The following is a 140,951-nucleotide window of genomic DNA, read 5'->3' as shown; positions in this document are numbered from 1 at the left end:
GATCTTCTCCACGTTGGTGAGAAATATCGTGTACTGAGCAACAGCGTGCTGTATGAACTATATAGGGACATGGACACAGTTAAGCGTATACATTGGGTACGCTGACTTGGCCATGTCACCTGTATGGGTACGAAACGGTACCCTACAAACGAAAAGAAGCAAAAGGAAGACCACATCTTCGTTGGATGGGCCAAGTGCTGCGTCATCATCGGGGCTTATTTCTTTTGAAATGAGGAAAGAGTTACCGTTACGATGAATGGCGAGCGCTGTTGAGTCATGCTGACCTAATTTTTGTTTTCAGAAATTAATCTGCTAAACATCGACGACAATTGGTTCCAACGAGGCGACGCAACTTGTCATACAGCGCGCCTAACAATCGATTTATTTCAATATTTAGGCCTCCATTAACGCCATACGGCCAGATTTATGTAGTCTAAAATTGGACTGGTCAAATGGACATTACTTTGAATTTTCACTTTTCCAGCTTTCTGTGAAGTAAGGCTCTTCCAGTGCGTGGTTTGGCTCATAAGTATAAAACCACGATTACTAACCTGTCGCTCTTCTTTCCAAATATGTTTATAAATAGATGCACATGCAACTGGCGCTTAAACCCTTTGTTGGGTGTATGGCCGAGCTCCTAATCCAATTTGTGGTGTGCATCTCGATGTTGTTCTACAAATGGAACGGCCTACAATTGTATGCTCCCCGAGCGGCAAATGGTTTGCTACGATGGATTTTTGAGAGTGTATTTTTCATGAGGGGCGACCGCTACTAGAAAAAACTTTTTCTATAATTTGAGGTTTCAGGCCCACAGTATGCGGCCACAATTCTGCACTCTTGTGTCCAAAGGGAGAGGGACTTTATGAGTGGGTATAAGCGGGCATGTGAATAGGTGGTTAGTATCGTACAGGATACCTTCACATACCGGACATATATTGGGTATGTCGAGGTCGATTCTGGAAAGGCAGAAATTTATTTAACCAGCTGCAACACCCTAAACGTAAGTGTGCCAGATTAATGCGCAATCAAATTAAAGGAGGTTAGCCTCTAGCGGCAATCTCTCAAGGGACATGGTACCATTTTCGGGCAGTTAACACCGTATTTCTCCGTACTTCGAACAGATCTCTCTATCCGCAAATTGCAGTTTGAGGGTCGTGCTAGGGCAATATTTCCAAATAGGCAGGATTGGATCGAGGGGAAAATCTACACTGAAGCTTGCACCTCTGTCTTCACTGACGGTTCCAAGAAGAAATCGGGAGTCGGAGAAGGGGTTTTCTCTAAATCAGCCAATTTATCTATCTCCACTTTGGTCAACCTGTTTAATTCAGTTTTAAGAGATGGGGACCTGATTGTCTGCTCATCTTTTTCTGATATGAGTTAACGTACCTGCTTTCCTGCTCATACATAAACGTGAGCATAATTTTATAATATTTAAATAATTATTTTTACACTTGTTTAATGTTTTGTTTTTATTATTAAAGTACATTAAAATATTATATTTTGACTTCTACGTTCAAAGTCAATTCAAAGTAAAACAATCGTTTGTGCTGTGACATCTCAAATTGTCAGGTTTGCACAAACATCCGAATTTGCTTATTGATGCTCATTTTATAAATGCTTAAGGAATACAATACAACATAAAAAGCGCAATAACTTGTGACTTAACTTATATGCTACACGAATGACGCCAATAGGCAACAGTTAAATATTTTTTAAAAACAATTGGAAGTGTTTTTTTTTTTTTTTTTTTTTTTTTTTTTTTTTTTTGTAAAGCTTGTAATTGGAAGTAAAGTAATTCATTTATTAAAATTTAGATTGTTAAGTAATTTTTAAGTTATTTTAAGGGGGGGTAAGGGATAAAAATCGATTTTTTTTTGCATGTTATTGTAGTAAAACATTTCAAAAATACCGTGTTAAAATTTTAAGTCAATCCGAGCAAAACTTTTTAAGTTATAGAGCATAAAGCCGAGCCGCCTCAAACATCTGCCGAGACGTAGCAGTTGCGCGCGTAGTCCGTTACAAACGCGGTTTTCTCGAACCTTTTTTTTTTAAGTGCGTAGTCATTGGCATTTGAAAACTACTCAACCGATCCTTTTGAAATTTTGCACACATATTTTACATATAAAAAACCTCCTCCCAACGTTTTTGTTCGCCATTTTTTTTATATTAAGGTAGTTTTACACCTACAAAATGGCGGCATTTTTTCGTCAAAAATCACTTTTTACTTCAAACGACTACCAAATGGCTGAAAATGAAAATAAATCGTCAAAATAAACGTGGGGGGGGGGGGGGGAGTTTAACTCATACTTTAACTAAATTATTCGATTTTTTTGATTTCAGATGATTCTACGCTGAGATATGCTGACTACTGCAAAATGTATTTTTGAAAAGACGTCTACGTAAATGTGCTCTCATTCGCTCATTTTGCAATATTTTTACATGAAAATTTTATCAAATATTCTTGAAATGTTACTTTATAATATGCAACAACTTGACTTGAACCGTTTCGCTACAATAAATTCATGAAAAAAGTTTTTTTTTTAGCGTTTATCCCTTAACCCCCCCCTTAATAACGATTCGTGCACGAGAACAAAAACTGTACGTTTTAAAATATCTAAAACGATAACGAGTGCGCCATAACCTCAATATGACATTACAAATCAAGTTTCATTCTCATCAAGAGTACCGTATTTCGGCGCACATTAAGTTAAATATTATATTGTCCACTAGTTTTCATTATTTGCACAAAATAATCACTAAGCTTAACTTAAACAGCACAAAGTAGAGAATGCAGCAGGTCTCGCCTTCTGAAATATTTATTTACTTCATATATCCCTCCGTTGAAGGCCGAGTCTGGGCTTTTTTATCCTTTTGAGGATCTTTTTGAAAAGGTTATATCCGTAAATCGATAGGAAATTAAATTTTAGGAAGCTACCTGGCGGCTCAAGTCATTAGCTGTAATAGAAATATGTTAAATGCACGTCCAAAGTCGAAAAAGCCAGTCTAACCAGAAAAGTGCGACCCGAGTGCCCAACGGAGAGGTATACCCTATGATCAAAAAGTACCGGATTTACTGTTTTCTTCGATTGTCAAGGCGTAGTGCACCATGCGTAACTTCCATCGGGCCAGACAGTCAATAAAGAATATTATTTACCCGCTTTGAAGTGTTTTAGAGATGCTGTACGTCGCAAACGGCTGGAAATGTGGGCCAACAATTCTGAGATTTTGCATGGTGATAACGCGCCATCGCACCGAGCCCAAATTGTGCTGGATTATTTGACCAAACACGAAGTAAATACCATCGTGCAAGCACCGTATTCACCTAATATGGCCCCGTGCGACTTCTTTTTCCCCCTTTCAAGAGTAAGCTACTACTTCCACGAAGCAGATTTCAGAAGGAGCTGAAGGCCATCCTTTCGTCGGGCTACCAGAGATGAATGGAGGACTGGGTTAAACGTTGGCACATGAGTTTTGCTTCAGACGCGTCATATTTTGAAGGACATAAAATAAATTTGCCTGAAATTTAACTCGGTTTTGTTTCATTAAAACATGCCCGGTACTGTCTGATCATTCGGTATATGTATCTTAAGGCCCCAAGTTGAAGCAAAGCGCCACAAAAGGGTCTTCTGAAAACCACCACTTTATTTTTGGCTAATTTGGCAATTGGGTGACGTCAATAAAGGAAATGAACAAACCTTTGCGTGTAATCGTTCCCACCAAAGTCGGTGCTACGTTGCCGGAACGACCCGGATTTATATCCGGTCAAGGACTGTCACTTCAGCAGCATTCCCCGTATGTAAGTATGGGGAATGTTTATGCTGCTACAACAACAACAACAACCTTTGCGTGCAAATATAGGCAGGTGCAGATGTTCGTCTGCACGATTTATTCTACATTCTTGGATTTGCACTTTCTTTGGATGGATTTTCACTCTCGCTTATTCTCTCTCTTATTTTTGTTTATTTATTTTCTGCACCGACATCTTTTAATCTATTATTTTTGCTTAAACAGAAATAATTTTCGCTCCTTTTATGGAATGAAAATATTTTCGAAAGACTGGAAAAGCCTGTGCGAGCTTGGAGAACGGCGGCAGTATTACTTTTTAAGAACTTTCATCACATTCTGAGTGAAAATTCCGGCAGCATGGTGCGCGCGCTAGCAAAGCAAAAGTAGTTCAAAAATTTTCAGTGCGTGAAAATGGAAGGCTTTCGCCCAAGTCAAGTTTGTCAAAATGCTTTTTCAATGTTCAAGCTAGTTTATTTATGGTTTATATCGAAAAACTAAGCTGGACTAGAGCCAAGTTGATGGTTGGTCAGCTATTAACTGGACTTTGAACATGATTTTGAATTGAAAAATTCGATTCTTTGGTGCAAAGTATTTGATAATACGAAAATTAATTATCCAAATCTTGCACCTACAGGGACCAGCGTCAAAGGTGAACGTTTCGAAACATGGCTGCCAACTGTAAGCTAATTTTCACAGCCTTTCTCTATTATCTCTAGTTACGAAATACGTCAATATTTCGACATGAGGGTGTGTTCGAACTGTAATAATTGCGTCAACGTGACTTTCTTGGAGATAAAAGCTCATTCTGGTCCATAATTACAGCAACAATGCTAACGTCACATGTTCAGTCAGTAAAACGTCGGCAATCTGATGCTCATCACTGGCTAATCAAGCGAAATATAAAAGTTTTCTCTTCGGAGTTGAAGCACAAAAAAGTAAGTTTTTTATTTAATACCTGCCGATGGGCGCATACGCCGACTACATCGCTATTCTTGCGAGAAATAGGGAGGCTCTTCAGAACGTTTTCATACCTCTAATGTAAGCTACAAGACCAGCGTTCCCTCCGTGCTACCGCAGGTCCCACCTATGCAGACACCTGCTTGAACCTGAGCCACCTCCCAGGCACGTCGGAAGGCACGTCAGGAGACACCTCCTCAATTACACCGACGAGATCCTGGACAAAACAAATCGACAATTACTGGACCGGACTAAGAACTTACTGATTAGACAGACTATAAACGACATTCATCGGGGGACACATACCACCTTCTTAAGCTCCCCACCCCTCGAATGCCGTTATCAGAGTCCAACCACCATAAATAGCAGATGAAGAGCTCCATACTTTAGTAGCAGGTTAAACTCTTACTTATCCAGAATTGATCCGGACATACTAATATGTCGGCATATGTCCAGCATGTGAAGACACTTCACACGAGACTAATCACCTTTTCACATGCCCCATCAAATCCACTCATCTAACAACCCTTTCCCTCTGAACCCATCCTGTCGAAAAAGCAAGTTTCCTGGGCCTACCGTTAGATGAGCTAGACGGAGATGACCGATGATCTACATAACTTTGACAGGAATAAGTAAGTAGCGTTCCGTTGTTGTAGCAGCATGTTGTTGTAGCAGCATAAACATTCCCCATACTTACATACGGGGAATGCTGCTGGAATGACAGTCCTTGGCCGGATATAAATCCGGGTCGTTTCGGTACCGTAGAACCGACTGTCGTGGAAACGACCAGCGTTCCGTCTCAACAGTCGGCTCTACGTTACCGGAGCGACACGGATTTACTAGATATATATCCGGCCAAGGACTGTCACTTCAGCAGCACTCCCGTATATGTATGGGCAATTTTTTCTGCTACAACAACAATCGGCGGGCCTAAAGATAAATGAAGAAAAGACGAAATACGTGAAACGATCCTTTCATGATAGTCACATCAGAATCGGTAGGTTTTTTTTTTTTTTTGAGCTCATGCAAGAGTTTAAATACTTAGGCGTAGTACCCAACATAAATAAGGATCCGTCCTTGTCAAAAAAAAGACTGTATTCAGGCAGCTATCACAGCATACTTAGGCCATATCAAACTTATGAAGTCTTCATTGATATCAAAGGAACAAAAGCTCTGGTTCTCACCTACGGCTATGAAACATGAGTCCTTGAAGTAAATGACTTGCGATTTGAAAGAAAAATTCCCCGAAAAATATTCGACCCTGTACGATTAGAAGACGGTATATACCGTATACGGTATTAACCACGAGCTCAGTGTTTTAATTGCGGGACGAAATGTAAGGCGGTTTATAAAGTCGCAAAAATTACGGTGGTATGGACACGTCCTAAGAATGAGCAGCGAAAGATGGACCAAAAAAGTTTTTCAAGCAAATACTGAAGTGGCAAGGAGAGGCTGACCAAGGTGACGATGGTGTTGCAAGACGTTGAAGACGATATGCGAAAGATGAGCAACTCAAAACATAGAGCGAAAGCGGGCTGCCGAGAAGAATGGAGACGTATTGCAGAGGAGGCAAGATTGTGATGCTAATATGATAATGGGTGACCGCTATTAGAATCAACTTTTTCTTTTTCGTTTCTTTGGTGTTTCATGTACTGAAATTCGCACCAAAGCACTTCCAAATGGTAGTCACGCACCAAGCCATTCGGCTACGGCGGCCGCCGTATGGAAGTTATTGATCCATATTTTCACGCAATGCGCTCGGCGGCTGCTTATCAGCCGAGTATCAGCAAAAAAGTAACAGGATCACACACAGTATTGCTGTAATTATTGAGCGCGACGAACACGTCCTATATTTCTTTTCAAATTCTGTCAAATGTCTGTATTTCTATAAAAAATAATTTATGCAATGTTGTTGCATGTTACTATGCCTAGTATCAGTAACAGAGTTGCAAGCAACAGCATTCCAATACTACAGTAAGTTTGGCGTAGCGCGAACGCACACCAAATCGATTTTTTGTAGTGTCAAATATTTCACTGGGAAACATATGCATACATTTTTGGCACGATCTAACACATCAAGACATAACTTAAACATAACCTCAACGAAACTTAATAAGTACAAAATTAAAAATTTAACGCAGTTTTAGCTTATTTGTCTTATAACTAATCAAGGCAACCGAACGACGTTGAGAGACGTTAACTCCTTCAGTTACGTCTTCTGCAGATTATCTACAATGGAGAAGAGAGAATTTGTATAAAATAAATATCAATTTTTAATCGAATTTAAACTAAAAACCAGACCTCGATACCGCTTCAGTTTGCGACACATTTTGTTGTAGTGTTTAGCTTGTTGTGGTTCATCGTAGATTTTCAATGTCAACGCTTGGTTGACCAATTCAACCGTTTTTTGCATCAACTGCTTGTCCGCCAACTCAACCACAAAGCGGTAATTGCCATTTGGCGTGACCTGCAAAGCTACGTCTTGCGCTGTGCTAATGCCACTATCGCTGTTTTCCAAATCACTGCTAGTATCTTCGGATTTAACGAAAGAATGATTGCTATAAACATTTTTCTTTTTCAGCGCTTTTGTGGTACGACTTGGTATATCTGTGGCGCAAAAAAATGAAGAAATTGTTTAAGAACAAAAAAAAACAATAAACATTTTAGTTAAGTTTACTTGCCTTCATTCATTTTCCGTTTCGATGAAGCTGCGCTATTGCGCTCATCCGCTTCGTAGTCCCGCTTGGGGCAGCTGCAGACTTTCACGTCCATCACACGCTGTGAGAGTATTTCACCACTAAACGTAAATAAAAAATAGAAAACAAAAACAAGCAATTTTTCATAACCACATTGCAGTATTTTACATACACAGTATAAAAATGAGACACTTGATAAGTGCAAAAGTGGTTGGTCATTGTGAAAGATGCGTCACCAACAGGCAACGCACACCGCGCCAGCCACACTCACCTCATGCCCTCGAGCAGAAATATTAAACTCGTCTCCTTGCGTCCAATGCACGAATTCTGGCAAGTGAACTTGATCGCCATCGTTTGGGCAATGGAACTGTCATTCTTCGGCATGACGCTCACACCCAATGGAATTAAAATCGAATAGCGATCATTGATATTTTTACCCTCAGGTGTGCCACAATACTCAGCTGAAGAATTCTCACAGCGCAGCAAACTATGACGCCGCTTTTGATGTGGTTCTAAAAGATCAAAGAATCAAAGTAGGTATATACTTGCGGCTGCTGCCACCAACACATCAGCAGTAAACAATAGTAAAACAGGATAGAGAGCTAAATAAAACTTACCGGTATCCTTGCTTATGTGGTTTTGACAACGCAGCACCGGCTCACTCACCTCATTCTTGAAGCTCATGAGTACGCGTACGCGTAGTTGCTGCAATGGCAGCTTTGGCTTGTAAACCGCGTCTAAGGTAAATATTTCATTCATACGTATATAAAGTTTTTTGCGAGTGGACGAATACAACCAACTCATTCTGGTTTTACGGTTACTGCCGACATGTATGTTAAACTTGTAGCCACCAATGTCGTGTTCCTCGAATGTAGGCAAAATATCCAAATTCTAGGAAAGTAAAAAATGAACAAATTAATTGTAGTTAAAAAATAAACAAATTAATTGTAGTTAAAAAAGTAAATGGAAAATTTAAAATTGAAAGTTTTCACACCTACCGGTTTAACATCCAATTGCTCCTTCAACATTAATTCCTGTATGGCCGATTGCTGTAAAAAAGAATAATTATTTTTATTTATTTTTATATATTTATATATTTATTTATTTTTATTTTTTTATTTTTTTATATTTATTTTTTTGTATATATTTATCCACTTTTATTTATTTATTCACTTTTATATATTTATTTATTTTTACATATTTTTTTTTGTTATATTTATTTAATTATATTAACATATTTATTTGTTTTTTATATATTTATTCACTTTTATATATTTATTCACTTTTATATATTTATTTATTTTGAAGTTATTTATTTACATATTTTTAAATTATTTATTCATAAAATCATTGTTTATTTACATATTCCTCATATCGATGACAAAAATGTAAGAGCTTCATTTGATTAACTCTTGTTTGGTTTGCTGCCAATTAACAACTGACTGGCTTACGTCGCACTGAAGAGCAACAACTGCAAGCAAACAAGTCTGACTAAGCATTTTATACATTCATTCATAATTTCGCCGTTGTTTGTAAACAATGGCGTTCGCGATTGTTCTTGTATTGGTATTACTACGCGCTTTGTTGTTGTATTATTTGTGTTGATGTGATGTCGAATGTTCGTTTGTTGGCTATTGAATTGTTCATGTGTGAAAGCGTAACTTTAGCAACAGGACTAATTTGTATAACAAAAAGCACTCAGATAAGAGTAAACGAACCTATGAAAGCGATTATGTATTATGATGAAATACAAGAACGGTAGAATACAAGTGAAGTGAAAAAGAGCGTTAGTTTCTTGTGACAACAAAGCCAAACTACCTTCTATAGTAGATGAGGTGTGTGAGAGAATTGAGAGAGTGTTGGATCGCGTAGTTGTTTCCACAAAAATTAAAAGTTTGGTTAAATTAATGTAAACCAAGGAAATAAGAAAGAGAGAAAACAAACAAAAATCTGGAATTACGAATAGCGATATGAATCACTCTCTGCATTCTCTCAACCGTGAAAAAATACAACAAATAATAAGCTCTAGAGGACACTACTATTAATGATGGAAAGAATAATGAGATGGCGCCTATCGTGGTCCCGTTACTTTGCGCTCAGCGAATTTGACAACTAGTTACGTGATTTTAGCTCCAGTATGGCCAGATTACCATTTTCGTAACTTGATTTAGCTTTTTTTTTTGTTATTTAGTCTGAGAGTTTTAGTTCTTTCTTCATGACATTTTTCTAGCCCGTTCTAATTAAAAGAAATGTTTATAATTTTGTAAAATATACATTTTTTTTTAATTAGTTCAATAATTCACTTAGTTTTATTTAGCTTTACTTTTTTAACATCTGGTGGCATTGCCCGCGATTGCAGGTGTTGTTGCTGTTCTTCTGCTTTCGGCAGTCAAACCTCTCTCTCGCTACTGCAGTATTGCCTACCTTTGGATATAAAAACGCACTAAAATTCCCATTCAAAGAAAATAACACAACAAATTTTTATTGAATCATTTAAAGAACTTTGTTTGCGTGACAAATTGTCTTTAGAATGTGCGTTTTTTTTTTAATAAATGTGTTATGCTTATGTACAATTTAATTTATAAGTTATTTTTGTCAAGCGAGACTCTTTTGTTAAGGTAACCACGTATTTGCTATATTTGAGGTTATGTAACTAGATAAGGTACTCTTTTTGTAAAAATGTCAGTATGGTTTCTTTAGTATTTTCTGGTATTTTGTTGCTTATTTTTATAATGAATACACCTCTTGATGCCCTATGTCCCACTAAGGATTGATAGCCAGAAGAAACGATTACACCTCTATGGTTTTAATCCGCATTCAGTAAATTCAAACGCCTTTTAAAATGTGTAAAAATTGTTCAATCTTAAGAAGAGAAGAGTTGAGAGAGTCCCTCTCACATTTAATATTCTTCCATAACCTTAAAAGGAGCAAAAAATTAAATTCACACTTTCAAAATATCAAATTTTATAAAAACCAACTAATTTTCATTAGCACTAAAATCTTATCAGAGTGGCCTTTTTTAACCTTCTTTTGTATAATAATATAGTTTTTTTTTAACCTAAAGTTTCGGTAGCTTTAAATTAAAAAAAAAGAAACAAACACGAAACTTAAAAATTTTTGCATTTTGGGTATAAAAAAACACTAAATTTATTGCGAAGAGCAAATGGTTGGCAATACTGCACAACTCAGCAAACGTGACGTCACGTACTCTCTGATGGGCGCAATCTTCTTTCTATCATTCTTGAAATACAACAAACCATAAGCTCTAGAGTACACTACAATTAAAATGTCAATCAAAATACACCTGATTCTCTTTTTACACTATAGATACGTACGCAAAAAATACGTAATAAGAAAATGAAATATTAAAAAACTCTAAGCAAAAATTAAAACAATATTAACACGTTGGCTGCCAAAGCCTTTTTAGAATTTTGATCGTTCAGTAGCAGTGTCATTTAACAATTTTGGTCACCTGAGGCCAACAACTTATTTATGTTCTTTTTTGTTTCTTAGTGCCTAAAAATAAGTTTTGACTACTCGCGACTTTATTTTGGTCGCTAATTTTGCAGTTATAATGGTTTTTTTGTGTCGCACATTTTCGTGCGACATGGCCTGAGAGATCATAAAACATATTGTGAGACCACGTCGCACGAAAATGTGCGACAGTAATTTTTTGTTGTTTTTGAGTTGTATTTGATTTTTTTGGTTTATTTTGCTTAGTTTTCCACCAGGAAGTGAAGACAACGAGCTTTTGAAAAACCTCTTGCTGTTATTGATTAAGCCAAATTAGGTGTTGATATATTCGATCAAATGACCGCCTACACCACAACTCTCAGAAGAGGTGTTAAGTGGTACCGCAAAGTGGTTTTTGAACTGTTACTAGGAATGTCTGTCGTAAATGCCTTTATCTATATATATAAAAATGAAATGATGTTCGTTTGTACGCATTTTTTTGGGCCGATACGAGGCCAATTTTATTCGTTCTTTTTTCATATTATAGGGATCCACTAGGGGAAGGTTTTTAGCAAAAAAAATTTCTTTTAAATATTTTCTTCATATAAAAAAAAGAAAAAAAATCAAAATATTGTACAAAACAAAACTTGCTCGATTCTTAGATTAAAGTAAGTTTCGAATCGACATTCATTTTATGTGTACAACTTTTTTTGAATTTTTCGTTATTGTATACAGAAATTTCAAATGATCCATAAAACACCTGTCGTTAGACAATAAGTAATTTGATTTACAAAAAGATGGAATGAGAGTGATATTGAAGGGCCAATGCCCCCAAGCTCATTTAGAAAAAATATAAACATATTATTTAAAAACAAGTGGTTAACAAACAATGACATATACGATTAGTTGACTATTGATTACAAGGATTTTGCAAGATCTGTTGGTGTTTGACGGTTAAGCCGACTTTGGGTAGATTTTTCTTTATTTGGTAGTCTTCTCATCATAGGATTTGTATGCGTTAATAGTCTATTTATGTGTCTTCTGCTAGCGCTTTGTATTGTTTCATCAATAGTATCGATGTCAAGGTCGCGATGAATATCTGCGTTAGGTATGTACCAAGGTGCATTAGTTAAGGTCCTAAGTATTTATGAAAATAATGTTTCACTTCAATTGAGCAATGCTTTCTTTGACCAATTCTATATGGAAATGAATGCGTTTGCAAACGATGTTTTCGGCTATGAACAAATGTTGGAATCGAATGAAAAAGGAAAGAAACGCGAAATGATAAAAAAAATTCTTGGAAAATTTAAAATGAATGGTGCTTCATTGGAAAAATTCAAAGGTAATAAGAACATACACAAGATAAAGTTAGAATTCGAATTTTTAGATTTATTTTGTTTATTTGTAATTTTTGGCAGAAGTACACCACACAACAACTCATTCCAACTCTGATTTTGAAATCCTGTTGGAATTGGTGATCGATAATTTTGTCACTATAATGGTCAATGGAAATTTGCGTGTATCAGACCCTGCATATTATTTACCATATCAACTTTTTATGGAACATATGGACCAAATGAACACAAAAAAATAATTTAGTTTTGTTTTGATTTTTTGCAACATTTTGGTTTTCAGTTAATACAATAAAAACAATACTGTTTTTTCGTGAACACAAAATTCTAAATTTATTACGTTGTTTGTTTAGAATTTTTTTAGAAAAAAAGTAAATTTTTTGGTTTTGAGGAAATTTGTTTATTGTTGCTATTTGTGAAAGCGTAGATATTTGTAAGTATTTGACTATAATCCTAAAAGTTAATGGAATACCACTATGACACATAGAAAACATTTTTTCAAAGGGGTGTTTTTCGAAAATTATAAAAAAAATTGTTTTCAAAAATTTTGAAGAAATAAAGAAAAATAAAAAAATTTGAAATTTTTTCAAAACCAAATTTTCCTCAAAAAGATAAAAGAAATTTCTTCGATGAGGTGTTTTTCTAAAATTACAAAAAAAAAATTTCAAAAATTTTAAACAAATAAAATAAAATAAAACTTTTTCAACGGTATGAAATTTTTTCAAAACAAAATTTTCTGAAAACCAAACAAAATTTAGAAAAAAATGGTGTTTTCAAAGCATTTCATATTCCACTATTAATAGAGAATACATTTTTTCGAGGGGGTGTTTTTCAAAGCGGAAAAAAATCTTTTTTAACAAATCAATTTAAACTTTTACAAAAGTATGAAATTTTTTCAAGAACAAAATTTTCTCAAAAACGTTAAATTAAAAAAAAAGAGGTTGTCTGTAAAGTCGGTTTACTGACGATAGTTTAACGTGACAACGTCATAAGAAAATATTGATGGAATGGTTGCAATTTTCAAAACAAAATTTTAATTTTATTTGTTTGATAGATATTTTGTATGGATATAGAGGAGGAGGTAAATGGAATTGCAATGGAATAGGTCAAGTTACATTTACACAAACGTGAAAAATGACGAAACATTTATCAAATTCATGAAAGATATCTTCAATTTCGATTGTGCATCAGACGTTAATAAGTCAACAACACTAAGAGGCAACATCATCGATTTGCCTTTTTCAAGACACTTTACACTCGAAACACTCCCTTTCATTTCCTACTTTTTCTATCATCGTCCTATTCTCAACAGAGAAATGGTTCATTACCATGCACACAGGAAGAAGGCATATGCAAATACAAATACGTGAATTTATATATGTACATATGTACATATGCGCATATACATACATATATACGCTCACTTAAGTAGGAGAGAGCAAGATGTCGAACGTTGCCGTTCGTTTGCTTTGTTTGCTTTGTCGTTCGTTCCGCGCTTTCGCTTGCAGTTCATTCAAGGTAACGGCAATGAGCAAGGTAACGACAAATGAGCAAGGTAACACTAATGAGCAACGTAACGACACATTTTTTCGTGCGTGCAGCCGGCTAAATCGAATTATAAGACGTTATCACGTCAAAAATAGTTTTTTCAAAATATTTAATTTTCAGCAATTAACTGAGAAGAAATTTGTTAGAGCGAAGTGTTTTTCAAAACTTCAAAAAACACTTTTTAACCAAAAAAAATAAACCTTTTTTCAAAAACAACAGGAATGATAACATTGCCTAACAATTTCTGCACTTTTGCACAGTCTAAAGAGGCATTGATACAGAGTGTATTTCCAAACATAGTTCAACATTACAAAAACCATGATTGACTCAGCGAAAGAGCAATTTTAGCTGGGAAAAATAAGGACGTCAATGATATAAATTCAGCTATTTTAGATCAAATACCTGGTGACATAGTTGCGTATAAGTCAATGGACACTATTACTGATCAAGATGAGGTCGTAAATTATCCAACTGAATTCTTAAACTCACTCGATTTGCCAGGTCTACCACCTCATAATTTACGATTAAAAATTGGAGCACCGATTATTATGCTGCGCAATAGTAATGTGCCCCGACTTTGCAACGGTACCAGACTCGCTGTGAAGAAGCTAATGGGTTACGCTATCGAAGCAACAATTTTGAAAGGGAAGTACAAAGGAGAAGACATTTTGATACCCAGAATTCCACTGATTCAGACGGATTTACCATTCGATTTCAAACGTTTGCAGTTCCCTATTCGCCTTGCCTTCGCTATGACAATTAATAAGGCGCAAGGACAGTCTCTACAAATGTGCGGTATTAATTTAGAATACCCAATTTTTTCTCATGGACAATTGTATGTAGCTTGCTCACGAGTTGGCAAACCATCGTCATTATTTATTTACGCGAAAGATAGAAAAACCAAAAACGTTGTCTACCAAAAAGTGTTACAATAAAGTTCGAATAAAATTGTATCAAAGAATTTGCTTTGTTTCGTATTAATTTTATTCTCTTTCAGCAAATCATTGAATTTTTCGCCTAGCGAAGCGGGAGAGGGTACGCTAGTTACTTAAAAAACTTTGTATGCGTTACAAATTGTTGTGTGTGTGCTTTTTGAAATAAATGTGTTATAGTTATGTAGAATTTAATTTATTAGTTTTTTTTGTTAATCGAAACTCTTTTTTAAGGGAACAACTTATTTGCTATATTTGAGGTTATGTAACAAGATAAGGTACTCTTTTTGTAAAAATGTCTGTATGGTTTCTTTAGTATTTTCTGGTATTGTTTGGCTTATTTTTACAATGAATACACCTCTTGATGCCCTATGTCCCACTAAAGATTGAGGACCGGAAGAAACGATTACCCCTCTTTGGTTTGAATTCGCATTCAGTAAGTTCAAACGCTTTTTAAAATGTGTAAAAAGGTTTTCAATCTTAAGAAGAGTTGAGAGAACAAGATTTAATATTCTTGCATAAGCTTAAATGGAGCCAAAAATTAATTAAAGAACCAACAGAATTTCATGAACACTAAAATCTTCTCAGAGTGATCGTTTTTAACCTTCTTTTGTTTAATAATACAGTTCCTTTTTTATTTTTAACTTACAGTTTCGGTAGCTTTAAATTTAAACAAACAACACCAAACTTAAAAATGTTCGCATTTTGGGTATAAAAAAGTACTAAATTTATTGCGAAGAGGAAATGGTTGGCAACACTGCAAACTCGGCAAACGTGACGTCACGCACTCTTGATGAGCGCAATCTTGTTTCTATCATTCTTGGCGAATAACGATAAGAACTTACTGCATTCTCTCAACCGTGAAAAAATACAACAAGCCATAAGCTCTAGAGTACACTACAATTAAAATGTCAAACAAAATACACCTAATTCTCTTTTTACACGATAGATACGAACCCAAAAAATACGTAATAAGAAAATGAAATATAAAAAAACTCTAAGCAAAAATTAAAACAATATTAAAAAACTCTTTTTAGAGTTTACTTAAGAATTTATTTCGTGCTTACACATTTCACGTTCCCTAAAATACCTTCGAATCGCGGATTGTAGATGGAAAGATCAGGAGAAATGCAAAATTAGCAGAACGTTATGACCCGCCTACAACCTCAGGCAATCGTCGATATTGATAACCATGAAATGACGGGACGCCTGTAGACTAACAGCAGTCATAACTGGCTTTTGGTCTATCGGAGAACAAGCAGGCAAAATGGGCATCCCTCACAACACATACTGTCATAGTTGTAAACAACCGCAGAAAAAGGAAACAATCTTCCATTTCCTCTGTGAATGCCCTGCCCTATGGAAGGACAGAATGTTAACCTGGGCATACCGCTGTTCGAGAGTCTCGAACAACTGTCTGGCTTAGACGTCATAAGGTTCCTAAACCGCACAGACTGGATATAGTCTTGCTGTAAACAACTGTTAAACAATGTTAACCTGGGCATACCGCTATTCGATAGTCTCGAACAACTGTCTGGCTTAGACGTCAACAACCTAATAAGATTCTTAAACCGCACAGACTGGATATAGTCTTGCTGTAAACAACTGTTAAACAATTTGGCAACGAGGATGTGGCAACAAAACGGTGCGGAAGCGCTAGTTGGATTCTGGATGAATCACAACTCTAACCAACCAACTACTCGTACACATTTCAATTCATTAAATACATATATTATAAGAAATAAATTATTAAACGGCGAGAGGAAAATCTACCGAGTCTCTGAGATTTTTCCTGAGATTAATTTAAACGCTGAATTCTGTTGTTGTTGTTATTACTGATTGATTTTCAGATTTTGTTGTGGTTGCTTTTGCAGTAGTTCACTAGCAATTTTAGGTAATTTTTTATGCAGCCTGCTTTTTAGTGGAATTCTGCAAATATTTCAGGTATTTTCGGGATTTGAAACATTTTCGAATACATTTTTGTTCAGCCCTAACTTATATTTGCGCATATGAAACAGGTAAATCATATACACACAAAGGCAATAGTGAGGTAATTGAGTCTAATTAAATAATTACAGGTTGCAAGTAAAGAAGAAATTTCGGTACAACTAATTTTGATGAGTCGCATACCTTTGCCGAATATTTATCGCTCAATACGAAATGGAAAAGTGGGCTGCAAGCACCAACTGCATGTTTTTGTTTTTTATATGTATAATTTTTTTCATTATTCCTTGATAGTATACTTTTATATATACTGTTAGATAGCGTTTTTAAGAAGAACTAAAGAACTACTACAAATGGTTGAATGGTTGAAAAGCTCAAGCAGCTTACAACCTCCAGCTTCAGCTAGGTATTCCCTGGATCACTTCTTGAACTGAACCGAAGTGGGAAGGCGACAAACACAGGCCCGCCGGGTATGGTACCTGCTAGTATAGTGGGTGCAAGGTAAGTCTGGACACCTTAAATTCCATCACATATCCTAGATCGAAAAGTAGGTTGCGTCGGGCCAGTGACCCGTATGTAAAAATCAACACATTCAAGAAACGGATACCACAGCCCTCATAAAGCAAGGTACGGTGCACTAGACAAGGCTAGTTTACTGAGGCGGCAGCCCTTGGTTGGGAAAAACTCGAGCCATTCTAGTAACCTAGAACCGGCTGCCATGACTGGTATTCCGACGAGATCCAGGACAAAACGAACCGACAACTACTGAACCGAACAGTGTTGAGACATACGTTCAATGACATTCACCGGGAAACACTTACCACCGACCCGCGAAACTTTGGCACAATCACGTTGTGGATACTGTTGCAGACAAATCATATGTCCAGGTCGCACTCCGCACGATACTAGCCATCTTTTCACATGCCCCATCAAACCTGCTCAACTAACAACCCTTCTCCTCTGGGCGCAGCCAGTCGAAACACCAAGTTTTCTGGGACTACCGTTAGACTAAGACTTACCGGTCGCACTGATGGGGTTTAATAAGCTGCTACAATAACAACAACACCTCCCCATACGATGACGACCTTCAGCTTCGAACATATAACTCGGATTGCAACATGCAACGTTCGCTCTCTCTCTTTGAGGTATCAAAACTTCACAAGTTTGCAGAAAGAGCGAGAGAAAAAGAGCTTTACAAAATTAAAATTCTCAGTTTATCTGAGATCAAATGAATCGGGCAAGGTGAGCTTAACACCCTTGCCGGCCACTTTTTCATCTACAGTGGCCATTCGCAGATTCATTCTAAGGGTGTCAGTCAGCACTTTAGTGGGCAAAGACACAAAACTCGCGTGCCCTACTGCAGAGCGCATAAAAACGGCCCGCTTTAGAAAAAACAATACCGTAACATGACGATAATTCAATACTATGCGTCCACTGAACCAGATGCAGAGGACGCTAAAGATGGATTTTATAGCAAATTAGATAAAATAAATAAATAAATAATTTTCGCGTGCACTTCTGGTATTCGGCCGAGCTCCTCCTCCTCCTATTTGTTTTATACGTCTTCATGTTGTGCAACAAATGGAGAAAGCTACAGTTTTAATCCGCTTCCGAACGGCAAATGTTTTCTTATGGGGAGTATTTTCATGGCAGAAATGCACTCGGAGGTATGCCATTGCCTGCCGAGGAGCGGCCGCTATTAAAAACAACATTTTCTATCATTTTGCTGGCAAATTCTGTTACGGCGTGCGTACACGTCGCCTCAAACATAGTGTGGAAAAAATAATTTAAAAACAATTTTCAAACAAAACAAAAAAATGTTCACGTTTCAATATCCACCGAAGTGGTACGTGTGATAATATTTTAGGCACTTGCAGCAGCAATATTCAACATTTAACTAATTCATTTTATTCCACTCGCAATCAAAATCGATACCTGGAATCGCAAATAATAAGAAAACAGGCACGCACATAACAGCCGTTTTGAAATAACTGCGGAGGTCACCAAATAGCAGATAAAAAAATAGCAATTAAAATGTAATCAACAAGCATTTAGATATGCAATCGTATGCTGTTATATATACAAAAAGTAGGGGTTATAACTTTGTGCGCGGTCGCATCACACAATCTGAATACTCTGTGCGCATTCAATTCTAAGCTATACAACTAACAAATATACGGAAAACTTAAGTTGCAACAAAACTATAAAAAAAATTGTGTAAAACCACATTAAAAATCAGATTTGAAGTTTTCATTTGATAGATAAGATTAAGGATGCAGGATTTCAGATACGCGAAAGTATCTCTTTTCGCCGTAATTGTCAATTTGATGATATTTGGTTTGTCAGCGCACTCTATTTCGCCGCGTGGACGTCGTTTTCACACTTCATACATATGGACAGCCTATTCAATAACTATAACGCTCCTGTTCACAATGTCATATGGCCGCAGTGTATTTGAAGATTATCTAACAAACAAATTTGATTTGAAAAATGCCGCTAAATTACATAGTTATATGAATATCACCGCTAGCCTGGTAAACTACCTGACGGCACTCATACTATCACGCGTGTTTGTGCGCTTTCTGAACAGCGTACCGCTATTTGAAATTATGCAGTTCTTCGATGTCAGCCCAAAAATGGTGATGCTATCCATCAGATTAGTGGTGCTCAAAGCCATACTAATACCAATAATGCATGAAGTGACTTTGATATTGCAGCAAATACACAATGATCCCGATAAGAATATCGCATGGACGTTATATACGCTCTTGCCTATGCTAATTGCACAAATGTTTCCCAACCTCTACTTTGGCACTTTAGTTATATGCAAAATGCTTGTGACAGTATTGAATGAGCATTTGAATGAAATTGTGAATGAGGTCAACTGGATGCAGAGCGCACTGCAAATTCCTTTGCACAAACCATACTACCGCATGCAGCGCTTTTGCACACTAGCCGATCGTTTGGATTTACTTGCGCAAAAATACAATATCATTTGTGAGAAGACAACAAAATATTTGCAATTACTTTCTGCGCCATTACTTTGCTCTTTGCTGTGCAATTTGTGCGGCATAACAGCGGGTTGCTTTTCACAATATTTGTCAATTGCCGATACGTTGGTTAACAATGAGCCCTATGACTATTTCAAGGCCATAACGAATGCTATATTTTTGGCGATATGCGTGATTGAAGTGCTATTGCAAGGCCACATTTGTGATGACAACCGGCTGATGGTGAGTGCTGGAGAATCAAAATCTAGAAACGTGGAAATGAATATTAAGGGGTTACATGGGTTTCGTTGGTTCAAAAAATCGATTTATTTTTTTTTTTTTTGCTTATTAATTTCTACAACTTCTCAGGAATATTATCCAAAATTTTCAAGTCGATCCGAATAATAAATTCGGAGATACATCCTTTGGAATGTGTGCGCTCCAAGCCACTTTTATTGTTACTCAAAATTTTAAACGCGTTTTACTCGGAACCGTGATTTCAAAGTCGGTTGTCAAATGTTCTCGAAAACTACTCAACCGATTGTGATGAAATTTTACACAGGAGTTTGAAATACAATTTACTCGTGCTTGAACGAAGGATTTTTTTTTTTTTTTTTTTTTCAATTATAACTATTTAAAAAAAAACAAAAGGTCAAGCAAATTTCACCGAAATTTTAATTTTTTTGCAAAAATGTCTACCAAATTCCAATTTTTACTTTTTTTTTCTTTCCTTCGTTCAAGCACGAGTTTATGGTCTTAACTAAAGTACTTATTTTTGTTTTTTTCATTTTTGATGAGCCTGTCAGGAGTTATGCTGACAACGCGGACGCACCTTTTTTTCGAGGGGTCACCGAAAATGACGTCACAATGGAGGAGTTTTAATTTTTTTTTTTTTGAAAATTTCAGTAATTATTCTTTAAATATGTATGTATGTATCTATAAGACACAAAAAAGTTTGAATTAAGGGGGTCTTCTGGTCTCCAGCGAAAAAAAAATCGATTTTTTTTTTTTTGCATAATTTTGTTGTATGTGTATGCGAGAATACGCCACAGAAAGGATTTTTTGAAGATCGCATTTTTTCACATTTTTCTGGGCACCGAAGTGTACCCTCCTCCGGCCGTTTTATCATAAACTTTATCTTTAAACGCGTTTCCCCGAAAATCGTGTTTTTTAAGCATTTCATAGTAGTTATACTCCGATTTCAATGGTTTTGGTCTTAAAAGGTTCGGAAAACTTACCGCTAAGTTTCCCCGTGTACGATTTTTGAAATTTTTTTTCATTCCATTTTTATAACCTTTTAAAGTTCAAAAAATGAGCAAAAAAAAATTTTTTTTGCAAATTGTTCCATAACTTTTGAAAAAAATTAAAAAAAAAAAATCTGTCACGGGAAAACTTAACCAGGGCAACTCTGAAGACAACGCATATCTAATTTTTGCTTTCTGATTACCCAGGTGGAAAAACCGTGACCAAAATGGAGACCTGTCTCGTTTCTAGGTGGACGTCTTCAGCGCCATTTCAAGGTCGCGGGTGTTAATTTTTTTCAAAGTCAAAACCATTTTTTAAAAGCCAAGACATGTACCTTTAAAATAAAAAAAAATTTTTTTTAAATATTCACAGGATTTGTCACAATCAATCCCCAAAAAAACCCTTCATTTCAGGGCCTCGAGACCAGAAGACCCCCTTAAATAAATAATTTTTTACATAGAAAAAAAAATATTGAAAATAGGCCTTTTTTTACCCGACGAAACCCATGTAATCCCTTAAATATAAGTGTTTTGTTTTTTCTGGTTTTTCCGGTTACAGGTGCAAGAAACGGGCCTAATACTGCAGCGCATCAACCTCACACACGCCGACATACGTTTCAAGCAATCAGTAGAGCACTTTTCTTTGCTTGTGCTGGCGATAGACTATAAAATTCAACCGCTCGGCTTGTTAGAAATAAATATTTCGATAGTTCAAGATGTAAGTTGCCAGATGTGTGCATTCACTTAAAACAATAACTGAAGTCCAACCTGCAGGTACTATCGGCGGTCGCGAGTTTTCTACTAATATTTATCCAGAGCGATCTTACGCTGCGCTTTTCACTGATGTAAAAATTGTGTTTGACTTACCTGACTGAACTGCATGAGGTTATCCGACTACAAAGAGATTAAGAGAGACAGAAATTTGGTCAGTATATACATAAATGTGAAGAAAATTTAATATAATATTTTGCAATTTACTTACATTAAGACCTTGCAGATATGCATACGGCTCATCATTTGGGCTGCAAAAGTAATACAAATTATAAATTACATAGTTTTCAAGTTCAACAAGCGCACATCGCTACTCACATAATATCCTCCTCTGGATTTTGCTCATCGGCTGGATTAGAAGTGTCCGAATTGTGAGTTATATCTGCCATAGTCGCGTCCTTGATAGTTTGATTGGAACTACACGAATATTCACTGCACAGAAAAATAATTTATTTACCATAAATACATAATGATAATGGCTCGTATATGTATGTATATTAAAATATATACATTTTTTCCTTTATTCTCTTATTATTGCACTTCACTATAATGTTCTGTTACCTGCCAAACAATTTGCATGGCCGTCACCTAAAAATAGTTGCGCAGTATGGATAGGTGGAGCAGCAGTTGCACGCACAGTAGGGTTGCTTATGCCTTCAAAAGATTTAACCAATACCAAGTCAACTTGGTAACTTTTCTATAAATTTACCTGATCACATGCCACGACATTACGAAAAAATCTCAATTGTTCAAATCCAAATCTAAGTTTATATTCACACTCTATTCACGAAACTAAAATAAAAAAAAACTTGTTCGATTGACAGCGGTATCGACGAAACAGAACAAAACAAAAAAGAAAATTCTGAAGGCAACAAAACAGTAAGAAAACCTTGCCACACCTGTGAAAATTTGGTATGGAATTCAATATCTATGTATTAGAATCAAGGCAAATCTATTAAAGGTGGTGCTGGTAAATCAGCTGATTTGTTCTTTTTTTCTTTCACCGTTTGTTTTTTTTTTCTTTCGCCGAATTCATTATTCATTTTCTAGTTTCGCCAATACTTTGCTTGGACAATTAAACGTACAGAACATTGTTGTTGGTCTAGTGCCACCACCTTTAATGAATGCGCCTCGATTAGAATGCATTGCTTGCAAGAACAACTTAAACGTGACGAATTCGCAGACGACGTGAGTGAGAGAGCTAACAAGAGTGCAAGATAGAGAAGATTTGAAAGCAAGAATGGGAAATTATGTTAGTTCAATGGCAATCAACCACAAAATTGTGTACGTTTGATTGTCCCGGCAAAGTATTGGAAAAGTAGAAAACAAAGAATGAGTTCGCCTTATTTGATTCTGTGCTGACAGCCACACGGACACAGCGAAAAGAAAACAAAATAAACAAATCAGCTGATTTCCCCATACCACCCAAGGCGAATTGAATATCATAGGTGGCGCCTTGCCAAAATAAAAATGATAGAGAAGATTGTACCTTTCCTAAAACGCCGCGTCGTAAGAATTTATCAATAAACAAACGAAAGGCAAGGGAATTGCTTGTGTATGAAGAAGAAGAGTAGGCGAAAGCAATGGAAACAATGCAAGAATGATAGAGAAAGAAATTGCACATTCCGAAATCGCCGTGTCGTAAGAGTTCATCTATAAACAATCAAAAGGAATTACTTGTTTGTGAAGATGAAGAGTAGGCGAATGCAATGAAAACAGCCAAGCACAAGAAATTGTACGCACACACACATACTTTCTTGCCATGGCGTATTTCGCTTAAAAACGTCAACAAACTGCATTTGGAGGCGTTATTTTGATTTGTGCTTTCGCAATTTAACACGCGGCACTTCACCGACTTATTGAATTTAAATCTCACAAATCACAATACTACCAAGCCAATCACAAGCCATTTTCAAAAAAATCTAATTTCTGTTTGTTTTGTATTACTAATGTACCTGGCCTTAGTCTTGTCAAAATCGCGGAAAATCATATAACTGCCTTGTTAAGGCGAAACCTATAGTAGTCAATTCGCCTTGAGTTATCATTGTTCTTGTTTCAAGAATGATAGAGAAGATTGCGCCTTCCGAATTCGCTGCACCGTAAGAGTCCACTAATAAACAAACAAAAGGAAGAAGAATTACATGTTTCTGAAGAAGTAGAGTAGGCGAAAGCAATGGAAGCAGCCAAACACAAGAAATTATTCGGACACACACATATTTTCTTGCCACGGCGTCTTCCGCATAAAAACGCAAAAAATTGCATTTGGAGGCTTTAACAATTTAAAGCGCGGTACTTCTTTTGCATTACTTTGTTTAGTTTTAAACTCACAAATCACAATATTACCAGGCCATTCGCGAAGCCATTTTCACATACATGCAATTATTCCTCGTTTTGTTTGTTTTCTTCGTTTGTTTTGTATTGCGAAGGGAGCTGACGTGAGAGTAAAATAACTGTTGTTGTTGGCGACAACTTCAGTACTCAATTCACCTTGCCTTATCACTGTTCTTACGCCATATGAAACAGAAATTACATCCACATATAGTATATATTTTATGACAACTCTTTACATATGGCAGCATTACCTTTACCTTTACATTCCACAAATCAGCTGATAGTAGCATGATTGCCACTACTCTACATGAACTTGAACTTGTATGCAATTGCGACATAACAAAAATAATGTAAACAAAAAATTATTGTATTGTATTTTTTATGTATATTATCAACTATTGAAATACGAAGAAGTGTGACAGAAAATTTTTATTTTTACGAATCTAAGAGGTTTTTCTTCAAAATGAAAACAAGTCTTACTTTTTACGAGCTTCAAAAGTTCGGCGAGGTTTTGAAATTTGGAGCAAACCATAACTGCATTATGGGCTAAACTTTCCATATATATATATAAGGTTCTCAAAAAAGTCTTGCGGTATTTTTATTGAATTTTCAATTGTTCATAAAATTGGTTATAATAATGCGATTTAAGTCAAATATACGCCGTATTGTTCGATGACGAGTTCCCAACGAGATGCCAACTTCATAATGCCCCTCTTATAGAAGCTCGCTTCCCTATTGTCAAAAAACTCGGAGAGCCAATTTTCACAGGACTCTCTTGTGGACAACTTCCGACTACCAAGCTCGTTCGCCATGGACAGAAATAGGTGGTAATCACTTGGTGCGAGATCCGGACTATACGGTGGATGCAAAAGAACCTCCCATCCGAGCTCCCGGAGCTTCTGGCGCGTCGCCAAAGATGTGTGTGGCCTGGCGTTGTCCTGATGGAAGACAATTCGGCCTCTGTTGATCAAAGATGGCCTCTTCTGCATGAGTGCTGCATTCAAGCGGTCCAGTTGTTGGCAGTACAGGTCCGAATTGAGCGTTTGGCCATAGGGGAGCAGCTCATAGTGGATGATTCCCTGCCAATCCCTCCAAACACACAGAAGAACCTTCCTGGCCGTCAATCCAGGCTTGGCCACCGTCTGGGCAGCTTCACCGCTTTTCGACCATGACCGTTTGCGCTTCACTTTGTCGTAAGTGACCCACTTTTCATCGCCAGTCACCATCCGCTTCAAAAACGGGTCGATTTTGTTGCGATTCAGAAGCGATTCGCATGCATCCATACGGGCAAAAATGTTTTTTTGCGTCAAGTCGTGTGGCACCCATACATCGAGCTTATTTTTGAATCCAAGCTTCTTCAAATGGTTTATAACGGTTTGATGACTCATGCCCAGCTCTTGGTTGTTGTTGTTGTTGTAGCAGTATCTTCGCCCTGTCAGTGTAGTGTAAATTACCGGTCGTCTTCGTCTAGCTCATCTAACGGTAGGCCCAGGAAACTGGCAGTTTCGACGGGTTGGGTCCAGAGGGAGAGAGGTGTTAGATGAGTGGGTTTGATGGGGCATGTGAAGAGGTGGTTAGTGTCGTGCGGGGTACCTTCACATGCAGGACATATGTTTAGTATGTCGGGGTCAATTCTGGATAGGTAGGAGTTTAACCTGCTACAATATCCAGAACGTAGTTGTGCCAAGATTACGCGGGACTCTCGAGGAAGCTGGAGCTCTTCGTCTGCGATAGATGGTGGTTGGACTCCGATAACGGCATTCGGGGGTCGGGAGCTTAGGAAGGTGGTAAGTGTCTCCCGATGAATGTCGTTAATAGCCTGTCTGTATACTGTCTGATCCTGGAGAGGTCTGTCCGTTTTGTCCTGGATCTCGTCCACGTAATTGAGGAAGTGTCTCCTGATGTGCCTGGGAGGTGGCTCAGGCTCGAGCAGGTGTCTGCATGGGTGAGGCCTACGGTGACACCCAAGCAGAAACTGCTTGCCGAGCATTTTGTTATGCTCTTTAACCGGGAGCATGTGCGCCTCGTCATGTAGGTGGTGAATAGGGGACATCAGGAGACATCCTGTCGCGGTCCTGATGGCAGTATTCTGGCAGGTCTGGAGCTTCGTCCACTGCGTCCACTGCGTATCGACAGCAACATTTCTTTGTCTTTGCCCCAAGTGCTGCCGGCAAGCGACTTGAGGACCTTGTTGCGATTCTGTACTTTCGTTGCAATAGCGGTTGTGTGCGCCGAGAAGGAGAGCAAGCTGTCAAAGGTGACTCCCAAAATTCTGGGGTTGTTTATCGTCGGAATTGGGGTATCATCGACGTGAACCTGAAGTGGCAGCTTGACCTCCTTTGTCCAGGTGGTAAATAGGGTCGCCGTGGATTTAGTGGGAGAAAGTTTTAAGTTTCTCGCAGTGAAGAAGCGAGAAAGGCTGGCGAGGTAGTCGTTTACTTTTGAGCATAGGCCATCAATGTCATTGCCCGACGCCATTATCGTGCAGTCGTCGGCATATGAGACCAGTGAGACTCCCTCTGGTGGCTGGGGGAGTTTCGAAATATAGAAATTAAAAAGCAAGGGTGAAAGGACACCACCCTGCGGTACTCCTTGCTTTATTTTTCTTTGTTTTGAGGTTTGGTCTCGAAATACTACCGACGAGTGACGACCACTCAGGTAGTTCGCGGTCCACCTCTTCAGCCCTGGCGGGAGTGTCGACTGTAAAATGTCATCTAGTAGCGTGACGTGGCTGACTGTGTCGAAAGCCTTTTGTAGGTCCAACGCTACTAGGACAGTCCTCTCGCAGGGGCGGTTTTGGTTGAGGCCGCGGTTTAGCTGGGTGTGACGGTGAGTGCCGTGGTGGTACTGTGCACTCTACGGAAACCATGCTGGTGTGGGGCTGGAGTCAGGTGTTGAGTGAGCCAGCTCTTGGTCGATGCTACGGCTGCTACTATGCCGGTCTCTTTCGATCAATTCAGCGATTTTATCGCAGTTTTTGACGACAGGCCTTCCGGACCGTGGCGCATCTTCGATCACCTCTGCCCCAGAACGAAAACGTTGAAACCATCGTTGTGCGGTGGAAATGGAAACTGTATCGGGTCCATAAACTGCACAAATTTTATTGGCAGCATGAGATGCAGTTTTGCCTTTATCGTAGTAGTACTGTAAAATATGCCGTATTTTCTCTTTATTTTGCTTCCATGTTTGCGACGCTATAACTCACGAACGACTAAAAGCAAACAACAATTAATCAAACACGTGTTAGCACGTGGAAAGATCTTTCCAAAAAGCTCTAGCGTGAACCGGTGCGACGAATACAACTAGAACTACGCGCTTGCAAAGACAAGCTTGCGGAAATACCGCAAGACTTTTTTGACAACCTTATATATATCATGTATATATAATTGGCGTGTAGACCCTTTTTGGGTGTTTGGTCGTGTGCGTCTTGATGTTGCTCCACAAATGGAGAGACCTACAGTTTCAAGCCGACTCCGACCGGTAGATATTTTTATGAAGAGCTTTTTCATGGCAGAAATACACTCGAAGGTTTGCCATTGCCTGCCGAGGGGCGACCGCTATTAGAAAAATGTTTTTCTTAATTTTGGTGTTTCACCGAGATTGAACCTACGCTCTCGCTATTGTTACTTTTCTGTGTTTGTATTTAAGTAAAATAAGCGTCTGCAATAGCGCATTTTTTCAAGCATTTTTGCATAAATTAAGCATTTATAACGTTAAATATTGTTATTAATTCTTAACGATAATTTATAAAAAGTACTATAAATCAAAAGGCTGATATGTTGCCTATATTTGGGTGTAATAATTTTTCAATTTGATCCACGCACTTAGATATTATTAACAAATTTGTCGTGGTAGCAATGGAAAGCCAACCCGAGTTGTGGGAGAAAACCATTTATCAAAGAATGACCAAGACGACAACAAAACTAAGTAGTTTTGAATATTTTCTTTCAAATGACCTATTAGAACTAAATTTTGTTGATCATTTGACATGCATTTTTTCAAAAGTCAAGGCACAAATGTGACGAAACTGCGTAAAATTATTCTAAAAATAGTGAAAATAGATACTTTGAATTGAAGAAACCGAATCTCAATTGCGTTATTAGATTCCAACAACGTATTATTGAATATCAGTATTGGGAAACGTGTTCAAAAGTAGAAGACCGGTTTGAAAAAGGATTTTAGGTGAATCTCTTTCTTTCATTTATCTGCTATCCATCTAACTGTTACGATTCTTCTATGTATAAGTATAATTATGAAGTTTGCAAATGGCATACATACTTACTTGGCAATGACACTGTTCGGATAATTTTCTGGAGTCAATGGTAACGGCTTTGTATTTTCTAATTCGCCAAATTGTTCATATCCCGAGTTAGCATCTGAAACGAAAGTGTCAAGTTGGTTCACCGACAGATTAAATAAAAGCTGTTCATCGGTCTGTCCAACGAAATGCGATAGCAGCTTTGATTGAGGATGAAGTTGAAGCGTTACACATGTACTTTCTTCTGCACGCTGGATTAACTCGGTTTTTCTGAAAACATAAATATGTACTATAGAATGCTTAAGCTCAAATCATATGTTCGGTGGCATGTGCACCTCTCATTTGTACTTCCACTTTGTACCATTGAAATTTTTATGGGGCTTGACACAGTATTGCTACTACAACTATTTTCACTCTGATGTTGAATCATCTTGGATACTTGAAGCTTGGTCTTGGAAAATTAGCAGATTTTGCTTTGGCAAATCTTCCTTCAGCTTTGTATGCTGTTGCTGTGGATTGTGATGAAATTCGAAGTCGCTGCCCTGCTAAGTGGTCGAATGCGTTGAAGACGTTTAGGCGCTATTTTTGAAGAATTATATGCGCTTACCATTCACGTTTTTCATCGAATATTTGTGGGATTTTTACAAAATCACTTGTTTTAACTTTCTTAAATATTGAATAGAGGATGATTTTGCAAATGCGCAGCAGAGTAAATAAACCAACAAATTTCACTCTACACGTACAACCAAATTGTAAATATGGATTTGTTGGCTGAATAAATTTAATAATACTATATTATTAATTCACTTTTTTAAGTTGCATACTTCAAATAAAACAGCGAAACTACGGATGTAAAACACACACAAAACTAAGCCAGCCGGCTGATGACCAACAAGTGTGGAACGCATCTACACTAATTAAGAGCGATTTGGTAACATTTTGAAAAGTAAAGAAAGATAAATTCATTTGGAGTTGCCCTATTTGGCCATTTTTATCTAAGCGATAATCCGTTATTTTTGCGCAATAATAGGTCTGTTCATTGTTACAAATTATCACGTTTTGGTGTTCATGTATCCAAAAAATTATTATAGCAAAGTAGGGGAAAGTGAGAGAACAAAATGAAGTCTCATTTTGAGGAGAAGTTACAAATTTTTACTGGATGAATTTTTACTTGTAAGATCTTGACATTACGCCAAATCCTGGAAAAGACCCATGAAAAGTAAGTCGACACCCATCATCTCTTTGTCGACTATAAAGCTGCGTTCGAAAGCCCGATAAGGGATTGCCTGTACGGCACCATGTCTGAGTTCGATATACCAGCGAAGCTCATACGGCTTTGCAGAATGACGTTGAGCAACACAACCAGCTCCGTCAAGGTAGGAAATAACCTCTCCGAGCTCTTCAATACCGTTCGAGGTTTCAGACAAGGCGATCCACTGTCATGCAACTTCTTCAACTTCGTGATGGAAGGGGGTGCACCGAAAAGCAGGTGTTCATGCAATAGTGCAATGGCACTATTTTCTACAAATGTGACCAACTCCTTGCGTACGCCGATGACATTGACATTATCGGCCGCCGTAAGCGAGATGTCACGCTGCGTTTTCTGCGATCGAAAAGGAATCATCACGAGTGGGTCTGGCGGTGAACGAGGGTAAAACGAAGTATATGCTGTCTACAACGCGGAACACACGGCGTGTAGGAACGCACGTCATTGCGGACAACTATACCTTCGAAATTGTGCCAGAATTTATTTATCTTGGCACCGCCGTTAACTGCAACAACGATAACAGCCTGGAGATCAAACGGAGAATCCCTCTTGCTAAAAGGTGTTACTATGAGCTAAGTAAGCAATTGAGTAGTCCAGCCCTCTCTCGCATGACCAAACTGACACTTTACAAGACGCTCATCATACCCGTGTTGCTTTATGGCGCAGAGGCATGGGTAGTGTCACAAAGCGATGCAGCCGCTCTTGGAGTGTTCGAGAGGAAAGTTCTTCGTAAGATCTTCGGTCCTGTGCGACGTTGGCGAAGACTACCGTTCAAGAATGAAACACGAACTGTATGAGCTCTACACCGAAATTGACGTAGTTCAACGCATCGCCATCTAACGCCTGCGTTGGCTAGGGCATGTCGTGGGTATGGATGAAGAAGCTCCAGCAAAGAAGGTGTTCGAGGGCGAAGTCCAAGGGAGCCGACGCAGAAGAAGACCATTGCTCCAGGTGGAGGAAGCCCTATACTCGCTTGGTGTACAGAATTGGAGAAGGCGCGCGCGGAGCAGAGGCGCCTGGAGAGAGCTAGTGAGGTCGGCCGTAACTCGTTAACGGGTTGTTATGGCCACCTAAGTACGTAAGTAAGTAAGAATTTGCAAATGAGAAAAACAGCTGATCGCAAAGTAAAAATAAACATAAATTAAAATTTGCGAATTGCAATTGCTAATGGAATGTTCTTTATCTGACAGCGATGATAAAATGAAATCATGTGATTCCAAAGCTCGTTAAAAAAAAAAAAAAATAATTGGCGCGTACACTTCTGTTAGGTGTTTGGCCGAGCTCCTCCTCCTATTTGTGGTGTGCGTCTTGGTGTTGTTCCACAAATGGAGGGACCTACAGTTTCAAGCCGACTCCGAACGGCAGATATTTTTATGAGGAGCTTTGTTATTTATTTATTTATTTCATGGCAGAAATACACTCGGAGATTTGCCATTGCCTGCCGAGGGGCGACCGCTATTAGAAAAAACTTTTTCTTCATTTTGGTCTTTCACCGAGATTCGAACCTACGACCTCTCAGTGAATTCCGAATGGTGATCACGCACCAACCCATTCGGCTACGGCGGCTGTCCAAAGCTCGTTATTTTGCATTTTATTTGATTTATTTTTTTGAAGTGAAACTTCTTAGGCGTCGATGGACGAGCGAGAATGGAAAGTAAAATTTCAAGACCATGCAACGTTTTGGGCATTTTCGTTACGCGAGAGAGAAAATAGATATAACGTAGAGGAAAAGGAGAGAGAGAGAGCTATACCTTATATATATCTTAGATACACTTCAGGCTATTTTTCCTGAGTTTTTCCTTGTGGTTGCTAATTACTAGTGGGAAATAACTCTACCTACTTTTTGGGGCTTGTTTGTTGGTGCTAACTTGTAGGAAATATATTTTTGGTGCCTACTTTTTGGCGTTATATTTCCTTAGTGCCTTCTGTTTGGGGCGTTGTTTGGTCTCAATTTTTTTGGTGCCTACTTTTTGGCGCTTATTTCCGTTCCTGGCTAGTGCTTGTGTCTGCCTCTCCCTCTCTCTCTCATTCTCTCTCAGGACTCTCCCTCTTCTTTTGTCTGCCTTGAAAGTTTCACTTCTGTTATGTGTACTACGCTACACGCACTTTTTTTTAATTTAATACGATATAACCAGCTCACGAGAACATTTTTTTAATTTTTTCTTGCCAACAAATTAATCAGCTGTTCGTAAAAACTTACAAGTTGCACTGGTTTTCGCTCATATACTTTTTCTGATATTTTTCTTTTTGAGAGAGAATTCTCGGAAATTAAAGTTACTGGATACTTTTTACCTGAACAAAATTTCTGATTGAACTTACTGCGTTCAAATTATATTATATATATTATCTTGTCAAAAAAAGTCAGTCTTCTACAGTCATACACTTTTGGATATTGATAGGCAACTTGGCCACAATTTTCTTTCAAATCGATAAGCAATTTTTCGTTCAACTTCAGCAGCTGAGAACCGCTTTGCTAAGCAATTCAGATGGTTTTTAGCAATTCAGACGTGTGAATAAATTGAAAGACTTTTTTCTCATATATCGTGAAGGCCTCGATTTAACTAAATCTGCTAACCTGCCGCCCACATTTATTGCAACCTTAATTTGTTGATTTGGTTACGCACCAATTTCACGGTGATATCCAGCCGGGAGCCGGGCAGCAGGTGACAGGTGGTATGCAAATATTAAAGATTTCGAGCTCGACATCACCTGACCGCTCAACTACACAGTGTGGTGGACTATGAACGCTAGGCCCCCACCATTGTCTCGTTCGCGATCTTTTCGTTGCCCGTTGTAGCCCTCTCTGGTAATCAGGGAGGAACTAGCGTGTAGTTTTATATCTTGGACCGCAGCTATTAAAAGTTCATGTCGATTCGTGAAGTCGATTACCTCGATAATCTTACTCCTGAGACCGTTACAGTTCAGTTGTAAGAGCTTAAGAAATGAAATACGCGATTTGGGGTGTGAGGAACGCGTGACGTTATTTACGGTGGCCCTGCTGGGCATGCCACTATTGTTATTTTGTCATGATGGTGGTAATCGGCCGCGTCACACTTTGGGTTTGTGGGAGCAGAACTCTACATACATTAGAGGGCAAAGTAGTCACGTGTCCAATCTCAAATGATGCGCAGGCGAGAGTATCTCCGAAAGTGGCACCAGCCATTGAAAGAGTCGCAGTTAACTGATGTCAGGCTTCGAATTACTGTAGTCTGACACACGAAATAGGCTGTGTGGGGAACCAGGAGCCGCTGTTAGCCCTCAGATGCGAATTGGAGCGGGAGGATGGAGGGGTTGGATTGTAGAGGGGGTGAGTGTTATTGCGTAGGTGGACTCCGTGGGGGTTCTATTTGTGATGGGGAATGGTTGCACCAACACATTCTGTGAGATAGAAGCTTTGGGAGCTGTTTATGACAGATGACGGGGCAAGATATAACCACATACCGTGAGAGATCTGAGGAGAATTATTGGGAGCAGTCTTGCTGCATGAAGCTGCTCCAGTGTGATAGACGAGGGGTAAGGTTCAGCGTACCAGACCGGACTAGTTTACTGGAGAGGAACGTGCCTCTACCCAACTGGTTTATGGTCCCGTGGGAGTAAACGTGAACGGGGAAAAGGAAGAAGTCTCGTGATCTTAGCGGTATCTACAACAGCCGACAAGCAATGTTCGTGTAGGATTTATGGCTGAGGAGAGACTAATTTCGTTCGTTCCAGTTGTTGAGTGACTCGTCCCAACATATTTTTTTTTTTTTTTTTTTTTTTGTCGGGACAACTAGCAAGTGCAGCACTCCGACATTAATTGAGTCCATTGTACTACACTTGGATTCCCTTTTAATTTTCTTTAAATCTACCCGATCTCCGAAGAAATCTGAGTAGATCTTGTGGTGCCAAGGAGCCAAGATGGTCGCTTCTTAACACATCAGTGCCAAAGACCTCAAACCTGATTCGGGCGAAGGCGGGGCAGACACACAGGAAGTGGTCCGCTGTCTCATCCTCCTCTTCACAAGCTGGGCAGAGTACACTGTCTGAGATGCCCAACCTTTCCATGTGCTTTGCCCACAGAAAGTGGCCCGTCATTAGTCCAACCAGCAGTCTGCACTCCCCTCTGCTTAATGGCAGAAGGGTTTGCGACAGTCGATCGGACATGACAGGTAACATCAGTTTTGTCCATCTGCAGCCTCTCTCAGCCTGCCAAGCTCGCTTGTGGGTAGTAGTTACCCATTTGCTAACCGTGGCCGTGATGGCCGCAGAGGGGAGTGGCAAAGCGGGCTCTGGGCCAAAGAAGTTGGCTTCAGAGCCCATCTTAGCTAAGGAGTCAGAGGTCTCGTTACCCGCGATACCCACGTGTCCCGGGACCCATGTTAGCATCAGGCTGTTATGTCTGCCGACATAGTTCAGCCTGGATTTGCAGGACTTCACTACCCCTGATGTGGTTTGAGGGCTGTCTAAGGCCATAAGCGCTGCTTGGCTGTCGCTGCAGACACATATGAATCTGCCTCTCCATCGTTTTTCCACAACAAAGTTCATCGCTTCTTGAACTGCATACACCTCCGCTTGAAACACAGATGCATGCATTCCAAGAGCAAAGTGCAATTTTGTCCCGCTGGATTCCACGTAGACTCCAGAGCCGGAGCCATGCTCGGTCCTGGAGCCATCCGTAAAAATGCGAAAACAGTGTTTGCCGGGCTCATTTTCTGAGTCTCTCCACAACTGAGCCTCTGGTAGCACTACACTGTATCTCTTTTCAAGTACGACTCTTGATGGCATTGAGTCAAGGGGCATGGAGAGAATCGTTGGATTGATGTCCATGCCTTCTCTGTGTTCCAATGCCGGACAAGGGCCGTACCAGTTCCCACTGTGTTTCAGTCTGCAGATGGCCTTCAGGGCCTCTCCTCGGATGAAAGCATCAAGTGGTGGTAAACCAATCAGAGCATCTAGTGCCGGGCCTGAAGTAGTCGGAAAAGCTCCGGTGCAACAGATGGCCACAGTGCGTTGTAGTCTCGATAAGGTCCTCCTGACTCCCACTAGGGATAGTCTACTCATCCAAACCACTGATGCATAGGTGATAATGGGTCTTATCATAGCCGTGTAGATCCATAGGACCTTGCTAGGAGAGAGACCCCACGTTTTCCCAAAGACACCTTTGCACTGCCAGAAAGCTGTCAGCGCTTTGGATGCTTTTGTCTCAACGTGTGATTTCCATAGGAGCTTACTATCGAGGATTACTCCTAGATATTTAATTTCCTTGGATAGCTGGATTGTGACTCCTTTTAGCCTTGGCAGAACGAGTCCGTCAAGCTTCCTCCTTCTGGTAAAGAGGACAATACCAGTCTTGGCGGGATTTGCCGACAGCCCGTTCGCACAGCACCAAGTGTCAATCCGATCCAGAGTTTTCTGCACCCCATACAGCTTAAGAACAAGATTACTCTACATCTCGATTTTTCTCACTCACGAATCGACGGTAAGGAACAATGGCGCGACCACAGATAATTTCCATGGGCGTAGGTTTGAGTGCTGTCTCCCTGCTCCTCAAAGTAAAAATCGTAGTTCAATGCCTGAGTGGGCAAGGAAGAAAACCTGGAGTCTGAAAAGATTAACATCATAGGTTTCTTTCGACAAAAAAAACCCCAAAACTCCATTAAAAAGTTCCGCGGGCTACAGAGATGCGATCATTTTGTCAATCACTAAACCAGTTGAGTCTCTTCATTGAACATGACAAATAGGGCAAAGGAAAGGACTTAAGGGGGGGGTAGGGTTTAGCGCTAAAAAAAAACACTTTTTTTTTTAATTTTTTACAGAAATATGGCTTAAGATACTTTTATAAAATCAGTTGCATGTTATTGTACATCTTTTCAATAAGTTTTTAAAAAATATTAATAATAAAATATTGACAAATAAGCCCATGACAGAGTTTTGTTGGAGATATGTTTTTCGAGAGGTGCTCTGCTGTGCCAATGACGTAATGCTCCCCCCTACATTAATAAAAATTTTTTTTTTCATTTTTGTAGTTTTGGTGGCAAAAAAACGTAAAACGAGCATTTTTGGCGAAAAATTTCGCCATATTTGTAAGTGAAAAACAACCTTAAAAAAAAAAATAAAAAAAACAGTGTAGGGGGGAAGTATTTCTGATTTAGAAAACGTGTGCCAAATTTGAAAAGAATCGGTTGAATAGTTTCGGAGTTGTGATTGGCACCGACTTTTAAGAAGTCGTTTCGGGAAAAACGCGTTTGAAAAAATGACTCTGAGAAATTATCGATGCTCCGCATTCGAGGTAGAGTGCCTACAAAGGCTATAACTTTGGGAGTTCTGCTCCGATCCACTTAAAATTTTGACACAACATTCTTGAAATGATTTACTATAAGATGAGTGAAGAAAAAAAATTTCGATTTTGTGACCCTACCCCCCCCTTAAATTTGCTCCGTGTGCAAAAGCTGCTCGCGTGCATCTCAGAAATTACGTGTTCTTTTGACAGAGCTAATATTACTACTGGTTCTAAGTCTAAAAACAAAAACACTCTGTTCTTTATAGCCGTTATACAGGTAAGCATATATTCTTTATTCGTTTATTATGGTCGAGCACAGTTTTATAATCAAATATTGGTCTGCTTAAATGACCGCTTCATTCGTCGTTAAATGCAACACTTTCAATCCAATCCAAGTATGGATAAATTTTTGTGTAGACACCAGGGGCATTGGGTTTTGCACAAAATTTTCCAAACGATGTAATGCCAACAACAAATTTGACACATTTCAGTTCCGGTACCTCAACATGCAATGGACCTCCCGAATCTCCCTGGCATGTATCCTTTCCACCAGCCATATGACCGGCACAAAATTGTTCATCCTTAATACCACTTGGCAAGCGACGTTCCTTTTTATAAAATTTCTTACATAAATTCTGGCTGATCATACTCAACTCCACCTTTTGTAGGTTGTCGGACTGTGAACCGCGAAATTCTGTGCGCCCCCAACCAGTAGCTACCACAGTAGATATACCTATATCTGGTAGTTGCCACAAACAGGCGGGTTTGACTTTAGGAGAAATGATTGCTTGTCGTGCCAACTTGATCAAGGCAATATCATTATAATAGGAGAAGGAACGAAATTCTGGATGTAAAATGATTATGGCAATCTGTATATTCTGCGAATCAGTTGAGTTTTCATTGAGATTCGGTGCACCTAGACGCACTACTTCAGGAGGTTTCCTGCAAAACAAAATGGATTATTTTATTTTTATATTAGGAGGAAACTCTAAATTTTACAAAACCTTTGCAAGGTGCTTTGATAACATAAATTGCCAAGTTTTACAATTACAATAACAATACACATGAAAGGAATTATTTGCAATATCTACGTTTTTTTAAGGGTCAGAGGTAGTAAGAATTTTAAAAAAATTGGATTTTTTTTGCATTTTCTTAAAGTATATTATAATATCTTAATAATTTTGTGTGACAATTTGAGGTGAATCCAACCAATACTTTTCGAGTTGTTCAACAATTAACAAAGCGCGCTCGAGCGCTCCGGAGCTCGACAGCAAAAATTTAAATGCGTTTTTCTCTAAACTATTTTTTTTGAATTGGTGATCTCTGTAACTTAAAAACCGCTTCGTAGATTTGAATAAAATGTATACTGCTTTTGAAAAACATAAAAAACTCGTGGCTGATCGAAGGATTTTTTTTTTTGCAAAAATTTCAATTTTTTTTTAACAATTAATTGTCGGTTTTTTTCTCGAAAATCTGAAAAATATTCCCTGAGTCCGCCATATTGTTAATTACAAAAAAAAAAAGCTTCCATCAGGCACAAGATTATCTATTAATAAAACTATTTTTTTTTGTCCGATAGATTTTAAATGAATCTCCAAGGATCACCGCAAACGACTTCTGGAGAAACGTGCTCCACACAATTATTAATTTTTTTTTTTTGAAATTTTGCTAAAGTCAGGTCGAAACATAATGTATTTAGTATGTTTTTATTTTTGTAAAATAAAGCAATTGACTAGCAAAAAAAAAATGATTGAAAATGATAATTTTTTCGGGCCTCTGACTACCCCTAACCCCTTAAGTTTTCTATACGTAGTGCATAATAAGAATTCATTGTTTTTGGAAATTGGAGGCTTGAATGTCCAAATTCCAATCAGAATATAGAAAAATAAACTTTAAAAAAGAAAAGAAAACAGATCACTTTGACATTCAAACTGCCTAATCGCAAGAAAAAAAAATTAGCTGATATACCGAAGTCACCTTGTGAGACCAAGGCGAACCCACAGAAGGTGACTTCGCATCTGACTTAATTTTTTCTTGCGATATCAAGAATGAGAGAAAAGAAGATTGCGCCTTCCGAATTCGCCGAGACGTAAGAGTTCACCAATAAACAAACAAAAGGAAGGAGAATCACTTGTTTGTGAAGAAGAAGAGTAGGCGAAAGCAATGGAAGCAACCAAGCACAAGAAATTATACTTTCTAGCCTCGGCGCCTTCCGCATAAAAACGCAAAAAACTGTATTTGGCGGCTTTATATTCATTTGTGCTTTAACAATTTAACACGCGGCAGCCGGTTACGTCAGCCAATCAGTGGATCCTTTCAAATTCTCTGATAGCCGGTTAAAGGTCTGATGTTGGCTATACAAATCTTTCCACTATAATTTCTTTTGCTTCAAAAACAAGTAATTCCGTTCCTTTTGTTTGTATATTCTCGGTGCAAGACGTCGCAGCGAATTCGAAAGGCGAAATCTTGTATTCTATCTGTAATTCGTCTCGTTCCTATTATTTTGCACTCAGGTGTACACAGATATAAAATATGGCTTACTCGTTGGTGGTTGCGCAATGTGCTGCCGTGAGAACATACAATTCGCTTATCAAAGTGCCGCCACAGCCCCACCTGATGCCGTTGTTAATTTGAGTCCAACCCAATGCAGCCTGTGGAAAGTTGTAATTAGAGTATCAGTAGAATCTATAGAAATATTAATTCAGAAAGAATTATTTAAGATACTTTGATGCATAATCGTAGACAAAACAAAGCCGGTTTTAAATTAAAGAAAAACTGCTGTTCATTTTAATCACAGTCTGTTAATTCGACTGAAAAAGGGCTGAAAAGTCCCGGACCTAACACACAGATGGTACTAGTTTCATTGTTTAGTTTTATTGCTTCACCTTTTCTTCAGTTAGTACTAACCCTAAAAAGACAGCTGTAAAAATTTCATGATATTCTCTTCATTACTTCGTGAGTTATTGTGCTAAAAATGACGCTTCTTTTGTTATTTTCAAAAGAAAGTATCAAAAAGAATTTCGTGTTTTAAATTTACACTGCTTCTTGAGGGGAAAAAATTCCGTTCAAGCGAAGCAATGATTGGAAAAGTGTTATAGAGACTCCGCTCTATCAGAAGTAACAATAAAATGATGGTTTGTTGGCTTCAAACGTGGTCGTAGGGACACCGTTGATGCACAATGCAGTGGACGGCTCGCTTCATCCCTGCTGGAGGACATTTGTACGTCCTAACTCCCCAGCCAAAGCAGCCAGTTTAGCAAACGAGTGGACCACCTACGCCAGGTCGATCCCGGGGATCTCCAAATAAGGGATCTCAATTCGGATCTCAATAAAGTAAATCAATACAAGCGGACCAAATAGGTTGATCATCTGACGACCTGCAACTTCACCACTGGTGTGAGTAAGCTCTGGTCCACCGTAAGGTCCCTGTCGAGTCCAACGAAGCACAACGACAAGGTGGCCATCGCCCTTAACGGTTGCACTTCGCCGAACCCGAAAAGATGCGCGAGCTATTTTAGCCAACTATTCACACTGCATGCTCCGGTCGACAGATCAAAGCGTCGTGCCACCAGACGGCTGCAGAATCTGACGAACGACAGTACGCCACTTGAATTCTCCTGTGATGAGGTTCAGGGGGCCATCAACAAAACCAAATCATCTAAAGCCATTGGCGATGACGGACTAAACATACTGAGGCTGAAACACCTGTGCCCATTGCGAGTAGGATTTATCACAAGGGTTTTCAATCTGTCCTTGGCCACTCCCATTATCCCTGACAAGTGGAAAGCAGGGAGAGTGGTCCCGCTACTAAAACCCACCAACCAAGGGGAATCTTATAGGCCGATAACTCTCTTTTCCCCAGTAGTGAAGACACTTGAAGCCCTCCAACTCCCACTCTTCAAGAAACGCCCGGCACCAGCCTCACATCAGCATGGTTTCCGACGAGTGCACAACACCACCACAGCACTCACCGTCATAAACGTAGAGATAAGCCGGGGGCTTAACCAAAATCAAGTGGGTCCCGCGTTTGCTCACTGTTGACCAAAAACGAGAACGAGTTGATAATGTTGAGCAGTGGCAAAACTACATGAATCGAACTTCGAATCGCTCCCATACCCACCATATTCGCCAGGTTTGCCTCCCTGGCTATTCGCAAACCTAAACAAAAAATGCTCGCCGGTGAGAAATTTCGCTCGAATGAAGAAAAGGTTATCGCTAAAACTGCGGCATATTTTGAGACAAAATATAAATGAATCTACAAAAGTGTTATTGAAATGTTAGAACGGCGCTGAAATGTTTGCGTTATTCTTGATGGAAATAACATTTACGAATAAAGCTAATTTTGAACAAAAAAGACTTGTTTTCTTTGTTAGGCCCGGAACTGTTCAGCCCATGTGTTAGTACTAAATTTACACATTGTGGTATTACAGGGAACGAGTTAGCTGATAAACTGGCTAATGAAGGCCTTGCAAGTATGCCACTAGGCACTGAATCGTTTCTGGGTGTCAATTCTGCATCGCTTCAACTATGGATTGACGACTTCATGAGGACTACCCTTAGAAGACGTTGATCCGGGTTGAACTCGTGCAGAGTGGCCAAGTGATTTGTAAAAGAATCAAACAAGAAAATAGCGACCTTTCTCCTAAAACTCAGCAGAAAGGACCTGAGAGTACTGATGGGTGTAATCACAGGGCACAACGTCTGTGGTCAGCATATGGCTGTCATGGGGGTCGTCGACAGCCCGATATGCCTATCCTGTCTTGAGGATGACGACACTGCAGAGCATTTTTTCTGTAGCTGTCCGGAGTTTTCTGCATAGAATCAGACTAAGGATATTGGGTTGCGATATACTGAGTATGGGTAAAGTTCATACTCTTCCTCTTCCGAATCTCTTAAAATTCATCAATGAATCCAAGAGGTTTGTAGAAGAGTGATCTCAAACTAATTTTTCCGTCTTACCACCCACATTTTTTCTTTCCTATCTCTATTCTTTCTACTGAAATCTATCCGGCTATAGTATTATGGCCTCCTGACTGAGTGCTTGGACTTGTCCAACCCCCACTAATCTAATCTAATCTACTAAATTTACTATGGTAGTAACGAAAATAAGCCGAATTCTAAATATTTACTCCCGGATTAACTAAACGTGGGCTTAACGCGTGACTATGATTATGCGCCTTTAAGGGGTTATATACAGTTAGAATTAAAAAAAAAAAATCGATTTTGTTTTTATTTTCTTATGGTACAGATATTTAAGAATACACACAGAAATTTTAATATCGTTTCGGTGAATATTTTCGAAGTTACGCGCAAATTTGAAAAGGCATTTCAGAGCGCTTGAAAGTATCATACCAGACCGGAGCGGTGGAGCGTTTTTCTCAAAATGGAGTTTTCAAAGTATGTGACCAACGTTACTCAAAAACGGCTAAACCGATTATTCTCAAATTTTAACACGAGCTTCTTAAATATATTTTTTTAGTAATTAATCCAAGATTTTTTCTCACCGATAAATATATATTTTGTTTACAAACAAGTTAAGGCCGAAATTTTGGTCAAAAATCGATTGCTTTTTTTTTTTTTTTTTGAGAAAGCGCCTTTTATGAAATAAAATTATATTACTTATTCCTTCGATTAATTACTAGATTTAATATTACTTTAACGAAATCTGTTTGTTTGTTTGTTTTTTTTTTTTAATTTCAGAAGATCCAGTTCAGAGATATAGTGGTCACCGCAAAACGTATTTTTGAGAGAAGCGCCCGGAGATCAGCTGTAGCTCCTTTCCAAATAAATATTTTTACTAATACTAAGTCTTAAAATACAGTTGAAAGACAACATGATATGGGTACAAATTTTTAGATCAATAAATTTAAAGGTTTTCTCAGAAAGACTTCTGGAAAATTAGCTATTTTCGACCTTCTAACTGTATATAACCCCTTCATTTTATGTACATGGATAGCAATTTGCTTCCAGGTGACAACTTACCATATGCGGATATTCGCCTTCATTGACGACCCGACCGCCGACAATCATCGGCAAGCTTGGCACGCAGGTTTTACCAGAAAATTCTCGTGGTACATTGAATTTCACCCCTTGAAGCACATCATTATATTGCTGACATTCTGAAACCGCACAATTAAAATAGCACAATTAGATAAATCGGGTTTTAAACAGCCTTCGCGATTGCTACTCACTTTTTCCGCTAATGCTTTGTGGTTCCACATGTTTTCCCGCCAACGGACAGCAAATTACCGGCAAGTTTCGCTCATACGCGCATATGTCTATTTTAGTGCCATGTTTTCGATGGTCCTTTATCGCATGCAGACACTGATAAGCCAATATGCAGTAACCACTTCGTCCATCGAAGCTACGTCGGCAAAATGAACCCTCCTGTTGGCCCATGGCAGTGTCGATATTTTTTTTATTATTGTCCATTGTATGGTAAGAAGACACAGTGTTAGTACTCATATTGTCGTCATTATTAACCAAATCGTAGAAGTATGCATCGGGATTGTTTGCTTCACCTTTATGCGGCACACCTGTTGCTTGGTGGAATATATTTATACCAAAAGGGCGGCGATCAAAACTATACGTTTTACCAGGCAATGGCTTCGAGAGAGTGTACTTGGTGCTGCGGTAATAGTGAAACAGCTGAGGATTTGTGTCAAAGGCTGCAGAAAATCAATTGTTAATAAATTCATTTAATTTATAAAAATAGATAATTACCAATCGTCAGCGGACAGAGCATGTAAAAAAGCCATAGCTTGCAAAGTAATCGCAGTCCGAGCATTTTTTTGCAAAATGTAAATAATCCAGTGGTGGTGGCATCATCAAATGACGGCAAAGGTAGCCTAGAAGAAATGCATAATTTTACTATTGAGGTTTGTTTGCTTTTGTGGTTGTTGTTTGTTTGTTTGTTTGATGTATTGGATTCAGAGCCGTTACAACTGCATGCTGGCGTGAATGTCAACTGAGTGCAAGTGCATAAATAAACAATAAACGGCCAAAATCGCATAAGGGGTTATCGCACCAATCAAGAATAAGACAAGAAATAAACAATAAAATAAATTTAAAAGAAATAAGAAAGTTCTAAATTCGCTCCACACCGCACTTTATGCACGCGCTCATGGTTTTAATAAAATTTTATTTGAGCTGGTTGCTAATTTTTGGAGTCAAATTACTAAAGATGCTTTCCATTTCAATTCAACCGAGCTATTCGGGTCATGTTCTTCGATTTCGATGTAACTTAAATATGTTGCTCTCTGGTCAAAATAATGAGATACGTATTTTTTTGTTCGCCCGAAAAAATTTTTTTTTCAAGAGTTATCGGCAATTTTGTTTTTCGGCTCAAACTCGATTTTTTTTAATTATATAAGAAACATTTTTTTTAAATGCCCATAACTTAGTCGAAAATGAACCGATTTTAATAATTCTGGGTTCAAAATGATCGTAATTACTTACACGAGCGACTTCATGTAGAAACCATTGCAAAAAAGTAGTTGAAAATTTTTTATTTAGCAAAAAAGAAAAAAATTGAAATTTTTTCGAAATTCAATATTTCAAAAAGTGTATTTTTTTTTTTTATAACTTTTTCCAAATCGAGAGGACACCTCAAACTTCAATTAAGCTGAATGCCCAGTAGCTAAAATGAGTTGTTTTTGAGTAATGCATTTTTGAGTAAAAACTCTGTTTCGCACTTTTTGTTTTTTTGCAAAATAAAAAATTCTCAACTACTTTTTTGCAACTGTTTCTGCATGAAATCGCTCGTGTAAGTAATGACGATCATTTTGAGCCAAAAATTATTACAATCGGTTCATTTTTGACAAAGTTATGGGCATTTAAAAAAAATGTTTCTTATATAATTAAAAAAAATCGAGTTTGAGCCGAAAAACAAAATTGCCGATAACTCTTGAAAAAAAATTTTTTCGGGCGAACAAAAAAATACGTATCTCATTATTTTGACCAGAGAGAAACATATTTAAGTTACATCGAAATCGAAGAACATGACCCGAATAGCTCGGTTGAATTGAAATGGTAAGCATCTAAAGAGAGAGAGAGAGAGAGAGTTATAGCTTGTAACATCCGATCTCAATAATACATTAGTTTGTGGAAAAATAAATTCATTATTTTCTCGGTAAATGGCTGTAGTGATCGATATTTTACGAGATATTTTAAACAACTAAAAGTTTGTGCTCGTTGTCAAGGCTGCATTTCACACACAAAATTCGTTTGCTTTTCTTTTTTTGTTTGTTCCATTCAGTTGTGGGTTACAGGGTGTTAAAAATGGAAGTCAACAAAGAGAAAATTCGGTACATTTTACAGGGTTTCTTTGATAAAGGCGAAAATGCAAGCCAGGCCGCTGAAATTGTGAATGGTGTTTATGATGGCGAACTGTAAAAACTCATTACGCTCGGGCATTTTTGATGTTAAAGAAACTTTCGATAAAGTCACAGAAATAACCAAAGTTGATTGAAATATTTGCAGTCCTAACATTGCCCAAAAATTTTACGCAAAAATAACGGACTTCATTTTGCCCAAACTAATATTTATTTCGGATCTAAATGAGGTGAGGGCAAAACGTCTACTAAATTTGACTGAGATTTTTATTTATAAATATGTTCATGTCCAATTTAACAAGAGAACTACAAATTAAATTATTAGATTAGATTAGATTTGTGGTGGGTTGGACAAGTCCAAGCACTCAGTCAGGAGACCATTGTGCTACATCCGGATAGATTTCAGTAGAAAGAATAGAGAGATAGGAAAGAAAAAAAGTGGGTGGTAAGACGTATAAATTAGTTTGAGGTCACTCTTCCACAAATCTCATGGATTCATTGATGAATTTTAAGAGATACGGAAGGGTAAGAGTATGAACTTTATCCATACTCAGTATATCGCAACCCAATATTCTCAGTCTGATCCTAGAAAACGCCGGTGAGCTACAGAGAAAATGCTCTGCAGTGTCGTCATCCTCAAGACAGGATAAGCATATCGGGCTGTCGACGACCCCCATGACAGCCATATGCTGACCACAGAGGTTGTGCCCTGTGATTACACCCATCAGTACTCTCCGGTCCTTTCTGCTGATTTTTAGGAGAAAGGTCGCTATTTTCCTGTTTGGTTCTTTTACAAATCACTTGGCTACTCTGCACGAGTTCAACCCAGACCAACGTCCTCTATGGGTAGACCTCATGAAGTCATCAATCCATAGTTGAATCGATGCGGCATTGACACCTAGAAAGAGTTCAGGGCCTAGTGGCAACTTGTAGAGACTTCATTAGCCAATTTGTCAGCTAACTCGTTCCCTGTAATACCACAATGTATAGGCACTCAAATAAGACTAACTTTGTTGTGTTTTGAACACTGTTCGGTTTTGGCTTACATTCACCGACTAACTTCGACGAGCAGCATGGGTTAGCAAGTGCTTTCAGTGCAGCTTGATTAAATTATTACTATGTATTATAATTTATTTAATTTGTGGTTTTATTGTTAAACCGGCCCTAAGCCCACAAAAAAAGAAATTTGAGAACTAAGTATGTGGAGCCACTTTAAGCAGTTTGAGTTGTTAAGCTGAAGATATAAACTTTGACACAAAAGCGGGTGTGGCAGCGCCCATTTTCAAAGTTTGCTTTTTTATTATTTAAATTTTTTTCGGTTCAATATTTGTGCCCAATTTGAGTAGATTTGCTTCATATGTTTATAGCAGAAATATCTCAGTATTTTTATTTTTTTGAAACCAAGTTTCAGAAACAAGCATATCAGTTTTTGCTCGAATTATCATGTGCTAAATCGACGCCACGACCGCCATCATTCTTCTACAGGACTGCTTGGTGCGCGACTACCATTCGGGAATACTATATGTAGGCTTGAATCTCCGTGCGTGAAACAGCAAAATAATAGACAAATTTTTTCTAATAACGGTCGCCCCTCGTCAGGCCATCCTCCCGGTGTATTTCTGCCATGAAAAAGTTCCTCATAAAAACCATTTGCTCTTCGGAGTCGGCTTAAAAGAACAATATAAAGAGGGCTACCACAAATAGTAGAAGGAGTTCGACCAAACTCCTAACAGAAGTGTACGCGCTAAGTATTTTTTTTTAACCAACGCCACGGAGTAGTAAATTAAACAAAAGATTTGCCTTAAATCCAACGCTGCATATGATTTGGCAGCACTGCATTATTTTCTTTTCTTTTCCGAAGCGTCGCGCCTGAAAGAATGCAATTATTTGAGCCCATCGTAGGACTTCCAAAATTCAATCGTTCTGCGTTTCGCCATATGTCCCTTTTAAGAAATTCCATCGCTTTTCAAAGCATCCCGCCTGCAAGTATGCAGGGTATCATGAAAAATGGTAGGGATGTAGGTACTACTTCTACTTGAAAGCACTTACCTAAGCATATCGTCACGAGCTAAAACAAGGTCGCTAAAAAGATGGTGATTTCACAAAACAAGCTTCGCTTAACGAGCAAACAAGTAGTGAGTTCAAGGCGGCAATTAACAAAGTTGGTGTTAAAATTGTGCTATACAAGGTGGCGCAAAATTAATCATCTTATCGAAAGATTGTTAATTTTTACAAATGGTCATTTTTGACACTTCTGAACTAGACAGCTGCAGCCTACTAACAGGCAAGCAATTGAGCGTGAAAATCCGTTACTCAAAATCATTTGCTTTTTATTTAGTAAAAAAAATTATTCAAAAACAAAAGTTGGATGATTAATTTTGCGGCACCTTGCATCATATTTAGTTTTTTTCATTTTTAATTTATATGTTTTGTTTTTTAGTACATTTTTTGCATTCTCAGAACACGCGAAAAGGTTTTAATCAAATTTTTATAAATATAAAATCAACACAGGATTAAAAGAATTTTGGAGTATTTTGGTATTAAAAATTAAACTGTTTTATAGTATTTTTAACAGCAACGATTTATATCGAAATTTCGAAAACAGAATATTGGTATTCTAACAGCAGTCACTAGTCACAAGTGCCTATTAGGCACTATCGTTAAGAATAACTATTGCTTAAATAACTAGGCGAATTTCTCGAAATTAAAACTTTTTCACAAATATTATTAATTATTTCCTTATAAAATAAAACACAAGTGTGCCATAGAATCATTTGTTTCACTGGCGTAGTTCTGAAGTTTTTTCCGCTTTTTTTCTATGCAAAAAACTTTTCCTTACATTTTCTCTTTCATTAACTTCCAAATTTAGCTTTAAAATTTTTTTCAAAAATCCGCGCTATTTTAAGGGGCTAGAGGTTGTCAGAATTTTCAAAAAATATTTTTTTTTTCATTTTCTTAAAGTATAATATCTTAAAAATATTTTGTGAAAATTTGAGGTGAATCCAACAAATACTTTTCGAGTTATTCAACAATTAACAAAGTGCGCTCGGGCGCTCCGGAGCATTCGTATGCTGGGAAAATGGATCTTGCACGTATGAAAGTGGCAGATAAGCGCGCTAACTATAACACTCGAGAAGGTAGAATGCTCGTAGGCAACAGCAAATCGATATTTTGGAAGCTGCTATGACGGCTGAAGAACTATTATATGGCCCAGGAATAGATGGCACAGCGTAAGTAATTAAATAATTCGTATAACTCTACATAAATCGATAGCAAAACTTTAAATGCGCTTTTCTCAAAATTATGTTTTTTGAACGGGTGATCACTTTAACTTAAAAACCGCTTGGCAGATTTCAATAAAATGTATACTGCTTTTGAAAAACATAAAAAACTCGTTTATTTTTTCAAAAATTTCAATTTTTTTTTAACAATTAATTGCCGTTTTTTTTTCTCGAAAATCTGAAAAATATTTCCTGAGTCCGCCCTTGATTTTCATCAGGCACAAGATTATCTATTAATACAACTAATTTCTCTTGTCCGATTGATTTTAGATGAATCTGCAAGGACTTGTGATGATCACCGCGAGGCACTTCTGGAGAAACGGGCTCCACACAAGCTTAACTTTTTCAATGATTCATTTTTTTAATGAATTTTTTTTTTGCTAAAGGCAAGTCGAAACATGATGTATTAATGCCATGTTTAAATTTTTGTAAAATAAAGCATTTGACTAGCAAAAAAAAAAAGTGATTGAAAATCACCATTTTTTCGGGCCTCTGACTACCCCTAACCCCTTAACACTCTACTTAGATTTCTCTTATACTCTTAATGTATAGCTACGTCAACCATTTACACTCTTTCTCCACTACAATCTACGTAATCTGGAATTCCGTCATTCTTGTGAAATTGTTGGTACCGAAACCTCAGCAAACTCATTACATACTCACATTTCAACTGCTTCCGATTTTTCACTTTCCTTTAGTATTTGAGAAATTTTTTAACCAACTTTTTTGCCTAATGTTAAAATGGCACTCACAAGAAAACAATTTTGTGGGACTGTATTTTTATATTGCTGCCACTAAGATAGTTATTTTTTAATTTTATTACTAGAGTACTTTTAATTCTATATTTTTTATTTTATTATATTTTTCATTTTTCCATTTAATTCTATATTTTTTTTTATATTTTTCATTTTTCCATTTAATTCTATAGTTTTTATTTTATTATATTTTCTATTATTTCTTCAACTAATTATTTCAACACTTTCGACTTCCAACCGTCAGCTTCAATTGTGCACTGCCTGCTACAAGTGGCGACAGGCACCGATAAACCTTAACTTGTCTAAAAATGTGTCTGCTAAAAACTACCTGCATATTTTTAGTCAAAATTTGAACCACGCCTATGAATGCCCTCCCTACATACCTGCATATCTGCATGAATACTCTTCAAAGAGCCCTAACACTTTCTTAATTGCTATTTGTACCACAATTTTTATTACTTGTACTTATCGACAGCTGCTTATTTCTCTTTATTTATGAGCTAGTAAAAAATTTCCGAAACCTTTTAAAACAATAGAATTGAGGAAGACAATGGAGCATGCCTACCTGCCTCAAATAAAGAATTTTCAATGTCTTCATTCACCTTCAAACTTTTGCAGTGCTAATCGCAGTAATTTCAAAACTTTTCTTGTCTGGAGAGATGCACAAATCGTCAAGGGCAATTAAATTAAAATTATGAGGCCACCATTCCATGAAATTTGTTTAATGTTTGCTACTTTTCCGATGATAAACACGAATTATTTTTTATTAATTTTTTTTGTCGGGACAGCACTCAGACACAATTAAGTCCATTGTACTGCACTCGGGTTCCCTTTTTAATTGTCTTTAAATCTACCGAAGAAATCTGCCAAAGACCACAAGCCTGATTCGAGCGAAGGCTGGGCAGACGCACAGAAAGTGATCCGCCGTCTCATCCTCCTCTCAACATGTCTCTCAAATTCATTTCTTGGATTTTCATTTGAATGAATTTAGTAGTAGTGGTGAGCTCCTACTGAATTCGACGAGCAGACGAGGAGAACGATATCATCAGATATCTTTGCCATATGAAAAAAAGGTGAAAATGATACAATTTTACAGCAACTCTTTTCTTATTGAATTCTTTGGTACTATTTTTACTAGATTTATATATTGGGTAGTCGAAAAAGTCTTTTCGTATTTCTAATCAAACTTCAACTCATTTCTTTTATATTTATAATGAACTTTATTAAACCAAATATGTATCATTTTGATCGACCACCTTTTGCCATTTTTCTTCTAGAGACATTATTCCATCAGTGTAAAACTTTCGTGGTTTCTTGGCGGAAAACTGCGACAAGTAATTTTCACAGGCTTCTCTTGAAGCCAACTTTACTCCATTAAGGGAGTTCTGTATTGACCGAAACAAATGGTAGTCCGATGGTGCAAGGTCAGGGCTATATGGTGGATGCATCAAAACTTCCCAGCCAAGTTCTCCCAGTTTTTGCCGAGTCATCAAAGATGTGTGTGGCCTAGCGTTGTCCTGATGGAAGACGACGCCCTTTCTGCTGATCAGTTCTGTCCCTTTTTTTCGATTGCTTGCTTCAATCTCATCAGTTGTTGACAGTAAAATGTAGAATCAATCGTTCGAGCAGGCTGGAGCAGCCCATAGTGGATGATTCCTTTCCAATCCCACCAAACACACAGCATAACCTTTCGAGGCGTCAATCCTGGCTTTGCGACCACTTGTTGAGCTTCACCACCCTTGCACCATGATCTTTTTCGCACATTATTGTCATACTTGATACACTTTTCGTCTTCTGTTACCATTCGCTTCAGAAATGGTTCGATTTCATTTCGTTTCAGCAAAGAATCGCAGATGTTAATTCGGTCCATTAAATTTTTCACACACAATTCATGTGGTACCCAAACATCGAGCTTCTTTTTGTAACCAGCCTTTTTTAAATGGTTCAAAACCGTTTGATGATGAATGTTTAGTGGCTTGGCGATGTCATGGCAGCTTATGTGACGGTCCTGGTCAATCTTTTCCATAATTTCATCGACTTTTTCAACGATAGGCCGACCGCAGCGAGGTGAATCTTTCACATCGAAATTTCCAGAACGGAAGCGAGTGAGCCATTGTTGTGCTACACGAACTGATACGGCATCGTCTCCGTAAACTTCACAAATTTCATTGGTAGCTTGCGTGGCATTCTTCCATTTTTTATACAAAAATTTCAAAGTATAGTGAATTTCTTCATTATTTTCACTAATTTTTGAACAGCTATAACTTTTTTTCAACTTCTCCGAATTTCACTTTTTTTTTTGGTTAAATGAAGCTTAAAATGTCACCTTCCAGCACCATACGATATGACACAATGTGATTGGTAGCACTGGAGATAGATGACTACAACGACATCTATTGAGAAAATACGAACAGACTTTTTTGACTACCCAATATATATAATTCGCGCGTACACACTTTTTGGGATTTTTGGCCGAGCGCCCACGGACAAAATGAACCTGTCTGCTCTTGGTATGAACAACTGACGCAACTTCGCAAAGAAGTGAGGCAACTGGCGAATTTTTTTATTTATTTTGGAATCAAACAAACGAACAGTTGACGAGTAAGAATAAGTACCACTATTTTACATTATGAAATGAAAATATTTAAAAATATAAAAAAATATAAAAATAAAAACTGAATACAAAATCAGCTGTTATACTCGTATACTCAATTTGGCAAAATTACTCTGTTTCTCACATCAATACTGCAAAAAAAAAACTTGCCCATAATCGATTTTTTTTTGCACACAAATCCTGCAAAACAGACAATATATTGATAATATTAAATACCTTTCTGAATTAAAGTATGACTAAAAGATTCGCTTTGATGCGTCTCAAAGCTCAGTCTGTTACTTGTGTGGCTCGGTGCTGTACGCAAAACGAATACTCGCCTAATTATTATAAAATATTAAACAAGTAATAATAATTAACAATCGCGCGTATTGCGATGAAGTTCGGAGTGTTGCTTATCTCATTTTTAGGTGTATTGAATATACACAGCATTGCGGCGACTGGTTCACGAAAAACTCGCAAAGTGCACGGTCAAGGCCACAATCCACAAGGTGGAATTCAATCGCCGCCAGAGGACTTTTACGACGTGCAACCTGAGCTTTTGTCGCAATTCAGTGACAACAAAGGCAACAATGGAAGGGGCAATGGCAATGGCAATAATGGAAGGGGTAACGGCAATGGCAATAATGGAAGGGGCAATGGCAATGGCAATAATGGGAGGGGCAATGGCAATGGCAACAATGGAAGGGGTAATGGCAATGGCAATGGCCAGGGCGGCAATAAGGGTTTGCAAGGCTTTGTCTTAGCCACCGAGTTGGACAACGGAGCTGCAGCATTAGATTGTGAAAATCCAAATGGACCTGGTAATGGACATGGCAACGGGCACGCCTATGGCCAGTGTCGTGGTAGAGGCAATAAGTTTGGACCGAAACCACCACCACCGGGACTTTATAAGCGTTTTGCTACAATCTATAGCGATGTGGATCGAAAAGTGGAAGGTGAGGCATACAATGAAGCGCTCGAGAATGATGAAGTCAATGATGATTTCAATGGAAGATCAATCGTAGCGCCAGGACAATATCCGCATATGGTGAGAGGCAAGCAATTATTAGTTATATTTTGTTTTTGGTTTTGTTAGGCATAAATGTTTAGCAGTTGCATTATTGCATTGGCATAAACAAATCGAGTGATAGCCGAATAATACCGGTTTGCTACTTCTAGCGCTGCTAATCGGGTTTGGCTTGCATTGAAATTATTTAATGATTTGAGGCCACAGATATAAATATTTCAAGTATACGAAAAGCGATAAGAATGTGCTATATGACCTCTTAATAATTGATTAATTAGTGTTATTAAAAGCAAAAAAAAATATTTTGATTTTAAAACAAGTTTACGAGGAGTCTGACCTGCGGCGTTTGATTGTAAAATTTGACGCCGTATTCGAATATGAAGTCAAATATTATATTATAAAGTACGCGTAGAAAAATATTCGACATACCATAGATCCAAGCCGAGTCTATTAAAGGTGGTATCGGTAAATCAACTGATTTTTTTTTTCTTTCGCCATGTCCATGATTATTTCAGACCAGAATGAAGTGAGGCGAAATCATTCTTTACATACATTTATATACATTGCCAATACTTTTCTTTGACATGCCTTGCATAGATCTAAGTTTCATTACAAAAAAAGGGAGCTCATTAAATTGCCACAACCTTTGGATGCAGTCAGCTGGTTGACAAATTCTTTTCAGGCGCAAATTTTATTTACACTCAGATAAGAAATTGGTTTCTAAGGCTTGTACTAACTTCACAACCATCATCATCCGTCTTATCGCCATCTCATAACAAGTTTTGTCGGACGTATTGCGTGAAAGACTAAAACCATATGTCAGCGCACTGATTGGCCCTGGAAAGTCCACCATCTACCAGATCTTTACACTACGCCAAGTCCTGGAAAAAACCTACGAAAAAGATAACGACACCACTCATCATCTCTTTGTCGATTTTAAGGCTGCTTTCGATAGCCCGATAAGGGATGGCCTTTACGCCACAATGTCTGAGTTTTATATTCGCGCAAAACTGATTCGATTTTGCAAAATAGCATTGAGCAACATGTCCAACTCTGTAAGGTAGGAAAAAACGTCTTCAAACCGAGCGAGGTTTCATACAAGGCGATCCATTTTCGCGCGACCTCTTCAACTTCGTCATGGCAGGGGTACTACGGATAGACGGTGTCCATCGAAATGACACTATTTTTACCAAAAGTGTCTAGCTCCTACCGTATGCTGATGGCATTGATATCATAGGGCACTGCAAGCGAGATGTTACCGCAGCATTTTCCGCTATCGAAAGGGAGTCAACTAGATTGGGTCTGGCGGTTAAATAGCGTAAGACGAAGTATATGCTGTCCACTGTAGAAAAGATACACGGCGTTTTGGATCCAGCATTTCAGCGGACAACTATACCTTTGATATTGTCAAAGGTTTAATATATCTTGGCAACTCTATCACAACAGCAAACGATGTCAGCCTGGAGATAAACCGACGAATCACGCTTGCTAATAGGTGTTACTATGATCTCAGTATGCAAATATGTAGCAGAGGCCTCTCTCGCCCGACAAAACGAACACTCATCTTACCCGGCGCTGAAGTATGGGTTGTGTCGCAGACTGGAACAGCCGCTTTTGGGGTATTCGAGAGAAAGAAACGGAAAATCTTCGGTCCTCTTCGTGTTGGCGGCAACTACTACCGCCAAACTGGTAAAACAAAAAATTCTGAATATTATTGTAACCTTTTAGAACAGCTGAAGGAAAAAATTCATGAAAAAGGTCCCGGTTTGCAAATGAACAATTTTTTTTTTAATCCGTAAAATGCACAGTGGCACAGGCGCATTGTGACAATGACTAAAACCCATGAATCAAATTGTTGGAACATCCACCGTATTCACCAGATTTGGCCCCTAGTGACTTAATTGACTTCCATCTGTCGCGTTTTTCGTCAAATTATGAGGTCAGCTTCGGAAGCGTAGTTTGCATCCCTTCCTGATTATCACTTCAGTGATGAAATTCATAAATTGGAATCTCGTCGAAACAAGTGTATTGAATAATACAGTGTAATACTGAATAATAAAGTGTATTTCAAACTATCAATTTGTGTGTTTCTTATCGAACCGCAGAACTTAGTGAATAACCAGTATAGTAGCAAACTTGACTTCATTTCATCTCACTAAATTGATATTGCCTTTAATAATGTCGCGCGTTACGTCTATGGTCTCAGAAGATATGACATTTCTTTGCGGAAGAACAAAATTCTTGGATGCAGTATTTTTGACGGTTAGACATCTGACGGTTAGAAATTGTCTATTACCTTTGCTATAAATTAAGGGGGGGGGGGGGGGGTAACGTTAATTGATGGAAAAAAAGGCACATTTTTATGATTTTTTTTTTGATGACACAGTTAAAATTTATTCGTCAAATCTTTTACTACATAAAACTATAGCATTTGAAGTATATTTTGTGAAATTTTCATCCAAAAATATTTAAAAATACGGACGCATCTCAAAAAAAAGTAGTTTTGCGGTGCCCCTCATAACTCGGTGTTAAATCATCTGAAATCAAAAAACCAAAGTAATTTCGTTAGATAATCGTTTTCTCCGGGTAACGCCGAGAGGGTTTTTTGAAATTAAAAATTTTTCGATTTTTGGGAACACGTTAAAGTCAAAAACACGATTTTCGCGTAAAAAATCGGTGAATTAGTTACCGTAAAAACAAAAGTATCGACAAATTCGAAAAAAACTCTTCGGCGTTACCTTGTAAAACATCTACAGAAAAAGTGTTCAAAATTTCAAAAGGATCGGTGCAGTAGTTTGAAAGTTATGAGGGACACCGACTTTGAAAACGTAAGTTGTGGGAACAACGCTTTAAAGTACAAATGGCGCGCTGTTGATCCAGGTAGGTAGCAACACTTACATGGCTGTATCTTTGTAAGTTTTGCTCCGATTCATCTAAAATTTTCACAGAATATTCTTGAAAGGTTCTTCATTTAAAAAACCAAATAAAAAAAAATGCACAAAAAAAAATTTAAAAACGTTTATTTTAATTTATATCATATTTATCTTTAAGTCTAATTTAACTTGTTAGTTTACAGTTTTAAGTTTGCAGTATATAAAAATAATTAATTGTGAATTTTGTAACTTCCAACAAGTTGATGTATTGGGTATGGAAATAAGTTTCCACCCTTTCTTAGACAAAGTTACGAATTATTTAAACAATTAAGTAATACAGGATATTATGTGAAGTATGTGCCATTGGGCGCTACAACTTTACTCCATCTTTCAGGCAGCATACGGATTCCTTTCACGAAAAAATTCGAGTTCTTTTGACTTGATCCATTCATTGAGCCAGTTTACGATGCTCTCGTAAAAAGTGAACCGCACTCCAATAAGGGCTGACTGCATTGATCGGAACGGATGGTAATTCGAAGGTGCAATGTCTGCGGAAAGCGGCGGGTGGGGCAAGATTTCCCAATTCAGTCCCTCTAAATATTTGTGGACCGATTTAGCAACGTGTCTGGCTGGTTGTCATGCAGTAAAATCAGTTTGTCATCTGTACCGTCCCATACCGGCCGCTTTTCTTAGAGAGCTCGATTCAAACGCATTGAATGCAGTCGGTAAAGATCGCCATTGATGGTTTAAGGAGGTTTAACTATATAGCCTTTGAAGTACGAATTTGTTTTTTGCTGTCGATGGACCTGGTTCACCTGGCAAGCTCCAACATTTTCGACGCTTAGAGTTATCATAATAGATCTATTTTTCATCGCCGGTGACGATACGATGCAGAAAACCTTTTCTTTTCTGCCCTTCAAGAAGCATCTCACACGTCACCAAACGTCTCTCGATATCCCTCTCCTTTATTTGATGTGGCACTCAATTACCTCCTTTCCGGACTATTCCCATCGCAAACGATTACCGACCATTGATCTGTCAACATCCAACTCTTTAGACGTATCATCAAGAATTCGACATGCGTCTTCATCCAATAATTGTTGTAGTTGAGTATCTACGAATTTTTTCGGTGCCCCTTCGCAATATTTATCACTCACTTCGAAATTGCCACTTTGGAACTGTCGAAACCACTCTTTACAAGTTGTATTTGATGGGGCGTGATTACCGTAAATATTGATCAATATACGAAACGTTTGAGCTTTACTTTTCTTTAAAAAATAATAATGAAGCATGACTTCCTGCAAATGTTTTTTTTTCGGGACGAAAGAAGACATTCTTGACGTCAGATAAAAAAGGATTTTTACGCTTCAAACGCATTCCATTTACTGCGATCGAAACCTCACATATATACCTTTAAATAACCAGTAAATTACTAGAGCGAACACAAAAGTAGTATCAGTAGCGGCACCTCTTTTACGAGGGGGGAAACTTATTCCCATACCCAATATTATAAAAGGCTAAAATATCTTACAGATACAGCCTTATTTAATAATAAGTAAATAAATAAATTTCACTTGAAACGCGAACTTAGTACTGTGCTTTAATCTGTAAACTTGTGTGACCATTAATGCTCACTTATTTTGAAAATTTTTCAGGCCGCTCTAGGTTTTCGCACCTACTCCAACAGCTACGAATATAAATGCGGTGGCAGTTTAATTAGTGAAGTGTTCGTTTTAACCGTTGCACACTGTTGCTATCACAGCGGGTGAGATTTACAAGTTATCAATTGAATTTTAATGCAGTAATGTATGTACTTACATTGTGTAAAATAAGTACCCGGAATTTATAATTTAAACTCTCCCGGGAATACCTGACACTTCAAATTTGGTTTTTTCATGTTGGTACACATGTCCTTGAATGCACAAGCCTTATTAGAACGGGATCTATTACTTAGTGTGTTTTATTCTGCAGTCAAAGTGAGTTGATCTTTTGTTTACTTGGCGAATTTTACTCAATTTTTTGCAAAAAGAGCATCGGAAGGAGGTCTCTGAAGACATGGTTTCCCGAGCTAATACAGACCCTACGTTCATGAAACGCATAATAACTGGTGATGAGACATGGGTCTACGAGTACGATATGCAAACCAGTCAGCAATCGTCTGAATGGCGCTTCGAAAACGTGCCGTATCCAAAAAAAACCACGCCAAAGCCGGTCAAAAGTGAAGGTTATGCTCACGGTTTTCTGGTGCACTCTGAGTTCCTTCCAGAGGGCCAAACGGTTAATAAGGAATATTATTTATCCGTTTTAAGGCGTTTACGTGAAGCCATTCGCCGTAAACGGCCCGAATTGTGGAAGGACAATTCGTGGATTCTGCACGACGACAACGCGCCATCGCACCGAGCCTTGATTGTACGCGAATACAAGACCAAAAACTTAATAAATACTATCGAACAGCCACCGTATTCGCCAGATCTCGCAACCTGTGACTTTTTTCTCTTCCCAAAACTAAAATTGCCACTTCGGGGAAGGCGTTTTGAGTCGATTGAAGACATTAAAAAAAATTCGCTAAAGGAGCTGAAGGCCATCCCGGCGCCGGCCTACCAGCGGGCCATGGATGACTGGGTTGTTCGTTGGAATATTTGTATCGGCTCAAAAGGAGCCTATTTTGAAGGCGATCCAACAAATAATGATGAATAATATGAAAAAATGTGTTTTTTTTTTAATTCCGGGTACTTATTTTACACAATGTATATATTAGGGCGGGTCGATTTATATGGAACTATTGTTCCCAGCAAATTTAGATTCTACACATAATAAAGAAATCAATTTCGAGCCACCAAATTTAAACTGAAGCTATTTATAATATAGAGCTAATTTGCAAAAAAACAAAAAATCTAAACCTTCAAGTACCTAGGCGTAAATTTTAAGTAGTACAGCAGATCCTGCATAAACGACAGACTACATGTTAAAAAAAATACGTGCCATGGACGTGTAAACTAGAGATCTATAGGACCCTTATAAGGCCAATAGCAAGTTATGGGTGCAAGAGTAGCTACCTTTTCAGGCAGTCAGGTAGCTATCTAGGCCTTAGATTCCAATTCCATTTCATCTAAACTAGTTTAACAGTGTAGAGAGGAACTAGAACTGCTTGGGCATTGGGTTGAAATTAGTCTGATACGGGTTCCCGGTCATAAGAACATACGGGGTAATGAGGTAGCGGATGATCTAGTAAGAAAAGGTTCGACACTAGATATAGCAGAGGTGGTGGCACTCGCCACCCCACTCAACACAATAAAAACACCCATTGCTTCGCACTATCATGCTTTAGTCGAAAAAAGGTGGAAGCAATTAAGTGCATGTAACACATGGCCGTCGTACAAAATCCAAAGTACAAATTACAAATTAGGATGCTCTCGACTAAACACATGCATCACTGCAACCCTTACAGATCATCGGTAGGGGATCATGCAGCCAGATTTAACCTTCCTTTCAATCACATCTGCAGAAGCTGTCAAGCGGAAGTGGTGAAGGAAAGTCTTTTCCACAAATTAATGAGATCTTAGACATCGGGATAAAGAATTTGCTGCTGTACTTGGACCTCACAAAATGGATGTGACTTACAAAAAAATAAACCTCAAGACATCATCACAAGAGAATAGTGGTAGTGAAACGATGCTGGTCGCTAATTAGGATTATTTCAGTAGAAATACTCAAACACTTCAACAACAACAACTCCGCTTAGTAGACGACGGTCGCTGTAAGTGCGAAGGCATTTTTGAATACCTCACTCACCATAAAAAAACGTAGCAGTAGGCAGTTTTATAATATTTTAATAGGAAAAGTGATTGCATTTAAGTTTTAGTTTGATTGAAAAAAAAACACATACAGCCACTTTTCATATTACAGTATTTAAAAATATATTTAATTTACTAGGAAAGTTCTTTAAACACTAAATAGGCATAAATAACCAAATTCTCCATACAAAAAAAAAATCCCCCCGAACAAGTTTGCATAATAACATTAAAATTACTTAAATAAATATTTATCTGCATGTAAACTTTCTTATTAATTCAAAATGGCTTATTTTTAAATTTGGGTGGGTCGAAATTGAATTTTAGTTTGACTTGTTTTTGTAAATTAAATTTGTATAGAATCTGAAACTTTCAAAACCGATGTGAAAAAAGAAAAAAATATCCGCCCTAATGTATTTAATACACGCACTAACATATGCACCAATACATATACAATAATATACATATTTATTTACATGTAAGCCAAGCGCCTGAGGTGGTCAAAGTCGGCGACATCAATTTGAAAAACATTGCCTTAGATGAAATCTTTCAAGTGCGTCCCATTGCCGAAATACAGTCGCATCCTTTGTACAACAACTCATTTAACTATCACGACATAGCATTGATACGTTTGGCCCAGCCAGTTGTGTAAGTCAATGAACTCTTAACAAATGAACTCTAAGAATGCTAAATTTGGTTTATTTCTCTATTAAATATTTGTGTATGTGTGTGTATGCACGTAGTTACACGAATTTTGTGCGCCCTATCCGCTTATGGGTCAGTGATGAAATTCCGTACAATAAACTTCACGCAATGGGCTACGGCTCGACCAGCTTCGCACAGGCTCCAACAAATGTGCTAACGGAATTGGAGTTGTCCATTGTGCCGCTGCCTCAATGCAATCAAATTTTCCCTGCAGATTCTGGTACACCCGAGGGGCTATTGGAGTCACAGATTTGTGCTAAGGATTTCGAACAAAATCGTGATACGTGTCAGGTGAGTCATATTTCGAGATGTAATTACATATTTTCAAGGCACTCAAGTAGGTATATTTCCACCTCGCAACAAAACGAGAGCACATTACCGGTTTAGAATAGTTTTATTTTGCTTTTTATTTGTTTATTATTACACTGTGTGACAGTGAAATTATACTTTTATGGAGACCTAGTTCAACTTATAGGTATAGTAAAACTAAGAAAAATGGTATAGGAGAAATTTCCAATACACCCCCAAAATCTCATTTTATGGCCATAAAACCGTTTTTCAGTAGGTTGATGTGAAATGAGCTATATTTGACTGTAATTGAATTAAAATTAATAGAGTTGTGTGAGTTTTAAGATTTTATTTTTTTTTTTACTAATATAATTTGGTATGTAGGTATAGCTTACGCTAAATGGGAATAAGGACGTGTTTTGATGCGTTATTATAGATACGTAATATTTATTGGAGTGTATATGTATACATAAGAGTACACTGTACTGCATACAACAGAACTGGCTTTTTTTTTCAATGGAAATATGAAAAAGCTCCCAAGTGTACCAAAGTTCACACTGTATATTGATTAACAAAAGAAGTTTGTTATTATAATTTAACCTTATTAAAACGCCAAAGTTTTATTCTTTGTTTCATTGAAATTCAAGAGATATAAATTAAACGTTGCCAGAAAAGTCGAATTTCTCAATATTCTCCGATGATGTGGCATCATCAGCCTTATCATAAACCAGATGATTGTTATTTTTGTAAAACGGACGTAAACGGTCATCATTATAAAACTCGAAAGCACATAAAGTATGCTGATGTTGCAACTGTTAAGAACCCCGTAGTCTTGGACGATATGATTGACTCAACTGCAGGTAATGAACTGAAGGAAGTTCAACTCATTGCTGATGATGATCAAACTGATAACAATAAACCTGATGATGAAGAGTACTTTCCGTCTGGTTCTAAGTCTTCAGAACGACACATTGTATTAAATTCAGATTTTCAGGATCTTTCTCGTGATTTACTTCTATCGGGAAGACAATCTGAAACGCTCGCTTCTCGATTTAAACAATGGAATTTAGTTGATGCCGGCTTGAAGATGAATGATGATGATCGAATTTCTTACAGAGAAGTATTCAAAACTGATGAAGAGAATGACAAATGTACCGTACCATACTAAACTCCAAAGGGCCGTTTCCAATGCATTTTTAAGTTTGGAACCAGTTCCGTTGTGTACTGCACCGTACCATACCGTACAATGCTGCACTGCACAATACTCCAATAAATATTATGTGTTTATAATGACACTTGTTATCATTTTCATGCTTCGAAACGCATACCAAATCTCGTAGTAAAAAAAAAGAAAAAATCTTAAAACCCACACAACTCTATTAATTTTAATTCAATTACAGTCAAATATAGCTCATTCGACGCAAAATTAAATTTACTATAACAGTAGTGTACTAAAAAAAATTCTCAATATCGGATAATATCGTAAAAATTATGTCAAAGTTGAAAAAATAGAGAAAAAATAAAAAAATTCCAAATACTTCCGTCTACAGTCTCGTCAGTTGTCATTTCAGAAAAATTGTCAACACACTGTCAAAAAGGCTTGTTTTTGTTCTTTCGAACTAAAGAAGCACATTCGAAATCGGATGGAAATTGGCGAAGTTAGGAGTTATTCTTCACATCAACCTACTGAAAAACGGTTTTATGGCCATAAAATGAGATTTTGGGGGTGTATTGGAAATTTCTCCTATACCATTTTTTTTAGTTTTTCTATAGCCACAAGTTGTGCTAGGTCTCCATAAAAGTATATTTAATTTTTTTTTTTTGTCACACAGTGTTATGTGTGCCCTGTAGTTAAATCTGTTAAGTCCAGCCTTCACAATGTCGGGTAATGAGTTCCACACTTTAACAGAGTTAACGAAGTATAATCTAGATGATGCTAGGTAATTAAATGTTGGAACGATGAATTTGTTATGTCTGCGAGATCTTACTGGTATCAACTTCTCTGTCAGGTAGCGAGGGTACTTAAGTAATGTAAGTTTGCACATAAATATGCAATTTCTAGCAAACAAATAACTGCTATTAAATGCATTATTAAATGCCACATTATGTTTATGGCAGGATGTGGAGACAAGTTTGCTGTATACCACGTCTCGTTTTCCTTGGCGCGAATGTTGCAGAGACTCTCAGCTTACGCAATTTAGAATAGATATCATCCTGGTCAGCACAGGTAAGCACAGGGTGCAAGGGCGCAATTGGCAAAAGATGGGGCCTCTCGCCTCGAGTTGTTTTCTGGCTGTATAATACTATTGTAAAGCCTATCTTGTTATATGGAGTCATAGTCTGGTGGAACTCACTAGAGAAGACGACATTGGTGAAGAAGCTGGAAAGAGTTCAGAGGTCGGCACTCATTGGAATCAGTGGGGCGCTTCGAACGACTCCTACTCTGGCGCTCAACGCAATGTTAAATGTGGTACCCGTAGATATCGCAGGCAGAACTGCCGCAACACGTACTGCAATCAGACTGAAGGGCTGGAGCTATAAGCTCAACCTCCCTTATGGGCACTCAAGCATCCTTAGAAACTTTGAGTTCATCCCTCTGTCAACAGACCAGTATATACCCTCGTTTAGTCCAACCGGAACATTCTCCACTCACATCCCGTCAAGGGAAGAGTGGACGGGGGCTACACTTGGGGGCAGGGCCTGGTGAACTTGTTCACGGATGGATCGAAGTTGGAAGGAAAGGTTGGCGGAAGAGTCTTTTGCGAAGGGCTCCCCATCAGACTAAAATTCAGGTTACCGGACCACTGCAGTGTGTTCCAAGCAGAGGTAGCCGCAATCAAGGAGGCAGCTGATTGGCTGCTCAAATGTGTACTAACAGTCAAGAAGGTAAATATTTACTCCGATAGCCAAGCGGCAATAAGGGCCCTCGGGTTTATGACGGTGCATTCGGAATTGGTCAAGGAATGCTTGACCTCACTTTCGACTGCGTCCGAATTCTTTGACATCAGCCTCATCTGAGTTACCGGTCACAGCGACATTGCGGGAAACTGTGAGGCGGATGAGCTGGCCAGACAAGGGACATGTGAGGTGATTTCCCTGCGGAGGGAGAAAATTGGAATCCCCCTGACTACCTGCGGTCTGCTCCTGGAAAGATGGGCATCGCGCAAACTCAGCGAGCGCTTAGCAAATGCACAAACGTGCAAAGTCGCGAAATCCTTCTGGCCACGTGTGGACCGAGGGCGCTCGGGTGAGCTTCTGAGGCTGACAAAATATCAGCTCTCCAATCTAGTGGGTTCTCTCACAGGACACAATGCGCGAGGAATGCATGCTGTGAGACTTGGAATCACCTCGAGTCTTTTCTGTGCTGGATGTATGGAGGATGAGGTGGAATCATCTCAGCACCTTCTCCTTAGCTGCCCTGCCCTGGCGGGGCTAAGATTCAGGCATCTTGGCTCTCACTTCTTTGCCACGCCTGCTGATATAGCTGGCGCTGACATTAAAAATCTGATGAGTTTCATCAGCAGCATTAAGCGGTTGACGCAAACATAGTCATCGTTCATAATCCGCACGCTCCTAACCTTCCCATCACCACCTCTTCCCGCCCTCCCCCTGCACCTCATCGGTCCTTCCCCTCTCCTCACTTCCTTGACCATGGTATCACAAAGGACGAATCTTTCGTCGTCCAAGTGTGCTCACTCCCTGGGCAACCATACTAACCTAACCTAACCTAACCTAACAGGTAAGCTTTGTGTTAAGAATAAACCCCAAATTTTTTACCTTATCCGTAAAGGTAAGGGAACTAGTACCTATCCACAGTTTAGGGATATTGTCAACATACACCACACTATAACATGTAGGTAAGACATATGACTTTGACGCGTTCAAACATAGAGAGTTTTCATTAGCCCAAACAGAAATAGCAGATAAATCACTGTTTATTTTGAAATATAAATCTTCAACGAGACCCATACGACCATTGTACAATTGTATATCATCAGCATACGCAAGGACATTCACATACTGACAAACGGGATTCTACCGTTGACATTGACAAAGAGACTGAAACGAAGTAGACCAAGGATAACCCCTTGCGGAACACCAGTGTTTAGTGTTGAGATGTTAATTTACTGGTCTTGACCTTCTGCGTTCTACCCCCAAGGTAGCTGGCCATGAGCTTCACCGCACTGTCTTTGAACCCGAAATAGTGCTTAAGCTTCGAACACAACCAGTTATGACCCCCTGAGTCAAATGCTTTTGAAAAGTCAAGTAAACAAAGTAGTGTCAAGTCTCTATTGTCAAAGCTAATTCTAATATCGTCCGCCTTTTAAACCATTGCTGTCGAGCAACTGTGACTTTGTTAGAAGCCAGATTGTAGTGGAGAGAGTAGACGATTGTCCTGTACAAATGATGAAATTTGCGTGGGCATCAAGTTTTCGAAAACTTTGGAAAATGTGACCAGTATGCTGATAGGTCTACAGTCACCAGCATAAATAGCATTTGTCTTTTTTGCGACTGGGAAAACTATAGCCTTTTTCCATACTGCTGGGAAACATGAACTAGTTAAGCAACACCCACCACCGCTGGCTGAATAAGCGACGCCTGGCTTGGGCGATTGACTCTTTCAAACCCTTCAAGTCACCTGGGCCCGATGGCATTATACCGGCTCAACTGCAGAAATTTGCTGAGGTATCTTGTCATTGGCTCCTTCCTATCTACGCGAGCTGCATAGATAGGGGCTACATACCCAGATCTTGGAGGGCTGTGAGAGTAACTTTCATACCCAAGGCAGGTAAGATTTCACATGTATCCCCTAAGGATTTCAGACCAATCAGTCTCTCCTCGTTCCTCTTAAAAACCCTGGAGAGGCTGATTGATCTGCACATAAGGAGTGAAATTCCTCGGGGCGTTTATCGTACGCTCAACATGCTTACTGTAAAGGCAGATCGGTAGAGTCTGCTTTGCATACAATTGTTAAGGACATCGAGGTGTCCCTCCACCCGAAGGAGTTCACTGTGGGTGCCTTCCTCGACATTGAGGGGGCTTTTAATAATGTCCTCCCGGAGGCAATCACCGGCCGCTAGGTAAACTAGGAGTCGGAACCGAACTTATAAGGCTTATCCACACGATGCTTACCGATAGAACGGTCGTGGCAGAATGGGGTGACACCTCTCTCCGTCGGCAAGTGAACAGAGGCACTCCGCAAGGCGGTGTTCTCTTGCCACTACTCTGGGTTGCCGTACTTAACGGTCTGCTGGAGGAGCTGGAGGGGAGGGGCTGTAAGGTGATTGCCTACGCGGATGACGTGGCACTTATTGTCAGAGGCAAGTCTCTAGATACTCTGATGGAACTGATGCAGGGTTATCTAAATCTAGTTATAAATTGGACCGCTAATTGCGGCCTATCGATTAATCCTCTGAAGACGGAGCTCGTCTTATTTACGAGAAAATACAAAGTACCAAGAGTGTTTCTCCCCTCAATATCGGGCGCTCCGTTGGTGCTCTCTGACCTGGGACTCATCCTTGACAGAGGTCTTACATGGAAGCCAAACATTGAGGAGAGAATCAGAAAGACAACAGTCGCCTTGTATGGTTGCAGGAGCGCTATCGGCAAAAGATGGGCCTCTCGCCTAAAGTCACTTTTTGGCTTTATAACACGATTATAAAACCAATCTTTCTATACGGAGTCCTTGTCTGGTGGAACTCGCTAGAAAGGATGGCATCAGTTAAGAAGCTGGAGAAGGTACAAAGGTCTACCCTCATTGGAATCAGAGGGGCTCTCCGTACCACTCCTACTCTAGCGCTTAACGCTATGCTGAATGTGGCGCCCGTGGACATTGTAGGAAAAACTAGCGCTGCACGCGCCGCAATCAGATTAAGGTGTTCGGGCCATAGGCTAGACTTAAGTTACGGACACTCTAGCATTCTGAAAAACTTTGAGTTCATCCCTATGGTGCTGGACCACTGTACACCCACGCTAGGTCAAAGCGGACCTTTTTCTACTCACATTCCCTCAATGGATGAGTGGGCGGGGTGCAACATTCGGCGGCAAGGCATGGCAAACATGTTCACGGATGGCTCGAAGTTGGACGAAAGGGTTGGTGGGGGAGTATTCTGTAAGGAGCCTCCCATCAAACTTAAATTTAGGCTCCCGGACCACTGTAGTGTTTTCCAAGCGGAGGTATCCGCAATTAAGGAAGCGGTGGACTGGTTGCTCAATTCGGTAATTACCGTTAAGGAAGTAAATATCTACTCCGATAGCCAATCGGCAATTAGGGCCTTGTGCTCGCTGTTTGTGCGCTCGAGATTGGTCGGGGAATGTCTGGCTTCTCTCTCGATTGCATCCGAATACTTCATCATCAGGCTCATTTGGGTTCCCGGGCACAGCGGCATAGAGGGAAACTGCTGGGCTGATGAGCTGGCTAGACAGGGAACTTTGGAGACGGTTTCGTCGCGAAATGAGAGAATTGGGGTTCCCCTGAAAACCTGTGGTCTGCTCCTGGAAAGATGGGCCGCGAGTCAACTCAGCGAGCGCTGGGCTACTGCGCAAACGTGCAAGGTCGCGAGATCCTTCTGGCCACGGGTAGATCGGGGACGCTCAAGGGAACTCCTAAGGCTAACAAAACCCCAGCTCTCAAATTTGGTGGGCATCCTTACCGGACACTGTCCGTTAGGTGTTCACGCCGTAAGACTTGGGATTGCCTCAAGTCCGTTCTGCAGAAACTGTCTAGAGGACGAGGTGGAATCATCTCAACACCTTCTTCTAAGCTAACCTGCTCTCGTCTGGCAAAGACTTAGATACCTGGGCTCTCACTTTTTCGCTACGCCTGCGGATATAGCCGGTGTAGATATCATAAATTTGGTGAAGTTCATTAGTAGCTTGTTACGGCTAACTACGAGCGTAAATCAGCCCCCGTCGGCGCCGTCGTAAAAATGTATGGTCATCATCGTTTCTAATCCCAAGACTCCTTATTCCTTCCCATCTCCCTCCTCCTCTCCCATGTATGGCACCACAACGGACGAATTTACTAACATTTGTCCAAGTGAGCCCTTTAGCTAGGGCAGCCATTTAACCTAACCTAAGCAATGGTTTATTATATGTGTAAGGGGTCCTATTATATATTGGATGACCATACGGACGATGCCTACAGCATTCGACTTTATTTCGGATAAAACTTTCAGAACATCTACCTCACTAACTGTCATAAATTGGAACTGTTCTTTTAGAGTAGCATAAGATGCGGACTCTTTTAAAATCGGAGCACAATTTGTTTTCTTACCAACATTAATAAAGTAATCATTAACTTTATCAAGGTCAATCTCACATTCGGCAGTTTCCTTGCCATGAATTTTAAATTTTTTAGGTTGCGCCGGCAGGAATCAATGGGCCTAAATTCAAAAAATCGATTCCGATGGGACTCTACCCAACAATATTCCAGGCAGAAATACATGCCATTGAAATATGTGTGAGAGAATGCCTTAGCAGGAAAATGAGAGGTACTCACATCTACATACTTTCAGATAGCCAAGCGGCTCTAAAAGCCCTTCTATCAACAACTATCACATCTAAATTGGTAAATGAATGCATAAACCTTTTCAACACGTTAGGAAACCTCAACATAGTATCACGTGGCAGGATTCCGGGACATGAAGGGCATGAGGGGAATGAAATGGCTGATGACCATGCAAAACAAGGAGCAAATATGCAACTTACTGGTCCTGAGCCTTTCTGTGGACTCACAAAAGGCCACATTAATGAATTCCTTAGGAAATGGGAAGAAAGGAAATTTGCTGCACACTAGCTAAACTATGCCGGTCAGCGTCAAGCCAAACTATTCCTAAGTCCCAACAAAGGAATATCTGACGAGCTTCTCTCACTAAGCAGAGTAGATCTGCGTCTTTTAACAGGATATCTTACAGGTCACTGCAGCCTGAGGTATCATCTAAATATTATTGGTCTATCTGAGACCAATGTCTGCCGCTTTTGCGAAATGGACATAGAAAGCTCAGGCATGTGCTTTGTGTATGTCCTGCGTTGGGCAGACAGAGACTTCGTCACGTTGGTGGTATCGTAGTATCTCCATGCAATCTTTGGAACAACAAACCCAAAATTGTGCTAAAATTTTTAAAAAGCCTAAAACTCTAGGGTTACAAAAATAGGCCTTTCACAATAGATCAGCTCTGGTCGCAGTGCGTAATAGCCTTCTAATAATAATAATAGGTTGCGCCACAGTTCTCTCTGAAAAATCCCGTTAATTTTTTTGTAATTAATATATTTTTCCATGAAAGTGCTGCACATTTTCCCCATATAAGAAGAAAATATTGCATTTGTAATTTGATGCGGTATTTTCTTTTTTTTCTGGGTGAGGTAGGCTCAAAATGCCTGCGCACTTACAGCGACCGTCCTCTACTGGGTTGAGTTGAGTGGTGTGGCCACACAACAATCCCTCCTCTTTCTCTTTGAAGAGACAACCTTCCCGCGACTAGTTTCTGCATTACTTCAGGAAGGCCGAGAATGATATCCATAAAAAGGACCACGTTCCCATGACAGTCGGTTCTACGTAACCAGAACGACCCGGATTTATATCCAGGCAAGGACTGTCACTTCAGCAGCATTCGCAGTATATAAGTATATAGGGATTGTTTATGCTGCTACAACAACAACAACAACCATTTCTATTCACCCACATCTGGATCCACCCCGTTTATAGCCAACATCATGGTATAGGCTCGTCTGTACGTTTCTCCACGTCAAGTAGTACGTCATTGCAAGTCAACGACTCAAATGCCTGTGGCTGTCGTCGGTCCGTCAATTACGGTCAGCTTCACTGCGCTGCTGCTAATGGCGAGGCTCCGCCTGGTGCTGATACTATTGATTGCTGCCGTGGCTTGCGAGATGCATTACGATTTTGGCTGCGAAAGCTCAAAATGACTCTCACTTCTCGAACATCTCTCGTGAGAATGGGCTACATTTCCCCTTCTAGATTAAATCATCCTGAGCTTTGGACAAAGCGTAACAGGTTGTTGATACCAAGAGTGTATAGATTATCTTTATTCATTAAGAAGTAGGATCTTAAATCTATCGATTCCTGCTTCTGCCTATAGCCGGGCATGTGCACAAAAGGTGTTGAAATGTTTCCAACTGCTCCTCATTCCTGTAGCTACGACAGATATCATACATGTAAACGCTTAATCTTTTTGTGTGATTTCCTATGAGACAATGTCCTGTGAGGGCCCCTGCTAAGGTCCCAATTGAAGTCTACTCAATTTTATAATATTTTATGGAGGTTGAATTAGTTTTAAAGGTTTTTTTCGAAGATTTGGGGCTTTATTGTGAAAAAACGGTACAAAATATTTTATTCGAAGTATTGGCCATCGCTAGCTACAACTTTCGCCCATCTTTCGGGCAATTTCCGGATGCCGTTTCTCCAAAGTTCTGGCCGCTGCTTGGCTATCCATGACTCAACCCATATTTTGGTAGCCTCGTACGAGGAGAACCGCTGGTCCGCCAAATCGAGACTCATATGCCGGAACAAATGATAATCGGAGGGAGCTATGTCTGGACTATACGGCGGGTGGGGTAACACTTCCCAGCCAAGCGTTCCAAGGTATTTTTTGACAGGTTGAGCAACATGCGGCCGAGCGTTGTCATGTTGCAAAATAACCTTGTCGTGCCTTTTTACTGTTTCCGGCCGTTTTTCTTTCAATGCCCGGCTTAAACGCATCAATTACAGTCGGTAACGATCCCCCGTGATTGTTTCGCCCGGTTGGAGCAGCTCAAAATATACGACGCCGACCTGATCCCACCAAATGCAGAGCATGATTTTCTTGCCGTGAATATTCTGCTTGGCCGTCGACGTTGATGCGTGGCCGGGCAAACCCCATGATTTTTTGCGTTTTGGGTTATCGTAGTGGATCCATTTTTCGTCGCCAGTCACCACCCGATGCAAAAAACCCTTCCGATTTTGTCGCTCGATCAGCAATTCGCACTTGGCCATGTTTGCCTAGCAATTTTACTGGTATTGACAATAATTCATCTTTGATTTACAGAATCGATTAGTACCTTTTCCGCAAGTGGGTCAGCCCTACAATTCCCTGGTATATCTCTGTGGCCTGGAACCCAGCATAAGATACATAATACGATACTAATGTAAGACACTCCTTGGTGTTATTTGGAATGCATCCAGAGACCGTAGGGCAGCTTGGCTGTTTGATAGAATGCAGATATCTGTTGATGATATTCTGTTTATCTCTAACCATTTTAAGGCTTCATGAATAGCGTTTATTTTCGCTTGAAAAGCACTACAGTGATCCGGTAGTTTAAAGGATTCACTAACAAAAAGCTCTGCGCAATATAAGCCTGATACCGGTACCCATTTCAAATTCGTCCATGTCGATCTTAACGGGTGTGTTGTGGGATAGATCTTCTTCAAGCCATTCTAGTCTAGAAAGAATGTTCACTGAGAAATTCTTTTCAAAGAAGATAATGGGTGGATGATAATCACAAACACTGAGTATATCCGTATAGAAATCTAAGATGGCTGAATGTCCATGTATGGCAGTCTTCCATTGTGAGCTCGCTCTGAGCCTTAAAGCGGAACGTGCCGCTGAGTATTTGCCGAAGAGATCTAGGGGTGACAGATGTAATATGATATCCAAAGCCATGGATGGTGTGGTTTTCATGACGCCACATATTATATTACTAATTCCGCTGATCTCTGCAACTTATTCAATAAATTAGAATAGGACTTTTTCTGTATAGCACACCACCAGACAACATTTCTATATAGAAAAGTGGGCCTGACGACTGTTGCATAAAGCCAATAAGCAACCTAATGTTTAATTTCCAGATCTTATATAAAGCTCTCCTTCTTCTTCTTCTTAATTGGCGCGATAACCGCTTACGCGATTTTAGCCAAGTTTAACAAAGCGCGTCAGTCGTTTCTTTCTCGTGCTAACCGGCGCCAGTTGGACACACCAAGTGAAGCCAAGTCCTTCTCCACCTGATCTTTCCAACGCAGAGGAGGCCTTCCTCTTCCTCTGCTACCACCAGCTGGTACCGCATCGAATACTTTCAAAGCCGGAGCGTTTGTATCCATTCGGACGACATTACCCAACCAACGTAGCCGCTGGATCTTTATTCGCTGCGCTATGTCTATGTCGCCGTAAAGCTCATACAGCTCATCGTTCCATCGTCTGCGATATTCGCCGTTACCAACGTGCAAAGGTCCAAAAATCTTACGCAGAATCTAAAGCTCTCATACAGGCATAAAAAGCTAGGTTCGCTTTTCGAAATCTTTCTAAGAGGTTTGACTTCCAAGTCAATTTCCTATCTATGTTTAGTCCCAAGTGCTTAGTTTCTTCCGAAATCACAAGAGCTTCCCCCTTGACTCCTAGACCACCCTTTTCTGCCCCCCTAGAAAGCATATCTAAAGCATTTTGTATTAAGTCTCTTAACTCTCACACATGAAAATGTTCTGAATGTGTTTACGGTATGTCACAATTTCTGATAAATATTATATTATTTCATTAAGGGGGGGTAGGGTTTAGCGCTAAAAAAAACACTTTTTTTTTGAATTTTTTACAGAAATATGGCTTAAGATACTTTAATAAAATCAGTTGCATGTTATTGTACATCTTTTCAATAAGTTTTTAAAAAATATTAATAATAAAATATTGACAAATAAGCCCATGACAGAGTTTTTTTGGAGATATGTTTTTCGAGAGGTGCTCTGCGGTGCCAATCGGCATTCGTCGTAGAATCATCTGAAACTAAAAAAGTCGAATTTTTCAGTTAAAGTATGACGTAATGCTCCCCCCTACATTAATAAAAAATTTTTTTTTCATTTTTGTAATTAGTTTTGGTGGCAAAAAAACGTAAAACGAGCATTTTTGGCGAAAAATTTCGCCATATTTGTAAGTGAAAAACAACCTTAAAAAAAAAAAAATAAAAAAAAACAGTGTAGGGGGGAGGTATTTTTGATTTAGAAAACGTGTGCCAAATTTGAAAAGAATCGGTTGAATAGTTTCGGAGTTGTGATTGGCACCGACTTTTAAGAAGTCGTTTCGGGAAAAGCGCGTTTGAAAAAATGACTCTGAGAAATTATCGATGCTCCGCATTCGAGGTAGAGTGCCTACAAAGGCTATAACTTTGAGAGTTCAGCTCCGATCCACTTAAAATTTTGACACTACATTCTTGAAATGATTTACTATAAGATGAGTGAAAAAAAAAAATTTCGATTTTGTGACCCTACCCCCCCCTTAAATATGTCAAATTTTTCAATGGCGCCCGACAACACAAAAACTGCTCAAGGCCAGTAATACAGGGTGGGCCAAATAAGACCTACTAATGACTAAAGACTACTGCCTAGCAGTATGCGCAGTTGCTCTATCTTGTTGAAACCACACATTAGGATACTGCTCCGCCATTGGCCGCAAAAGTGTTCTATTAATGTTCTGTAAGAAGCTCCTGAAATCGATTCCGGCGTTTCATCCTCATTTTCGAAGAAATATGGACCTAGAGTTAGTGGCCATAACACCGCACCAAACAGTACTGGGTTGCCCATTTCCGACGGACCCATGTGTTTTTTTTTTAATCAAAGAAAAACACAATTTTTTTGAAGTTGACGATATTAATCATTTCATTTGGTTCAAGTAGATTTGTTGGCATCACTTTTTGAATATGATATCTCTCAAATGGCCGCCTTGGGCCTGGACGGCGTATTGTGCCCGTTTTGCAGCATTTTCCATAGTTTTAGCTAACATTTCGGTTGGCATAGCGGCTATTTTCTCACGGATTTTGTTCTTGAGCTCTTCTATGGTCTTTGGCTTATTAATATAAACCTTTGATTTTAAATATCCCCACAAGAAGAAGTCCGGTGGCGTTAAATCGGGCGAACGCGGTGGCTAGTCAAAATCTCCATTTTTCGACATCAGACGACGAGAAATCAATTTCTTCAAAAAATCGATTGTGGAGCGAGCTGTGTGTGGTGGAGCGCCGTCTTGTTGAAACCAGAAATGCCTCATACGCTTTCGACGAATAATTGGCATCACAAAAGTGGTTATCATATCGCGATAACGCTCCTGATTGACGGTAACAGCTTGGCCATCTTCATTTTCGAAGAAAAACGGCCCAATAATCGTTTTCGCACTAACGCCGCACCAAACAGTGACTTTTTCGTCGTAAAGAGGTACCTCTTGAACTTCGTGAGGATTTTCAGTGGCGTAAATATGGCAATTTTGCTTGTTTACCGTCCCATTCAATAAGAAATGAGCCTCGTCGGACATGATGATTTTGTTCTTCTTCTTTTGACTTCTTTTGTTGAATTTAAATTTCAACAATTTGGGAACGCTCGCGTGGCGCGTACTGTTCCATAGTAAAAATCTGCTTGGGCTGGCGCTTCCAACGCGGTATGTCATTAAGCAATCTGACGTCTCTGTCAAAAGATACAGGGTTGCCAGATGAATCCGTCGAATATGGGCAACCCTGTACATTTAGATGGGTGCAACTAATGTTGGTTTGTTGCCCTTGGATTTTCAGAGCCCCACAATCTACAGTTCTGTTTGTTGACATAACCATTTAAATGGAAATGCGCTTCATCCGACATCAAAACATTATTTAAAAAATCAATTTATATGGCTAATTATGTAAGAATACAAAAACTCGATAATTTTAACGCGTTGTGTTGTACTGTAGGGTTCCATAATAAATTTCCAACAATTCAATTATAACCTAAAAAAGAGAAAAATAAATATGTCAAAAAATAAAAACAGTTATTTGTGCTTAGCATTAGTAGGTATTATTTGGCCCACCCTATATAAACTCATAGTAGTGCTAAAACGGAATCTCATGCGTTATTGGTATTATTTAGTAACTTTTTTTGATCTATGAACACTGACTATGGCATTAGGGACTTAAAGTTAAAGAAAATAAATATCTAACATCAAGAAACATTGCATTAAAATCATCCTTTTGGTCATAAATCCATGAATATTTAGTACTCTCATATTCTCAATTCACTCTCTCAATTCTTAACAGGGCGACTCTGGTGGACCACTACAACTGAATTTGATGCGTAAAAATAGGAAACATTTCCGTTACTATTTGATCGGCATGACTTCGTATGGAACATTTTGTCGCAGCGCATATCCCGGAGTTTATACGCGTGTCTCCTCATACATTGAATGGATAACATCCGTTGTTTGGCCGAATTACTACAGCAGTTACTTTCCAGCGTAACAGTTTTTGGACAACAGTAACAGTAACATTTAACAGGAGAATGTATATTAACATATGAATGTTACTATGGAAATATTTACTTATTAAATCGATAACAAATTTTTAAAGACGCCAAAAAATACACAATTTTTCATATCTGCAATAAATTTGGTTAATGCCAGGCAAAAGTAAAAAGAAACGCAACAGCAAAGATTCCACTTCGAGTAATAATGGGAATGGTGAGGAGGGAGAGAAAAAAAAGGATGGCAAGAAGAAGAGCAACAGCAGCAAGGCGCTGGGATGCGACATTTTCAATGATGTAGCGATGGAGAATGCCTATTATGTGTGTCACAATGTGCAGGTAAAATCGTAGAGTCTAAAAGAAAATTTTACAACTAAAAAAAATTGATAAAGTGGGTCATATTTGTAAGTAAATATTTAAAGCCTTAAATAATTAAAATGATCACACTAAACCACTGAATATATATTATTTTTTTAATATTAGTGCACTGTGTTAAATAACTATGTTATTAAGACCATTTGACAAGTTGCGACAATTTATTTGTTCCTTATTTAATTTTAATACATTTTTAATGAAATTTTAGTTCATTCACCCACTAAAATCACATCAATCCAGGTTTCAAACTCCGTGCAAATTAAGAAAAAAAACTAACAAGTTTTCATTAAAATTTTTCTCTCCGAAATTCTGATTTTTCGAGAAATTTTGAGTGTACAATTTTGTAGTCCATTGAATTTTCGTCTAATAATTGTACATTTTCCGCCATATAACGACTGCTTTCCATTTTTTATATGGAAAGAAATCATCACAAAACCGTTAACATAAAAAAGTGTCAAAAATCAATGCGAAATTTCAGCCATATAAAACTTGCATTAACTACAAAATATTATAGTCCGGGAGCCAGGGGTCGATTTTGGACTGCGATAAATTTTTGACTATACTTGTGATTTAGCTTTCATGAATAACGAACGTGAACGTCAGCTGGCGCACCCGCGGTGGGTGTGATTGTGGGAGGGTACGAAACGTGCCGAAAAAAAATTTCTACCAACTCATTTTATACCGGCTGAAACTTTTTCCATGTATTGTTGACATTTAGTAGAATAAAAAAAAATACCAGTCTAACGGTTAGACGCGATAGAAGTGAAACCTTCCGTAAAACAAACTGAGAGAGAATGAGACGAAAGCAGCATTAGGAGCGGGATAATTATAGGTTCATTATAATATTGCTGTTTTCAATTTCAACAAATGATACGAGTGGCTTATGATAGCTAAAATATGATACAAATGCTTTGGTTTCGATGTTGTCAACATATCTTTGAAATACCGCGTCAATTGTTGTTTTTGATCGTGTTGTCGATTCAGTGCGATTGTTACACATTTTTAAATTGAATGTTGTATTGAGAAAGTCAATTGAAGGAACCGCTGTGTCCAATGCAAAATTTACGTTAAAATCGCCACTTAAAATCATTGGAACTTTATCGTAATCTTTTCTAAGTATCCGCGATACTTCTGGTGTATACTTTATGAAATTTTCGTGAATGAATTCCGTGATGCTATTTATTGATTTTTTTTTCTGTCGATATTCACGACACTTTTCTGCATTATTTTTCGGCATAATTGCGGTAAATATTTAAAAATGAAAATATTTACGAATATAAAAATACACACGCGGTTGCTATTATGAGCGTCCCCAGCAAAACCTGCGTGACCGAAACTCTAACACAATTACATTTTTTCGAATGTTACAAACACATATGCACGCAGGTTTTGCTGGGGCGTGACCGAAACTCTAACACAATTACACATATGCACTCGTATTTGTTTGAAAATCGACTTTTTTTTTGGTTCTCCGTCACCTTTGTAAAATGTGTAAACAGTAAGCAAACTTTATTCAAATATTTTCCCTCATTTTTGCATCAGTAAAATTAAACAAACGCCGTAGCCGAATGGGTTGGTGCGTGACTACTATTCAGAATTCACAGAGAGAACGTCAGTTCGAATCTCGGTGAAAACACCAAAATTAAGGAAAACTATTTTTCTAATAGCGCTCACCCCTCAGCAGGCAATGGCAAAATACCGAGTGTATTTCTGCCATGAAAAAAAGCTCCTCATAAACATATCATAAAATAAAAAAAATAACTGTATAAAAAAATTTTTTTTCTTGTGATTCGAACCAAGGATTTTGGATCGGAAGCTCACATTGCTAGTCGCTCGGCTATCGCGCCATGCTGTCGGCGCTGGCCTAAAAGTTATTTAGTTCGTCGCTACGTTTATATCAACATATAATATAACGCTTCGTAGCCAAGAGTGTCGCTTTTTTCGTTTCACTTTTTCTCAAATCACTCCCAACGATTCTAAAGAAGTTTTCACTTCAAAAAATAGTCAGCTGCGCGGTAGAGGGGGGAAAACACGTCAGCTGAACTTGTAAAGTAAATTAAAAAGTAAAACACTTTATGCCAATTGAAATTTTTTTTACATAATCTTGGACACATGTGAAAATATAATAATGATGGTCAGCTGCGTTTATAGCGGTGGGAAGACCGTCAGCCGAAGCATTGAAAATTCCGCGCGTCGCCGAGATGTATGAACGCAATGTTACATACAGAAGAAGCTTAGTGGTTTTTGACTATTTTTAACACACTTTTATTAGGACGGGTTGTATGTATGTATGTATGCATGTATGTATGTAACGGAATCTTTGAGCTTAATTTTCACTGGCTTCTAAACATCTGATCGACTTGAAATTTTGCACACCTATCAAGGACCGATGACAATGCAATAATTTGATAAAAATTTTCCATTATCCTTATTGGGATTGCCAGGATTAATATTTTCTTTTTTTACCTGTGGGCAAAAAGTAAGGTGAATTTGGTTGTAAAATGAAAAATCGTCATTTATTCTTGTAAATCAATTTCATCCCCTTCAAAATAATGCCCTCTCGATGAAATACACTTATGCCAACGAGTTTTCCAATCCCCGAAACATGCCAAATAGTCCATTTCCGGTAGTGGTCTCTTGAGTTTTGGGAATAGCCAGAAGTCACACGGAGCCAAATCAGGCGAATACGGTGGTTGCGGAACGATATGCGTGGAATTTTTGGCGAAATAGTCACGAAGAACGAGTGCAGTGTGAGACATGTGAGATAAATTTTCCATTATCCTTATTAGGATTGCCAGGATTAATATTTTATTTTTTTAACACACTTTTATTAGCTCGGGTTGTATGTATGAATGACTGTAACGGAATCTTTGAGCTTAATTTTCACTGGCTTCTAAAAATCTGATCGACTCGGAACACACAACATAGATGACTAGATGGGAAACTCTTTTTCTCGTGAGAGCGCTGAAAAATGTGCATTTTTTATAACATTTGCCAATATTGCCATACCGGTAGAAACATGAATTGGGTATTTTTTTAAACAAAAATTGGGAATTTTTAGTTTCCACACCACCATTGAGGTTAGTATTTAGTGTGCGGTTGTGTAATAGTATATTACTGGTAAACACCTACATATACTAAAAATAAAAAATAGTTAAAAAAAAACTAAAAAACACGCTTTTATTGCTAATCGAACTAAAAAGTAGGAAATAAATTTTAATGACAAAGGGACCTATAATGAAGTAATAGCAAATCGAACGATCAGTCGTAGTCAACTACCTCAGAACAGAATTATAACAAAAATTAAGATACAAATAGAGTAATTCAAATTAGAGTTAAAAGCGTGGGATGCATTTTGCTTTACTTTCATAACCCTCTGTACATAGGTAGTTGCCAATAGAATGATTGTAATATTTACTATACCAAGCATCCGTACGATTTCAACTAGGTATTATTTGAAGAATGGTAACACTTAGCTGTCATCTGATTTGACAGAAAATTAGTTTTATTCTTCCGCTGAACAAAAATGGTTGTGTATACGCTCAAAGAACGCTAGGAAATATTGCGACATTACTTTGAAAATCACGGTAATGTTGCAGAATGTGTACGAAAATTGCGTTCGGCAATGGGAAGAAGAAAAGCAACGAACGAAGCGTATGTGCGTTACTTTGCGAAAAAAGTAAGAGAAACTGGGTTGCTTATTGACAAACCAACGCGTGACCGACCAAAAACCGTGCGTACAACCGAAAATATTGCTCCTGTGGCCGAGAGTGTTCGTGAATCCCCAGGAACATCAGTTCACCGTCGTTCTGAACAAAACAGCCGCATACAATCGAAAATGTGTTGAAAAATTGGACCGATCGTATGGGATGGTGCATGGCTAGCCGAGGCAGCCATATGAATGAAGTTGTGTTCCATCATTAACCGGAAGGATTGTACTTCAAAATAAAAAAGAGGTTGTCTGTGAAGTCGGTTTACTGACGATAGTTTAACGTGATAACGTCATAAGAAAATACTGATTGAATGGTTGCATTTTTCAAAAGAAAATTTTAATTTTATTTGTTTGATAGATATTTTGTATGGATATAGAGAATGAGTTAACATTAACATAACATAATATACTTTAACATAACATAACATAACATAACATAACATAACATAACATAACATAACATAACATAACATAACATAACATAACATAACATAACATAACATAACATAACATAACATAACATAACATAACATAACATAACATAACATAACATAACATGCTGCATAGAATTATAAGACGTTATCACGTCAAAAAATAATAATAACATTAAAACAACAGGTATTATTAACAAACTTGGTTTTATTTTAAATTCTTGAAGTAAATCAAATTAATAATAATCAATAAGAAGGCATATGCAAATACAAATACGTGAATTTATATATGTACGTATGCGCATATACATACATATATACGCTCACTTAAGTAGGAGAGAGCAAGATGTCGAACGTTGCCGTTCGTTTGCTTTGTTTGCTTTGTCGTTCGTTCCGCGCTTTCGCTTGCAGTTCATTCAATGCAATGAGCAAGGTAACGACAAATGAGCAAGGTAACGGCAATGAGCAAGGTAACTACATATGAGCAAGGTAACACTAATGAGCAAGGTAACGACACATTTTTTCGTGCGTGCAGCCTGTTAAATCGAATTATAAGACGTTATCACGTCAAAAACAGTTTGGAAAAATATTGAGTAGTTTCTTTTTTATAGCATTTTTAATTCCGTAAAGTTATATGGCGGACCCTGTACAAGGTGAAGTCCAAAATAAACAAGACTGGCGTCATAAAAATGTTTTTGATGGCGCCCTCTTTTTAATAAGTTAGTGCGTTGGAAGTTACATTCCTAGTTGAGTTCCAGTGAAAGCTTGGTGACGATCGGTTCAGTGGAAACGAAGCTATTGCGTCTAAACAGTCGGTGTGTTTGTGTCATCGAAAAACAAACAAAAATGAGTTTCGAACAAAAGGTTAATATCAAATTTTGTTGTAAAATCGGTTGAACGTTTACCAAGACATTTAAATTGATGAAAAAAGTTTATGGTGATGAGTTCACTAGTGGTTTACACGTTTCAGAGAAGGTTGTGAGGACATAAATCGCAATGAATATACGGGCCGACCAAAATTAGTAATCACCGAAAACTCCATCGAAATTGTTCGTAAGTTTATCAAAAATGAACCGAAATCATCGTTGAAATTCATGGAATCGGAGTTGAATATCTCTATATCTATATATTGTTTTTACGATTCCAAGGGAATTGTCCACAAGGAGTTCGTGCGAACGGGCCAAATCGTCAGTGCAATTTTCTATCTTGGCGTTTTGAAGCGTTTATTGCATCGCATTCGTCGAATTCCCCTTGAATACCTCGAAGGAGGAAGCTGGCGCTTATTGCATGAAAATGCACCATCTCCTCGATCCACTCTTGTGACTGATTTTTTTATTAGAAATCGCATTTTGGTTATCAATCACTCACCGCCGTATTTGCTTGATATGGTTCCCTGCGACTTCTACCTGTTCGGAAAATTGCACTTGGCCATGAAAGGAAAACGTTTTGTGTCCGTAGAGGTCATCCAAAAGGCCTACTACCGACATCCTGAGGGACATTCCGAATTCCGGTCAATGACCTGAAACACTCTTTCGAAAAGCTGTTAGATCGCACAAAATAGTGTATCGAGGCCAGAGGGGACTATTTTGAATAAATAAACTCGAAGTTATCAGAACAAAGCTCCTGTCGTTTCTATTTTAACTTAGTCTTATTTAGTTTGGACTTCACCTTGTAGAATCGAGTTTTTTGCATAATTGCGTCTCGTTTTCTCTGGCGTCAATGTTGCAGAGACTCTCAACTTACGCAATGCAGAAAGATATTATCCTCAACCCTATTTACATGGTCAGCACAGGTAAGTTTTGTGTTAAGAATAAACCCAATTTTTTTGACTTATCGTTAAGGGGAAGTGGTACCTATCCACAATTTATAGATGTTATCCATATATACCACACTATTACATTATATAATATGTAAGACACACGACTTTGACGCGTTCAAACATAAAGAGTTTTCATTAGCCCAAACAGAGATAGCAGACAAATCACTGTTTATTTTGAAATATAAATCTTCAACGAGACCCATACGACTATTGTACAATTGTATATCATCGGCATACGCATGGACATTCACATACTGACAAACGGGATTTTACCTTTGACCTTGACAAAGATACTGAAACGAAGTGGACCAAGGATGGACCCTTTCGGAACGCCAGTGTGCACATGTCTAGGCTGAGATGTTAATTTGCTGGTCTTCACCTTCTGCGTTCTGCTCCCAAGGTAACTGGACATGAACTTAACCGCACTGTCTTTGAAGCCGAAATAGTGTTTAAGCTTCGAATACAACCTGTTATGATCCCCTGAGTCAAATGCTTTTGAAAAGTCAAGTAAACAAAGTAGTGTCAAGTCTTTACAGGGTCCGGCACTCGAAATGTAACTAATTATTCATTATAATTATTTTTATTCAATTCAAAGTAAACAATTTCCGAAAATAATACAATATTAAGAATCAATTTACTTTTGCTCGATATGACCACCTTTTGCCTTGACTATGGCCATGAGACGGTCCAGAAACAAATCGCAAGATGACCAAATGTGAATTGCAGGTATTTCCTGTTCAAAATGGCCCAAAGAGAATAATCCATGGGATTCGCTTCTGATGAATTGCAGAGCCATTTTGTGGACGTTATGAAGTTCGGAATGTGGTTTTCTAGCCATTCTTGGTTCACTCGAGCTTTGTGCGACGGTGTCGAGTACTGTTGAAACGCCCACAGTCTGCCGCTGAAATGCTTGTCTGTCCACGGCTTCAAAGCTACCTCCAGAATATATATATAATTGGCGCGTACTCCCTTTTTGGGTATTTGGCCGAGCTCTTCCTCCTATTTGTCGTGTGCGTCTTGATGTTGTTCCACAAATGGAGGGACCTACAGTTTCAAGCCGACTCCGAACGGCAAATATTTTTATGAGGAGCTTTTTCATGGCAGAAATACACTCGGAGGTTTGCCATTGCCTGCCGATGGGCGACCGCTATTAGAAAACTTTTTTATTTCTTTTAATCTTTCACCGAGATTCGAACCAACGTTGTCTCTGTGAAATCCGAATGGTAGTCATGCACCAACCCATTCGTCTACGGCGGCCGTATCCAGAATACTTTCCTGATAATATTTCGCATTTACTTTGACGCCAGGCTCGATGAAAACGATTGGAGAGCACCCATCTGGGGTTACAGCGGGCCAAACCATTACCTGTGGCGGGTGCTGCCTCCTGGTGGCCAATCGATGCCTCGCTCAATTTTAAAAATTTACTCGTTAGAAATCACAATGTTTGAAAATTGACCGCTTTTGGCCAGGCTACGCAACTTCTTCGCTCTCTCAAGTCTGACTTTTTGATGCTTTCATGTGAGACCGTGCATCAGCTGCGCGAGCGGTCTGAAGTTGGTTACACTTCGAGTGCCGGAGCCTGTATTGCCAAAGCTAATTCTAATATCGTCCGCTTTTTAAACCATTGCTGTCGAGCAATTGTGACTTTGTTTGAAGCCAGATTGTAGTGGAGAGAGTAGACGATATTGTCTTGTACAAATGAAGAAATTCGCGTGGCCATCACGTTTTCGCAAGCCTTGAATTCGTCTTGCTACCATCTTTTTCTTCGTAATTCCATCAGATCAATCTTGAATTAACAAGAGAACACTGCCTTTGGCCAGTGATTGCTCAACATTTTCACCCCTTTTCGTTGAATTAGAATACGAAATAATTTCCGGCATTTTTTTTTTTGTTTTACCCATTTCCATAATAATATCAGTGTGCCCTAATTCGGGCAGAAGGAGAATTATTGAGAATAAAAAAAAAATTATTATAAAAAGCAAAATTTATTTGCCCTATGTAGAGCAATGGTACGGTTAGGTAATTTTCTGTTCCATCCACCAAAAATTTTACCGTTATGTGGAGAGTGCTAGAGTTGCCGATACGAAAGTTTCATCGAAATACTTACTGGTTTACAGTAGGAGCCAATATATGTATTAATGGTATTATAATTTTCTTCCAGAGTATAGATATGCATGTGATTTTGTTAGTGGAAATAAGACGCGTGCAGGCGATTTGCAAATGTATGTTACTTGTACACACACACAGGCGCACTTATGTATATAATAAATTTATATAGTTTCAATACAAACCATTATTTATATAAAGAAAATTATTAATAAATATTTAAAAAATTTATTTCAGGATTTACTCAAGACGCGCGGTTTCGCTTGGCCCGATGGGCAAAAGAAGAAGAAAAAGGGAAAACGTTAAAAATTATTACACAGTTGCGGAAATATTTTCTTCAGCATTTAAGCCACTATAATTAAATTTGATTATTTAAATCTCGTAAGCGACTATTTTTATTTCTAATCAGTTTGTATACGCTGCCGTTGATTGTCTCCGCAGCAAACGCGCCACCTCCTCCACCCACTCACAAACAAAAAAAAAATAAATAAAAATAAAAATTAACAAATTAAATAGAAATTCTATTTTTATGCCGAGAAAGTCATTATTACGTTCGTTTTGATATCGACAATATAATAAACAAAATTCAAAAACGTTGTTCTAGAAGAATTTCTTGAATACAAAAAAAAAAAAAAAACAGAGCAAAAGTACCAAACGCAATTACGTATTGAAAAGTTTTCCAATCGTTTGGCCAACAACATTTCAGCCACTACTACTGACAGCCGCGCGGACGAGGCACACGACGAAGCATTAAGGCAGCTCTTCCAAAAGTAAACAAAACATTCGAATAGTTAATTCACTGCTTAGTAATGCCAGCGCTTGCGCTAGAGTCCACGATACGAGCTCGTTAATATCTAAAAAGTGTTCGGCGGTTTTAAAAACCAGCAACAAAGCGTAGGCAAACGCATAAAATCTAGTGTAACAGCAGGAAAAGCTAACAGTCGGTCGGCGCGTTTGATTGCGAGCATTCGGTGGAAATTTGAAAAGGCCACGGCAAGAGTTTATTTGGTAAATACCAAACAGTTGGTGGAGAAAGGGAAGAGTGCAAACGAGAAAATAAAACAAACCAAAAAAAATTGCAATTAATTTATTTTTAGTGTTTTTTTTTGAAAAAGTGTGTTAAACGGGAAAATGGTTAAAGCACCAGCAATCGGTATTGATTTGGGCACCACCTACTCCTGCGTGGGTGTTTGGCAGAACAACAAAGTTGAAATCATTGCCAATGATCAAGGCAACCGCACCACGCCCAGTTATGTGGCCTTCAACGATACGGAACGTTTGATCGGCGATGCGGCCAAGAATCAGGTAGGCACAAGCCACGATCCCCATGCGAGTAATAGGTCTAAACGGTAATACAAAAATGCATTCATGGTTTTAAGGGCATAATTAAATCTACTAAGTAAAGGGAGAATTGCAAAACACAAGCGAAATGCAATTTGAGCCTTGCAAGGGATTTAAAATATTTCAAAAAATTTTGCTTAAAAGCATTTCAGCGTACGTGCGTTAGAACGTAATAACTTAAAAAATTAAAAATTCGAGGGAAACGGCAAAGTTTTCAATTTACTAGGCAGACCCCTAAACAAATATAAATTGAGATTTTTATCCGATGAAATTTTCACCCAAAATGTTTTTGATCGCCATGAAATGTTGCTTAAAAGCATATCGCGCGTTCGCTTGAAGAAAGCATTAACTTAAGAAATCAAAAATGCGAGAAAAAAACTTCAAAAAATCAACTTACTAGGCAGGCTCCTAAGCGCAAGTAAATGCAGATTTATATCCAATGAAATTTTTATCCAAAATATTTTTTATCGCCATGAAAATTTTTACACCGCAAAAAAGAAGAGCTGGTGCTCATTTCTGCATACTTATCCAAAAAATTATTTATTATTATTATTTTTTTTTGTTTTTGTATTATGCCAATGTTGCGGCAAATGCACGATATGTAAAGTACAAAACCTTTTTGCCAAATCGAGCATCTTTTAATTTGTATTAAGTTGCATACATATCCACATACATACATACGCACATACACACATATACAATGGGGTCAGTTGAAAGTCATGGAAGAAATTCTAAAAATAAAATTCTAAGAAACATGCACTGCTATTTAATTAAACAAACTTACAAACAAGTAAACATTTATCGCTCGTTTAGAGCACCAAATTCAAGAACTGAATTTCATACAACCAATTCTTAAATCCTAATTCATTATTAACCCTGCGATAGACACCTTTTTTAAAACCTTCGCTCTGCTCGAGGATCCTTTTTAAAAAGTTATTTCCATAAATCGATCAAAAAGTAAATTTTAGGAAGCTACCTGGTAGCTCAAGTCGTTAGCTATAATAGAAATATGCTAAATCCACGTCCAAAGTCGAAAAAGTCTGGCCAGTACCGAGTGCCCAACGGAGAGTTAAACTTTATTTTTGAAAACTTTTGCGAGGAGTGATTTTTTTCTTGTTTACTCCTCTCGGGAGCATAGGGACTCGACAAGACTCAGTCATGCGTTGGTTCCCTTAATCTATTTTGCTTTCTGACAGGGTAGGTGATTAGCCTGCCGCTACTAGTCTTAAGTAGTGGGAATGACCACCTGTAGTTGCTTAGGAACAACGCCTTCTTACTGCTAGGAGCGCCATCTGTATTTCACATTTTTCTGTCAGAAGGAGCGCACAGATGGTTGAGAATTTTGCTAAATTTGGTGTGTCTGCGCTCTTACCGCGGCTGCCCGCTTCCTCTTGCTGGCGCCACTGATGCAATGTGTAACTGTGTATTTTTCTTTGTTTTTGTGCGGGAGTAAGGATAGAAAGCATAAGTTTTTGTGGTTGAGGAATGTTTTTTTGTTTTTTGTTTTAGAAACAGGGAAAGTTGGTAAATTTGGAAAATTGCGAGCATCGTCTTTTACGTGGGATTCGAACCCGGCACCTCTGGGATGGCAGGCTAGTACACTTACGCTGGACTACCGAGGTTGCCTTTCTTTATTGAGTAGACCTTGTAAATCCTGCAGAGCTCTTAAAGCTTATTCGGCATCTATTAGACAGATGGCGTAAAATTAAGCAAAATTAATTAATGTGTTTTTGAGTAATTTTTTTTCTTAATATTATATATAATATAAGTCTTTATTTTGACCTTTAGGCGCTTCATTGCTTGTCTATTGCCATTGTTTGTGCATACACAAAACTACGAGTCGCAATCACTCAATAAGCCGTGTAGTCTTCATCGTTGTCGTGTATAGCCTGGCATCTACTTCATGTTTTGAACCAGCGTAGCTCGTCGACAACGAGGACCAGATTTTGCGAACTTGACGCACGAGTTGCTTTAAATCATGGACTGACCTCCGGTTAGATGCGTTTTCATAATTATCCGCACATTTTCAATGGGGTTGGCGTCTGTGGACTGGAAAGGCTAGTCCATCACTGTGACGCCATTCTCTTGTTTTGTTGTTTCTCAATATGTTTTTCTGTGGGCAGTGGTTTTGATGATGTGGGACGGTAGGATATGTTTACCTCCTTCAGTCGACGTTCGATGGTGGTGATATTCACATCTATTCCCTTTTTAGCAGGAACTGATCGTGCTTCGCGTAGTCACAAAGAGGGGTCCCGCTTAAAAAGTTGGACGATCACTTTATCCTGCTTTTTTGTCGTCGCTCGCTTCAAGCCGCGCTCGAAAAACTCATCAACCTTTTTGTACACCTTACACCGCTGATTCCACATCACAACAAATTTTTTCGATTTTTTTAATGCATAAAAATACCGCCTCGAAACGCTTCGCGTACTTCTCACTCATTTTTGTTTAGTTGCGTTTCCGTGAAAGTTTCGAACGACACTAACCTGAGTTAGCACTGGCGTCATAGCCCTTGAATGGAACTATTATGCTGCAAAAAGCAGAACGAAATATATATGAAGTTACAAGAAAAAAACTGGTTCTTTTCTTCTGACACAGACTGTATGTATGAAGCCATTTGCAAATATTATAAATCTTCCGACAGAGTGATTAGTTTTGTAGATAACGCAACAGGTGGATGTGAATGCAATGAAAGCATCAAATTTTTAAAAACTTATCTGCCCTTTTTCGCGCAACTTCGATAAGATGAGAAGAAACTGGGAAACACTTTTGGCTTCAACCCAACTTTTGTAGGGTCACAAAAAAAGAAAAAAGCCATTTTTTCTCAGCTTAAGGAATACGCAGATACTAAGATGGCATTTTTTTAATAATAAAATGTTTAATATTTTTATAATATTATTTTTTAATAATAAAATAATATTTTAATAGGTAGCGCTTCAAGGCGGATAATAATCGCCCTTTTCGAGCATTTCCATCACAAAGAAAAATCGTATAAGAACCAGCTGACGTCCGAAGCAGCTTAAAGCTTTGTGAAATTTTATTTTGTTTCAATCAGTGAAAAATTGTAAAATGTTTAATTATAAAATAACGCAGCTTAAGCAAGCAGGTATATCAAAAAAAATTAGCCGGTATTTCTTGCATGAAATTAAAAAAAAATCGAGATAAAATGTGCCTATTTACAGGGTCCAGCACTCGAAGTGTAACCAATTAAAAAGCCATAGATTTAGCTTGGAAAATTACTTTTATTCAGTTTAAAGTAAAAAATGTGTGAAAATAATACAATATTAAGAATCAATTTACTTTTGCTCGATGTGACCACCTTTTGCCTTAACCATGACCTTAAGACGGTCCAGAAACGAATCGCAAGCTGCCCGAATGTGACTTGCAGGTATTTTGGCCCACTCGCGAACAATGGCTTTTTACAGCGCCTCGAGACTGCTGACTAAAAGATTTAGACCTTGTTTTCCAAAGTAGACCAAAGAGAATAATCCATCGGATTCGCGTCTGGTGAATTTGAGAGCTATTGTTTGGACGTTATGAAGTTCGGAACGTAGTTTTTAGCCATTCTTGGTTCACTCGAGCTTTGTTGGACGGTGCTGAGTCCTGTTGAAACGTCTATGGTCTGCCACCGAAGTGTTTGTCTGCCCACGGCTTCAAAGCAACCTCCAGAATAGTTTTCTAATAATATTTCGCATTTACTCTGACGCCAGGTTCGATGAAAACAATTGGAGAGCGCCCATCTACGGTTACAGCGGCCTAAACCATTACCTGTGACGGGAGCTGCCTGGTGCACGGCCATCGGCTGCGCGAGCGGTCTGAAGTTGGTTAGCCTTCGAGTGCCGGACCCTGTATTTATAGGAATTATTTAGGATTTGTATATCTAAAGAAGTTATAAAGAATACTGGCGTGAAAAGTAGGCCAAAAATGCCATTTTTTAAGTTTTTTTTAGGTTTTCTGAGTAACTCATTTCGCTTTACGAATCTTATTTTCTATACACCACCAAAATATCCAATTAAATATTACTTCTCGGCGGTCTTTCAGGACACACAGCCCATTTCGAAATGGCGCTTATGCAAGACACACATAGTATACTTATACATATACATATACACATCTCTCAGTAGAAAAAAGGAGTGAAAAGCGATTACAGAAGCTCTTCTTTGGAATCGGGAGGGCCTTACCATCTCCATGATTTCCTTAATTATTTTTTATATGAAATGAGCCAAAACGCAAGGCATTGCATTTTCGCTTGCGACGGAACATCTTATAGAAGGTATTATTGCAAGTCATTATGCCACCGCTTGTACGAGAATGCTTTTGAGAAGGAGCTGTCTTCAAGCGCTTCACAAACGCCTGGCAGTATGTCCTTCTTGCTCGCTTACTTTGTAAGGGCTACAGGAAGCCGTCTTTGTCATGTGATGTTATCTTACTTCCAAACAGCAACGATAATTTCAAAACATTATTTCAATTTTAATAATTATAATTATTTTAATAGATGATTTATTTATTTATTTACTTTTTATAAATATGAATTTTAAACAAAAAAGATAAATAAATGTAATCATTCACAATTAATTCATTTTGGCTTAAAAAAGTTTCTTGCAGTTGTTTTATAGTTTCGCTCTGTTGAGTTACCAACGCTTTTAAGGCACTCATTTCCAAATCAAATTTATTTATTTGTTCGTATGACTTTGTAACGCCTAAGTTGCCAGTCATTCGCCGGAAAACATTCTTGTTTTCTGCCATTTTTGCCTTAAAATTATGTCAAAGTTTAATTAGAATTTTTTTTACTGCATACAGCTGTGTAGTAGACGAATAAGCACGTGAGTATTTTCATATGGTAAGCACATTATTTTGCAAACAATTTCATTGACATTAAAAATGTCGTCGTCAAGATCTGATTTAATTTTTGATTTTTCATTCTTTCTTTCACATAGCTTAAGTTTGCGTATTAAATTATTTCGTTCCTTTAAAATTTTTCTTTTTATAGAACTCGCGCTCATTCCTCTTCTACCCATCTTTTTATTTATTTAATTTACACTCACTCTTTTTATTATAAATTTTACTTAAGTTATTTCTAACTTTCCGAAGTATGTCTTTTCATCACAAAAATACACTTTTAATAAATTTACAGAAATGAACGCGTCACTTTTTTTTGTTTGTACCGCCTACTGTAAATTTCGGCAATTGTGTATAGGTACAATCGTTAGCTCGACAGTTTATTTTGTAACACCTTGCCTACTCACTTCTCGAGAAGGAGCACTGGAAGCGCTCTGTGAGCAGTGCTGTTGACATAAGCATTTCATTTGCTTAGAAGCTGTTCTGTAATAGCTTATGAAGGCAAGATATTGCACCATTTCCTTCTGGGCTGTTTACATACAATATATGCATGAACATTAGATGAATAAAATATGAGTATTTCAGAATTTATCGAGTTTCATAAACATCAGCACTAAAATATTGAATTTAAACCCCTTTCCGATTTCAATAAAAAAATCACCGATTCGAAGGAATTAACTGCCTTTAATGCGGGAATGTTAACCCCAATATATCTATAAGCATAATATTGAAAAGGGTCGCGGCATCTAAATGTCATATAGACCAAAATATGAAAACCATAACTCTGAATTCAATTAAGCTATTCAACTGAAGTTTGGCACAAATGCGTAATTTGTATATACCATTTTTATAGTGAAAACTGGTAGGTATTGAAGTAGGGGACGTAGCAGCTCCCATATCAACTGAAATTTCGAAATTAATTTCTCCAATTTTTTTAATAACTTTTTTGCTAAATACAAAAAATATTTCGACTGCTGAAAACCTTTATTTTCGCCTTTACGCGCTCCACTGCTTGTCTGTTTGTATGCTGCAGCTGTGTAGTTCACAGGTGTCAAATATGATTGACATACGATGCCATTAACATAACTTATATATCTTCCGATAGCGTAAGCGATAAGCTGGTAGGCCGATAATTGTTGACAGTTACTAATTGTTTTTTTTTTTTTTTTTGTTTATATTATCCATTTATTTATTGCGATCTGTTTATAATATTTAACAATATTTATGCTTAAAACTACGATACTCCACGGAACATTGAGGGAAAGCACCCAGTAGTGCAACCGTTTAGTATTATAATTTTAATTTCACAAGCTATTAAAAACCACCCGATACATATATATTTGTGTATGTAAGTAGAAGAAGAAAATTTTGTTGAGGCTTTCCGATTGTGAATCAAAATTCTGTACTTGACATGCGCGCTGTACGCTGTGCTAGTCCACAAGTACATAACACATGCGCTGAAAAGTCCCGGGCGTAACAAAGAAGGCACTTCTTTTTTTTGTGCAAAATTAACTTTATTCGTAAACGTAATTTCCATCAAGAACAACGCATTCACGCCAGCGCCGCTCTAACATTTCAATACCACTTTTGTAGAACGATTTATGTTGTGTCTCACAAAGGCCTCAGTTTCAGCGATAACCTCTTCTTCATTCGGGCGAAATTTCTCAATGGCAAGCATTTTTTGTGTAGGTCTGCGAACAGCCAGTAGTCAGTGGGAGCCAAATCTGGTGAATACGGTGGGTGTGGGCACCAAATTCGAAGTTCAATTCATGTAGTTTGCCATTGTTTTGATTGACTGGCGACACGACGGCGCCTTGTCTTGATGAAACAAAATTTTTTTTCTTTGCCGTATACGGAAGTTTCTTTGCAATTTCGGCTTTCAAGCGCCCCAATATCACTATATAATATTCGCTGTTGATGGTATTTCCCTTCTCAAGATAGTCGATGAATATTACACCAGGCACATCCCAAAATACCAGCAATCTGAAGCCCTTTGTTGTGCTTTCGGGCGCTTTGGACGAGGTTCAGCAGTTGATGTCCACTCAGATGACGATCGTTTTGATTCCGGAGTAAAGTGATGGATCCATGTTTCACCCATGATCACACATCCACGCAAAAATTCCTGTTTACGTTTCCCAGGTGTATACCTATGGAATGAGAATTTTTCTTTCGATTTCAAATGTTTATTAACAAAAAATGGTTACAAATTTAATCTTTAAAGTAGTAGCCATCGCTAGCGACACATTTTTTCTATCTCTCAGGCAATTTGTGGATGCCAAAAAAATTGACCGTCTTTGGCCGCAAACCAATCATCGAGCCATTTTTTGGCTTCTTCGTGAAAATTGAAGCGCTGTTCGGAAAGTGCGTGCCCCATCGATGCAAACAAATGATAATCGGAAGACGCCAAGTCTGGTGAGTAAGCCGCATGCACCAGCGGTTCCCAATCGTACGTCTCCATCAATTCCCGGGTCGCTCTTGTTCGATGTGGCGGTGTATTGTCATCAAGAAAAATTACTTTGTGACGCCGATCGGCATATTCTGGGCGTTTTCGGTGTATAGCGCTGTTCAAATCAGCCAATTGTCGTTGGTAGCGTGCACCGTCAACTGGTTTTAATAGCTCATCCCAAATCATACCACGCTGATCCCAGCCGAAGCGATTTGGTTTGGCCTTTGTTTTTGGCTTGTGGCCGGGCGGACCATACGATCATTTACGCTTGAGATTGGAGAAATACATCCATTTTTATCACCCGTAACGATTCGATGCAAAAGAGACTTCCTTTTGAATCGGGAGAAGCGTTTTTCTTCAATTGATAACAGAAAATCAAAGATGTCGGCAAATCGTAGTTTGAAGGCACGAAATTCGACATTTTTAAAAGCGACGTAACAAACAATGAACTGAGTATTGTTGACAGATGACAGACGAAAAAAAATAAGACATTTGGGAAGGTTTAAAAATACTCCTAGCAACATCTATGGACTAATAGCTGAAAGTCTCACTTCATAGGTATATACCTGGTAAACATAGTCAAACACTGCTCTGGATTATCAACATCTTCTCGTTTTTGGTCAACAGTGAGCAAACGTGGCATCCACTTTGAACAGAGCTTTCTGTCATAGTCAAATGCTCATGCAATATTCAGCCAACAGGTTCTTTTGATATCTTTACGATGTCAGCTAACTCACGCAACTTCACTTTTTAATCATTCAAAACGATTTTGTGGATTTTTTTTTAATGTCTTCTGATGTTACCGCCTCATTTGGATGTCCACTGCGTTGTGCATCATCGATGTCTATGCGACCACCAGACATTGCTTCGCTTGAACGGTATTTTCCCCCTCAAGAAGCAGCGTAAAATTAAAACACGAAATTCTTTTTGATCCTTTCTTTTGAAAATAACAAAAGTAGCGTCACTCTTGGCACAATAACTCACGAACTAACGAACTAATGAAGAGAATATCACGTAATTTTAACAGCTGTCCTTTTAAGGGGGAACGCTACTGTGGGGGGTCAAAAAATAGTCGATTTTTGGGAATTTTTGATTTGTAAGTAGGAATGATTATTCGAGGATCGGACAAAAGGCAATTTATTATATATGTATTAAACTATGTTGATGTAAATTTTTATTAAAAATATTGAAAATTGACAAATTTATGTAAAGAAACGTAACGAGTTAAAAAAAATAACGTCATCTGGTGGCAGCGATACAGCAATGAATAATCATCTGAAATCAAAAAACCAAAAATTTTATTAATCTACACAATAGTGGCTATCGTAGTACGTAGCTCTTTTGTGTTTTTTTTTTTTTTTAATTTTGAGAAAATGGTGGTGATTTGAATTTCGATCTGTGTTTTTCACCATTTTTTTGATTTTCAACAGTCCCCAAAAATAACTAATTTTCAAAATTTTGAAAATCGGATACGTACAACGATAGCCAATGCGATAACAAAAATTTTGAAAAAAAGAAAATTAAAATCGGTTTATTAGTCTTCGAGAAATCGCTGCCACCGTATCAAAAAAAGTCGTTTCGAGAAAAACGCGTTTGAAATAAAGCATCGTATCGTAAGCGCTACGGGCCCGAGCCGACGGACGCTCACTTAAGGGGGTCTTCTGGTCTCGAGGCCCTGAAATGAAGGGTTTTTTTGGGGATTGATTGTGACAAATCCTGTGAATATTTAAAAAAAAAAAAATTTTTATTTTAAAGGTACATGTCTTGGCTTTTAAAAAATGGTTTTGACTTTAAAAAAAATTAACACCCGCGACCTTGAAATGGCGCTGAAGACGTCCACCTCCAAACGAAACAGGTCTTCATTTTGGTCACGGTTTTTCCACCTGGGTAATCAGAAAGCAAAAATTAGATATGCGTTCTCTTCAGAGTTGCCCTGGTTAAGTTTTCCCGTGACAGATTTTTTTTTTTTAATTTTTTTCAAAAGTTATGCAACAATTTGCAAAAAAAATTTTTTTTTGCTCATTTTTTGAACTTTAAAAGGTTATAAAAATGGAATGAAAAAAAATTTCAAAAATCGTACACGGAGAAACTTAGCGGTAAGTTTTCCGAACCTTTTAAGACCAAAACCATTGAAATCGGAGTATAACTACTATGAAAAGTGTGACCAAAATGCTTAAAAAACACGATTTTCGGGGAAACGCGTTTAAAGATAAAGTTTATGATAAAACGACCGGAGGAGGGTACACTTCGGTGCCCAGAAAAATGTGAAAAAATGCGATTTTCAAAAAATCCTTTCTGTGGCGTATTCTCGCATACACATACAACAAAATTATGCAAAAAAAAAAAAATCGATTTTTTTTTCGCTGGAGACCAGAAGACCCCCTTAAGGGCACATAGAATCGGGAATAAAGCGAATTTCGCTTTAAAATTTTTAACACATTTTCTTGAAGAGTTATACTAACAATTTATACAAAAATAAATAGATTTTTTTTAATTTTCACAGTGGTGTTCCCCCTTAAGGTTAGTACTAACTAAAGAAGAGGTGAATGCAATAAAACTAATGCCATCTATGTGTTAAGCCCGAGGCTTTTCAGCCCATGTGTTGAATATGTATGTATGTATGTATACAAATATGAAAATAAAATTCCACATGTGAATGCATCTCAATAAGTACGCGCTGTTGCCTCTGCCACTTTTTGCCTTCGTCAACCAAATTCTAATGTTAAACGACAATTTGTAAAATTTTATTAGTTTTCACACCAAATTCGTAATTTATGTAATAATTTCATAAAAAAACCCAACATATTTCTCCAACTTCAATGCAGATACAACTGCAATGTGTTAGAATAATATCGCGCTTTGACAAGCTGTCACTATAAATTTTCACGCTGACATTTCATAAAAACCACCAAAAAACCAAAAACGTAACTTTTGTAACGACGTTTTTCTTGACCCTCCGCATTATGGGCAAAACATAGTGCGGCTGGGAATTGCGAGTATCGCCCATCGACGATTGAGGTCTCATTGGAATTTCGCAAGTTATGGCACACACACACACACACACGCACACACACTTTTCAACTCAGCTAGTCGGCTAAGCCAAATATGAAATGGTCCATCATGACTTGTATGTGCCATATGAATCTACATTTGTGCATATGTATGTATGTAGGTATGTATGTACGTATGCTCATACATAGACTTACATATGTCATGTTAGATGCTGTCACTCATTATTTTTACCACAGCGAATAATGCGAGTAATGATCGCCGCCGGCGACAAGTGCCCAAGCGTTTGTAATGCCTTTGTATGGATCTGACTGGTCCACTATCCGTCATTTGTTGCCATTTTGGTCGCTTACATGAATCGTCAACACCTGTTCTTACTATAATAGTTTTCGCCGTACGCACAAGTGCATATACATATGTATATGCATTTATATATACTCGAATGTATCTTTTGCTTTTTAACCCAATTAATGTTGACCAAGTTGCAGCGTTGTTTGTCTGTGGGAACGCTGTGAATTTTTGGTGATTTCGTGGGCGTCGTTTTGTTGCGACTTGGCATGAGTCACACGTAAGGCGCTGGCAGTGGAACATTCTAGTCTTGAGCTGTTTCCATGTTTGTGTTGCTATAAAAATAGCTTTCGGTAGCGATGAAGATTTGAATTTCAAATCTTTTAAATCAATTTTTAAAAATTGTTTATACATAAATGCCGTCGACGTCGACGGCGTTTATTTTTAGTTCTATGTAGAAATGCGAAAAATTATGTATGTATGTATGTACGTATTTTTTGATCATAGAATTTTTTATATAAAAGTATTTAAAGATTAGGTAAGCGTTCCTAAGTAGCGTTGCCAAGTAAAGGGGTTTTTAATAAGAGGTGTTATTTTGATTATCAAAGAAAAATGCTATTTTTTAAGGGAGGGGTCTAGGGTTTGAGCATTTTTATTAATGAATTTTTGAGACTTTGCTTTAGAGATATGAATAGTGAAAATGTATTTAAACTTTTTGTACATTATAAAGCATCATTTCAACAATATTGTACTAAATTTTTGTAAGAAAATATCGGGAAATAAGCCGGTGAGGTAACTTTTCCGAAAACGCCTTTTCCAAAACGTGATTTGCGGTGACTATCGTATCTAGTTGTAGAATCACCTGAAATAAAAAAAACAGAATTATTTGGTTAAATTATCACCAAAACCTCCCCCCCACTGGCTCCGATTTTTTTTTTCATTTTTACGTTGCCAGCGCGTTTTTGAAGCAAAAAGTGCGATTTTCACTGATTTTTTCGCTGTATAAGTGGAAACCGCCCTTAATGTAAAACAAAAAAGTGAAAAATCTCTCAGTGGGGGGGGGGAGGTATTTTATATATAGAAGTTGTATACCAAATTTGAAAACGATCGGTTAAATATTGTTGAAGTTCTAATAGTCACGGACTTTGAAAAAGTGGTTTCGAGAAAAACGCGTTTGAAAAAAAAAGGCATTTTTGTAACGGTCCGCTCCAAACGCTCGCAGCTGTCGCAGAGGAGTGGGGACAAAAACGTTTATAACTCCAAAAGTTTTGCTCCGATTGAGCTGAAATTTTGGGACAATATTTTTGAGATGATTTACTATAAGAAAAAGCTATTTCCAAAACATCGATTTTTTGAAAGTCAAACCCTAGACCCCTCCCTTAATATAAATGATCGGATCTTTATTTCACTATAAAGGGGAAGGTATGCTGTTAATACTGGAAAATAACATCAGGCAAATGACCACCACGACCACGCTTACAGAACAATATCCTTTTCATGGAATTTTCCATAACCGAATTGCAATGTGGCTGCCCTATGTCCTCGATAGCTTCACGAATTCCATCTTTGAGGTCTTGAATTGACCCTGGGCTGTTGGCGTAAACCTTCTATTTCACGTGGCTCCAAAGAACACAGTCACAAGGTGTTAAACCACAAGATCTCGGTGGCGAATTGTGATTGGTTTCGTTGCTTGTGTGACACGTAGCGCCGTCTTGTTGAAAATAAACGTTGTCCAGATCAATACCATCCAATTCCGGCCATAAAAAATCGTTAACGATCTTTCGATAGCGCAATCCATTCACCCGTAACACCTGTTATTGGAAAGCCCTTTATTTTCTATTTGTGTACTCTTGCGTTATATGAAGGCACTGGGGTGCTATAGCTTTTTTCACGATTGGTTGTAATAGCATAAAGTAATCGAGGTGGTGGAGAGGTCGTCTGAGTGGCACAGCCCAGAGCCAATTAGCAGCAAAGATGCAATTTTGATACCCCACTTGTAAGAGTTTTTCAATAACAGGTGTTACAGGTGAATTGGATTGCGCTATCGAGAGATGATATTTTGAACAAAACGGCGCTACGTGCCACACAAGCAACGAAACCATTGATATTTTACGGGAAAAGTTTCTGGACCGTGTTTTCTCTCGAAGAGGTGATCACAATTGGCCACCGAGATCTTGTAATTTAACACCTCGTGACTTTTTACTTTGCGGACACGTGAAAGAGAAGGTCTTCGTCAACAGCGCAGGGTCGATTCAAGACCTCAAAGATGACATTCGTGAGGCTATCTAGGACATAGGGCAGCCACATTGCAATTCGGTTATGGAAAGTTGCATGAAAAGGATATTGTCGTGTAAGCGTGGTCGTTGTGGTCATTTGCTTGATGTTATTTTCCATTATTAACGGCATACCTGCCTCTTTATAATGAAATAAACATCCGATTATTTATATTAAAAAATAGCATTTTTTCTTTGAATATCAAAATAAAACCTCTTATTGGAAAACCCTTTAGAACCACTGCTTTTTATTAGTCGAACTATCTTCATTTGACTGAAATTTCTTTCAAGTTAACCATCGAGGATTCCCCCAGCATTCGTTGTCGTAGAGCACCCAGACCGGGGCACTCATACAGATAATAAAATACTGTTTCCTTTGACTCTTCTTCATTGTAGCTTCTTCTACATCTATTGTTGTACGGCCACCCCATCTTCCTGGCATAGTCTCTCAAAGGCCAGTGGCCGGTTATTGTTGACGTAATTCTGCATATGTCTGCTCGTAACTTCTCAAAAACTCGTCAGTTCTAGAATTGTTGAAATTGCGCCACGTTTGTTTAGTTATGTTGCTGGTATCCGTATTAGTCCATCTGTCGACGGTCTGCCTCTGGAATAGCGCGAAGATATCCTTTTTGCGCTTGGCTTGGGGACAGTCAATCGTGGTAGTTATAGACATACTCTGTGGGCAAAAAATAAGGTGAATTTGGTTGTAAAATGAAAAATCTTTATTTATTCCTGTAAATCAGTTTCATCCCCTTCAAAATAATTCCCTCTCGATGAAATACACTTATGCCAACGATTTTTCCAATCCCCGAAACATTCGAAATAGTCCATTTCCGGTATAGCCATCAGCACCTTCTTCGATTCAGCTTTTATCTCCTCAATCGACTCGAAACGCGTTCCCCGGAGTGGTCTCTTGAGTTTTGGGAATAGCCAGAAGTAACACGGACCCAAATCAGGCGAATACGGTGGTTGCGGAACGATATGCGTGGAATTTTTGGTGAAATGGTCTCGAAGAACGAGTGCAGTGTGAGACGGTGCATTATCGTGATGCAAAAACCAAGAGTTGTTGGCCCATAATTCTGGTCTTTTTAGACGAATTGCTTCACGTAAACGACGCATAACGCTCAAATAATATTCCTTATTAACAGTTTGGCCACGTGGAAGGAATTCATAGTACACCACACCACGAAAATCGAAAAAAACTGTCATCATGACCTTCATTTTTGAACGACTTTGACGTGCTCTTTTCGGTCTGGCCTCGCCTTTAGCACGATAATCGCTTGATTGGTCGATTGTTTCAGGGTCGTAAGCATAAATCCAAGTCTCATCTCCCGTAATGATGCATTTAAGCTTGTCCTGATAGTCTGAAAGCATTGTTTCACACACATCAACACGACGACTTTTTTCCAAGAAATTGAGAGTTTTCGGTACCAAACGAGATTTGACTTTTCGTAGGCCCAAATGGTCTTTCAAAATGGTTTCCACAGATCCTTCTGATATTCCGATCATATCAGTAAGGTCTTTAACAGTCAACCGACGATTTTTGAGCACTAACTCCTTCACTTTATTGACGTGTTGGTCATCTGTTGACGTCGATGGTCGTCCGGAGCGCTCCAAGTCATCAACACGTTCTCGACCCTCTTTGAAGTCTTTGTACCACTTATAAACATTTTTCGGTGACATGGTCGAATCACCAAATGCCTTCTGCAACATGCTAAACGTTTCCGCAGCCGAAATTTCATTCCGCAAACAAAATTTGATGGCACTTCTCTGCTCAATCAAAGCAGACATTGTAAAAATCGAAATAAACACAAGCGTAAATATATTACTGATAATGACATTCTCATGAAAGTTGACCCAGATGTTACTAACAGTGCTGCCAACTCATGAAAAAAATAACTAGAGCGAAATTTTAATCCCGCGAAGTTTGACAAATAAATTCACCTTACTTCTTGCCCACAGATATGCCTACCAAAATACGTAGAAATACATTTACGAGAGCAATTGATTTGGTCATGCCCATATGTCCGCCTACATCCGTGCACAAGATAATTTTCAAACATGAGGTAAACCGTGTAGTAGTCGCTCACAAGCCATCCGGCTATGGCAACCGATAAATACATCGCGTTAAATCCAAGGCGAATCTATTAAAGGTGGTATGGGCAAATCAGCTGATTTGTGTTTTTTCTTTCACCGTGTCCATGTGTCTGTCAGCCCAGAATGAATCAAGGCGAATTAATTTTTTGTTTTCTAGTTTCTCTATACCTTGCTTTGACAATTAAACGTACAAAATATTGTTGTTGGTCTAGTGCTACCAACTTTAATGAATGCGCCTTGGTTAAATCATTATAGCACTACAAATTATTGACAAGTTTTGTAAATTTATTTGTTTCTTATTTAATTTTAATAATTTTGTATGCAAATTTTTTCTCGTTCTCCTTCAAAAACCATGGTAATGGCAATGGTTGTACGTGTTTAGCTAAGGCCTTTATGCACTGCGGCCAGATTGATCAACTGTGCGCCCCTAAGTGCTTTATTTAACTTAGTATTGAGAGAAATCGAACCAGTTCCTTAGTAGAGAGCATTTGTAAGTCTTCATCCTCTAGTAGGTACGAGCCCAGGATTCTGTGTCTCCTGTGACCTAATGCTTCATAATTGGCGATTAAGTGTTCCATAGACTCCTCCATAACAAGTGCTAGATAATCCTATTGTATTGAACTGTTTATTGCAAGCAAAGTGGCCTGTGAGTGCTCCACAGAGTAATCTGAGGCCCTTTTTATCTAAGGTTACAGCAGATTTTGCTCTGTTGGTATTCAATTTCAGAAACCTTTTGGAGTGCTTAAGGCCGTTTGTGCCGTACCAATATTCCTTGGTTTTTATTTGGGTCCTTTTTTTTGGTTTCCTGTTTTAGGTTGTTTTTGTTGAAGCCGAAATATGGGGTTGGTCCGACTAATAGCCCTTTCGCCAGTTTTCTCTTTTTGAATTTAATTTAATGCTTCAAAGACTGATTGGGTGTCTGAAAGTATTTTAATTTTTACTTTTTCAAACCCTTTTTTGGATACGATTTTCACTGTTTCCATTATCGCGAAAAGTATCAGTATTCAGTGTTTCTTATTACTATCGTTTATGTACCATCCGGCCCCAGCAGCTATTTCTTCCATCGGTAAGAAAATATCCAACAAAATTCTTTGATTGCACTCTGGATCTGAGCAGTGCGTCTTTCGACTCACCAATGGCTTTCCAAAGATAGCCGTCAAGTTAGTCTTGTTGCCCTTTGGACAATTGACCATCTTGTTTGTCGGTATGCATCTCTACCGTCATGGCCTTGGCTGCCACTCGCGCGAATGATGTGCCAGATGTTGAGGGAAAAGTGTCAGTCGACATTTGAGATCCCTTACCAATTTTCAGGTAAAGATTCATCTGCCTCCGATTGGTTCGTAGTTGCAGCCATTTCCGACTTCCGTTGCCTTTAAGGTTGTCGAAGTAGATGGAGCTTGAGTACTTGCTTTAGCTAATGCTTCGGCTTTCTTCTGTATTCTCTTCTAGCTTCTTCGTTTGATCTGCCTTTCGGATAGATCAACACCTGCATTCGAGTCCCCAGTAACTTCAGATTTTTTACCGGTCGTCTCCTTATGCGTATCAAGTTTAACCGTTGTCAAAGGCTTACTCGGTGCCAGAGATCCGTCTGAATATGTTGAGAGATTTTCCGCCATCTTCACATCCAGCACAGCTTGTTCAGTTGCTTCGGATGGTTTCGATATCGGTATATCGCTCTCACTCATTCGGCTCTCCATTGACATAGTCAAGGTGCCATTTTTCACCGCTCGTAGTATGCTTTCCTCCTTCCACGAAATGGGGGTTAAACCACCACTTAAGTCTCATCCCCACGAGAAGGAGACCAATCTGATGAGGTATAAAATGATTGTTTTCCACTTGCACTTCCAATTCAACTTAATTGCACAAAAAACCTTGAGGGATGTATGTTTATGCTTTCCAAGCTTCTCACTACAAATGTAAGTATGCCATGTACTATTTTTCTCACTTAGTATTTGATACCATTTTAATAAAATATTTATTAGTAATACTTAAATTTATGTTTCATTTTTTTTTAGTTCAACGAACTTTGCTTTAACTTACTAATTTTTCCATATATTCTTCTGTCCATTACCCACCCAGGTCGCCATGAATGCCAAAAACACAGTATTCGATGCCAAGCGTCTGATCGGTCGCCGCTTCGACGACGCCAAAATACAAGAGGACATAAAGCATTGGCCTTTCAAGGTAGTCAATGACTGCAGCAAGCCTAAAATCGAGATCGAGTTCAAGGGCGAAACTAAGCGGTTCGCGCCCGAGGAGATTAGTTCGATGGTGTTGACAAAGATGCGCGAAATCGCCGAAGTCTACTTGGGCAGCAAAGTGTCGGATGCGGTTATTACAGTACCAGCCTACTTTAATGACAGCCAACGTCAAGCCACCAAAGATGCCGGTTCGATAGCTGGCCTCAATGTGCTGCGCATCATCAACGAACCCACTGCCGCCGCACTGGCCTATGGTTTGGATAAGAATTTGAAGGGCGAGAAGAATGTGTTGATCTTTGACTTGGGTGGTGGCACCTTCGATGTCTCCATACTATCCATTGATGAGGGCTCGCTTTTCGAGGTCAAGTCCACAGCCGGTGACACACATTTGGGTGGTGAAGATTTCGACAATCGTCTTGTCAATCACTTCGTTGAAGAATTCAAGCGCAAGCACAAACGCGATCTCACATCCAATGTGCGCGCCCTACGTCGTTTGCGTACCGCCTGCGAGCGCGCCAAGCGTACACTATCCAGCAGCACAGAAGCTTCCATTGAAATCGACGCTTTGCATGAGGGCATCGACTTCTATTCTAAGATTAGTCGTGCACGTTTCGAAGAGCTAAACATGGATTTATTCCGTTCAACGTTACAGCCAGTGGAACGTGCTTTGAATGATGCGAAAATGGACAAAGTTGCCATTCATGATGTGGTGCTAGTGGGCGGCTCAACCCGCATTCCGAAAATACAGAAAATGCTGCAAGACTTCTTCGGCGGCAAACAGCTGAACTTGTCCATCAATCCCGACGAGGCTGTGGCATACGGTGCGGCAGTGCAGGCTGCTATTCTCACTGGCGTCGGTAGCTCACAGATTCAGGATGTTTTGTTGGTTGATGTAACACCACTTTCATTGGGTATTGAAACCGCTGGCGGTGTTATGACTAAGCTAATCGAACGTAATGCGCGTATTCCATGCAAGCAGCAACAGACCTTTACGACATACAGTGACAACCAGAACGCTGTGACCATTCAGGTGTACGAGGGTGAACGCGCCATGACAAAGGATAACAATCTTTTGGGTACTTTCAATTTGACTGGCATACCACCGGCACCGCGTGGTGTACCCAAAATCGAGGTCACTTTCGATCTCAACGCCGATGGTATACTGCACGTTTCGGCAAAGGACAATAGTACCGGCAAATCGGAAAAGATCACAATCACCAACGACAAGGGACGTTTGTCGAAAGCGGAAATCGATCGTATGCTGTCGGATGCGGAACGTTATAAGGATGAGGATGAGATGCAGAAACAGCGCATACAGGCACGAAATGCTTTGGAGAGCTACATCTTCAGCTGCAAACAGGTGGGTAGTAGGTTAAGTAGAGAAAGAGACTATGCTTTAGGAGAGTACACATGCCGTAGAATGAGCAGGCGCGATACAGCTCAAACGGAGTCATATAAAATAGTTGACACTTTTCAGAATATTTTCAAACAAACTTACACATCCTTAATAAGGGCATTTTACATGTAATTTGTCAACACTTCTGTGCGGAGTTTTAATTTCTTTATGATGACGCGATGTCACTTGAATCTGCTAGTAGGCTCAAGGAAAAAGGCTCGCACTTACGGATAAGATGCAAGTCCCTACGTAGAAAATTTCACGTGCTTTGTCATGGTACCACATTTATAATGAGGTCTGGTATTATCAGATATAGGAAAAGTACACCGCTGTAGAATAGAGGACAAATGGATATTGCACTGCTGCTTACAATCGAGTGTCATGGTTTCTTGCTTAAGGTGTTCGTGCAAAAATAAGCTTCCAAAAAATTTATTATTTTTTTAAAATGCACTAAACTTTGTCTAGTCTGACCTCTTTATACCCTACACAGTGCAAAATCTACTATGTTCAAAAAATAGAGCAGTCAAGCTTTGAGAAGCTGTCTTAAAATACGACGGGGTTCAATAAGTCCGCTTGTTAGAAATGAAGACACCATTTAAAACAAAAAAATTTTTTTTTCATTTTTCAACATAGTCCCCTTTTAGAAAGATACGCTCTCTCAACGCTCCGGCTATTTTATTAATCCCTCCAAAAAATAGGGATTATGGAACTATTCAAACTACGCCTCTGTCTCGGCGATGACTTCCTCGTTTGAACTAAATGTTTTCCCGCGAACCATTTCTTCGCCTTTTTTGGAGCAAATTTACCTGGATAAATCCATTGATTGTTCCTTAGTTTCTTCTGTGTAATGATGAATCCAGGCTTCATCAAAGGTGAGAACTCAACGCAAAAATTCCTTCGGATGTCGCTTAAATTGCTTCAAACACTGTTTGCTACCCATCGGGCCAAAAGTTTTTTCATCACAAACTTATCATGTAAAATATTAATTGGCGTTCCGGTCGACACACCTATGGCCTCTGTTACTTCGCGCACTTTCGTTCTTCGATCAGCGAGAATTATGTCGTCGACTTTTTGAATGATTTCATCGGTAGCCACGTCTGCCGGGCGTCCGGGTCGCTCCTCATCAAAAACGGATGTTCACCCACATTTAAATTCGTTGAACCCATATCTAACTGTGGTTATGGATGGCGAAGCGTATCCATCGACAGCATCAAACTATGTTTTTATCCCCTCGCATTTTTGCAATCCGAAAACAAAAAACGAATTACTGAACGATACTGGTATTTTTCCCTCTTAGCGAAAATCACGAAACACGTCTTACTCGAATAGCTGCCAAATCCAAACTAACCTATCAATCAGTTTGAAATTTGTTTTGCCGTCGTTTGATAGATGGTAGCACACGATGCTAACACCAACACCTCAAGGACGCCCTCTGTCATCAAACACGGGTACTATTGAAACGCCCTCGTCTGTATTTTCAGCTCTTGGTTAGGTAAGACTAACTTGGCGGTTCAGCAGTGATCTCATATCAACCATAGAACTAATCTATTGTTTGTGGGATACAGTGTCTAGAGTTAGACTTAAGGAAGTCGTATAAGTATCCAGATTGCTGCAGTGTATTCCAGGGACCAACTGCATAGTTAACTTATACATAGATAATCAGGCAGCCATTAAAGCAATGGCTTCCGTTAGTATAACGTCCAAGATCGTTCTTTAGAGCAGTGAGGCAGTGGAAAGGTTGGCAGTAAATTGTAAGCTACATTTCTATTGGGTTCCAGGTCATAAGGGCATTGAAGGGATCACGATAGTAGACGATATAGCGAAAAACGAGGTCTCTCTATCCTCGAACTTTGTCAACGAAATACCAAAGTTAATACAAATATTAAACAATGAACTACACGAAAACATGGCCACAAAATACAGAACAAGATAAGAGAGCTTGTTCACTTGCAGGAAAGCTAAGATCCTATGTAAAAAAGATGATCAGAGTCGTACTCAATTTATACTATCACTAACACGAAGAGATTGTAGAACTATAATGGGCGTGCTGACGGTACCAAGCCCCATAGCAGCGTATGCTTATAAGATAAGAATTTCGGACAGCGAAGAATGCAAGGAAATGTAGATAGCAGTGCTAAAGGGAAATTGTAGATCATCTCCTTTGCGGATATCCTGCCTTGTTTAAAGCATGCTTAAAATATCTGGGGCACCATAGTTCGATGGATTAGAAGATATCTCAGCATTAAGTTGAAAATGTCTTCTTAAATTCGCAATAGAAACAGGTACCATATGTCTGGACTGTCTCAGAACCCATAACTAAAGAACTCCACCTATGTAAAAAAGCCCAACCGGTTTACGGGTGACTACAACACAACCAATTCAAACTAACCTAACCTAGTCTATTGTTTTGCCAAGAGATCGTTTGCAAACGTAGGTTGGTAGGTTCAAGCAGTTGTCCACTATGGCATACACTCAGGCTCATAGCCGATTGTGAGGCCGCGTGGGGAACTTGTCCTTATCTCTCCATAAACCGTTGTGTGATTTTCAAAAATTTTATCATTTATTTCAACAGAGCTAAGTTCTTCCAATTAAAGAAATGGTGAGTCTACGTGTGGCCAGAGCAGAACAGTGGCACAAAAAATGCAGAATCGTGTCTTCCTCATCTAGACAACTTCTGCAGGAGTCATGTGTGTCAGATCCTTCTTCCATGTAATATCTTCAGATCTGCAATATATTGCAAGTAGCTCAATGAGAAGCATTGCCTTTGTTTCAACCCTAAGCATAGCAGGAAAATAATAGACTGTCTGAGACTGGTTGTTGTTTTAGGCCACCCTCCCGTTGTGATTTGAAGGTTTTTTCAGGAAATTAAAGGTAGCTGAGAAACCACATTAAACCAATGCACACATAAAAACAATCGCTACATGCAGTGCGGTGAAACTCAGAGACATGGGAAGCTGGACAACAAAACCTTGCGGTCACAGCAAGATTCTCCTACAGGAGCCCTCACTGCTTAAAAAGAAATCAGGCTTTACAATCCCCGACCTTAACATCAAGAAAGATTTAACAGTACGTTTTTCACCGAGTGTCGAAAGGAAGAAGAGGGAGGTGATTGGTAGATTCGACATTGAAATCTACACTCACGGTTCTAAGATGAACTGTGGTGTGGGAGCTGGCCTCTATCCAGGGCCGCTCAAATTATGCAAATCAATTCGACTTCCTGACTATGTCAGCGTGCTCCAGGTAGAACTATTAGCAATCAGAGAAGAATTCAAATTACAAAATACTACAAAGAAATCGGTGCAAGATTAGCTATCTCTTTAGACAGTCAAACAGCTATTAAGGCCTTAGATTCCAATTCCATTCCATTCAAACTAGTTTTACAATGTAGAGAAAACAAGAACTGCTAGGTCATTGGCTTGAAATTACACTGATACGGGTTCCCGGTCATAGGAATATAGAGGGTAATGAGATGAGCAGATGAGCTAGCAAGAAAAGGTTCAGCACTAGACATAACATAGGCAGTGGCAGTAGCTGCCCCATTCATTGCAATAAAAACATCCATTGCATCACATTGCTATCCTTTCGCCGAAAGAAGGTGGAAGCAATTAACTTCATGCGCCACAACAACAAAAAAAACATGGCCGTTGCACAACATCCAGAGGAATACTTACCAGTTAGGCTGCTCTCGTCCAAGCATCTCATGTATTGCTGCAACCCATACCAGACCATTGGATGGTAGGCGATCATGCAGCCAGACTTAACCTTTCTTCAACCCCATCTGCAGAAGTTGTCAGGCGGAGGGGGTGAAAGAAAGTAGTTTTCACTACTTATGCGAATGTCCAGGTTTAACTAGTACAAATAGCCGCTCTTTCGGTAAGCCTTTCTTACAGCAAGTTAATTAAATCTCAGACATGGAGATAAGAAAATAGATTCTATACTTGGATCTCACAAAGGGATCTGATTAAAGAAAAGCACGAAACAAAAACAAAGACATCACACGAGAACAGTGGTAGTAAAACGGCGCTAGTCGCTAATTAGGAGTATTCCAACAGAAATACTCAACCACTTCAACAACAACAATAATAGAGCGCACTCGCGCCGAGAGTGAACGTACGAGCATTTAGTTGCCGAACCGCTTAAGAGTTTCACAGAAACGGTTCAAATGGCTCCATACGATTTTATATCGCACTGAGGAATAACAGATACTAAGGGTTCATTTATATATAGGGTGGGCTATGTAAAATTAGATTTTTGAATTGGCTATAAAAAAAAAACTAATCAATATTTTTTCAAACTTTTTTTTTATTTTGAAGATTGAACTACATACATATGTCATTTATGAATGAAAAATAATATCGTTCAAATGACTGCCACGACTGGCTTTACAGTATTTCATTCCATCAACCCAATTTTTAAGCACATTTTCGATTGTTTGGGCTCCAATTTCATGAAAGGCAACTTCGATTTCGTGTTTTAAAGCATCAATCGTCTCTGGATGGTTCGCATAGTATTTGTCCTTAACGGCTCCTTACAAAAAATAGTCCAACGGGCTTAAACCGATGTGAAAATGGGCTTCATCAGAAAAGATGATTTTTCGGTAAAAATGCTCATCTTCGGTTTCTGCGATTTTCTGCCCATTGAGCAAACCGAAAACGCATTGGATGGCCATTAGGCTTCAGTTCTTGCACCAATTGAACTTTGTAAGCCTTCATACCGAGGTCTTTATGCAAAATTCTCCTCAAAGAAGTGCGTGAAATGTTCAATTCTTGAGAACGATGACGAGTTAAGGTTGTTGGATGTTCACGCACATTTTCGGCTACAGCAGCAATATTTTCGGGTGTACGCATTGTAGGAGCACGTTCACGTGTTGTTTTATTCATTAACGATCCACTTTCACGAACACGATTAACAAATTGATCCACAAACTGTCTTGTTGGCAAATCTTTTTTTGGAATTTTTTTTTTCCAAATTTCTCACAGTTTGAGTAGAAGACTCACCACTTTGGAAATAAGTTTTCAATATTTCCCAATTTTGTTCAAGCGTATAGCGTCCCATTTCGTAAATGTCAAACCTTTAAGTAAATTATGAACACATTTGACATGTCATTTGTGTTATCATTCTCAAAAAAATAGGTGGTTCAAAAAGCAAACGCTATATGGCCCAGCCTGTAAATCTGTGTGTTTTAGTATAAACAATAAAAATAAATAATTGACTCTTACACTTCTGTTGGGTGTTTGATCAAACTCCTCCTCCTATTTGTGGTGCGCGTTTTCATTATTTTTCCACAAATGGAACGACCTGCAGTTTTAAGTCGGCTCTGAACAGCAAATGGTTTTTTTATGAGGAGCTTTTTCATGGCAGAAATTCACTCGGAGGTTTGCCATTGCCTAGCGAGGGTCGAAAAGCCTTTTTTTATTTTGCTGTTTCACGCGCGGAGATTCGAACCTACGCGTGTGCTTTCATATACGATTCCATTATTTAATATACCTCTTATGAATTATAAATAATGAACGCACTCTATTTTCCTTTCAGGCTGTGGAAGATGCACCTGCTGGACGTCTAACGGACGCTGACAAGGCAACAGTGCGCGACAGATGCACTACCGAGATGTCCTGGTTGGATGCCAATACACTCGCCGAGAAAGAGGAATTCGATGATCATCTGAAGGAATGTCAACGAGTTTGCGGGCCTATAATGGCGAAAATGCATGGAGCTGCTGGTAGCGGAGATGCAGATGCCGGCAAAGGAGCACAGGGTGGACGTGCCGGCGGACCGACTGTTGAGGAAGTCGATTAGAGGAGTGCCAGATTTTATACGATTTTTGTACTGAATTCCACCTAATTTTACGTTAATTTTAAATTGAAATATTTATTCATGCATTTTCAAAATTCGACAATTATGCATGCACGCATTTAAAAAGCTGTGCATTCAAAAAACAAAACAAAAAACAAAAACAACAACAGCATTCGGCTGAGTGCAAATAAATGCGTACATAAATACATACAAATACGAGGGGTTGCTTATTTTTTCCATTTTTTTCAAGCCGTAAACGAAGTGGAATTACATACTTATATATCTTTATTACCTTATGAATATGTAGCGTTTCGATTAAGAGCACCTTTAGACGCTCATGTATGAATAGACACGTGTGTGTATGTATGTAAATAACTACGAAAGAGAATTAAAATTTTTTTTTATTAATTTTTTTTTTTTTTCTTCAAACGCGCAACTTTAATGACGTACCATTTTCCGCGTTTGACTTTTGTTTTCGATTTAAAATAAAAACCGAAGAATAGAAGAAAGTAAAATGCGAAATACTGGAATTCAGTCACTTGACGGTCAATGTTTCCTTCCTTTTTGAATTAGTCCAAATTTCACTCTGGCGCGTACAAGTTCGTGTCCCGGCTTAGTAGAGATTCACGCTAAATAGAGCAGAGCGCTGCAAAATGGTGATATTAAGTAAACTTTATAGTCATGACCTCGACAAAGTCTTGACATGTAACGACATGGCTCACAGTGGCTCTTGTGCGAGGAATTTAGTACTCAACTCATACAAATTTCTTATATCAAATATGAAATATTTCGCACCAGTTATCGGTGTAAGTGTGTGCTCTTAAATGAACGAAAAGTTTTTTTTATAAAAACGAAATAATTATTTACAGTTGCCGTTAATTGTGCACATACGCTCGCTCAATAAGGGAGTGCTCAAGTCCACACTCGAGTACTATGCGGATGCGGTAGGCGCTGGCACAGCGACAGGCTATGCGATAGTTGTAATGATTTGCCTTTTACGGTTAGTTTACAATAACAAAAAACAATACATTTACATTTATTTATTCAAGTGAATTGCCACTCTTATTATCGACTGTAATTCAACTTGCAGAAATGTGTTGGGAAAATTCGGCAAATACAGCTTTCTTTTTCTGCCAACTTTCATAGGCAGCTTCGCACTGTGGTTCTCACCGAGTCCAAGAGTTCATCGTCTATTTGAGACCAGCGTATTTCAGTGTGTAAGTGTATATATTTGCATATGTATATTTAAGAACGAATTAGAATACGAAAGTTTTTTTGGTGCTGAGTTAAAATTTACAAATTACAGTGTACGCGAATAATGTGAACACCGTTAACACAATGAATACTTTTGATTTTGTATTGACTACCCCAAATATGTAGTAAACAAGACGTGAAAGCTTCACAGATGAAATGCATTATATAGCACATTGGTTGGCTGGTAAGGAGATTGACCTCTGTACATCGGAACAGCTCTATTGAGGAAGTTATGTTAGGAAGGAAATAGATAGACTAATCATAACGTGGGTTCTCAATAAGCTGAAGAATAGTACGGCAATCCTTGAAACTGGGCCTTTGGCTATTGATCATTGATGAGCTCTGGCAGGCTCTCGACGATCTCGGATACGAGGTTCAGGGCTTTGCTGACGATCTAGTTATCATGATTAGAGGCAAATTTAACTCGACTATAACTGAACGGCGGCCGCCGTAGCCGAATGGGTTGGTGCATGACTACCAATCGGAATTCACAAAGAGAACGTTGGTTGAAATCTCGATGAAACACCAAAATTAAAAAAAAAGAAAAACATTTTTCTAATAGCGGTCGCCCCTCGGCAGGCAATGGCAAACCTCCGGGTATATTTCTGCCATGAAAAAGCTCCTCATAAAAATATCTGCCGTTCGGAGTCGGCTTAAAACTGTAGGTCCCTCCATTTGTGGAATAACATCAAGACGCACACCACAAATAGGAGGAGGAGAAAATTAAGTCTACGAACCCTTAAACTAGGGGACGCCGACTTAACTCTATCTGGGTACATGAAATATCTGGGAGTAATCCTTGACAAAACCTTGACCTGGAAAAATCACTTATCGTACAACACAAATAAAGCCTTAAGAGCAATATACGTATGCCAAAGGCTTTACGGTAAAACATGGAATCTGCGGCCTAAGATGATGGCATGGTCTTATAAGAGAATAATAGTGCCAATGATCACCTATGCCTCTCTGGAGTGGTGGCCAAAAGTAGATCAAACTATGACTCAGTTAACATTTAACAAGGTATATAGAATAGCCTGTCTAAGCGTAAAGGGAGCAATGCGAATTTGCCTCACAGCGGCTTTAGGAATGATAACTGGACTCATTCCACTACATATATTTTGTAGCCAAAGGGACGGCAATCAGTGCAGCTCTAAGGCTTCTTAATCTATTCCAGCTCAAAGAAAGCAATCTTACAGGACATGTAAGGATTCTGGGTGCAATCCTGAACTTTTCATGCCTCACAGTCCACGACAAGATGGAAAGGAAACTAGGATTCTCCAAGAAATTCAAAGTGGTCATTATGACCGCTCAGCGTGGAGAAACAATGAAATATCTTTAAAACATAGCGCACAGGTGTGGTTTACTGATGGGCCCAAAGTGGAATACGGTAGTGCAGGGCGGGAAATGTGGAACCACGTCTCAAGAACGCAATTGCAATGGGAAAAACCACTTCCATTTTTCAGGCGGAGGTCCACGTCTTAGAGCTGTATGCCAGAGAGAAACGCGCGGTGTCCATATGAACATTCTCTCTGACAGTCAAGCAACTCTAAAATCGCTGGATAGGGACATGAGGGTCACGAAGGGAATAAAAGTGCAGACACTTTAGCGAAAAAGGGGGCAAACACTCCCTTCATAGGTCCTGAACCTTTCTGCGGGGTAAATAACAGCTTCAAAAGTGTCTTTCTAAGTGAGCAGGAAAAACGAGGCCTAATCGACTACTGGAGAGCCCAATCGGGCATGCAGCAGTCGAAAAGACTTATAGATCCAGAACGGATAAAGGGGGAAGCAATCCTTAACCTTGGATGCACAATAGATCTATTCAGGTCGGAGTGCACAAACAGCCAATCAATAATAATAATAAAATGTAACACATTTAAGTATTGGATTGAGCAATAAGTTCGTAGCGTTTTTACCAAAGACTTCTATTTAAATAAAAAACAATAAGTTAATTAATTATATATTAGCCGTTGCTGTTTACAACGCTCTCGACCATTTGGCTCTCGACCATTTGCCGTTCCGCCAAAAATCGCTTGGCATGGTGTCAAAGAAGTTGTTGAGCCAGTTTTTAAATACCTCTTTTTTATCGAAGGTAATTATGGTTTGATAGGGAGCGGAAAAGATGGTAATCGGTCGGTGCAAGGTTCCTCTATAAGTGTAATCTGGCTAGAAAATTCTGTGCTTGATTTTATAAATACGGAAACGAAGGCAAAGCAGGCAAATTTTCTCTCTTGAAAAGCGGCGTCTGGGGAGTTGAAAATCAGTTGACTACTTTAAATGTTAAAACGAACTACCTTGGCGTCAACCTTGATAAAGCCCAGACTTGGAACTCTCATCTTGAAAAAGTTACTGCAAAAGCCGCGGGAGCATTCTTTGCCTGTACAACTTTTCCGCCTCGTCTGTGTCGACACAACAGGAGCAATGAAAACATGCCCAACTGACGCAATGTAACGCCAAAAAGAAGCTCCTTTGATCTCTTTAAGATTAAAAGGCATCTGCGATCTAAAAAGTGGTGATATGAAAGGGCATTAAAAGATCTTATAAGACTTTCGACATACCCCTTTTCTTTTTGGGTTGCTACATTAACTCCCGACCTCATTCTCTTCAGGAACTTTCAAGTTCTTATTAATGAACGTACGACCTGGAAAAATAATTCTATCACACTAACGAATTTCTCCGGAGGTGGAAGGAAAAGAAAAACGTTGAGCACCGGAGAAAATTTTATCGGTCAGCAACAAGCGAAACAAATTCTAACAACGGAAAGAGGAATTTCTGTTAAACTACTTTCACTCAGCAGTGTAGACTTAAAACTTCTAACTGGTTACTTTACAGGCCACTGTAGCCCGAGATACCACTTAAACAAAATTGGTCCCTCTGAGACAATCATGTGCCGATTCCCTAAATTGGGCACTGAGAATTCAGGACACATTATTTGTAAATGTCCTACACTGAGTTTTGTCCATCTGCAGTCTGTCTCAGTCTGCTAAGCTCACCCGTTTGTTAACCGTGGCTTTGATGGCGCAGAAGGGAGTGACAGAACGGGATCCGAGCTAAAGAAGTTGTCTGAGGCCATTCTAGCTAAAGAGTCAGAGATTTCGTTACCCACGAGCCCCTGCATCCATGTTAGCATCAGGATATTATGTCTGCCGACATAGTTTAACCTGGATTTACAGTACTCAACTACCCATAAAGTGGTTGGAGGTTGCCTGAGCGCAACTTTGCCGTCGCTGCAGACACATACAAATTTGCCTCTCCATCTGTTTTCCACAACTAAGTTCATTGCTTCTTGAATAGCATACACCTCCGCTTGAAACACAGATGCGTACCTTCCGAGAGCAAAGTGAAGTTTTGTCCCGCTGAATTCCACGTAGGCACCAGGGCCGGAGCCGGAGTCAAAGAGCCTTGTTTGACTTACAAATTGTAAGTTCAGGCTATCCAAGCCATTCATATTATTTAATACACCCTTAGGGTATTAGGACACTTTTTTAATGAATTGGAAGATCTCAGTACGGTGGAAATCAGAGATCTTCTAAATTTTTTGAAAATTACAGACCCACTGGTTTTAGGAGGGAAACGGACAAGTTCACCACGCGGTATCACAATGGCCTATGAGCCTAGCCTAGCCTAGTTCGGGCACAGGACCGTTTAACTTTTGCTAAAAAAGCTTTTGCGATTAAATGAAAAACCGGACATCTAGTAACAAATGTTACCAGCTTATCAATTAAAGAAACAGTATATTGATTGCTTATCTCTGCAATTACTGTAAGGAAGGTAATTACCGCTTTGGACTCGTTGTGTGTGCGTTTGAAATTATTCGGGGAATGCCTGACCTCTCTCTCGACTTCATTCGAGTACTTCGATATTAAATTCGTTTGATCACTGTGCCTCAGCTGAAAACTGCTGGGCTGATGAGCCGGATAAACAGGGAGCCCATGGGATGGGATTGGGGTTACCTTGAGAACCTGTGCTCTGCTCCTCGAAAGGTGGGCCTCGCATCAACTCAGTGAACACTGGAGACGCAGACGTCACGAAAAGTCGCGAAATCCTTCTAGACGCGGGTAGATCGGGGGCGCTCGGGGGAATTTCTGAGGCTAACAAAGCTGCAACTCTCAAATTTGGTGAGTGCCATTACCGGACATTGTCATCCATGCGGTGAGATTTGGGATGGCTCGAGTGTAGGACGAGGTGGAATCATCTCAGCACCTTCTCCTCAGCTGATCTGCTCCCGTCGGACTAAGATTCAGATATTTGGGCTTACACTTTTTTGCTACACCTGCGGATATTGCGGGTTTAAATATCGCAAACCTGGTGAATTCCATCAGCAGATTAAAGTAGTAATTAGTCACCGTTTGGTCATCATCCTACTTCTTCCTTCTTCTCCCTTTTTCAGTTTTTGTTTTGTTTCTCCCCCCTTTGTTTCAGTATAGTTGCTTTCCTAAGATGTGAAAAAACTGGCCTGCCAGTGGATTATTATTAAGCGGTGTTCCACTTGTTTGAGAAATGAAGAAACAGAAAAAAAGTACTGATTTTTTTTTTCAGTGAGTGCTTAACGCGTTTCTGTCATGCGAATGAAAGATTAATTCGATTGAAATAATTTTGATTTACGATGAATACTTTAACATTCCTTAATAAGCTTATTTCTATGTTTGGTTCGTTTTTGCATAAATCTCCATTTCACAAATGTGAAGCCGCTCGGTTTTAATTAGTTCACATTATTGAGCGTGCACTCTGTTTGAAAGTTTTTCAAATTACCATTTATGCACAAACATTTCACAGTAAACCGGAAATACAAGACCTTGCACACGCACTCGCATATTACGTTTGCAAATCGATCGAAGCGGCGCTTCGATTAGTTAAAGCGCTTCAGCAGAGCAGCACTTTGCGCTGATTTGCTGTTGAATACAACTCGGAATGTTATAGGAATCCAATTATGAGAGTTGCAGGAATTTCAGAGCACAGTCTCAGCTGTTAGTAATAGGAAAAATTGAAGGTGGGTGTTCTCCAAAAGTTGAAAAAAAACAAAATGTCCATAAATTTTGAAACAAAAAACAATATTTTCTTTCCAAAAAGGATATTTTGTCTTAAAAAATTTAAATAATAAGAAAAATTGGAGGTGGATGTTTTTTCAAAAATTAAGGAAAAAAAGTCCATTAATTTTTAACCAAAAAAAAAAAAAATATTTTCTTCTCAAAAAACTATATTTTTTTTAACAACTTCAAATAATAAGAAAAATTGGAGGTGGGTGTTCTCCAAAAATTAAAGAAAAACTAAACTTCATAAATTGTACACAAAAAAAATATAATTCTCTTCCCACAAAAGTATATTTTGTCTTGAAAAGAATTAAAAAAAAATTTTAATTAAAAAAACAATTAAACAATTAAAAATTTTTTTTTTTTAATTTTTGGAAAACACCAACCGTCATTATTTTAAAAAGACAAAATACAGTTTTTTGGGAAAGTTTTTATGAAAGGTTTTTCTTTAATTCTTGGAGAATACTCAACTTGAATTATTAAAAATTTAAATTAAAATTAAACAAAAAAAATAATTAAACAAATTTAAATGAAAAAAAATATTTCAAATAAAAATTTAATTTTAAAATATTAAAAAATTTAAAAAAATATAATTAAATTAATTAAAAAAGAAAATATTATTTAAAAACTCTAAATTATAAAAAAAATTAAAGGTGGGTGTTATCTAAAAATTAAATTTTTTAAAACTTTTTTAAATTTTTAAAACAAAATATTTTTTTGAAAGAAAATTATATTTATATTTTTTTGTTCAAAATTTATGTAAGATGTTTTTTTTAATTTTTGGAAAGCACCCACCTTCGGTATTTCTTAAAACTTTAAATTTAAATTTAAAAAAAATTATATTAAAAAAATTTAAATGAAACAAAAATTTTGAAATACTAAAAAATTAAACAAAATGTAAAAAAATTTTAATTTAAAAATATTAAAAAATAAAAAAATTTAATTTAATTATAATAAAAAATTAAATTAAATTAAATATTAATTATAATAAAAAATTAAATTAAATTAAATATTAATTATAATAAAAAATTAAATTAAATTAAATAATTAAAATTTTTTTTTTTTATTTAAAACCTTTAAATTATAAGAAAAATGAAAGGTGGGCGTTTTCCAAAAATTAAATTTTAATTACATTTTTTAACTCTTTTTTAATTTTTTTAAAACAAAATATAGTTTTTTTGGAAGAAAATAATATTTTTTCTTCAAAAATTGTGTAAGTTTGTTCTCTAATTTTTGGAGAGCACTAACTTCAATTTTTTTATTATTTAAATTTTTTAAGACAACTTTTTGGGGCAAAAATTATATATTATTTTTCAAAGTTTTTGGATTTTTTTTTTTGTTTATTGTTCGTGTTCCAAGTCTTTGGAATTTTGTGTTTTAATGTTTGGAAAACATCGACCTTCAATTTTTATTATTAATCCTTTTATTAATAGATGGGACTGTGCTCAGTAATCTCCGCAACTTTCAAAATGAGATAAGAAATAATAGGACTATGAATAAGTTCGTGCGGTTTTACAACAGATGGCGTAACTTGATTATTATTCCATCGATCCACATTTCCAAACATTCATTGGAGAGCTACTGTCGTAAGGCACAAACGTCAGTATAAGTTTTTTATTTGAAGCGTAAACAACAATATTTTTACCACACTTGAAAATGTCGAATTTCGTGCCAAATAATGTGTTTTTGCGGGGAATTTTTTAATATGAAGAAAAAAGCAGCCGAAAGTCATCGTATCTTGGTGGAAGTTTATGGTGAGCATGCTCTAGCTGAGCGAACGTGCCAGAAGTGGTTTGCACACTTTAAAAGTGGTGATTTTGGCTTGGAAGACGAAGAACGCGAGGGTGCGCCGCCAAAGTTCATGGATACCGAATTGGAGGAATTGCTCGATCAAGATCCGGCTCAAACGCAAGAAGAGGTTGCAAAAACTTTGGGAGTTGATCAATCAACCATTTCCAAACGTTTAAAAGCCATGGGAATGATCCGAAAGGTAGGCCATTGGGTGCCGTATGAATTGAAGCCAAGAGACGTTGAACGCCGTTTTATGGCATGCGAACAACTGCTTCAACGGCACAAAAGAAAGGGTTTTTTGCATCGAATTGTGACTGGCGATGAAAAGTGGATCCATTACGACAATCCAAAACGTCGGGCAACGTATGGATACCCTGGCCATGCTTCAACATCGACGTCGGCGCAGAATATTCATGGCCTGAAGGTTATGCTGTGTATCTGGTGGGACCAGCTGGGTGTTGTGTATTATGAGCTACTGAAACCGAATGAAACGATTACGGGGGATGTCTACCGACGACAATTGATGCGTTTGAGCCGAGCACTGCGAGAAAAACGGCCGCAATACGCCGATAGACACGACAAAGTTATTTTGCAACATGACAATGCTCGGCCACATGTTGCACAAGTGGTCAAAACATACTTAGAAACGCTCAAATGGGATGTCCTACCCCACCCGCCGTATAGTCCAGACCTTGCGCCATCCGATTACTATCTCTTCCGATCGATGCAACATGGCCTGGCTGACCAGCACTTCCGTAATTACGATGAAGTCAAAAAATGGATCGATTCGTGGATTGCGGCAAAACCGACCGAATTTTTCACAAAGGGAATCCGTGAATTGCCAGAAAGATGGGAAAAAGTAGTAGTAAGCGATGGACAATACTTTGAATATTAAATTTGTAACCATTCGAAAAAAACCGCACGAACTTATTCATAGTCCTATAATACATACTTTTTTTTAAATTTATTATGAGAAAACATAGTTTTTTGGGAAGTAAAATTTTTTTCTTCAAAATTTATGGAAGCTTGTTTCTTTAATTTTTGGAAATCACCCACCTTAAATTTTTCTTATGATTTAAAATTTTCAAACTACTTTTTGGGGGAAAAATTATGAATTCTTTTTCAAAATCTTTTGCTTAGAAATCCCCGCAACTTTCAAAATGAAATAAAAATAATAATTTTTTTTTATTTATTACAACAAAACATAGTTTGTATTTTTTTTTCTAAAATATTTTTTGCAGGTTTTCTTTTTAATTTTTGGAACACAACTTCAACTTGTTTTTTTTATTTTAATTTTTTAAGACAACTTTTTGGCGCAAAATTATATATTCTTGTTGTATTTGGATTTTTTTATTAATTTTTTTTGAAAACACCAACCTTCAATTTTTCTTATTATTCCTTTTATTAATAGATGGGAAAGTGCTTAGAGATCCACACACCTTTCAAAATGAGACAAAAAGAATATGTTTTTTTTTAATTTATTATGACATAACATAGTTTTTTGGGAAAAAAATAATGTATATTTTTTTGTTAAAAATTTATGGAATTTTTTTCTTTAATTTTTAGAAAACATGTACCTTTTAAAGTGAACCAAAAAAACTATGCCAAAATTTTCAAAAGTAAAAAATTTGGTAATGAATGGTACAAAAACGAATCGCGAGCTGCCCGAATGTAACTTGCAGGTATTTTGGCCCACTCGCGGATAATGGCTTTTTTCAGCGCCTCGAGACTCTTTTAGTTCTGAATCTTTTAGTTCGGCCATTGCTCTCCAATATGGCCCAAAGAGATTAATCCATCGGATTCGCGTCTGGTGAATTTGAGAGCCGTTGTGTGGACGTTATGCAGTTCGAATCGTTGATTTTTAACCATTCTTGGTTCATTCGAGCTTTGTGAAATGGTGTCGAGTCCTGTCGAAACGTCTGTGTTCATTCGCCATTTGATTGGCACTTCGTCGCGGATTTCGCTCAAGTCGCTTCTACACTTTTTTCACGTGGCGTTTCAGTCTTTTGATGACCCTCTCCATGACGTTTCGCGATGCTACCAGTATCATTGTAACGAGTAATGGTGCCATAAACAAAAACTGTATTTTCTTTAAGGTGCTCGAGCTCACGAGCAATCGCTGGTCTGATTTTCCAGCCAAATATAAAACAATCACACTTTTACGTTTGAAATCCATTGCTGATTTTCTTTTTTCGCGTTTACTCTCGCCAAAATGCTTCCGCGCGCTTGTAAACAATATTCTGGACTATTCTGGTCATTTAGTCAACTAACAGACAGCTGATGCCCGTGCATCTGAAGTTGGTTACACTTCGAGTGACGGACCCTGTACTTGACAAAAGTCAATGATGAAATATGAGAAAATAAAAAAGGTACCGTCTAGCATAGGTGGGCACTTTGCAGTAACAGTAAAAATGCAGTAAATATAATATTTTACTGATATTGCAATTTAATTTTCATTACCAGTAAACTTTTACTGATTACTGAAAAAAATTGCAGTAAAAAAAATGTTAATATAATTTGATTTGCTATTAGCTATTAGCCTTTCTTAACACAAGCATTTCGAAATTTGAATCGCTGAGTTTTTGCAGGTGCATTTTTATATTTTAAAAATGCGTTTTTAATAGCCTGATATTTATTTAGGCAACTTGTTGTTTCTTCTCGTTCGGCCAGGTATAAGAGCGTTTTTTGAAGATGATTTTCCGAATCAGTGGAACCACATTGTATGCTAATATCTATTTAAGTAAATATATGCATAAAACAAATATTTAATTGAAAACCAAGTGTAAAAAGTTTACCATTACTTTCATCCCCGAAGTCAAACAATGTTTTTTGAGGTGGTTGAGGTAGAATACGAGTTTTGGCACAGGCTACTTTTCCATACTTGACCACATATAAGGTTGGCAAAAAACTCTTGCGGTATTTCCGCAAGCTTGTCTTTGCAAGCGCGTAGTTCCAGTTGTATTCGTCGCATCGGTTCACGCTAGAGCTTTTGATTAGTTGTGGTTTGCTTTTAGTCGTTCGTGAGTTATAGCGTCGCAAACATGGAGCAAAATAAAGAGAAAATACGGCATATTTTACAGTACTACTACGATAAAGGCAAAAACGCATCTCATGCTGCCAATCAAATTTGTGCAGTTTATGGACCCGATACAGTTTCTATTTCCAGCGCACAACGATGGTTTCAACGTTTTCGTTCTGGTGCAGAGGTGATCGAAGATGCGCCACGGTCCGGAAGGCCTGTCGTCGAAAATTGCGAGAAAATCGCTGAATTGATCGAAAGAGACCGGCATAGTAGCAGCCGTAGCATCAGCCAAGAGCTGGGCATGAGTCATCAAACCGTTATAAACCATTTGAAGAAGCTTGGATTCAAAAAGAAACTCGATGTATGGGTGCCACACGACTTGACCCAAAAAAACATTTTTGCCCGTATGGATGCATGCGAATCGCTTCTGAATCGCAACAAAATCGACCCGTTTTTGAAGCGGACTGACTGGCGATGAAAAGTGGGTCACTTACGACAACGTGAAGCGCAAACGGTCGTGGTCGAAAAGCGGTGAAGCTGCCCAGACGGTGGCCAAGCCTGGATTGACGGCCAGGAAGGTTCTTCTGTGTGTTTGGTGGGATTGGCAGGGAATCATCCACTATGAGCTGCTCCCCTATGGCCAAACGCTCAATTCGGACCTATACTGCCAACAACTGGACCGCTTGAATGCAGCACTCATGCAGAAGAGGCCATCTTTGATCAACAGAGGCCGAATTGTCTTCCATCAGCACAACGCCAGGCCACACACATCTTTGGTGACGCGCCAGAAGATCCGGGTGCTCGGATGGGAGGTTCTTTTGCATCCACCGTATAGTCCGGATCTCGCACCAAGTGATTACCACCTATTTCTGTCCATTGCGAAGGAGCTTGGTAGTCGGAAGTTGTCCACGAGAGAGTCTGTGAAAATTGGCTCTCCGAGTTTTTTGACAATAGGGAAGCGAGCTTCTATAAGAGGGGCATTATGAAGTTGGCATCTCGTTGGGAACTCGTCATCGAACAAAACGGCGCATATTTGACTTAAATCGCATAATTATAACCAATTTTATAAACAATTGAAAATTCAATAAAAATACCGCAAGACTTTTTTGAGAACCTTATAATAGTCTAAGAGCTCATGATCAAAAAACCCAACATATTTTATACTTGTTGAAATTTTGTGTGAGACTAGTTTTTTAATACTAGAATCGATATCCGGCGGGCTGGCTGCTCAATAGCGGTCTTAATTATGCGTTTTTATTTTTTAAAATTGTTAATAAAAAACATTTATAAAATGAAACGATGGTTGCCAGCCCATTCTCATGGTCCCAAAGTACTGCCAGCCCATGTTGAAAGTGCGTTGATGGAAGCACAAGTCAACATATTTTATACCGGCTGTCTTTTTTACACGACATTGGCAATACAATAAATTGATGAAATGTGTAGAGCCATTCTGATGGTCCCATCACATGGAAAATTTGGAAAATTTCATTCCTGTGACTGCGAGCGAGACCGACTTACGTGAATGTGGGCGCGCGAGAGAGAGCGTATATCGTTTATATATTGTCTCTCTTGCACGCGCTGGCTCTACTTTTTCACTAGGAATTTTGAATGGTGATTCATAAGTCACCATCTGCCTGCAATACAATAGAGGCGGTATTCAAGGACAACATTGTCCGGACCCAAAGTACGACGTCATGTTTCGTTAGTTCTTTCCACAGTGTTGGCCAGTAAAGACGTAAATTTTAATTTTTCGTTCGATTTTCTTACTTGTTATTTAAAATGGAATCTTCCATCAAGTGCGTTTTTTGTAACAGTAAAAGTACAAATGATAAACTCGTTGCTTTTACTGTGCATACGTTAAAAAGTGCCGGGAAGTGTTGGACATTCGGAAAAAATTTAATTTAAAATATAAAGATGTTATTTTACCAGCATCAGAATGTGATGACGGCTATCATATAAAATGCCATAAAATGTTCTTAGCAGTCATGAAATAGTATTATAAAAAAAAGGCACTTACATCATAATATATTTCAGTTCAAACAGGTATGAAAATATTTACTTTACTGTAATAAGGGAAGGAATATAATACTAGTTCCGATTATAATTTTTTTTGTATTCAAATATATTTTTACAGATGAACCGACACCAAGCATTTCATCTGCTCACGAAATAGAACAAACACATCAGGAAGGTCAATCTGCCATACAAGAACCTTCAGCTGAAAAATTAACGGAGGCAGCATTAAGTGTGAAGCAGGATATTTGTGCATTTTGTAATAAAAAATATAAAAAATCCAAAGGACGTCAGGCACCACTTGTCAGAGGAGAAAAAAAAAATTCTCATTGAAGCCTTGGCAGAATATTTGGATGTTGTGAGAGATAGTGAATTTTGTAAGTCACTTTCTAACGAGTCTCCGCACTTATTTTATCACAAAATCTGTCGGGTTGAATATTTTAATAAATTTAAAAGCAATCCAACTGCAGACACAAAATTTAATCTGAATCGGGAACTACACAAGGAAGCTGAAATTGATCAGTTCATCCAAAAAAAAAACATCATTGCTCGTGGCAGTTGTTGCTTTTTAATATCTCTGGGTGAAATATAGGATGATATATTGAAGAAATTGTACGAAGACCGTGGCTATAGTTATGATGGTTCATGCAGCCTTCAACATTTGCTGAATAAAATTCTTGATAAATTCAGTGATGAAATTAAAGTCTCAGCTTTCAGAAATAAAAACGTAATTTTACCGAAAAATAAATTAATAGATGATGGCCTTTTTTCGCTGTTACAAGAAGATGAAATACTCCAAAAAGTAGCATTCATTTTACAAAGAAGAATATTAAATATTGAAAAGAAGCCTTTATCATCGAATGTAAAGTTGAATAAATTGCCGGCTGGAGAATGTATGATCGACCGTGATTTGATAAATTTTTTGAATGATGATGATGTTGTTGAGCGGTGTCCGAAATCGACGTAAGAACACCCCAGACTTATATAGAAAAGTCAATTCAATTGCGGCCGACACAATCTACGCGGTTACGAATGGAAATATGAAGCCTGGAAAGCATATTACCTTGGGAATGGCTATGAAAAGTTTAACCAGCAGCCGTAAAGTTGTCGATATTCTCAACAAATACGGTCACTGTTGCAGCTATCATGTTCTCGAAGAACTGGAAACCGAAGCTACATTTTCTGCTATAGAAAGGACTCAGAATGTCCTGAAGGTATTATGTTGGCATCAAATTTAAATACTGGGGTGGTTTTCGATAATTTCGACAGATGTCTCGAAACAACCAGCGGGAAAGATACCCTACATGATACGGTTGGTATCATCTATCAAAATGTAATTAATAATGATAGCAATGTTGCTGATGATGAATGTCAACGTGACCCAACTGCTGCAGGTCCATCAAAAAGACGACGCACATTTGATGCAATCTCCACAGAACTTACACTGAAGCTGAAGAAATAGAAAATGACTATTTCAGTTCAGACTCGGAATCTATTTCTGACATAGAAAATTAAAAATTTAATTTTGTTTTTTTTTTCTACTCATTTAATAAATTAAATAAATACAATAAATAAAGGAATAATAAATTAGAAATAAAAACTTTTTTAAGAAAAAGAAAAAAAAATCCCATTCTCTAATTTTTTGATGAACAAACCTTTCATCCTTCCCATTTTTGCAAGACTGTACGGAGAGACAGAATATGAACAATATACGCTCTCTCTCGCGCGCCCACATTTACGTAAGTCGGTCTCGCTCGCACTCACAGGAATGAAATTTTCCAAATTTTCCATGTGATGAGACCATCAGAATGGCTCTACACATTTCATCAATTTATTGTATTGCCAATGTCGTGTAAAAAAGACAGCCGGTATAAAATATGTTGACTTGTGCTTCCATCAACGCACTTTCAACATGGGCTGGCAGTACTTTGGGACCATGAGAATGGGCTGGCAACCATCGTTTCATTTTATAAATGTTTTTTATTAACAATTTTAAAAAATAAAAACGCATAATTAAGACCGCTTTTGAGCAGCCAGCCCGCCGGATATCGATTCTATATAGTATTAAAAAACTAATGTCACACAAAATTTCAAGAAGTATAAAATATGTTGGGTTTTTTGGTCATGAGCTCTCCGTCTATAAGTGTTGAACATTTTTTTAACTTCCTCTTCTGTTTGCGTTTTAGCTGTTTCTAAAAGAGCTTTCACAAATCGCAACTTAATGTCAGGGACAGAAATAGCGGCAATAACAGCATCCCAAGCGTCAGGCTGAATCAGGAAGTACTTTTCAAATCTTTTAAGCAAAGCTTCATGCATTTTTTTGCTACTTTCGGTTAAATACTTAAAACTTTTAGGCTCCAAACGACGCATTTTTATTCTTAAGGATACTATAGTAGGTATGAAATAACCAAAATACATGGTCTTTTCACCCTGAAGAAAGTCGATTGCTTCTGCAATAGGTCTCATAAGCTTTACGTATTCCTTTAAGTACTCAAGCTCACCACTGAAAATGGTAGGAATTTTTAAATGGAAACACAATTCCGCTAAATTGGTTTTGTGTTCCAGTAACTTATTTACGGAATCATAAAGCGAGTTCCACCTTGTTATGCATGGAGTTATTAAAATCGCATTTATCACTCCATTGACTACTTCTGCAGATTTCGGTCTATTGCATTTATTCCAAAGTTGTGTGCATCTGTGCAGTAAGAAAATATGTAAATATAAAAAATTTTAATTAAATTGAAGGATTTTTTACCTTTGGAAAGATCTTTTGTGAATATCTTATATATCCTGACTTGAAGAATTCATAATTCTGTTGAAATCGGTTGAAGGCAAAAGATTTAGAGTGTGGCTCGCACAAGGAAAATGTTTCGACAGTTGTGGAGTTACGGATCGAAATTGAGAACCTGAAACAATTGTCGAGTCATCTGATTTACGATAACACTTGCAAACTTATGACCGAATAGAATAATCCCCTGTTTTATTCATTGATTGCGCACATGGAAAATACAGGGTGGCTGATGAATTTTGCTACATTAAGAAACTCAAATAACTTTTTTTTTTAGTGTATGGAATTCATTTATTTTTTTTTCAAGTTGAAGGTCATTAAATTTTATTAAATGTAGCTTAACTAGTTTTAAAAATAATTGAATTTAAATGCCCCCCATGCTCGTTGACACAAGTGCGGCATCTTAGTAAAAAGTTGTTCATTGCTGCTTTGAGAGTTGCGACAGGAATAGCCTCAATTGTTGCCCGAATGGATTGTTTTAGTTCATCCAAATTTGTTGTCTTTGTTTTATAAACTTCTTGTTTACATAAACCCCACAAGAAAAAGTCAGGTGCAGTAAGGTCAGGCGACCTGGGGGGCCAACGAAATTCGGAGTTTCTTGAAATCAGTTTATTGGGAAATTTTCGTCGCAACTCTGTCATAACAGTCTGGGCTATGTGAGACGTTGCCCCATCTTGTTGAAACCACACAGAGTTGAAAGGAATTCTCTTTCGGCGTAGTTCTGGATAGAAAAATTCTTTCAGCATTTTCAAATAACGGTCTCCAGTAACCGTAACGGTGTGACCATTTTCTTCAAAAAAATAAGGCCCGACAATACAGCGTGAAGAAACCGCACACCACACTGTCACGCGAAGAGGATGCAATTCCGTCTCGTGGAGTATCTGTGGGTTAGAAGTACTCCATATTCGACAATTTTGTTTGTTCACATTGCCGTTTAAATCGAAATGGGCCTCATCAGACATGAAAAGGCAGTTTAACATGTTTTGGTCTTCTTCCACCATTTGCAGGATCTTCTGGCAAAATTCCAAGCGAATCGGCAAGTCTGCTGCATTCAGTTTGTTAACCATTTGAATTTTGTAGGGAAATAAGTCTAAATCTTTGTGCATTATTGTTTGCATAGACTGTCGGCTGACACCAAGTTGAGCAGATAAGCTTCTTGTTGAAACCCTTGGATTGCTTTGTATAGCTGCAGCTACGGCAGCGATCGTTTCCTCCGTCCGAACTGGTGGGTTTCGATGATAAGGCCTTCTTGCGACTGTTCCTTGCTCAGCAAAATTATTCACTAGTCTCATTATGGTCCATCTGCTCGGGGGATCGCCGCCAAACATCCGCCTGTACTCTCTCTGTACCAAAACTACGGACTCCAGTGCGTGATAGCGGCGGACTATCCAAATTCTTGTTTGCGTGCCCCAGTTATCCATTTTAATAAATTTTAAAGATCAATCTGCAAATTAAAACAAAAATGGAACAGATAACTTAAAAAGAAAAAAAGTTATTCAATTTTTTTTTGGTAGCGGCTTTCATCAGCCACCCTGTATTACAAACGACTTTATAGTCTAGCGAACCTGACTTGTTGATACCCTGGAAAATATTTGCAAATTATTTATTCTTCTTAATTTAAAGTGTACTTATTATTATATTGAAGTAAACTTAATTTGACAAACGAAAGAACGTAGGTTAATCGATTCTGACAAAGAAGCTGATAATTTATGTAAAAATAATATATCTTATAACCTCTACTCTTTCTATGTTGTATATATATGTGTAGCGTGCAATAAATTTTTATTGGCCTGTTTTTTTCTTTGCATCTTCATCCAATTCTTTTGTTTGGATTGTACGACAGTTAGAGTTATGGGGTTATTATTTTGTTATTTAGGAAAATAAGAGAAACCAAAAAAAGAAAGAATTATTGAGTACATAAATGATTGAATTTCATGATGAGAGTGTATTACATTTTGACTTCCCATAAACAGTAAATATTATACTGATAATGCGAATGCTAGGCGGCCGCCGTAGCCGAATGGGTTTGTGCGTGATCACCATTCGCAATTCACAGAGAGAACGTCGGTTCGAATCTCGATAAAGCACGAAAATTAATAAAAACATTTTTCTAATAGCGGTCGCCCCTCGGCAGGCAATGGCAAACCTCCGAGTGTATTTCTGCCATGAAAAAGCTCCTCATAAAAATATCTGCCGTTCGGAGTCGGCTTGAAACTGTAGGTCCCTCCATTTGTGGAGCAACATCAAGACGCACACCACAAAAAGGAGGAGGAGCTCGGCCAAACACCTAACAGAAGTGTACGCGCCAATTATTTATTTTTTATTTTTATTTATTTAATGATTTTTCTGAAATTACTGGAGGGTTGTCTTATTCCCACATGCGGCAATTTTGCTTGTTGGCAAATCCATCCATTTTGCGTGGAAAACCAGAATCATTTCAAAGAACCAATTCACGAAATTTCTGCGTTTTCTATTGTGTAAGAGTCCATGGTTAAAATTATACATCCGACTACTTGACAAATGTCAATGGTGACATAAAAAAAGGTACCGTCTAGGAATTATCCACCTCTGACATCTAGGTGTCACTTTTGAAAAAGCCTTTATATTGACTATTCCCAGTTGGTAGCTAGGTAGGTAGGTAGGTGAAGTGGTTGAAGTGTCAGTCTGGAACTCCTCAAGTAGCACAGAAGCATCGTTTTGATACCATTATGAGACCTCAACAGGCAGATATCTACAGCCAGCCAGAGCTGTTGATGTAAAGGAGTAGATTGATGGGATTTAAGTTGGCGCACTGCCTCAGGCTGTCGAAGAAAGGAGCACGCAGTGAACTTAATCGTCTAACTGCCAAATCCGGACGTTTACAGAGAAAGTGCTCAACAGTCTCTTTCTCTGAAAGGTCCCCACAGCTTCTGCAATGGGGGTTAAATGTTAACGCTTCCGTTTCCGCGTATGTGCCGATCGTCCAGTGACCGGTAAACACAGCTAAAAGTTTGGAAATTGAATGGTGTGGACTTTATGAGACCTCCGCATATTGTACTGGAGCCAAAGGGTTTTCGAAATAGTACATGAAGAAATAGAGCTCCATCCCAGTACTTACAACCAAATATTTTATTATATTTTCTATTATTATTATTGACGTGATAACGTCTTATAATTCGATTTAGCCGGCTGCACGCACGAAAAAATGTGTCGTTACCTTGCTCATTTGTCGTTACCTTGCTTATTAGTGTTACCTTGCTCATTTGTCGTTACCTTGCTCATTTGTCGTTACCTTGCTCATTGCCGTTACCTTAAATGAACTGCAAGCGAAAGCACGGAACGAACAAAGCAAACGAACGGCAACGTTCGACATCTTGCTCTCTCCTACTTAAGTGAGCGTATATGTGTATGTATATGCGCATATGTACATATATAAATTCACTTATTTGTATTTGCATATGCCTTCTTATTGATTATTATTAATTTGATTTACTTGAAGAATTTAAAATAAAACCAAGTTTGTTAATAATACCTGTTGTTTTAATGTTATTATTATTAATTTTTTTATTATATATGAAGGAAAAAATGTATGGTAATATTTACCATATACTTATAAGATATTTTGTATACTAATATATGTATATAAACATGCATATACATATACAATTTCGCGCAATTTTCAAAAAGAACAAGTCTATATGTAAAGATGCATACAAGTCATATGGACATATCAAATATACGAATCTATTCCGTACGCAAGCAAATGTAAGCTAATGTGCTTGAACTGCAAGCGAGAGCGCGGAACGAACGACAAAGAGCGCAATCGGCCCCCGCGTTCGGCAACGTTCGACATCTGGCTCTGTCCTACTTGAGTGTATATGTATGTATGCATATGCGCATTTGTATATAAATTCACATACTTATATTTGCATATGCCTTCTTCCTGTGTGCATGGTAATGAACCATTTCTCTGTTGAGAATAAACGATGATAGGAAAAATAGGAAATGAAAGGGAGTGTTTCAAGTGTAATGTGTCTTGAGAAAGTCAAATCGATGATGATGCCTCTTAGTGTTGTTGACTTATTATATTAACGTCTGATGCACAATCGAAATTGAAGATATCTTTCATGAATTTGATAAATGTTTCGTCGTTTTTCACGTTTGTGTAAATGTAACTTGACCTATTCCATTGCAATTCCATTTACCCCCTCCTCTATATCCATACAAAATATCTATCAAACAAATAAAATTAAAATTTTGTTTTGAAAATTTCAACCATTCCATCAATATTTTCTTATGACGTTGTCACGTTAAACTATCGTCACTAAACCGACTTTACAGACAACCCCTTTTATTTTTTAATTTATATTTATATTATACTAGCACACCCGTCCCGCTTCGCTGGGCACATTAAAATAGAATAGATATGGTTTGAAAATCAGGAAAAAAGAAGATTGTTTTTGAATTTCAAATCAACGCAAATGAATAACTAAGAAACAATCGTCTTTTTTCCTGATCATCCATGAATTTTTCGTTTCAATTTATATGTTTTATTAAGCATTGGAGCTTTTTTAACCATTATCCATTTATATTTTTCAAAAAAAAAAAAAAATCAGAAAAAAATATTGACACATTGTAACTCACACTGTCAATTTGACAGTTCAGTTCCGCCCCAAGCGTTAAAAAAGTAAACGTCATTATAACTGGTTCAAAAGAACGCTGTACGCGTTGCCGGTGTTCCGAATTACAACCAAACTTTACGAAACCCATTTTCAATACTTACTTAACAATGTGTGTAACTTTGGTTTAATTCGGTGCAAAGACACAGCGGGTCCACGTTTTGGCATATATTTCGAGACCCTAGTCATCAATAGGTATGAAAATTACCCCGTATTAAAGCACTTATCAACAGCTTTCATTTGATTCCCATATTGTACATACACATCCGAAGGTTACCTGGGTCCACGTTTTGACCTATATCTCGAACCCTATCCACCAATAAGGTATCCTATGTTACTTCTATCACCTCCAAAAACATGTGTACAAAGTTTCGTAATAATCGGTTAAGTAGTTTTGGCGTGAAAGCGTAACAAACAAACTTACATTCACATTTATAATATTAGTAGGGATTTTATTATTATATTATTTTCGAGATTGCGAAGTTTATTATGCAAAAGCATCTACCGATTAATAAAAACAATATTGTAAAAGGTTCAACTCTTTTAACTTAACTTATGACTCCCGCTTGCATCCCCAGACCATGGAATCGTTTATACTTCAACAAAAAACTCTCGCCACCAAATTAATTGCCAATTCTACACTACTACGCACATTTATATTTATGTGTAGTAGTGCGTTGATAATGAATGCGAAGCGAGGAAAAACCTACAAAGGATTTTGGTTGCTGGAACCTACGCCCAACCGCGCAAAAAGCACTGCAACAATGGAAGAGCCAACTGAAGAAAGTAGCGGCAGTTTGCCCAATCGTTCCTGTAGTCATAAAAGCAAATCGTGCACTCGATATGCCGCGCAAGGCATACGGAATTATATGATTATTGGATTCACCTTGGATATTATCAAAATGTTGATGGCCAAGGTGGCAACAAATCGACAGGGCTTCACAGCTAAGCTGCTCATCAAGTTGAAAACATTTAAAATACGCTCCTGTGCGCTGCTGACATCGTACATAGCGATTTACAGAGTGGGTGTTAAAATTTTTTTATTTTAAATTCGTATTTAAAACAGATACTCACATTTTTCTCTATCATTCCAGCTGTTGCATTGCTACTTCAATCGAAACTATGGCGGCGATTCCACGCTAAACCACTCTGTGGCGGCCTTTCTTAGTGGCTCATGCTTTTATTTTTATCCAAAATTGACGCTGCTCTGCTACGCCGTGGTGTTGGGTACACAAATTAGTTGGCAACACTTCAAAGCACATCTCAGCACTGAACTGTATGGCGACACTTTTGAGTGGATCACACAGTTGTCCTACAACAAAATACTTTACCCGTTGGCGCTGGCATATTTAGTGAATACTTATTGCTTTCGCAGCGAATATGTGAGCAGTCTGGGCGAGACGATTATAAACGGAATCACAAACAATTAGTGAGTACTATGAAAAAAGTTTTTTTTATATTAGAATTAATTTTATTTTATATTACATCATCACAACAAATACATTTATTTTAGCGAAAGTGTTAACAGGTCACACCAATTAAAAAACAAAAACTAATTAATTAGTGAGCGTTAAATGTTTTAACAGTTAATTATTTAGTATGCGCATACTAAGTTATTTATACCCATATGCCTCTCATCAGAAGTGTGTGAACGCTTATGAAGTATTCGCTTCGCGGGAGGTTATGAGAACCAACCGTTATCCGCGTCGCTAAATTGTATTAGTAAATACGGGGGGTGCCTTTAATATGTCGGGATTTGGCAACCCTGGTGTTGTAATCTGGCAACTGACAGCTGTATCGCACAGTTTGACATTTTTTGGCTTTTACGTACTCAGAACGTTTTGAAATACCAGCGCTATTTGTGTTGTTTACAGTAACTTAAAAGATTCATCTCGGTCCAAAAATGGAATTAAATCGTGAACATTTTCGTGCGATTATTTTTTACAACTTTCGACGTGGATTAACTCAGCAACATTGCATGGATGAACTTAATTCATTTTTTGGCGTTGAAGCTCCATCAAGGACCAGTGTTTATCGATGGTATGGTGAATTCACTCGTGGTCGTAGTTCACTCCAAGACGAATTTCGAGAAGGTCGTCCAAAATCAGTTGTTGTTCCGAAAACCACTGATGCCGTGCGCGAACTGATATTGCAAGATCGTCATGTGACCTATTGTGAGATTGAGACAATCTTAGGCATTAGTGGAACCAGCATACATTCAATATTGCATAAACATTTGACTGTCAAAAAAATTTGTTCGCGTTGGATCCCACACAATTTGTCAATCGCTCAAAAAAAGGCTCGTGTCGATTGGTCGAAGGAAATGCTCAAAAAATACGATCGCGGGGCTTCGAAACACGTCTATGACATCGTGACAGATGATGAATCATGGATTTACGCGTATGAGCCCGAAAGTAAACAGCAGTCGACTGTATGGGTGTTTCAAGATGAGACAAATCCAACAAAAGTTGTTCGCGCACGAAGCACTTCCAAGCAAATGGTCGCCTGTTTTTTCGGAGAAAACTGGACATGTCGCAACCATACCACTAGAACAACGCAGAACAGTAAATTCTGAGTGGTACACAACCATTTGTTTGCCAGTTGTCTTCCAAGAAATTAGGAAAACCAATCGCCAAAGACGGATCACTATTCACCAGGACAATGCGAGCTCTCACACATCGGCTCAAACAACTGCATTTTTGAGCACCCAAAACATCGAATTAATGGGTCATCCGCCCTATAGTCCTGACTTGGCACCCAATGACTTCTTTTTATTCCCGTACGTAAAAAACAAACTGAGAGGTCAACGTTTTTCGACACCTGAAGAAGCGGTTGCGGCATTCAGAATGCATGTTTTGGAGGTACCTCATTCAGAGTGGCAAAAGTGCTTCGTCAATTGGTTCAAACGCATGCAAAAGTGTATAGATCTTCATGGAGAATATTTTGAAAAACAATAAAGTGATTTTCGATGATTAACATTTGTTTTTGTTCTCTAATCCCGACATATAAAAGGCACACCCCGTATACATTAATACGTTTCTTTACTAGTAGGCACGACCTGGGATTACCTTTGTCAGTGATATAGACCAATTTGTATTCTTTATTGCTCAAACCGCAAACCTGATCTTTTACGACCCATGGTCATTAGATGAGCACGATATCCTTTTCTCTTACTGCGAGACGAAGGATGAGTGCGGCTGAAGCCGCCTTACTGTGTATAGATTGATTTGTACAACCCTCACCAACGCTTGTATGCGTTATTGAAGAGCAGCCAACGACGGTTTGGTCAGCGTTCTCTTTTATCGGATGTAGGGGGGAGAGACTTCTCATCCTCCAAAGCATCCGAGAGCTGGGAATATTTCCAGATGTCCTTTAAAGTAGCCCTTTCAAAGAGTTTGCCAACCATGCCGGAGTTGGATGCCACCTCATCGTTGTCTGTGACAACCTCGTTCGCCTCTGCAGATGTAGTCGTATTTTCTGCGGTGGTGTTCTTGCTAGCTACATCCTGTCAGTAGACATGGAGAGTCAGTGCTTGGAAGCCATTATTTATCTTTCATTTTCTGTTGCCGAGTGAGTCTAATGATTCCTTGTTTAGGATTATCACGACTAGTTTTCTCTTGCCAACCACTTCGCCAATCTTTGTTACCTTCCAGTCGCTGGTAGATAATTCAGGGTTGCCTGGTTTTACCAATTCCAGAACGTCCTCTGGCTCAGAATGGAAGTCTGGTATACAGGCTCTTGATCTTAGCCGGTTGGGGATGTCTTCTCGGGAGACCACAATAAGGCGAACCCCCGGCCAAGGATTCCCTATGCGATTAATCACCAGGGTGTAAAGGTCCACGGATCGCTGATCAGCGCACCTTATTAGTTTGACGCGGGATTAAAACCATCCCGCATCCGAGCAACTGGGTGAAGCTCCTGGACTTCCTTTCTGTACACCTTTTAAAGTCTCCTGTTTATCAGGTCCCAGTTTTCTTGAGAGATCGCACCATCCTGGGAACTGCGATCAATCACCGCTCGTATATAGCTTTCTTTCGCTATTTCCACGAAAAACTTCTTTGCAGTGACATTAATGAGTGGCGAGTACCTTGGTTCTTTTGGCCTCAGTCGATGCCTTTTCACTTGATTGTTTACGCTTGCCTTGCGCAGAGTCTATTTTGGTCTTCTCCCGGTGTTCAACCGAATTTGAAATATAAGAAAAATCAAACAACAAAAACAATCTTGCAGCATGAATTTTTATATACAGTTAAATAAAACTACTCGCTCCTTAAGGGATTTCACCCTCACCGAAGCCCAAGCCAACACTCTTCGCATCATAGGAAAACAATCAGTTGAGTGGAGCTCCCCGCCGACTTCAAGAAAGCAATCGGCACAAACAAATGAGACTCAATATGGCTGGCGCTGAGTAGAAAGAAAGTTCCCGCTAAGATAATCCACCTCATCAGAGCCCTTTACGAGAACTCCCAACTGGCAGTGCTTCACAGCGGCAACAATAGCGACCCAATTACCAACAACGCAAGCGTAAGGCAAGGTTGTACCTTGTCGCCCTTTCTCTACGCCATCGTCCTAGACGGGGTTATGAGCTAATTGACCCTGCACAAAAGAGTCATCGTATGGAGTTTCACCAGACATCTCGAGGACCTGAACTGATGACATCTGCCTCCTCTCTCACAAACTCACTGACATGCAAGCGAAGGCGGACAGACTAGTCAAGCTGGCTCGCACTGTCGGATTGTAGGTCAACATCGCCAAGACGAACCCTATGAGAATCAACCACAATAAAGCAAGCTTATAATGGTGCCCGGTGGAATTTGTCGAAAGCTTCTACTGCCTCGGCTACACTATCACAGCGAACGGCGGAGCAGCTGAAGATATCAACTGCGTGCTAAACGCAGCAAGGGCGGTGTTCGGGCGAATGCATACAGTATGGGCGAATTCACAAATCTCTGGCGCACTAAACTGCAAATATTCAGTTCATGTGTGAAGTCAGTATTGTTAAACGGCAGTGAAACATGGCTGGTCTCCAACAACATCACACAGAGGCTACAATGCTTCGTCAACAAATGCCTCCGCATCATCTGCAGAATATTCTGGCCAAACACCATCAGTAATGACGCGCTGAGATTAACGAACGAGGAGCCCATCCTTAGGCAAATCAAACGCAGAAAGTGGCCATGGATGGGTCACACGCTTAGAAAACCACCAGATAGCATCACGCAATTGGCACTGAACTGGAACCCGCACGTGAGCAGAAATCACTTGGCGTAGGTCGAGCTAGCAGATGTCAACATTACATGGGGCAGCGGAAAAACAATACCCAGAACCATGTACGATGGAAGAGTCTTATCGACGCCCTATGCTCTCTAGTAGTGTAAAGGATATAAAAAATTAAAAAACAGTATGCATCAAAAATGTCTTAACTTTTGCATTCAAAATTAATGTAACAATAACTCGGCATTAAATTTGGCTTCTTTGTGCGAATTAGTATTTTTTAGCCTTCGCCGCATTCGAGACATAATATTTTCTCCCTGATGTCCGGTGGCAGCATTAGGTTTTAAATCTAAAGTTTCTTCCTAACCTGTACGCATATGAGCGTAGAGGGGGACGCGTTGATCATTTTATAGAAATACAGGGTGGGCCATATAGCGTTTGCTTTTTGAACCACCTATTTTTTGAGAATGGTAACACAAATGGCATGTCAAATGTGTTCATAATTTACTAAAAGGTTTGACATTTACGAAACGGGACGCTATACGCTTGAACAAAATTGGGAAATAAGGAAAACCTATTTCCAAAGTGGTGAGTCTTCTTTTCTGATTTTCACATCGGTGCCTACGTCAATAAGCAAAATTGTCGGATTTGGGGTTCAGAAAATCCACACGTTATTCTAGAGAAGCAAATGCATCCACAACGAGTCACTGTTTGGTGCGGTTTTTGGTCTGGCGGCATCATCGGGCCATTTTTTTTCGAAAATGAGCGAGGAGCCGCGGTTACAGTAAATGGCGAGCGTTACCATGACATGTTTCCAAAAATTGAAGAGGATGACATGGACGACATTTGGTTTCAACAGGACGGTGCAACTTGTCAGACTGCCGAAGTTACACTCGAACTTTTGGCTACCGTTTTTGAAAACCGAATAATCAGCCGAAATTTCGATATCAATTTGCCGCCTCGGAGCTGTGTTTTAAGCCCGTTGGACTATTTTTTGTGGGGAGCCGTTAAGAACAAATACTATGCGAACCATCCACAGACGATTGATGCTTTAAAATACGAAATCGAAGTTGCCATTCATGAAATTGGAGCCCAAACAATCGAAAATGTGCTTAAAAATTGGGTTGATCGAATGGCCTACTGTAAAGCCAGTCATGGTAGTCATTTCAACGATATTATTTTCCATTCATAAATGACATATGTAGTTCAATCTTCAAAATAAAAAAAAAGTTTGAAAAAATATTGATTAATTTTTTTTTATAGCCGATTCAAAAAGCAAATTTTACATGGCCCACCCTATACAAGTAAAAACTCTCCTTATAGGCACACACTGTCTTTTAGATTGATGAAGCCCATTTTCATTTAAATAGGCAAACTTGCCACCTAAAGGACAAAACCCACTATCAAAACATCAACCGCTCCTTCACATTCCGAAAGATATGATTTGGTGTGTACTGTCAAGCAGTGGAATAATTGGATCATATTTTTTTAAATCGTCGGTGGCAGGCAATTTCTGTGGGCGTCCTCTCTTATCGGCGCATGCGGAACTATTATTTTCAGCCAATAATGATAGAGCGTCCTTCCGTCAGTACACAAACTTTGAAACAGCGTAGAGATCATGGAAATACTGCCCGATTTCTTTCTTAACAAACTAATAAGGTGTTTCGGTGACATACCCTAGTCACCCAGGCCACTCGATCCTACCTCTATGGCCTTCTATGATTCTTCTCTATGGACCTCAAAAGTAAAGTCTTTGAAACAAACTCAGCGATCGTCTTAGCACTAAAAGAAAATATTGCCCGCGAGGTTAATGTCATCCCGACATCACTTCACCAGCGAGTGACATGAGTACGCAGGACAGATTCCAAGGGTGTATTCGACGTAACGGTCAATATTTAGAGGAATTAATTTTTAAGTAATGAAATCCGCACTTGCCTTCTTTGTAATATGTATTGAAATAAACTTTTATCATTAGTAATTCGTTTTTAATTTAGCTTTTAACTCCTAATTCTACCCTCAGACACCATGTACTCTTCCAGTGTAGTTACGTTCTTTACAGAGTTTTAATAGAATTACTGTTTTCTGTTCAACGAAGCAACCCAATATCCGTACTAGCTCCAACTCCGACTTAATGCATGCCTACCCTAGAGATTTCTGATTTGGGCACTTACCAGTTCCCAGAATTCTTCCCGGAATACATAAAGAGCTACATTACATTACTCCAAAATTCTGTTTTAGAAATAATTTTCCCACTCGAATCTCAGAAAGATGTCAATGGCATAACGAAAAGTGTCTATTTTGACTCAGGGGCTATATTCAATGCCGGTTCAAGGGGGTCGGGAATGGAAATTGCATTGAGAATGCGTTAGCTTAGAGGAAAACTGTTCTTATCCTCAAGAGAGCTCAGGGTTAGGTCGGTCTACATCGCACAGGCCAACCGTAGATGCACGGCGGAGCTCACTCGTAAGATAACTAGATCAGTCTCGTTTTGAATCGATGAACCCAGATCTAGATAACTCCTTTTTTTCTCGACCGAGCTTCTATTAATACAGTTGTTAGGTTAGGTTAGGTTTTTGTGGCAGTCGGCTTAGAGTAGCAAACTCACTAAGACCATCTAAGTCCGTTATGGTACCACTGTATAACACAGGAATCTTACGGTTTATTTTTAATGGAACCAGTTAGACTCTCTTAAGAAGCGTAGGATAGGTTTTATCCCAACGTCGGATGGTTCCGTTATGGTATTTCGTTCCAAAATGGTATTTTCCCTACAACCTTGCTCTATTCCTAGCTAAGGTCACACAATTACAGAGGAAGTGGTCTGCTGTTTGTTCCTCTTCCTCGTATTTTCTCCCTCCTCCTTATTCGTCATCTGCCATAGAAATTCCAATATTGCCTCTGTTTTCAAGCTGTGGAAGATTAGTACATTTTCTGGCTAGCTCGTCGCCTTGCAATTTCCTTTAATATCTCTATGTCCCGGAACCCATATAAAACTGACCTTGAATACGGTGCTAATATCATTTGGAGCTGCTAGGCATTCCTGCGCAACCTTTGATATTAGTATAACTGTCTCCATTGATTTGATGGTCGCCTGGCTATCCGAGAAAATGTTTATCGTATTTTTTTTTACAGCGTGCGTGTTACAGTTACCTCCTTTATGGCTTAGACTTCTGTCTGGTGGACGCTACCGTAGTCTGGAAGTTGGACAGATAATTCTAATCCTAATTCCTTTTCAAAAGTAGTAAAGTAGGCTATGGAGACTTTATTTTCTAGCTTGGGTCCATCCCGTCCCTTCTTTTCTATGGCCTTTGAGTTTGCCATTCTCTTCTTGACGGGATGCTAGTTTTGAAGAGCCTATCTAATATGGGTTTAGAGAAAGAGTAGTAAATTGTTTTATTATAACTGCTCATGGTATGTAGTATGGAGGCGTGGCTGAACCGCCGGGTATTCTATAGTGCCATACTATTAAGTCTAAGCGCTGAAGCGGCGGCCATGTATTTTCCTACCAGATTTAGAGCAGGCAAGCGCCTTTATTAGTGGTGGTCTTAAAGCGCCGGTGATGCATAAAAACGCATTTCTTTCTTTGCCCAACAATTTCGTATAACTTGCCTTTGAGTTGAGTTGAGTGATGGTGGCTCACAGTTGTTGGTATTATCAGTGCGCACAACTTAATGGGAACACATGGAAAGCTTATGTGGTTTCACTCAATCGCAGCTGGGGGAACAAGGAGGAAAGGAAGGGTTGAACTCACTTTCTGCTTAAAAAATTCTTTGGATGTCTGGCTGTCTTAAATCCAGCAATCATTCCCAATATTTCACCGATACTGGCTATTAAAGGAGGAAACTGGAGTCCAAAGAGGTGATATCACAATGGGGTTTTAGGCCTAAATGTGCTCGCTTAAACCCTCGTAGATAGGTTGGTTCATAACTACCATTCGAAAACGCACAGATTTGAAGTCCCGGACAGGAAACACCAACTGATAGAAAAACTTATTTCTAATAGCGGTCGCCCCTCGGCAGGCAATGGCAAACCTCCGAGTGTATTTCTGCCATGAAAAAGCTCCTCATAAAAAAATCTGCCGTTCGGAGTCGGCTTAAAACTCATAAAAACTGAAACTTGAATCTTTGTAGAACAACGTCAAGGAGCACGCCAAAAAGGGTGCTCGGGCATCAGCTGTCTCTTAATTGGCTAAATCACAGTCCAGAGTATTGTTTACAAGCGCGCGGAAGCATCTGAGAGTTAACGAGACAGAAAATCAGTAATGGATATCAAACGTAATAGTGTGAACGCATTATATTGGACACAAGTATGGCTAAAAACCAACGTTCCGAACATCATAACGTCTGCAGAATGACTCTCAAATTCACCATCCGATGGATTGCTCTCTTTGGTCTACTTTGGAGAACAAGGTCCGAACTAAAAGATTCACCAGTCTCGAGGAGCTGAAAAAATCCATTGTCTGCGAGTGGGCCAAAATACCTGCAAGTCACATTCGAGCAGCTTGCGATTCATTACTGGACCATCTAAAGGCCATAGTCAAGGCGAAAGGTGGTCATATCGAGCAAAAGTAAATTGAATCTTAATATAATTTTGTAATATTTTCACACACTTTTCATTTGGAATTGAATAAGAGTAGTTTTTCAAACTAATTTTATGGGCTTTTTAATTGGTTACACTTCGAGTGCCGGACTCTGTAGTGCATACAATTTTGAAAAAATTTCAAGTTATAATATACTAGCAAACCCGGCCCCTTTCGCTGGGCACACTAAAATAGAATAGATATGGTTTAGAACAGAAAATATATGGTTTTTATATTATTTATTTCTTTATTCTTTATTCAAGCGCTTTGGCATAAACAATATTTTTTGTTTTTCTATTTGTTTTTGAGTAAATATAAAATATAAATTGAAAATCAGGAGAAAAGAAGATTGTTTTTAAATTTCAAATCAACGCATATGAATAAACAATCGTCTTTCTTCCTGATCATCCATGAATTTTTCGTTTCAATTTATATGTTTTATTAAGCATTGGAGCTTTTTTAACCATTATCCATTTATATTTTTCAAAAAAACAAAACGAAAAAAATTGTTTTTTCCACGAACACATAATTTCATTCGGATTTCACATTAAATTCTCAAATTTCGTAAGAAATTATTCACTGTTCCAAAATCCACTCCAAAAAAATTCACAAACAATTTTTACATGTTGCACTTACGTTTTTTCCTTATGGCATCCAAATCAGAAAGAAATATTGACACATTGTAACTCACACTGTCAATTTGACAGTTTAGTTCCGCCCCAAGCGTCAAAAAAGTAAGCGACATTATGGCTGGTTCAAAAGAACGCTGTACCCGTTGCCAGTGCTCCGAATTACAACCAAACTTTACAAAACCCATTTTCAATACTTACTTAACAATGTGCATAAGTTTGGTTTAATTCGGTGCAAAGACACGGCGGGTCCACGTTTTGGCATATATTTCGAGACCCTAGTCATCAATAGGTATGAAAATTACCCCGTATTAAAGCACTTATCAACAGCTTTCATTTGATACCCATATTGTACATACACAACCAAAGGTTACCCGGGTCCACGTTTTGACCTATATCTCGAGACCCCAATCACGAAGCAGGATGAAAAATACTCTGTACTAGAGCATTCACCAACAGCTTCCATTTGATATCCATATTGTACAAACACATTCTAGGGTCCACGTTTTGGTCTCTATCTCGAGACCCTAATCACGGAGCGGATGGAAATACTCTGAACTAAAGCATTCACCAACAGCTTCCATTTGATACCCATATTGCACATATACATCCGAAGGTTACCCGGGTCCACGTTTTGACCTATATCTCGAGACCCTATCTACCAATAGGTATCCAAACTATACGGAAACCATCTTCAATACCTCCTTAACAATGTGTGTAAGTTTGGTTTAATTCGGTTCAAAGACACGGCGGGTCCACGTTTTGCCATATATTTCCAGACCCTAGTCATCAATAGGTATGAAAATTACCCCGTATTAAAGCACTTATCAACAGCTTTCATTTGATATCCATATTGTACATACACAACCAAAGGTTACCCGGGTCCACGTTTTGACCTATATCTCGAGACCCCAGTCACGGAGCGGCATGAAAAATACTCTGTACTAAAGCATTCACCAACAGCTTCAATTTGATACCCATATTGTACATATACATCCGAAGGTTACCCGGGTCCACGTTTTGACCTATATCTCGAGACCCTATCTACCAATAGGTATCCAAACTATACGGAAACCATCTTCAATACCTCCTTAACAATGTGTGTAAGTTTGGTTTAATTCGGTGCAGACATGGCCGGTTAGCGAACACACACAAAAAGTTGACTTTATTTTATATATAAGATTTTTTTCAGTTTGTGTCCGAAAAATCCAAATATCTTGCGGAACCCTATTTTTTTCCAAAATAAAATGTACTCCATGTTACTCGTGGATAATGTAGTTTTCGAATGGTGAAAGAATTTTTAAAATCGGTCCAGTAGTTTTTGAGCCTATTCGTTACAAACAAACAAACAAACAAACAAACAAACAAAGTTTTCCTCTTTATAATATTAGTATAGATAATTATAATATATGTACATAATTTCGCTGAAAACGTGCATCAGGTATACACATAAGTAATATAAAGTTCGATGCAATACGGACTTAGACACTTCTTTATTTATTTTGCATTCATTTTCTTTTTATTCGTTTCAGTGCGAAAACAATAAACCAAAACATTAAGAAATTTGATCAACGACTGCTGAGCTCTTCACGTCAATGAAATGCCTTAATGGAATGCATACGCAGGTGCATATTTGGACGTGTGAACGTATGTATGTGTGTATGGATTTAAACTAATTCAAGTGAAAATAACTAACACTGCAAAGAATGTACTTTTGTAAAAAATAAACAAATGTAATTAATTATAAGCTGGAAGCACGCAGATACGTAAATACACGCGTATGACACTATGCAACATATTCTGGTAATCATCTCGAATTTATTAGAAGGCTATAAATATTATTCCAATAATAGAAAATAGAGTTTTATACATACAAATATATGAGTGAAAATATTAAAAATAAATCGAGTGATGTTTTGTCCTGCCGTTAGTTGATTGCAATAACTGCCAAAGCAGTTGTATGCGAAGTCTGATCAGGCAGCAAAATGAAATCAGATTTTCAACAAAATAGCCTTGGATTGAAGGTAATGTGTATATTTGGTGGTTTGGTTAAACGAGAGTTTTACATTTACCGTTAAGCAATGATTTTTACCAAAAACTTAAAAACAACGTAAACTGGTAAAAAGCCTATATTCGATTCGGACCGAAATCAAGCAAACTCATAGCCAATGAGAGTTACCGCTTGAACA

The 140,951-nt window shown here is 38.5% G+C and overlaps 7 protein-coding genes across 9 annotated transcripts; 5 read left to right on the top strand and 2 right to left on the bottom strand.

The window, feature by feature from the left end:
• Positions 1–6,772: 6,772 nt before the first annotated feature.
• LOC129240750 (cellular tumor antigen p53) lies at positions 6,773–29,148 on the bottom strand. Of its 3 annotated transcripts, none has more exons than XM_054876739.1 (12): positions 28,870–29,148; positions 28,598–28,807; positions 28,287–28,532; positions 21,992–22,105; positions 21,885–21,924; positions 21,770–21,796; positions 8,438–8,488; positions 8,057–8,330; positions 7,711–7,951; positions 7,425–7,540; positions 7,045–7,350; positions 6,773–6,972 (listed from the first exon to the last, which is right to left on the bottom strand). In XM_054876739.1, exons 2-12 carry the CDS (start codon positions 28,690–28,692, stop codon positions 6,953–6,955), a joined length of 1,530 nt encoding a protein of 509 aa, XP_054732714.1. In that variant the 5' UTR covers positions 28,693–28,807; positions 28,870–29,148; the 3' UTR covers positions 6,773–6,952. The 3 variants fall into 3 exon arrangements, with proteins under 3 accessions (XP_054732714.1, XP_054732706.1, XP_054732721.1); XM_054876731.1 differs by having other exon boundaries at positions 28,598–28,804; XM_054876746.1 differs by lacking the exon at positions 28,870–29,148 and having other exon boundaries at positions 28,598–28,835.
• Positions 18,942–21,791, top strand: LOC129240772 (putative gustatory receptor 94a). Its single transcript, XM_054876755.1, has 3 exons — positions 18,942–19,901; positions 21,462–21,620; positions 21,677–21,791. The coding sequence occupies exons 1-3, from the start codon at positions 18,942–18,944 to the stop codon at positions 21,749–21,751; spliced, it is 1,194 nt and encodes a 397-aa protein (XP_054732730.1). The 3' UTR covers positions 21,752–21,791.
• A 6,896-nt stretch (positions 29,149–36,044) lies between the features above and the next one.
• Positions 36,045–42,867, bottom strand: LOC129240743 (serine protease snake). The gene is made up of 5 exons (XM_054876718.1): positions 42,512–42,867; positions 41,980–42,456; positions 41,771–41,907; positions 38,330–38,439; positions 36,045–36,730 (listed from the first exon to the last, which is right to left on the bottom strand). The coding sequence occupies exons 1-5, from the start codon at positions 42,798–42,800 to the stop codon at positions 36,145–36,147; spliced, it is 1,599 nt and encodes a 532-aa protein (XP_054732693.1). The 5' UTR covers positions 42,801–42,867; the 3' UTR covers positions 36,045–36,144.
• An 8,197-nt stretch (positions 42,868–51,064) lies between these two features.
• LOC129240724 (serine protease snake) lies at positions 51,065–73,777 on the top strand. Its single transcript, XM_054876698.1, has 5 exons — positions 51,065–51,798; positions 56,306–56,415; positions 58,925–59,089; positions 59,185–59,437; positions 73,469–73,777. The coding sequence occupies exons 1-5, from the start codon at positions 51,145–51,147 to the stop codon at positions 73,667–73,669; spliced, it is 1,383 nt and encodes a 460-aa protein (XP_054732673.1). The 5' UTR covers positions 51,065–51,144; the 3' UTR covers positions 73,670–73,777.
• A 46-nt stretch (positions 73,778–73,823) lies between these two features.
• Positions 73,824–82,428, top strand: LOC129240734 (small lysine-rich protein 1). The gene is made up of 2 exons (XM_054876708.1): positions 73,824–74,009; positions 82,351–82,428. The coding sequence occupies exons 1-2, from the start codon at positions 73,824–73,826 to the stop codon at positions 82,417–82,419; spliced, it is 255 nt and encodes an 84-aa protein (XP_054732683.1). The 3' UTR covers positions 82,420–82,428.
• A 262-nt stretch (positions 82,429–82,690) lies between these two features.
• Positions 82,691–108,007, top strand: LOC129240714 (heat shock 70 kDa protein cognate 2). The gene is made up of 3 exons (XM_054876687.1): positions 82,691–83,418; positions 100,483–101,964; positions 107,533–108,007. Exons 1-3 carry the CDS (start codon positions 83,245–83,247, stop codon positions 107,794–107,796), a joined length of 1,920 nt encoding a protein of 639 aa, XP_054732662.1. The 5' UTR covers positions 82,691–83,244; the 3' UTR covers positions 107,797–108,007.
• Positions 108,008–108,359: 352 nt separating this feature from the next.
• LOC129240711 (uncharacterized) lies at positions 108,360–140,569 on the top strand. Its single transcript, XM_054876673.1, has 6 exons — positions 108,360–108,599; positions 108,663–108,793; positions 108,884–109,010; positions 128,925–129,368; positions 129,441–129,775; positions 140,295–140,569. The coding sequence occupies exons 1-6, from the start codon at positions 108,447–108,449 to the stop codon at positions 140,359–140,361; spliced, it is 1,257 nt and encodes a 418-aa protein (XP_054732648.1). The 5' UTR covers positions 108,360–108,446; the 3' UTR covers positions 140,362–140,569.
• The last annotated feature ends 382 nt before the right edge of the window (positions 140,570–140,951 follow it).

This window comes from Anastrepha obliqua, chromosome 1, assembly GCF_027943255.1.
Source record: "Anastrepha obliqua isolate idAnaObli1 chromosome 1, idAnaObli1_1.0, whole genome shotgun sequence".
Classification (NCBI taxonomy): Eukaryota; Metazoa; Arthropoda; class Insecta; order Diptera; family Tephritidae; genus Anastrepha; species Anastrepha obliqua.
The sequence above is the reverse complement of the archived record's forward strand: the minus strand, read 5'-3'. Positions and strand labels throughout refer to the sequence as shown.

Coding starts and splice junctions, on each gene's coding strand:
- LOC129240714 (XM_054876687.1), top strand. CDS start 83,245: ATGGTTAAAGCACCAGCAATCGGTATTGATTTGGGCACCACCTACTCC. Junction 83,419..100,482: donor GCGATGCGGCCAAGAATCAG/GTAGGCACAAGC, acceptor TTACCCACCCAG/GTCGCCATGAATGCCAAAAA. Junction 101,965..107,532: donor ACATCTTCAGCTGCAAACAG/GTGGGTAGTAGG, acceptor TTTTCCTTTCAG/GCTGTGGAAGATGCACCTGC.
- LOC129240743 (XM_054876718.1), bottom strand. CDS start 42,800: ATGCGATTTTGGCCGTTTATTGTTTATTTATGCACTTGCACTCAGTTG. Junction 42,457..42,511: donor GCTCTGTCCGCTGACGATTG/GTAATTATCTAT, acceptor GATTTTCTGCAG/CCTTTGACACAAATCCTCAG. Junction 41,908..41,979: donor ACAAAGCATTAGCGGAAAAA/GTGAGTAGCAAT, acceptor GTGCGGTTTCAG/AATGTCAGCAATATAATGAT.
- LOC129240734 (XM_054876708.1), top strand. CDS start 73,824: ATGCCAGGCAAAAGTAAAAAGAAACGCAACAGCAAAGATTCCACTTCG. Junction 74,010..82,350: donor ATGTGTGTCACAATGTGCAG/GTAAAATCGTAG, acceptor AATTTATTTCAG/GATTTACTCAAGACGCGCGG.
- LOC129240750 (XM_054876739.1), bottom strand. CDS start 28,692: ATGATTCAACATCAGAGTGAAAATAGTTGTAGTAGCAATACTGTGTCA. Junction 8,331..8,437: donor AGCAATTGGATGTTAAACCG/GTAGGTGTGAAA, acceptor TTACTTTCCTAG/AATTTGGATATTTTGCCTAC. Junction 7,541..7,710: donor TTTCTGCTCGAGGGCATGAG/GTGAGTGTGGCT, acceptor ATTTACGTTTAG/TGGTGAAATACTCTCACAGC.
- LOC129240711 (XM_054876673.1), top strand. CDS start 108,447: ATGGTGATATTAAGTAAACTTTATAGTCATGACCTCGACAAAGTCTTG. Junction 109,011..128,924: donor AGACCAGCGTATTTCAGTGT/GTAAGTGTATAT, acceptor TTGCATCCCCAG/ACCATGGAATCGTTTATACT. Junction 129,369..129,440: donor CGTACATAGCGATTTACAGA/GTGGGTGTTAAA, acceptor CTATCATTCCAG/CTGTTGCATTGCTACTTCAA.
- LOC129240724 (XM_054876698.1), top strand. CDS start 51,145: ATGAAGTTCGGAGTGTTGCTTATCTCATTTTTAGGTGTATTGAATATA. Junction 51,799..56,305: donor CAGGACAATATCCGCATATG/GTGAGAGGCAAG, acceptor AAAATTTTTCAG/GCCGCTCTAGGTTTTCGCAC. Junction 59,438..73,468: donor AAAATCGTGATACGTGTCAG/GTGAGTCATATT, acceptor AATTCTTAACAG/GGCGACTCTGGTGGACCACT.
- LOC129240772 (XM_054876755.1), top strand. CDS start 18,942: ATGCAGGATTTCAGATACGCGAAAGTATCTCTTTTCGCCGTAATTGTC. Junction 19,902..21,461: donor GTGATGACAACCGGCTGATG/GTGAGTGCTGGA, acceptor TTCCGGTTACAG/GTGCAAGAAACGGGCCTAAT. Junction 21,621..21,676: donor ATATTTCGATAGTTCAAGAT/GTAAGTTGCCAG, acceptor TCCAACCTGCAG/GTACTATCGGCGGTCGCGAG.